This window comes from Martes martes (assembly GCF_963455335.1).
Source record: "Martes martes genome assembly, chromosome: 10".
Taxonomy (NCBI): Eukaryota; Metazoa; Chordata; class Mammalia; order Carnivora; family Mustelidae; genus Martes; species Martes martes.
Window position 1 is genome coordinate 101,703,568 of NC_137898.1, and position 118,225 is coordinate 101,821,792.

General features: G+C 43.7%; 5 protein-coding genes across 9 annotated transcripts; 1 reads left to right on the forward strand and 4 right to left on the reverse strand.

Annotated features, from left to right (window-relative positions):
• Nucleotides 1-23,142: 23,142 nt before the first annotated feature.
• Nucleotides 23,143-30,980, reverse strand: ATP5MG (ATP synthase membrane subunit g). Its single transcript, XM_080817702.1, has 3 exons — nt 30,631-30,980; nt 24,814-24,974; nt 23,143-23,345 (listed from the first exon to the last, which is right to left on the reverse strand). Exons 1-3 carry the CDS (start codon nt 30,680-30,682, stop codon nt 23,247-23,249), a joined length of 312 nt encoding a protein of 103 aa, XP_080673828.1. The 5' UTR covers nt 30,683-30,980; the 3' UTR covers nt 23,143-23,246.
• A 2,013-nt stretch (nt 30,981-32,993) lies between these two features.
• UBE4A (ubiquitination factor E4A) lies at nt 32,994-73,327 on the reverse strand. The gene is made up of 20 exons (XM_080817703.1): nt 73,217-73,327; nt 66,953-67,114; nt 62,146-62,319; nt 61,466-61,578; nt 60,287-60,439; nt 59,603-59,762; nt 59,149-59,351; nt 58,754-58,945; nt 57,524-57,857; nt 56,447-56,567; nt 53,925-54,229; nt 52,277-52,409; nt 51,128-51,315; nt 48,557-48,657; nt 48,330-48,443; nt 44,620-44,794; nt 39,736-39,916; nt 39,169-39,316; nt 37,103-37,260; nt 32,994-35,969 (listed from the first exon to the last, which is right to left on the reverse strand). The coding sequence occupies exons 2-20, from the start codon at nt 67,071-67,073 to the stop codon at nt 35,840-35,842; spliced, it is 3,204 nt and encodes a 1,067-aa protein (XP_080673829.1). The 5' UTR covers nt 67,074-67,114; nt 73,217-73,327; the 3' UTR covers nt 32,994-35,839.
• Nucleotides 73,328-77,804: 4,477 nt separating this feature from the next.
• CD3G (CD3 gamma subunit of T-cell receptor complex) lies at nt 77,805-86,804 on the reverse strand. 2 transcript variants are annotated; one of them, XM_080815170.1, is made up of 7 exons: nt 86,541-86,804; nt 81,941-81,964; nt 81,191-81,412; nt 80,462-80,593; nt 79,784-79,827; nt 79,307-79,390; nt 77,805-78,684 (listed from the first exon to the last, which is right to left on the reverse strand). In XM_080815170.1, exons 1-6 carry the CDS (start codon nt 86,593-86,595, stop codon nt 79,325-79,327), a joined length of 543 nt encoding a protein of 180 aa, XP_080671296.1. In that variant the 5' UTR covers nt 86,596-86,804; the 3' UTR covers nt 77,805-78,684; nt 79,307-79,324. The 2 variants fall into 2 exon arrangements, with proteins under 2 accessions (XP_080671296.1, XP_080671297.1); XM_080815171.1 differs by lacking the exon at nt 81,941-81,964 and having other exon boundaries at nt 86,541-86,671.
• An 8-nt stretch (nt 86,805-86,812) lies between these two features.
• Nucleotides 86,813-93,731, forward strand: CD3D (CD3 delta subunit of T-cell receptor complex). Of its 3 annotated transcripts, none has more exons than XM_080815173.1 (5): nt 86,813-87,361; nt 90,157-90,369; nt 90,828-90,959; nt 91,250-91,293; nt 91,524-92,927. In XM_080815173.1, exons 1-5 carry the CDS (start codon nt 87,235-87,237, stop codon nt 91,587-91,589), a joined length of 582 nt encoding a protein of 193 aa, XP_080671299.1. In that variant the 5' UTR covers nt 86,813-87,234; the 3' UTR covers nt 91,590-92,927. The 3 variants fall into 3 exon arrangements, with proteins under 3 accessions (XP_080671299.1, XP_080671300.1, XP_080671298.1); XM_080815174.1 differs by lacking the exon at nt 86,813-87,361 and adding an exon at nt 87,933-88,155 and having other exon boundaries at nt 91,524-93,731; XM_080815172.1 differs by lacking the exon at nt 86,813-87,361 and adding an exon at nt 88,023-88,155 and having other exon boundaries at nt 90,744-90,959.
• A 4,551-nt stretch (nt 93,732-98,282) lies between these two features.
• CD3E (CD3 epsilon subunit of T-cell receptor complex) lies at nt 98,283-109,639 on the reverse strand. 2 transcript variants are annotated; one of them, XM_080817135.1, is made up of 8 exons: nt 109,607-109,639; nt 109,385-109,496; nt 107,478-107,498; nt 105,441-105,458; nt 101,571-101,786; nt 100,446-100,613; nt 99,856-99,902; nt 98,283-98,960 (listed from the first exon to the last, which is right to left on the reverse strand). In XM_080817135.1, the coding sequence occupies exons 2-8, from the start codon at nt 109,431-109,433 to the stop codon at nt 98,904-98,906; spliced, it is 576 nt and encodes a 191-aa protein (XP_080673261.1). In that variant the 5' UTR covers nt 109,434-109,496; nt 109,607-109,639; the 3' UTR covers nt 98,283-98,903. The 2 variants fall into 2 exon arrangements, with proteins under 2 accessions (XP_080673261.1, XP_080673262.1); XM_080817136.1 differs by lacking the exon at nt 105,441-105,458 and having other exon boundaries at nt 98,299-98,960; nt 109,607-109,637.
• Nucleotides 109,640-118,225: the final 8,586 nt, after the last annotated feature.

Genomic DNA, 118,225 nt, shown 5'->3' on the forward strand with positions numbered 1-118,225 from the left:
GCCTCTCTGCCTACCTGTGATCTTTGTCTGTCAAATAAATAAAATCTTAAAAAAAAAATGCACGTGGTTTATTTTTAAATTTTAATTCAATTTCTTTATCTTGAATACCTAATATATCTGTATGGTTAAGAGTTTATTTTTTAACTGTTTTTAAAGATTTTATTTATTTATTTGACAGACAGATCATAAGTAGGCAGAGAGGCAGGCAGAGAGGGGGGCAGGGGAGCAGGATCCCTGCTGAGCAGAGAGCCAGATGCGGGGCTCGATCCCAGGACCCTGGGATCATGACCTGAGCTGAAGGCAGAGGCTTAACCCACTGAGCCACCCAGGCGCCCCCGGTTAAAAGTTTAAAGGAATATGAGGGCTCAGATGGTTAGGCGGACAGGTAAGCGTCCCACTCTTGACTTCTACTCAGGTCATGATCTCAGGGTCGTGGGATGAGTCCCAAGACAGGCTCGATACTGAGCCTGCGTAAGATTCTCTATCTCCCTCTCTGCCCCTCCCCCAGCTCATGCTCTTTCTCTCTCTCTCTCAAAAAAAAAAAAAAAAAAAGTTTAAAGGAATTAAAATGTTCGCTCTTGTTCTGAACTCCCCTCCTCCAGTCATATCACACCTTTTCTTAGGGGCAACTAATGTTAGCGGTGTCTCAAATAGTCTTCCAGGGATAGTTTGTGCCTAGACAAGCAAGTCCGTATAGAAGTTGTCTCATCAATGAAAGAGTAGTGACCACGCTTCCTGGATCTTGCTTGGAAATCTATATCTTGGAAATAATTCCTATTACTGGATGGCATGTCCTCATTCTTAGGACCGCATGTAGTAGGTGTTTATTCGCATACTTTATTTAACTTGTTCTCCAGAGATGGTCACTTAAGTTGCTTCCAAACTTCTGTGATTTCAAACAATTTTGCAGGGCATTACTTTGACCATTTTGCAAATGTGTAAATATCTCTGTAGTATAAATTTCTAGAAGTGGAATCACTGAGTCAAAAGATACGTACACTTCAGAGCACCTGTGTGGCAAAGTCGGTGAAGCATCTGACACTTGACTTTTGCTCAGGTCATGATCTCAGGGTTGTGAGATTGAGCCTGACGTTGGGCTCCACACTCAGTGCAGCGTCTGCTTGAAATTCTCTCTCTCCCACTCCTTCTGTTCCTCCCTTCCACTCATGGCTCTTTCTCTCCCTCTCTCTCCAAAAATAAATAAATAAATCATTTTTTTTAAGGTACCATATGTTTGTAATTTTAATAGATGTTGCCAAGTTATCCCCCATAAAAATTACACTAATTCATAACTCCCACCAGCAATGTTTGAGTGCCTCTTTTCCTCCACTATTCCAGAAAGGATTTTTAACTTCTTGATCTTCACTAACCTAATGGAAATGCACATAGCTGACATTTTTTCCAAGTGACAAAAGGAAAAATTTAAGACAGGAACCCCAAATTGTGCCCCTTTTTGCAAGCTTATGAATTACTTCTGGTTTGAATGGACCTCTCGTTGTTCACTCTCTTTTCCCCTCTCCAGAAAGACTTTTCATGGGAAGCCAGTATTGTGGTGGAACTAATGTGGGCTCAGAGTCACAAACCTGGGCTTGAATTGCAAGTTCTGTAATTGTAGCTATGTGATCTTGAACCAGGTGCCTAGGCTTATTATAGCTGTTTCCTAATTTGCAAAAATAAAGATACTAATAGCAACGTCAGAGAGTATTATGAAGACTGAATGACATAATCTAAGTAAAGTGCCTTCTCTCTCATTCAGGTAGACACATTTTACCCCCAGGGATTTTCTTAGGCATTGATGAAGATGCCCTCTCTCAGACCAGCAATGTCCTTTCTCCAAACAGGCCGCCAATCGAAAACATTGTATTAGTAGTCCTTAAAGTCATCAAACTAAAAAAGAATAGTGCCTGAGTCATTTAAGCTTGCCCATTGGATGCCTTGATCATCATTGAGCAGAAGACAGTTCAGAATCTTGATAATTTTTTTTAAAGATTTTATTTATCTATTTTGAGAGAGACAAAACAGGGGATGGGGGAGGTAAGAAGCATAGGGAGAGAAGCAGACTCCCCACTAGCATGGAGGGATGGTGGGGAGGGGGTGCTCAATCCCACAACCCTGAGATCAGGACCTGAGCCGAAATCAACAGCCAGGCGCTCATCCAACTGAGCCATCCAGATGCCCAGACAGTTCAGAATCTTTAGATGCTACTGTCTTCTGGAGAAAGAAGGGCCAATTCGTATTACCCTTCTACACAGGCACCATTTTATTATAAAGGAAGTGATGGTTACATTTTGCTACTGCCCTGAATCCATGAGTTTCCATTTCTGAGCTCCAAAAAATTAGGTATAACAGCGCCTATGGCCAAAAGGTCTTTAAATACTGACCTCAGGGTCACCTGGGTGACTCGGTTGGTTAAGTGACAGACTTCGGCTCAGTTCATGATCCCAGGGTCCTGGGATGGAGCCCACATTGGGCTCCCTTTTGAGCTTCTCCCTCTTCCTCTACTCCTCCTCCCCCATTATGTTCTCTCTCTCTTTCAAATAAATAAATAAAATCTTTAAAAATAAAATAAATAGGGCGCCTGGGTGGCTCAGTGGGTTAAAGCCTCTGGCTTTGGTTCAGGTCATGATCCCAGAGTCCTGGGATCGAGCCCCGAATCGGGCTCCCTGATCCAGAGGGAGCCTGCTTCCCCCTCTCTCTCTGCCTGCCTCTCTGCCTACTTGTGATCTCTGTCTGTCAAATAAATAAATAAAATCTTTTTAAAAATAAATAAATAAATAAATAAATAAAATAAATACTGACCCCAGCATGGACAGCTAACTTTCTGTTAAGGATTAAGTATATAGTCCTGGCCAAAGGCAAGGGCTAGCTGATTTGGGGGCCATGAGCTCTTTGAGAACAGAAGTCATGTATTACTTATCTTCATATCCCCTGTGCTAAGCAGTGTCTGTACCAGCCCAATTAATGTTTGCAGAATAAATGACCCTTCCCAGCTAAACTCTCAGACCTTGAGATTCATACCCAAAGGGTCTTGTTTTATCAGAAGATTTTAGCAGCAGCATGTACTGGGCTATTGGTTTGATTTAAAAAACATTTTATGTAAAATCAGTTTAATTGTGTTCTTTTGAAATTGTACCAATGATGGGGTGCCTGGGGGGCTCAGTCAGTTAAGCCTCTGACTCTTGATTTCAATTCAGGTCATGATCTCAGGATCATGACATCCAGCTCCTCACCAGGCTCCATGCTGGGCTTGGAGCCTGCTTAAGACTCTCTCTCTTCTTCTCCCTCTGCCCCTTCCCACCCACTGAGCACGTGCTCTCTCTCTTTCTCTCAAAAAAAAAAAAAAAAAAAGTACCATTGACTAAAGTTCATATCTCTCAAAGAGAGAAAAATGATAGGAAGAACTATTATTTGATTATTGTGATCTTATTTGTAGACTCTTGAAGCAAGTGTGGCACCAAAGCATTTCCTTTCCCTCTCTTCCTAGTTACCTCTAAAGTGTACTCCTTGTATACTTTACCCCCTTGTATTCCCCTGCTTGTGTTCCCTCCCTCTTTTGTTCCCAGGTTTCAGCAGAAAAAAAAAGTGTACTTTTTTTTTTAAAGATTTTATTTATCTGGGGCACCTGGGTGGCTCAGTGGTTTAAGCATCTGTCTTTGGCACTCAAGGAATGATCCAAGGGTCCTGAGATTGAGTCTGATGTCAGGCTCCCTGCTCCACTGGAGTCTGCTTCTCCCTCTGGCCCTCCTCCCACTTGTTCTTTCAACCTCTCTCTCTCTCAAATAAATAAAATCTTTATTTTTTTTTAAAGATTTTATTTATTTATTTGACAGACAGAGATCACAAGTAGGCAGAGAGGCAGGCAGAGAGAAAGGGAGAAGCAGGCTCCCCGCTGAGCAGAGAGCCCGATGCGGGGCTCGATCCCAGGACCCTGAGATCATGACCTGAGCAGAAGGCAGAGGCTTTAACCCACTGAGCCACCCAGGCGCCCCTCAAATAAATAAAATCTTTTAAAAAAAGGATTTAAAGGGGCACCTGGGTGGCTCAGTGGGTTAAAGCTTTTGCCTTCGGCTCAGGTCATGATCCCAGGACCCTGGGATCGAGCCCTGCATCCAGCTCTCTGCTCAGTGGGGAGGCTGCTTCCTTTCCTCTCTCTCTCTGCCTGCCTCTCTGCCTACTTGTGATCTCTGTCTGTTAAATAAATAAATAAAATCTTTTTTAAAAAAGGATTTAAAAAATCTTTTTGAAAAAGATTTCTACTTATATGTCACCTTTTTTAAATTTTTTAAAAGATTTTATTTATTTACTTGAGAGAGAGAATGAGAGAGAGAGAGCATGAGAGGGGGGAGGGTCAGAGGGAGAAGCAGACTCCCTGCTGAGCAGGGAGCCCAATGCAGGACTCCATTCTGGGACTCCAGGATCATGACCTGAGCCAAAGCCAGACGCTTAACCAACTAAGCCACCCAAGTGCCCTATATGTCATCTTTAAAAAAAAAAAAAGGCTTTTTTTATTTATTAGAGAGAGGGAAAGAGAAAGCACAAATGGGGGAAGGAGCAGAGGGAGAGAAAGAGAGAGAGAATCCTAAGCAGACTCTGTGCTGAGTGCGGAACCCAGCAGTGGGCTCAACTTGGGGCAGGATTCAATGACCCTGAGATTAGGACCTGAGCCAAAATCAAGTCTACCACTTAACTGACTGAGTCAGCCATGTGCCCCTAAGGTGTACTCTTATAATAGTCTTCTTCTTCTTCTTCTTATTTTAAGATTTTATTTATTTGACACAGAGAGACAGTGAGAGAGGGAACACAGGCAGGGGGGATGGGAGAGGGAGAAGCAGTTTTCCTGTGGAGAAGGGAGCCTGACACAAGGCTTGATCCCAGAACCCTGGAATCATGACATGAGCGGAAGGCAGACGCTTAACAACTGAGGCACCCAAGCGCCCCTCTTATTATAGTCTTCTGATTAGTGTCCTAAACCCTCAACTTTCTGTCCTTTTACTTACTGAAGGAGTCTTTATTGAACTTCTGCTTTGTACCAGGTATTGGTTTAGACCTGGAAATACAGTGATGCCATGTGACAGAACTTTCACAGAAACATGCAAAGGAAAGAGGCCTTTGAAAAACAAAGAATACCTCAGTATTGCTTGAACATAAGGTACATTGGGGAAGTATCAAAAAAGGACTAGGCAGATCAAGCAAGGATTTTGGATTTCACTCAAGAAAGGTTTAGAAAAAATGGAAAGATTTCAAGGAGGGACTGGCGTAATGGGAGTTGTGCCACGTCACTGTGACAACTGAGTGTAAGAAAGCAGGCTGACAGCAAGACTCGAGGCAGAAAATGCAGTTAGAGTATCTCTGAGCTCTTCCCGGGACTTAGATGCACATATCCACATGCAATAGTCCGGATTGTGAGTGCCACGACAGTGGAGATGTGGGGACAAGGACAGAATACAAAGATATTTAGCAGATAGAAGGACTTCTAGAGGACCATTTAGATGTGAAGGGTGAAGAAGAGGGGTTTTTCTCAGATTGTAGCTAGGGTCAACCAAGCAGATGCTGATACCACCAGCTGCGATAAGAACAACAACAGCAGGAGGAAGATAATGTTTGGCGATGATGAGTCTGGTTTCAGAGCAGTCAGCTCTGAGATGTCCGTGAGATCTGCAGGTGGAGCTGTTTAATAGGCAGCTGGATATATGGACTGGAGCTCAAGGACAGGTTGGAAATCTAGATCGTGGACTTGGCAGCATAGAGAGGGTTTCTGAAAGTGCAAGCCCGGATGAGACCAACAGAAAGAGTGTATGTAGTGCCCAGAGGCAAATGGGTCAAGGATAGAACTAGAAGAAACCCAAGTCTGTTGGGTGGGCTGATAAAAAGTAGCCAGTGAAAGCGATCGGAGGAAGAAGATTCCATGAGGTCAAAGTGGACAAGTGGGGAGCCAAAAGGGAAAGCACTTCAAAGAGAAGAGCTGTAAGCAACGTCAAACGTAGCTGAGAGATGGATGGAGAAGCAAAAGGACTGCGGATGGTCCCTGGGAGTCCTGGGGAAGTCACAGGTGATGTCTGTGGGAGCAGTAGGAGAACAAAGGTGAAGTCCGGGGTCAGATTGTATTTGGTTGAGGAGGAAATTGAAAGGACAAGGAGATGCGAGTGGAGGCCACTTGTGGTTGTTTTTTAAGCTAATTTTTGATTATTATAAAAGTCATGTATGCAAGGTGAACTTTTTCAAGTAGTATGAAACAATATAAAGTTAAAAGTCTGAATGTCCCTTCCCTCCCTCAAAAAGTAATCACTGTTGAGTTTGTTGTCCAGTATTTCAGAATATCCACAAGCACATACGTATATAATATATACATCTAAATACATATGGACACACACATTCCTTTATTCAATGTGATTAGCTAATATGTCTGATCCCTTTACTTATTTCACTTATGTGAAATATTTCACTTCTTTGTCCTGGAAACCTTCCCATATCTTTCTGACCTTGTCACCGGCCTCTCTCTCTTTCACGGTGCTCCCCCTGCACTGACCTCCTTGCAGTTCCTGGAACACACAGGGCACACTCACACCTTAAGGCTTCTGCACTTGCCGTGCCCTCTGCCTGGAATGTTCTTCCCCCAGATATCCTCTTGGCTCCCCCTCTCACTTCCTTCAGATCTCTACTTCCATGTCCCCTCCTCCCAGAAGCAACCACCTATCATTCACAAAACTTTACCCTACTTCATTTGTCTTTGAGCCACTTATTATCTATTTTTAATTAATTAATTAACTAATTAATTAATTAAAAGTACCCTCTGCACCCAATGTGGGGCTTGAACTCATGACCCTGAGATCGAGAGTCACGTGTTCCACCGACGGAGCCAGCCAGACCCCCAAGCACTTACTGTCTGCCCTGTCTGTCGTGCATCAGCTGACTTATTCAGTGGCTGACTCCCCCACAAGGAAGTGAGCTCCATGAAGAGAGGGACTGCCTTACAGCTCTACATCCAGAGCCTAGAATATCTGACCCTAAGTAGGTACTCAGTAAAATAGGGGAAAAATAGAGAGAGCCAGCCTCGTATAGTATGGTGCATAACAACATAGGGTTGAAGACTGCTTGGATTCCGATCTTTATTTCTTCGTAGGTGGGTGCACTTGGGTGGTGAACGTTTTCTCTGTAAGATAGGGTCATACTAGCACCTCACTCCTTGGGGTTTATGTGTGAACATATGAAACATACTTAGAGCAGTAGCTGACGTGTCGTGAGTGGTGAGGAATGATCCTTGCTTGATCATTAGCAGTATTCTGTAAAGGCTCTAGTAGCTCTGACGTCAGTGGCTCATTCTTCCAGGTCTTCTTCATGTCTTTGATTATTATTATGCCTTCTTGGCCTCCTTCTTCTGAACTTCACACCTTAAATACCGGTGTCTCCTGAGTGCTTTTCATTTCTTACATTCTCTTCGGGTGAGCTCACAGTTTTAACTACTACCCAGCCTGAAGAGTGCCCCAAACCGCACTGTTCCCCAGGGCCTCAGACTCTCGCATCCAACTTTGAGCATTTCCATTCTAATTACTTGTTAGGTTGGATGACTCACTGAAGTGTGGGTTCCTCAAGGGCAGGGATGGCTTTCTTGGTTATCTTTATCTCCGCTTCTCCGGAGGAGGTGCTCTTGGAAGGCGTACTTTGTAGGTGTTTACAGTCTAGTGAAGGGAAACAGACAATAAATATATGACTATAATAGGTCAGATGGTGACAAGTGCTATGGAGCACACCAGAGAGAAGAGAGAGCTGGGAGAGGCCAAGGTGTGATGGTCTATAAAGGACGGCCAGGGAGGACCTTTGGATATTTGAACAGAGTGCTGAAGGACTGATGGTACCTGAGGGAAGAGTGTTCTGAGCACAAGTCGGCATATGCTGAAGGCCTGTGGTGGAGTGTGTTCAGGGCACAAGGAGGCCCATGTGGCTGGTGTAAAGGAGGCTGAGGGGAATAGTGGTTGGAAAGGAGGTGAGCAAAGTAATGGGGCGAGGGTGTCTCAGATCATACAGGGACTTGAAACGAGACGACAGATCCCTGGAGGTTTCTTCTTCTTCTTTTTTTTTTTTAAGATTTTATTTATTTATTTGGCACACAGAGAGAGAGATCACAAGTAGGCAGAGAGGCAGGCAGAGAGAGAGGAGGAAGCAGGCTCCCCGTGGAGCAGAGAGCCCGACGTGGGGCTCGATCCCAGGACCCCGGGATCATGACCCGAGCCGAAGGCAGAGGCCCCAACCCACTGAGCCACCCAGGCACCCCCTCACTGGAGGCTTCTAAAGAGAAGACTGACAAAATATGACTTAGTATTTGGAAGGGTGCCTCTGGCTGCTGGTATAAGAATAGACAAGAGGGAGGGGCGCCTGGTTGGCTCAGTCAGTTGGGCATGCAACTCTTGTTGGGTTTGTGAGTTCAAACCCCATGTTGGGTGTAGAGATTACTCAAAAATAAAATCTTAAAAAAAAAAAAAAGAATAGATAAGAAGGAGGCAAAGGGTAAAAGCAGGGAAATCTGTTGGAAGGTTATTGCACTGGTCCATGTGACAAAATGATGGGGCCTCGGCCTTGGTTGGTAGTGTGGAGGTGATGAGAAATAGATTCAGGATATATTATGAAGATTGAGTGAAAATGTGCTGATATATAAAGTGTAGGGCTTGAGAGAAGGAGAGGTGAGGATGAATGGATAAGTAAATGAATAAGTGAATTGGACATACACATATATCCATTATAGAGTGATGGCTTCCAAGGGCTGCCTAGGTCAGAAAATAAATAAAGGGGAAATATTGCCTAATGATGATGCAGCCAAGATTCCAAGAAGAATATTTACATTCACAGCCCTGCCCCGCCCCCAGTTCCTTACCATCTTCCCTGCATACTTCAAACCAGTCATGTGCCTCCCACTCCCATTGATACTGGTGACAGCAAAAACCCCAATGACTTCCAGGTTGCTAAAACTAATGGTGACTTTTTCGTTCTGTTGTTCCTGGTATTTTGGTAGCATTGTTGAACTTCTGGAAGTTCTCCCACCTTGGTGTCTGTGACCCCACTCTTTCCTTCCTGCTTTTCCTCTTACCTCTCTCAACTTTCTATCTCAACCCCCAGCACTGGCTTCTTTTTTTTTTTTTTTTTTTAAAGATTTTATTTATTTATTTGACAGACAGAGATCACAGGTAGGCAGAGAGGCAGGCAGAGAGGAAGGGAAGCAGGCTCCCCGCTGAGCAGAGAGCCCGATGTAGGGCTCGATCCCAGGACCCTGGGATCAGAACCTGAGCCGAAAGTAGAGGCTTTAACCCACTGAGCCACCCAGGCACCCCCCAGCACTGGCTTCTTGTCACATATCCATCCCTCAACATTGGTGTTTCTTAGAGTTATGTTCTTAGTCCTCTTTTCTTTTTAATATTTCATTCATTTATTTTTTTTAAAGATTTTATTTATTTACTTGACAGAGAGAGAGCACAAACAGGGGGAGCAGCAGGCAGAGGGAGAAGCAGACTCCCCGCTGAGCAGAGAGCCCAACGTGGGTCTCGATCCCAGGACGCTGGGATCATAACCCAAGCCTACGACAGACTTTCAACCGACTGAACCACCCAGGTGACCCGCGCTTGTATGTCCTTAAACTGAATTCCTCTTTACAGTGACCTTTGCCTCTCTCTGTATCATTTCTCCTAATGGCACCACCATGCTCCTTTAGTTGCTCATTTTTCTTCAGGATTCCTGCAATGGTTCCCAGTCTAATCATCCTCTGCTATAAAGACTGAACTTCCGAAAATGCAAATTAGACCATACTTTAATAAATACTTAAAATACTTTTAAAATTCCTTATCATCTTTTTTTTTTTTAAGATCTTATTTATTTGACAGAGAGAGAGACACAGCAAGAGAGGGAACACAAGCAAGGGGAGTGGGAGAGGGAGAAGCAGAATTTCTGCCGAGCAGGGAGCCGGATGTGAGGCTGATCCCAGGACTCTGGGATCATGACCTGAGCTGAAGGTAGGCACTTAATGACTGAGCCACCCAGGTGCCCCTAAAAATTCCTTATCATCTTAAGATCCTTTATTATCTGGTCCAACTCTTCCCTTGCCTCTTACCTCCAAACACACCACTGACTCCTTATGTCCTTGCCTCACTGAACTTGAATTTTCTTGTATGGTTGTGCTTTGGTGCGTGTCATTCCCTCTGTTTAAAATGTCCTTCCTTCCCCACTTGTCCTGTTGGCTAAATCCTAGACCCACTTCATGTGTTAAGCCCTCCACCCCAACCTTCTTCCACCTCTCCCGTGTATACCACTGTAGCATAATACGCAGACATCTGTCGTGGGTATTTACATGCTGTAAATACACTGGTTTGTGATAATGTATTCTGCTACCTCTTCCACTAGACCATGAGTCCTGTGAAGGTAGGAAAGTTGTCTTTCACTTCAGTGTCCCAAAAACTTAATATGTCCTATAACAAGAGTATAAGAAATATTCGTTGAGCCAGTAAATGAACACATAAAAAATGGAGAATGGGTAGGAAGAGATGACTGCAGAGTAGAAAGGAAGAGAAACAAGAGCAAATACAGAAGGATAGTTCTGGAAAGAAAGTCCTACATGTCTCCCTCTAGGACACGAGAAAAGAAGGAAAGGGATAGTTAGAAGCAGATCAGTTTGAGGTGAAGGGTAAGAGATCGAAGGTGTCCGTCTTGGACAGTTTCTACTTTCTCCTTAACGTAGTAGGAAAGGCATAGCTCTTTTCTGGAAGACTTGCATGTGTGTGAAGCTTTGTAACAGTTTCTTTGAATCTCACCTCTCACACCTGCAAAACACTTGATTCTATTCCAGAAACCTCTTGCAAAGAGCTCTTTGGGTTTTGAGCTCTTTAGATAAGTAGCAATGGACCTACTGATGATCATTACTTAAGTATGACTTTAAATCCATGCAGGTGAAACCTGCTCAATTCCAAAGCCCCTCCCATTTGATCACCCCTTTTCATTCTTTCTATGTATTGTCAATGCTGCAATTCCTAGAACTGGAGACATTGCTTGCCTCCAAATTACTCTGAAAAAATTCACTAGACCTAACATTACCAAGTGACTTCTTTTTCTTCCTTCCCTCCCTCCCTTCCTTCCTTTCTCTTTTACAAAAGAGAGAAAAAGGATAATATCATCCTCTAACTGAGATGTCTAGCTTTTTTTGAGTCATGCTTAAAGTCTAACTAAATGGTCTAAAATTGGTTTAGGATTCCTTTCAGCCACCAATGCCAACTTAGGCTAACAGGACCAGAGTTCAGTTGATAGAAATTAGAACAAAATTTTATCCATAGTCAGGATGGAAAATCTAGGTGAGGATTAAGGTCATGGCCAAGGTACAAAAGGAGGAGGAAGTCTGAGTTAATTATAACCTAGGTTCTGCAGTCTTAATTCTAGGAAGCTGTCCCTTAGCTAGGTGGACAACTTGTTGATTGAAGAATATTCTCAGAGGAACTAGATGCTATAGCTCCTCATTCTAAGATGAATTTCCACAAATGAAGGTGTTAGTATTGAAAGACTAGAACTTCTTGACAGTTGAAGAAGCCCTTTGAGTAATGAACATTTGGTTATTTTCTCTCCAGCAATCATGATTGGCCTGGAAGATTTCCCAAAGTTTATCTTTCTCAGGGCCAGTTGGGTAAGGTTGCTTTGACGTGTTCTTGAATCTACATTACAATGCACGCATTGTGTTTAGTTGTTTATTCCTAGACACTTTTGGTAGATAACTAAAGTAAAAAAACAAAACCCCCAAAACCCAGGAGAATACGACCATCATTGTACCAGGCAAAGATCTTATGATCTCTGATGCAAAATACAAGCCTGAATTAAAAGCTACATTTATTTTTCTTAAAGATTTTATTTATGGGGTGCCTGGGTAGCTCTGCCTTCCGCTGGGGTCATGATCTCAGGGTCCTGGGATCCAGCCCGGTGTTGGGTTCCCTGCTCCCTGGCAAGTCTGCTTCTCCCTCTCCCTCTGCCCCTCCTCCCCTGGTTTGTACTCTCTCTCTCACTTGCTTTCTCTCAAATAAATAAATAAAATCTTAAAAGAGAGAGAGAGAGAGATTGCGCCTTGTTTGCACACCATGAGTGGGGGGAGGGGCAGAGAGAGAGGGAGAGGGAATCTTAAGTGGACTCTTCACTGAGTGTGGGGCCCTACCTGTTGGATCCCATGACTGCAGCCGAAATCAAGGTTCAGATGCTCAACCGACTGAGCCATCCAGGTGCCCCTAAAAACTACACTTATTAATGTCTCTCATATGTGAACTCACCAGAGCTGATACCAAGTTCAAAAACTGAGAACTTATTTTGAAACATTATGGGTAGAGAATGGGTGATTAATTATGATTACTGGTTCATTTAACTTTTAAGATGTTTAGGATTAGATTTTAGCCTCTCCTCTTTCACCTTATTCTCATCTCTATTTTTTAAAAAAATATTTTATTTTATTTATTTATTTTTAAGATTTTATTTATTTATTTGACAGACAGAGACTACAAGTAGGCCGAGAGATAGGCAGAGAGAGAGAGAGGGGAGGAAGCAGGCTCCCCGCGGAGCAGAGAGCCGGATGTGGGGCTCTATCCCAGGACCCTGAGATCATGACCTGAGCCGAAGGCAGAGGCCCCAACCCACTGAGCCACCCAGGTGCCCCAAGATTTTATTTATTTGACAGAGAGAGAGAGAGAGAGAATATAAGCAGGGGGAGTGAGGGAGGGAGAAGCAGGATTCCTGCTGAGCAGGGAGTCCCGATGCGGGGCTCGATCCCAGGACCCCAGAATCAGGACATGAGCTGAAGACAGAAGCTTAATGACTGAGCCACTCAGGCACCCCACTCTTCTCTATTTTAAGCCTTATTCACACCTAGCCAATCTTATTGCTTAAGACCCAGGAAAAATCGTGTCCGAGGCTCTGATGCAAATTATACGTTAGGAATCATCATAGATTCCTGCTAGAGATTAACTGGCATGTCTTACACATGGGTTAGAGGTCAGATTTCAGTAATTTTCTAAATAAAAGCATAAAATCAAACCATCCCCTTCCCCACCCCTGCCCCTCACAGCGCAAAAAGCAACCCCAGCGTAGGGAGGATGTGGTTAGAGTTAGGAAACCAGGAATCAAGTCCTACATTCCAATCCTCTGCCCCTGACTCACTCACCTCTGGCAAAGGCTTCTACTTCATCTCATTTTTGCAGGTGGAAAGTGAGGAGAATAACATTTCATTTCAAATTTTCTAGACCGGGTGACTTCTGTTAACCTGCAAGAGGTCTTTGCTGTTGCAGAGAGGGACAAATAAGGGAAACGTGTAGTGACAGATACCGTCTTAAGAGAGATGAGAGATAGGTTTTGTCTCCCATTTGTGTTCTCAGCACTGATAAGTGTGCGAGGGTTTTACTGAGTCTTCATTGGCAGATTTCTTCTGGGATGGAGGGTCAGATGGAGATGGTAGAGCAAACAAAGTCAAGGGTCCCAGATCAAGGGCAATTTGGCTGCAGTATATAGCCCCAGTGCCATGGGGGTGAGATCTGGAGCCTTGGGTGAAGTGGGTAATAGTTTCCCCCATGTCGTAGTAACATGGGCATCACGTAATAAAGTCTTTCTACTAGTATAGTCAAGGCAGACAAAACCCTCACAGGGTCCAAGTTCAAGCAGGGATGATCAAAACACCACTTCTGACTTAACAAGTATTTGGCTGATATCACTTGTTTGTTTAACCAATCCTGGGCTTACGTGGCTTTCATTCCTTTCCTCCACCTGAAGGTCACTAAAATTGGGAACTAATTTCCTATCATCACCTTAGAACTCACTGTTATCTCAGAACTATATTTATTCACTTGTTCTATTAAGTTCCCTACCCCCCTGAGACCCGGAGTGTGATGACATCAAGGTAAAAATGCAGGCTGTCCTTAGGGAAAACAATAGGTATTTTAACAAGGAGGCTATAATTCAAAACCGCACAACAGTGTTTTAATTGCTCTTGGATCTGACAATACTGGAATGCATTAAAACTCAGAGCTTCTAAAGATCACCTTTCCTACTTTGCGTAAGGATCCAACATGTAATTCTTATAAAAACCCATCCATATTTTGCATGTGTAAATCCACGGAGTAAAAACGTGGGGTTATAAGCCTGCATATGCTGTGCTTCTTTCAGTTCTGCTAAGGATATAAATCCTGAAATGCAGGCTTGGCAAAGACAGGAGTTAAGATGGTCAGTTCCTTAGGAATTTCTGGGATTTTCAGATTTCAAGCGAGGTCTTCTATAAAAGATCTGCTGCCCGCGGGCTCATTCTTCTCTCCCAGGCCTTATGCGAAGGCAGCTCTGCACTCTCACCTTGTACAGGAAAGGGCTGTTAATCAGGGATCCCCATCTCTGCTTCAGAGTGAGAGGCTGAGCTGCGGGAGTGACTCAGCGGGCTTCAGCTCTCCCTCTCCGGCAGCCCAGCCTGCAGGCCTCCAGGAAACGAGTCCCCCAGGCCTGCATCTCCCTTTGTGGCAAACTGCCACCAAACTCTGCTGCGTGTCAACACCGTACCCAACGCGGTAAGGACAGTTTGCTGTTTCATTGTTTGAAAACCTACTCTATACAAGCCAGAGAGATGATGTGATAGGCTAGGGTTACCAAGGTGAGGTAGATCTTGTACCTTCCTTAAAAAGCTTACAGTTTAGTAAGGGAAAGAAACACATGTAAATGTATCATTAGAGTACAATGAGAGGTGTTAGAAGAGGCCCAACAGGAGGGCAAAAGGAAGCAGCTTGGGAAAATCCAGAGACTTCTCCAGGTGGAACAGGGATGTGCTGGGTCCACAGAGCCAGGGTAAAGGCGGAGGGAAGAGCAGTTTGGAAAGGCGTGGAGTCACTAACGGGCGGTTTATTCATCACATCTGTACTGAGTGGCTTCTATGTGCTTGGAGCTTGGAATATATCAGTGAACAAAACATCTATTTTTTTTTTTCATTTTATTTTCTTCATTTATTTGTCAGAGAGAGAGAGAGAGCGCGAGAGCGAGCGCACATGCCCAAGCCCATGCCCCGGGAGCCGGAGCAGGAGCGGCAGGCAGAGGGAGAAGCAGGCTTCCTGCTGAGCAAGGAGACCTAGGCAGGGCTGGATCCAGCAGGGCTCGATCCAAGGACCCTGGGATCATGACCCGAACATTTAGGCAGATGCTTTACTGACTGAGCCACCCAGTCATCCCAAAAAACAGATTTTAAAAATTTCTGCCTTTGGGGGCCTTGCGTTTATTTTAGTAAGGTAAAACAATTAAACAAGAAACATAATAAATCAGTAAATTACACAAAATGTTAGAAGCTGATTTTGGGAAACTGGGGTGGGCGGGGGGGAGGGGGCGAAAAAATAAGTATTTGCAGAAAGGTTTCTTGGAAAGATAATTAGGGTGGTTGGGGAAGCCCTGAAAACCCTGAGTGGAGGGAGGGACCAGCCCTGGGGATGAGTCGGGGAGGAGCAAGCGGTTCAAGCCTAGGGGCCAGCCCGGGCTGAGGTGGGTGGGGTTGAAGAAGAGGCAGGAAACCCAGGAAGCAGGAGGAGAAAGGGAGGGCAAGAGTGTGGGAAGGGGTGAGGAGGTCAGAAACGAAATAGAAAGCCAGATCTTGTTGGGCCTTGTAGTCTACTGTAAAGATTCTAGCTTTGAATTGGAGTGAGATAAGAGCCCCTGAAGGCTTCTGAGCAGAGGACTGACATGGTCTGACTTACATTTTGATGGGATCGCTCTGAACGGCGTGAAGAATAGACTATAGGGGTGCCTGGGTGGCTCAGTGGGTTAAAGCCTCTGCCTTTGGCTCAGGTCATGATCCCAGGGTCCTGGGATCGGGCTCTCTGCTCGGCGGGGAGTCTGCTTCTCCCTCTCTCTCTGTCTGCCTCTCTGCCTACTTGTGATCTCTGTCTGTCAAATAAATAAATAAAATCTTTAAAAAAAAAAAAGAATAGACTATAGATGGGCAAGCTTGGAAGCAGGAGGCCAGTCAAGAGATCATTCCAGCAGTCCTGGTGAGAGATGGTAGTGCCTTGGTGTTAGCAAGGGAGTTGGTTAAAAAAAAAGGTTCAGATTCCGGATATATTTTGAAGGTAGAACCAGCAGGACTTCTTGATGGATTGATTTAGATATGAAACTAGTAGTCGAGGATGACTCCAAAGGTTTTTAGTTTGAGCTTGAGCAACAGCCAACAGCTGAGAGGGAGAAAACTGTTTCTGGTGGGGAAGAAAATCAAGAGTTGGATTTTGGACATGTTAAGTCTGAGATGTCGATTAAAGGAGTGCAGGAGGGGTGCCCGGGTGGTTCAGTCTGTGAAGCCTCTGCCTTCGGCTTGGGTCGAAACCCTCATCCGGCTCCCTGCTTACCGGGGAGTCTGCTTCTCCCTCTACCCTTCCCCCCTGCTCATGATCTCTAACTCTCTCTCTCTCTCTCTCAAATAAATAAATAAAATATTAAGGGAAAAAAAAAAGAAGTGAAGGTTGTGGAGATATCAAAGGGGCAGTTGCATCTATGTTTAGAGTTCCAGGGAGAGGTAGGACCTAGAGATAAATTTGAGAGTCATCGGTGGGTAGATGTTATTTCAAACCACACGGAATGAGATCATCCATGGAATGAATACAGAGAGAGGAAGGCCTGAGCCTTATCTCCGATATTCCAAAGATACTGAAGCGGGAGGAAGGAGGAACTGGAAGAGGAATCTGAGAAGTGAAGAAAAGGAAGGCAGAAGGGAGACCGCAGGGAAGCTGGGGAAGTCAAGTGTGTCGTAAGGCGCCACAAACGGGAAGAGCTGTTCAGGGGAGTCAAACGCTGCGGAAAAGTTCCCGTAAAATGAGGATTGAGAATGGACTCTTGCATTTCTTGTGTAAGGAGAGTGGTTCCAGTGAAGTGGTAGGAATGAGCACCTGACTGGAGTTTGTTCAAGAGAGAACAGGAGTTGGAGACAGTAAGTGAATATTTGTAACTTTTAATCTGTTTTTTAAAATATTTTATTTATTTATTTGACAGAGACAGAGACAGGGAGAGAAGGAATACAAGCAGGGGGAGTGGGTTAGGGAGAGGGAGAAGCAGGCTTCCTGCTGAGCAGGGAGCCCGATGCGGGGCTCCATCCCAGGATCCCCAGATTATGACCTAAGCCAAAGGCAGATGCTTAACGACTGAGCCCCCCAGGCTCATATTGGTAACTTTTAAAAAAATTTTTATTTTATTTCTATTTTTTAAAAAAGATTTTATTTATTTATTTATTTGACAGAGATCACAAGTAGGCAGAGAGGCAGGCAGAGAGAGGGGGAAGCAGGCTCCCCGTCGAGCAGAGAGCCCTATGTGGGGCTTGATCCCAGGATCCCAGATTATGACCTGAGCTGAAGGCAGAGGCCCAACCCACTGAGCCACCCAGGTGCCTCTATATTATTATTTTTTAAGATTTTATATACTTATTTGAGAGAGAGGAGAGGAGAGGGCCAGAGGGGGAGAGAATCCCAAGCAGACTCTGCCATTGAGTCTGATGTGGGGTCCGACTTGGGGTTCGATCTCACAACCCTGAGATTGCAACCTGAGCCAAAACCAAGAATTGGATGCTTAACTGACCACCACCCTGGTGCCCTGAGTATTGGTAACTTTTGAGGTGTTTTACTGCAAAAGGGAGCTGGTTTAGTAAAAGATGGGCTAGGTAATAGCATGTGTACACACTCATAGGAACCATAGAGTACGGAAGAAAATTAATGATGTAGGGAAAGGGAGAAATCACAAAGACATAAAGTGGAGGGAATGGCTTTAAAAAAGAGAATGAGGGGGTGACTGGTTGGCTCAGTCTGTGGAGCATGTGAGTTGTGATCCTGGAGTTGTGAGTTCGAGCCCCACGTGGGGTATACAGGTTATTTGAAAATAAAATCTTAAAATAAAAAGGAGTATGAGCAACCCAGTATAGGCAAGAGGGAGCATACACATGAGTGCAGACAGTAGGGAGTAGATGATATTGTGGGAGTCAATGGAAGTTCTCCAATTTCTTCAATTTTCTTAGTAAAATAGGAGGAAGGGTCTGTGGACAGAAAAGGAATTTCTATTCTTAAAGTGAGACTAGCCAAACTTCGTTTGTTTTCTCCAGCTACACCAGTGCAAGTGCGGAGCATGTAGACTTAGCCAAGGATGTGGTTTGGCAAATAAGCACAACAAAGGGAGTGAGAGGCAAGGATGTTGGGGGTATATTCACGAGAGTGATCGTGACTGACCATGGAATATATGTAAGGTGGGTGAGGGAGGAAAGAAGGACATCAGGATGGTGAGGGAGATGGTAGCATCCATTTATCGGTGGTCACAGTGATTCCAAATTAATGTATGAGGGGAAATGGGCTGGCAAGACATAGGCAGTCAGAGAGAGGGATGCATGAAATTCAAACTATGGAGTGGTTGAAAAGACTGGTAATGCCTTGGGAATGAGTGCCCAAGGAAGGGGAAAGATCTAATCAATGGACTTTAACAGGAACCAATAGACTAGTTTGTTGGATCATTTATGTCAGTGTTTTTCAAACTTTGGCCTGTGTCAGAATTACATGAAGAGCCATTTAAAACACAGATATCCTACCCCCCCAGTTTCTAGGTCTGAGTCCGAGAATTTTTTTTTTTAAAGATTTTATTTATTTGACAGAGACAGAGCGATGGAGACAGGAACACAAGCAGGGGGAGTGGGAGAGGGAAAGCAGGCTTCCCATAGAGCAGGGAGCCCAGTGTGGAGCTCAGTCCCAGGACCCTGGGATCATGACCTGAGCCAAAGGCAGATGCTTAATGACTGAGCCACCCAGGTGCCCCTGAGCCTGAGAATTTTCATTTCTAAGTTTCCTAGCGATGTTGCTGCTGCTGCTGTGGTCCAGGGACCACACTTTGAAAGCTACTGATCCTTGTGAATGTCAAAACTGCCAATTATTAAGATGTAAGTAGTTCTGTAGAATGACAGTGAGCAGGGAGAAAAAAAACTTGCAAGAAATAAAGAATGGGGCGCCTGGGTGGCTCAGTCAGTTAAGCGTCTGCCTTCAGCTCAGGTCATGATCCCAGAGTCCTGGGATCAAGTCCTACATTGGGTTCCCTGCTCAATGAGGAGCCTCCTTCTCCCTCTGCCTCTGCCTGCTGCTCCCCTGTGCATGCTCTATCGAATGAATAAAATCTTAAAGAAAGAAAGAACGGTTGGGGCGCCTGGGTGACTCAGTTGGTAAAGCGTCCAACTCTTGGTTTTGGCTCAGGTCATGGTTTGGGGGGTCGTGAGATAGAGCCCTGACAAGGAGTGGGGCTCTGCTTTCAGTGGGGAGTCTGCTTGAAGATTTTCTCCCTCTGCCATGCCCTGCCCCTGCTAATGTGCGTGCTCTCTCTCAAATAAATAAGATCTTAAAAAAAATAAACCTTAAAAAAAATGAAATAATGATTTGGTGACTGATGAGCTGCAACCATTAGGGATAGTCGATCAATCATGTGATTAAAAGCTGGCTTTTATGGGGACTGGTTGGAAATTGTGGGGCTAAAGCAGAAGGTGGTAGCAGCATGAGATTAAAACAAAGCTACAGGCTTCATGGCAATGTTTTGTCGTGGTAGGTTCACAGGTCAGTGTGAGTTCCTGCTAAGGGACTCTGGTGGAACTGCTGCTGTAGTTACCTTGAGTGATCACAACTGGACCAGTTCATTTCCGGTACAAGTAAAAACTATACTACTTAGGAAATACTAAGTCTCACAAAGCTGGATATCACTTTACTCAAGATTAGGTGGGATGACATCTGACGGGACAATAAAGCTTAAGTAGCTTGGTAGTAAGGCAGATAAGCCTGAGAACAGACAGAACAGTAATACAGAATAGAACTGTGGAAATGCCACACAGGGAGGTCTCCAAGGTGGTCAGGCATGAAGTCAGGGCATAGACAACAACATGGGGTCATTACCTGGGCCCAGTTTGGGGTGCCACTTACTACTCATGGGGTCCTAGCCAAGTCATTTAATGTTTCTGTTGAATTCCTGTCAAATGGGTGTCATTGATGCCACTAACTCAGGGGAAAGTCAAGGATGAAATAAGTCAGTGCACATGGTTTGAAGATGTGAAATGCTGTACAAACATGATGAAAGTAAATTGCATTGAGCTGTCCTTAGAAATGAGAGCAGAAGAAACTTAGGAATGTAAGAAAGGAGTGGAAAAGAAAGGAGAAACTGTTATCCAAGGAGAGAGTGAGGAGCATAGAACAAAGAATTAAGTGTGCAGTGTGGACAGTTTCACATTCAATGTGATCCCTCATAAAAAGGGTCTAATATTTATTTTTAGAAGATTTTATTTGAGAGAGAAAGCAAGCTCAAGCAGGGGGATGGGCAGAGGGAGGAGAAGCAGGTTCCCCACTGAGCAGGGAGCCCTGTGACAGGCTCAATCCCAGAACCCTGGGATTATGACCTGCAGGTTCTGGTATTTATTGATATTCATGTGGAGAAACTTTACATAGTTGTTTCCTCAGAAATCCTACCTTTAGACCATAGTTGCTGACATACACGAGTAATAGGCTTGAACTTGAGCAGCTGTCCTCTCCCCTCTTTGTTGTCACCTTGTGCTAAGAATGTCTGGGCTTCTACATAGTGAGCAAAGGGCGGGGGGACACCTGTGCTCTCAGATGCACCCCATGCAGGTTTCTGTCCTGGCTTCTGTTACCTGGAATTGAAATTGCCTGCTGCTGTTAGACCAGACAAATTGTGCCTTGTCAAAATCTTTCTATGGTTTTCCATGCACTGGCCTTAAGATAGCCCAATCCCTGGTATGGCGTAAAAGGCACTTCATGATCTGGTCCCCATTCTCCGATCTTACATCACTACTTCTACCTGGAGATTCAGCCAGATGTATGTTCTTTCACAACCTCCAATGTGTCCGATTTCTTCTGACTTGGTAGCTTTTTCTAAAAAGATTTTATTTGATAGAGAGCAAAAGAGCACAAGCAGGGGGAGCCGTAGAGGCAGAGAGAGAAGCAGGCTCCCTGCTGAGCAGGGAGCCCCATGCAGGGCTCAAATGCAAGACCCTGGGATCATGACCTGAGCCATAAGGCAGAGGGGTAACGACCAAGCAAATGAGGCACCCCTGACTTAATAGCCTTTACACAGGCTGATCTACCTGCCCAGTGTACCAGGTTCCATTCTTGGCTCTTACTCTTCTGATTCACTTTTGATATTGGTTCCTCGGACAGCCTCCTTTGAACCCCCTTCACAAGTCTGGGTCAGACTCTTTTGAGCATGCCTTCCACTTCCCTCATTATAGCACTTTTCACATTGTAACTGCATGCTTAATTACCTGTCTCACCGAACACTGAAACAGGTAACATTCAGTCTTGTCCATGAACGTCTGTCTCTACTCTCTAGCATAGTGCCTGGATTTAGGAATTAAGCAACGAGTTTCTGAGGGATGCTGATGACTCAGCACCCACAAATTCAGTGAAAGCCAGCCTCAGCGGTTCTTCACTAGGAGAGAAAAGACTTTTGGGGTTCAGGAGGGCAAAAGGTAACTGGCTAGTGAGGTGAAGTTGCCACTTTAAGGAGCCCGCTGCTATTTTAACTTAAGAAAATACTGTACATGCACTATTAACCACCACACACTGGAGATGTGCTGGATGGCAGAGGAGGAAGTTGCAGTGGAGTGAGTAGTAAATGTTTATTATGAGGACTTTTTGGGGGTGACCAGATGGTTACCAAAAAAATTACATGTCATGAATCAACTAGGCCTTGTAGGTTATTAGTGCTAGCTGATCTCATACCTTTAAATTTAATTCTCACTGTATGAAATAGAGAAACTCCTGAAGATTACTAGGACTGTAGTAGTAATTTTCAGTCTTTTGCTATGCATATTTTAAGTTACCGAATGTCTTTTGAAGAGGTAGTTTCAGTTTTGACCACCTGTGATTACTGCAAGAAGCAGTAAGTTAGGCATGACTTCATTTCAGAAAAGCAGCAGCTGCTGTGGAGACTTTCCTGCTGATCACTTAGGAAAACTTCCCTTGATTAAGCTAAAGCAGTGGTTTTCTAAGTGGATAAATTTGGGACTAACTGGATGAATGTTCAGTACTGCTAAAGGATTAATACTGTACCGAGAGCCATAATGCTTTTCCAGTATGCAGTTAGCTTTTGGTCATTAGCGGGTAATGCATGTCTTGCCCTGGCTGCAGGAGTTACAATGGATTTAGAAATGTACCAATAAACCATTCAAAGGTGGTAAAATCCCCAGAAAAGCCAATGAACGATTAAGTCTCTCCTACATCCTCAATAATAACAGCTCAAGAAGACAGAGAGCAACCATTTGTATTTATTTCTGGACATAATGTACTATTTAGAACAATGGAGAATACTAAATTTTTAACTATTTAAATATCCATAGGGTATTTTATTTTTGTTAAGATAGGTTCTAAAAATCATGAACTGAACAGATTAATAATTTAACACACATCAAAATTAGATTTAAAAAGGAGGTGGTGGCTCTTAGTAGCTCTGTCCTGGTGTTAAAGATGGTATAAAGATACTTACTTAGAATACCACGAAGTACTCTAACATTTATAAATGCAGGTGTTATCAAAAGGTCTATCTCTAGGGTGCCTGGGTGGCTCAGTCCTTAAGCGTCTGCCTTCAGCTCAGGTCATATTCCCAGGGTCCTGGGATGGAGCCCTGCATCGGGGTCCCCGCTCTGCAGGAAGCCTATTTCTCCCTCTCCCACTCCCCCCGCTTGTGTTCCTTCTCTTGCTGTGTCTGTCAAATAAATAAATAAAATCTTAAAAAAAAAAAAAAATCTCTGTAGCAAAGAGAAACTATCCAAATTTTATTCTTTATATTATGGACATGATTTAACTATATCACTATGGCCCGTGGTATTACTATTTTTCTTACTGTAGCAAGTCCTAGTTTTCCCAAGACCTTTTCCCTGACTATTCTGGAAATAAAAATAAAGTTATCAGGTATTTCAAACCTTCAAGTTAGAATGTTATCCTCGTAAATGTATTTGCCAGGTTGGTATATTCACATATATCCTTTCCGATTTTAGGCTAAGCAAAAGACATGCCCTTAGAGCTCTATTAATGTATTAAAGCAAGACAATCCATCTTACTATCAAGAGAAACTATAATCCTTCCATGTAGTGTCTGACAGAGGAAACACTGATTTTGACACATTATCTTCTTTTATTCAAGTACCAGTTTGATCACACATGGTCCAAGAACCCTCAAATAATAAGCCACATATAAACAGATGTTAAAGATTGGTCTTCAAACATTATAGCCAATGATGCCACGCTTGCCTATGATCTCGCCGACATAAAACCACATCCACACCTCGGTGGCCACCAAACCATTCAGCAGAGCTTCCTGAAAAAAGCAGCACAAATTTTAATGTACATCGTTTTTCTTATGTATTTAAAAGTACTCTTCTCCAGGATCAAGTAACAGAGAATGTAAGGATGCTATTCATTTAGAGAGCAGTTTTAGCCAAAGTCAAGGTTTACTGATGTTAACTTTGTTCAACTGCTGAGACACTTGAACTTTCAATTATGTAAGGTTAGTAGTCCAGAGCTTATAAATTCTTTCAAAGCATTCTTTAAAGACCTGAACTGATTTAACCCTTTCATTATTAGTTTATGAGACACTTTATGAGCCCTAGAACAACCCACATCCTGGAAATAGCTGACACATTTAGACAGGGCATTCATATGAAAGGATGGCCATAGGAAGGTAAGTCTCTGAACAGACATTTCTGTCTGGCCAAAGAGAATTCATTGACAGATGAAGAGCTCTGTCTTCCCTTTTCTTCATATATTATTTGGTTTAACTCCTTCCAAGTATTTAGTAATGACTCAGTTTCACAGATCAATGTTTTACTGCCCTGAAAAAGCACGCTGTGTGTAAGTGCAACTAAGGATCTTGAAACTCCAGTTGAAGAAAGTACTCCTCTACAACAAAATCGGGCCTTTCCATTTAGCACCTGGATGTGAATTTTAATTTTCTCCTTCAAACTAGACCAGAAATACTGGCGGTCTGAAAAACAACTGTATTTTCCAGGATGTAGATTCTAAAGCCAGAAATAATTTAGTTGTTTAGCTCAAACAAGCAAACATAAAATCCAAGTTCCAGTTCTTAACAGTCTTTAGATTTTATCTTAATGCAATTCAGTAACCCTTCATATTACATGATATGCTTGCTAGGTTTTGATATTTTTATCTTCATGTAAGTGTTAGCTGCCTGATAGTCCAAGAGATCTTTTGGCTAAACCAGGAGTATTTCCAGGCCTTCGGATAAAAAAAGTACAAAATCGGGGGCGCCTGGGTGGCTCAGTGGGTTGAAGCCTCTGCCTTCGGCTCAGGTCATGATCCCAGGGTCCTGGGATTGAGCCCCGCATCGGGCTCTCTGCTCGGCAGGAAGCCTGCTTCCTCCTCTCTCTCTCTCTGCCTGCCTCTCTGCCTACTTGTGGTCTCTGTCTGTCAAATAAATAAATAAAATCTTTAAAAAAAAAAAAAAAAAAGTACAAAATCAGCAAAGTAAGCCATCCTATTTTAGTATACTAACCAAAATAGGAGAGGGAAAAAAGTTGCCCAGAAAAAAATGCTCCTTTCTTTAAGACTAACAGGAAACAAAGACATATAATAGCTGATTTATTTCAACCCAGATGACAACATTAGAAAGGTAAGTATCTTTCTCAGCAGTCAAGAAAGAGATTATCTTTCATTATGTAGGTTTTAGTCTCACTGGAAAATACATATATTAATCAAAGCAATCAGAAAAATCCCGAGGGAAGACATTTTCAGTTACGCACATACGTTTTCATTTAGCCCATAGTTACCTTAACTGTGAGCTGTTTGAAGCTACCAGTTTGAGCACTCTTGACTATTTTTTTCAAACTCTGAATAGCTGTAGGGATCTCAGCAGGGGTTGGAGGAACCAGCTCAACTTTGGCATAGTGCCAAAATGTGGCCAATCGAGGCTTCGAGTAAGTCACAGCAGCTGGAAAACAAAACAAAACAAAACAAAAAACCAGGATGAACTCACAAGAGACCCAAAGAAGCAGATGTGTGGGCTGGACACAAATATTTATTCATGCATCACATTCATTCACTGCTTGTACCAAATGTGCACCCGGTGTGAAAAAGTCAAAGCTGCTCCCTGGTAACAAGAGGCTTTTAAAGATGCAGAACACCTGTGTCACAGGGAAGTTCAATCAGGCAGGAAGCTGTAAGCACATTCAATTATGTCAGGACTTCACTAGTGGCCAGCTAGTACGGTTACTTCATTTACGAAAGGCAAATCTGGTTAACTATAAAGTTATGAGAAGTTGGATTCAGAAGCAAGAAAACAGCAGCAATGTAGCCATATTTTCTTGGTAGAGAGAGCAGAAAATTTGGAGGGAAAAAGTGTGGAAGGGGAGGGAAGGAGCTACACAGAACAGCATCCTTAAGAATAAGATTAAAACTTGTCAAAATGTTGGCTACAAATCCAGACGGAATTATACCAATTAGTGCCCATTTTTGGTATCCGCATCAATATGTGAATTAAATCTTTCCTTAACAAAAGCCCAGCTGCTCCTCCTTCAGAACTGTACAAATAATAAAAATAAAACCTACACGTATTGTTCAGAGCAGCCAAACTCAAATCTATTACTCTGGTGAAATTCCTCAAGGTAGTTACTGTTTCAGAGAAAAAAAAATTCTTAATAACCCAAGTAGATGTAAGATTATGGTAGTGATTTCAGCAAGAGGAAGGCATTTTTTTTTAATTTTTAAAAAAAGATTTTATTTATTTATTTGACAGTAAGAGAGCACAAGCAGGGGGAGCAGCAGAGGGAGACAGAGAAGCAGGTTCCCTGATGAGCAAGGAGCCTAATGCAGGACTCGATCCCAGGAATCTGGGATCATGACCTAAGCTGAAGGCAGATGCTTAACGGACTGAGTCACCCGGGCATCCCGAGAAAGTAATTTTATAAAAAAAGTTACAACAAGATAAATGTGATAAAAACAGCACACTTGCACGAACATCCATAAACTGTCTACTATTCAAAGATGGGGGTGGGATGCTTGGGTAGCTCCTGCGGTGAAGTGTCTTTCTTCAGTTCAGGTTATGATTCAAGGGTTCTGGAATCCTGCACTGGGCTCCCTACTCATCGGGGAGTCTGCTTCTCCCTCTGCCCTGCCCTCATGCTTGTACATGTACTCTCTCTCTAAAATAAATCTTTTTTTTTTTTTTAAAGATTTTTATTTATTTATTTGACAGAGATCACAAGTAGGCAGAGAGGCAGAGAGAGAGAGAAAGGAGGAAGCAGGCTCCCTGCGGAGCAGAGAGCCCGATGTGGGGCTCGATGCCAGGATCCTGGGATCATGACCCGAGCTGAAGGCAGAGGCCTTAACCCACTGAGCCACCCAGGCGCCCCTCTCTAAAATAAATCTTAAAAAAAAAAATAAAGAAATAAATAAATAAAACAAACCCCCAAACACGAGAAAGATGGATTATCCGAGGTTCTTGGTACTTCTATTATTAGCTTCCTGGATTTGGGTATTCACTACTCTTAGAATCAATATTTGCATCATCCTTTGTGCTCAGGGCCATGGGTAAATCTTTAAGAAGACACAAGTTCTACATAGAACTGACAGTGCCTGGAAGATGGGGCTATCACACACAAAAAAGGGGGGGTCTACCACAGAGTACAAAATCTTGTGTAATTGTCTTTATACAGTTTTCAACACAGATATTTCATCCTTTAAAAAAAAAGTACTCTACACAAGCACTATACTTTAGATGGCACATTTGTTTTTCAGGGAGTACAGGTTAAAAAGTTTCAAACTGCTTTATATATGTACAAGGGATGTATGGTGGATGATGGGAGCCAGGTTTCTCACTGCAGGAAAGTTACAAATAGGCAAAAGAAGCAAGAATAAATCCCATAGTACTGGATTAGAGTTGGAGACATTCATATGAACTCACGTGTAGTTCAATATATATACAGATGGATAGATACAGAAACAACCATGTATATGCATATATACACATGGGTTACCATACACACACATCCTTAAGAGACCCTAGAAGTGATGACATTCTAGCAGTCTAGTAGCAAGAAAGATATTCATTGCCTAGATCTTAGTTTCAAAGTACGTTGTCCAACAAAAGAAACTAGGACTCCTTGGAGAAATGGCTGATTCTAAGGCTGGGCAGGGAAAATGTAACATGACTTTGAAGGATTTTGTAGTACAAGAAAGGGGGTACTCAATGGGACAGAGGTGCCAATCTGAAAGGGTTCTCAATGGCCAAGGCTGCAACAATTTGAACAAAGTAAGTAACATACTATTGGAGGTAAGAAGGAGGAAATAAATGTACATGAGTCCATACATGACTGAATAAACACACAGGGAAGAACAAATCTTTCTCATAGAATTCCATTTAATTATATGTAAATACTCCTTCCTACAGGAGATGGGATCCCTGCTGTTGGCAGCTGCTCCCGCCCCCTCAGTACACACCACTGAGACGACTTAGTTACTTGCTTCTAGGGAACAGATCATGGGAAGGGAAAAAACAGTAACTTTACAGCGAGAAACCTAGCAACACAACCATAACCAAATGATGAAAACTATTTCACCAGTGATGTTACACGGGTATCACGTATATCCTGATATGATTATAGCATTTCACTTTTGTAATATTCTTTCTCAAAACCCATAGCTCCAGACTAATCATGAGAAAAATACCAGACAAATCCAGATTGGAGGACATCTTTATAGGACACCTAGATAGGTATCTACAAAAATACCTTTTTTTTTTTTTTAAAGATTTTATTTATTTATTTGACAGAGAGAGATCACAAGTAGGCAGAGAGGCAGGCAGAGAGAGAGGGGGAAGCAGGCTCCCTGCTGAGCAGAGAGCCCGATGATGCGATGCAGGACTCAATCCCAGGACCCTGAGATCATGACCTGAGCTGAAGGCAGAGGCTTTAACCCACTGAGCCACCCAGGCGCCCCTCTACAGAAATACTTAAAAAAAAACTGTCAAAGTTGTGGAAAGTAAGAAAAACTGTCATTAAAGTGTTACACATCAGAGGAAACTAGGGAGATTAACAACTCAATACGATGTGGAACCTGGATGGGCTCCTGGAACAGGAAGAGATTAATGGAAAGACTGGTAAAATCTCAATAACGTCTCAAGTTTAGTAACCATGAAAAAAAATTAAACTCTTATGACTTCTTTGGGGAAGTCTGTGATAAAATTACTCATTTCTGTTAGCTTCTTTGTGCCCCCAGGTGAATCAGCAGATATAGTAATTTTTTAAAAATATAAACTCTATATATATTAAAAAAAAAAAATTCCGTGCCGAACATGGGGCTTGAAATCACGACCCAGAGATTGAGAGTCATGCTCTATAGACTGAGCCACCCAGATGCTCCTATAGTCAGTTTTTTAAAAAGATAAGATCATGTATGTATGTATGTATTTATTTATTTACTTATGTATTTATTTGACAGAGAGAGAGAGAGACAGCCAGAGAGGGAACACAAGAAGGGGTAGAGAGAGCAGGCTCCCCGCTAAGCAGGGAGCTCAGTATGGGACTTGAGCCCAGGACCCCGGGATCATGACATGAGCCTAAGGCAGCGCTTAATGACTGAGCCACCCAGGTGCCCTTTTTTTTTTTTTAAAGATTTATTTATTTGATACAGAGAGCGCATGGGGGAGAGAGTGCACAAGCACGGGAGCAACAGGCAGAGGGAGAAGCAGGCTTCCCCTGAGCAGGCAGATGCCTAACTGAGCCACCCAAGCACCTGGTTAGTAATTTTTTTTTTTTAAGAATTGATTTTTTTTTTAAGATTTTATTTATTTATTTGACAGAGAGAGAGAGAGAGAGAGAGAGATATCACAAGTAGGCAGAGAGGCAGGCAGAGAGAGAGAGGAAGGGAAGCAGATTTCCTGCTGAGCAGAGAGGCTGATGCAGGGCTCCATCCCAGGACCCTGAGATCATGACCTGAGCTGAAGGTAGAGGCTTTAACCTACTGAGCCACCTAGGCGCCCCAAAAGAATTGATTTTTAAGTAATCTCTATGCGGAGCTTGAACCCGCAACCCAAAATCAAGAGTTGAGGGCTCCACTGACTGAGCTAGCCAGGTGTCCCAATTTTTATTAGACATTTAACATTCACATTTAATACTCTGAATTATGTTACAAAGCAAAATATATTTCACATTTAACAGCCTGGCCCTAGCTGAGTAGTTCTTTCTGAGTACTTCTGGAAGAACAACAACTGTTACTTTTAATTACAATAATATAGGAAAGAGTTTGTTTCTTAATAAAATTTCCTTTTGGTATTACTCTTCTTTTGCATTTTATTACTAAATTAGTTTGCAATCCCACCACCTGAAAAATGTGAATGCCATGCCCCAGGGGAAAAAAAATTCACCTGAAACTTAAAACTTAAAAAACTTAAAACTTAAAAAAATGTTGCTTCGAATCACCCACAAAAATCTAAAGGATGAAGCCCCTTTTTATTCATGTAAAAAAGTGCAGAGCTCTATCAAAACAGGTACTGTGATGATCTTAGTAACACTGCAAACTTAAGCTCTTTAGGAAAATGTGTAAATTAGTCGACTGTGGGGTTGTGTAGGAGGAGAGGCTCAAGCATTATTGTATTTGGCACCCTAAGGCCTTCAATAATCCACTGGCTGCTGATGGGAGCAAAGGAAGAAGATAAATCAATCACAGTAAAATAGGTTAAAAAATATCACATATATTCAGAAAATTCTTTCCATTCCTATTTCAGAATCAAATTTGAATGAAAGCTATCTAGAGATATATTCTTCAACCGCTCACTAGAATATAACACTCCAGAGAAGACGCTCCCCTCATTTTATTTCATCTCACTTTGGAAATAAAATGGAAGAGCTTGCTACCCAGCAGACAACTGCGATATTTCCTGACAGAAGAGGCTACTTCTCAGGGCTGTTGACTATTCAGGGTCGTTCTCAAGCACAGCGGTCTGCCAGTAAGACATCGGTTTTTTTCAAACTGAAAAGCTCCATGAATATTAACGCTAGAATGATAAAGATTACTGTTCATACACCTCCCTTTCTATGTTTGTGGGAGCAGGGATACTCGTCCACAAAGTCCAATTTCACCTAAAAATTTCCATTAGATTAAAGAAGCATTTCATAATCTGGCCAGGAGAGAAAGCAAAGTTAACGTTCAAAAAGCATGCCTACCCCTAAAAACGTATGTAGACTTCCCGATACCCTATTTGAGAACCAGACAACCTGGTGAGGCCGAATTCACGGTACTTTCACCAGCCTCTGCCCTCCCTTTCCCTCGTTCGGCCGCAGGGCCCTACCCTCCATACCCCCACGCCTCGACATCTAAGGGGGCGTCATGGCGGCAGTGGAGGGCGACTCCAGCCTTCCCACACAGCCCTCCCCTCCTTCACTGTGGCGGTTAGAATTCCGAACTTCTTGAGTGTACGGAGAACCCCAGCTGCAGGCCAGGCGGACGGAAAGGCTAGAGCCTGGCCCCTGCTCTCCCCGCGAGCCCCCACACCGGCCGTCCCGCCCCGGCTTCCGCGGGACCCTCGAGGCACCACCGCCCGCGTCGTCCCCTCAGACCCTCCCGCCCCGGCAGTCCGCCGCCGCGCTCACCGTTCACCAGCGCCGGGGCCTTCTCCGCGAGGTTACGGACAAACTGAGCCATGGTTCCAAGCTGGAAGGTCCGTCGCCCCGGACAGCCGCTGAATGTCACCCCCCCCCGGAAGGACCCGCCGCAGGACCCCGTTCCGCTTCCAAGGTCAGGCCTCCTTTTTCCGCGCCGGTCCAAAGTATTTAGGTGTCCTGTTACCTTTCCGGAATCTAGCTAACCACATTATTCTCTTCAGCCGCGGAGGAGAAAGGGCAGATGAAAAGGTGAGGTCAGAGAACACGTGGAGAGTGGTGGGCTTCGGCGGAGGAACAGGCATCTCTTGGGGCAGCCGCTCACAGAGGCCCGGAAGGCCGGCCCGCGGAGGGCGGGCGCATGCGCTGTGGGCCTCCCGTGCTGGCCTTGGCGCGGGCCGGCTCCGGTGTGTGTCAGGTGTTGGCGATTTTCTGAGAAAACATGAGAAGTTAGGCCTGGAAGGCGTTTGTAAGGTTTTCCTAGGCCAGAACGATCGTCTTATAAAGGCAGACAGCCCAAACATGTGGAGAGTTATGGGCAGAGCCGGCGCCACATAACCTGTCATGTGATTCAGTCCTTTGCCTTTCTTCAGCGGATCTTTCCTAATCCCGATCTCCCCTTCATTTTGTATCGGGATCGGAGTCCAGTCCCTCTAATTCCGTAGTGAGTCGCAAGGAACTATGGGGATGGGAGCAACAAAACATTTACTGAGGGAGGGCCTCCAGTATGCCAGGCCTTTTGGAATTTAAGAAAGCCTGTGTTAGCAGTGTCCCCCATTTAAGACCGGGATTGATAAATGGCCACATAGCTAGTGAGGGGCAGAGTTGGGATCTGACAAGATTGCAGTGTAAACAGGTAAGAGGCGAATGCGATTAGGAGTGGTGGTGATCTGGAAAGATTTCTAGAGAAGACGTAGAACAGGTCTGTACTACAGGGTTGAAACTTTAATATGACTGGGAGAAAAGATTTATCTAGGGAAGTGGCATTTGATGTGAGAAGCATAATTATAAGTAATGTACCCTGGAGAAGCCTGAGCAAATCTGATTGATGAGATAGTCAGGTAGAAAGAAAAATTAGGGGTGATATCAAGGAGCCAAGAGCATCGTTTCAATGGCAATGATTCAGGTGCCAAGTACTCCAGAGAAGTCAAATTAAGGCTGGGAAAGTTAATTTACCAATATGGAAATATTAGCTACAGCAGTTTCAGAAAATTAGGATAGAAGCCAGAGTATGTCTATGAAGGACTGTAAGTCGGAAAACCAAATAGGGGGTGCTTGTGTGGGTCAGTCTTTAGGCATCTGACTTGATTTCACCTCAGGTTATGATCTCAGAGTTGTGCCATTAGCCCCCTGTTGGGCCCTGCGCTGGGCTCAGCCTGGGCATGGAGCCTGCTTAAGATTCTTTCCTTCTCCCTCCTCCACTCAATAAGACCAAGTAAGGATGTGGAACTTAAGGTGGACGCTGAAGATAGAGAAGGAGGATTGATAAAATATCTGAAGAGACAAGAAAGAAGATTGGGGGGATTAGCCTTGGAACTGTGGGGCCTCTTCACAGATGGGATGATGGGAGAGAAATCTGAAAGTGGAAATTCTGAAGTATGTATCTTTCTAGTTAAGTGGAAGGCAAGATCTTCGGTGAAGGTCAGAAAGATTGGTGGAAAAGGTTCAAGTTTGGATTGGTGCGGAGTTTCTGGACACACAGGGTTGTTGGGCAGTGTTAGCAACCACTGATTTGTGGTCACAGCACTCTAAAGATTGTGTCATTTTTCTCCAACAGTGGTCTACAGCTTGGATACTGGAACAGAGAGGAATGACTGGGTCAATCTAAACTGAGGTCTCACAGGGCAAGGGTATAGAAACTAGGGGCAAGGGGCGCCTGGGTGGCTCAGTGGGTTAGAGCCTCTGCCTTCGGGTCAGGTCATCATCCCAGGGTCCTAGGATGGAGCCCCACATCGGGCTCTCTGTTCAGCGGGGAGCCTGCTTCCCCCTCTCTATCTGCCTGCCTCTCTGCCTACTTGTGATCTCTCTCTGTCAAATAAATAAATAAAATCTTAAAAAAAAAAAAAAAGAAACTAGGGGCAAGACAGGGAATGTGATAGTGAATGATTAAAATGAAAGATCTGGGGTTTAGGACAGATAAAAGTGAAGCTGGATGTGAACCGATGAGGAAAAAATATGCCCCAACACTCTTCTGCATAACTTGTGGGTCCAGAAGCCTGGTAAGGGAGGTTAGCTCAGCCGGGTGACCCACGTTTGATACCACCTTAAAGAGAAGTGAAGGTCAGGGTCCTCTCAAATTCCTGAGAACCTGCCACTAGCTTTTCATACTGTAATGAAGGAAGTGATAACAAAGGTTGTAAGTCAGGTGTTCATTTATTAAATACAAGCTTTGAACAAACACCCCCAGGCAAGTTTGACAAGAAGTAACCTTCCTGGAATGTTTCAAAATACAGTTATGTTGATCAAATTTTATTTCAATCAACCTTTTTGTTGTTTTATTTTGTACTTTTTTTTGTCTAGGTTTTCCTGTGTAGCAGTCAGAGCATGTGCATTATTTCCTCACATGACACCAACAGTGCAGCATCAGCCTCTCTGGCTTGTAAAGGCACCCAGTAGACTTATGCTCTGGGCAATGGCTGCTTAGCAACCAGCATCAAATAAAGTAATGAAGCTTTTGTAGACTGTGATACCAAATAGCAACTGGCACCTTCACCTGCACCATTAATAAACCTTTAATGTTTGTTTTTACATATCCATTACAAACTATACTAAAAAAACAACAAACCAAGATTGCTTGATAAAGCCTACTTAAATAATTTTCCAAGTTGAGTTACCATCCTCTTGGTAAGCAATACCAGAGCTGATAAAGAGTCTTCATTTTCCTATCATACTCCAGCAAAGCCAACACATAAAACTGGGTATATCAGAAAGTCTGCTCTAATAGATTGAGAGCTGTTTCTGAGTTCCAGATAACAAAACATCTCATCAAAAGCTTCCAAGCGCATATATACACCATGGTGTACGCCAAGATGGTAATTTTTTAGTCTCATTTTTGGGATGTTCTTAAATTACTTCAAGGAAAGAAAAAAAGGCACAGAGGACACTTGGTTTCCTTACCAACAGTGGCCTTAAGCTATACACTTGCCTTTGTGATGAGTTTAAAGATACTCAGCAGCATTAATGGTGCCGTAGCCATTCATAAAAAGTTTCAGGAAAAAAAAAAAAAGCTTGCCAGGAAAGGCTTACAATCTGAAGACCACGGAAGTAGAATACAGACACAGATACAAGAGGCAGCATAGAGGTTGTTAACTAGAAAGCTGCTGGGAACAGCTGCCTTCTGAGGTTTTGTGCCCATTTTTCCTCCAATTTCCTCCTATAAAACTCTGGTCTTTTCCCCACTTAAAAAAAAAATGAAAACATCCCATTAGATTGGGTTTGGAAGATAATTTTAAGTAGACAGAAGCTTATTTTATACACAGTTCATTCTCAGAAAAGTAAAGGAGGATAATAAATATGAAATGAAGCTCATTTTAAGAAAATAAACAAATCCTGGTAACCCAAGCCTTAAAGGCCCAGGTGCACACTGAATTAGTATCTTACATTCTGGCATTTCTAAGAGTCCTAGACTCCTTTTTCATTTATAAGCACAGCAATAGGCAACATCTACTTTATACCTAGTGTGGGATGCCCTCTGATGTGAGGTTTTCCAAGTGATGCCATCAAAAGCACATTAAGGACTGCTTATAGCAACTCGTGCTAGGATATCCTAAAACTACCATCTTACTTGAAAGAGGCCATGGTTAAAAATGAAAGTGACTGCTGTTTCTAGATCCTTTCACTTCCCTTGTCACTTATGATATCTTTAGGCTTACAGGGATAGCGACATAATCCATAGGAGAATGTGCCTCACTTAGCATTTGGTAAGCTGTGCAACTGAGTAAGGAGCACAAGCTCAACTTGCAAAAGTGGGGCCCAACCGCCTACTAACTCCAGGGGGCCATGTGGATATTTAAAACAGCTGTGGACAAGGCTGTGCTCAAGTTCCTACTTTATTAATTGATGACCTAAGGCTGAGTCTTGGAAGTTAGGTCACAAGCCCAAACAAACATTAACTATATACATGTTATAGTCTCAGAATTTTGTCTAGAGTATGTCAGTAAACATGGCCACACAATGCATACATCTTACCATGGAAGAGACAATATAAAGTTGTACTCAGTTTACACTAGACCAATATAAAAATGCACATGGTGTCTATATATACTGAAATATATTATTGATAACAATGTCTCAAAATGACATCTTTCATGGTTACAATATTTGTTCCCTAACTTTTCCACTCAAGCCTACTCCTTGTGGCAACAGATTTCCATAAGATAAAGAGGGCCTAACAGCCTTCTTTTTTCTTTCACCTCAGAATTTTCTGAATTATCAAATATTCACGTTTGTCCTACCAATCCTAAAAATATTACGAAGCTAAGTTTTTTGTGGTGATGACAGCCCTAGGGGAGAATGTTTGTCCTCCACTGGATCTCTGAGTGATGAGATAATGCAAAATTAAATACTACCAACAGAAACTGCATTAAGATTCCTTTTTGAAAATCTCATCTATTCTATTCAAAAGCCCACTCAAACAAATCAAGGTATCTGCTTTTGTGTGAAAGGTTATTCTGTAATATAGCAGAACTGTCACAAGAAAAAGGCCAACATCCAGGTCATGAAGACCAGTAAATACCTTGATGACACAGGACTTTCTGATGGTGTCAGCTGTCACCAAAATATGTGACATCATATACTTAAAAGCTGGGCTCACCAAAGGTATTTGAGCAGTTCTTGACAGAGCAACAGTAAGGTGGCAGGAAGGTTTAATAGTTTAAGTTAATATAACTTAAGGAAGGAAAAGAATGAAGAGTAGGAAGAGAGAACAAAGGGTACAAATGAGTGATCATTTCTAAACTTGGTGCTGCTATAATCAGCATAATTTCCTGCAAGCCAGGAGAGCATTGTAAAATTCTTAGGAATAAATCTAAATTGTCATAATTTCAGCAAGAGCAGTTCTCTAGTTAAAAAAAGAAAGAAACAGAGAAAGAGAGAAAGAAAGAAAGAAAGAGAGGAACGGAACCAAAAAGAGAGAAACCACAAACAATTGTTTATCTACATTCTGGGGTTGGTTGTTTTTGGTTTGTTTAGTTCACAGTATTTATTCAAGTTGCTCCTTTTGTTGTTGCTTCCTCTCTGCGAGCCACCGTTGGATTTTTTCTTTTAGTTCTGTGTTTGGCCGGATCTGGTCCATGGTGAGGGGACTACGGTTAAAGGGATCGGTTTGGTCACTGGGACAGAGAGAGAGAAAGGGAAAGTGGTTATTTCTGTAAGTTCAAACCGCCAAAGCCCAAGCTAGAAAACCGGGCCCATCTCCCTCTGAGAATGAAGCCAGACGTGCTGTTAAGTCAGAGTCAGGCGCTGACTTGAGGTTAGAAAGAAGGAGACGAGAGAAAGAGTGACTCAGGAGGTTCCTGGGTTTCTGCAGATTATTTCGCTACTTTGTCTCTCTGTTCCTTAACAAACTTGATTTTCACAGTGCTATTCAGATCATACTTGGTTGGATTTTCCTACGGCAGAGAGTCTGCACACTCACGTCAGTGTACAGAGCTGCTGGTAGTGTTACTGACAAGGTGTTAGGGGATAAAGCTTTGGAGAATGACACCTGATTTGGTTAGCTGATTGCTGCACAAGTAAACGCAGATTATGGCTTCCTGACAGGTAAGGGGGTTTACAGTAAACTTCAAGAGCTGATTCTATCTTCTATCTGTATCCTGAGGCCACAATAAAATATAAATTTTCACTGACATTTTGGAAAAGACAGACCGCCTACTACAGCATTATGCGTGTAGTGAATGCTTAATACCAAATACCACAAAGTAGAAAATCCCCTTTTGCAACGTTTAAAAAATTGTATTCCCTTAAATTTGGGTCAACTTATAGAACTTCATTTTAAATAGGAAGAGCTTCTCAGAACCCATGTCAACCTAATGCAGCAGGCCCCAGCTGGACTCGCTGGCCACCGTGGCTGAGTGAGACAGCAGCAGAAGCTGGCTTAACCTATGCATGATGGCTACAGCGTACACCAGACTTAAACAAAACAAACTTCTCATATTTTTACACCTTAAACACAATTAAAACAAGTTCAAGTCTTCAGGTTGCCATAATTTATAACATCTGATAGAAATGATTTCTTCAAGGAAGGAGCAGGTAAGGGGTTAGGGCCACCATTTCTCAACAAAGTGTCTTGTTTTGGATGTTTAAATCCTTAACAGTAAACTGATATACCTCTCCCGAAAAGCCTCCCTAACTCATTTATAAATCAACAATATGAAGCACATCCTGGGTGTATTAGGAACTGGGGAAAAAGGAGAGCAAACACACACGTCTGTTGTCTTGAGGCTGCTCTTTGGGGCTTGCATACCTGAGCAAATGTCTGGCAATGGTGGATCTATCCACAGTGACTCTGGAGGATGGCAGCACCACAGGGTCAGACATGAGTGTGCTCATGATGGGATCCAGGAACTCATCACAGGCATCTGCGTAGGTCTCCTCCTCCTGTTGTTGGAGGTCAGCTAGAGACTAAGCACAAACAACTGGTCGTTAAGGTGAATTCACAGAGCAGATGAATTCCAAATACTCAGTGACTATAACCTTAAAAGGTCATTGAGGACCCTTTAGAGTAACAATGGCTATTCTCAGCCTTTTTTTAAAAAAAGATTTTATTTATTTATTTATTTATTTGACAGAAAGAGACACAGTGAGAGAGGGAACATAAGCAGGGGGAGTGGGAGAGGGAGAAGCAGGCTTCCCCCTGAGCAGGGAGCCCGAAGAGGGGCTCGATCCCAGGACCCTGGGATCATGACCTGAGCCGGCGCAGGCAGCCGCTTAATGACTGAGCCACCCAGGTGCACCGATTCTCAGCTTTATTTTCTAAAGAGGCCAAGGACATTATAAAAGCGAGCTGAGCATTCAACCCCAACTCCCAAACCTCAGTGTGGCTCAGCTGCTGGCAGTCATGACTAGAGATGGGTTTAAGTGTTAACAAAGAAACATATCACACACAAGATCCTCCTGGCAGCAGTCCTACTGTAAATGTCATCATTGCAAAGGGGACGGTGGTAAGAGAGTTATTTGCAGAGTCACTCATGCAGTCAGTGTATGAAAAGCAGCTTCTGGTTTTAGGTACCAACAGGTATGGGAGGAGTTTAAAAGTAGCTTCAACATTTTGATCCCTTCATGCCTCTAGTTCCTCAGGGACCCATCTGGCTAAGCTCTAGGCAAGATGGAGCTCAACTCAATAAAAAAAGTAGTAGTTCAGTGAAGGGAACATGCATGTTAACAAAGAAGGTTTTCTTTTCTTTTTTTTTTTTTAAATAAGGAAGGTTTTCTATTATTAGAGCCTGTGCCATGATTTTTCCTTCTTTGTAACTAATGGAGCTCTGTCAAACTCCTCCAAAGGGATTAGTTGAATATAAGAAAGTATTTTCATCTACAAAATATATGACTATTCCCATATAAGCTAACTACTAACTACAAATATAATGAACAAAGAAAATCTAGGGAGCTTGGGTGGCTCAGTGGGTTAAGCCTCTGCCTTTGGCTCAGGTCATGATCTCAGGGTCCTGGGATCAAGCCCCACATCGGGCTCTCTGCTCAGCAGGGAGCCTGCTTCCCCGCGCCCCTCACGCTCTGCCTGCCTCTCTCTGCCTACTTGTGATCTCTGTCTGTCAAGTAAATAAACAAAATCTTAAAAAAAAAAAAAAAAGAAAATCTATACAAATCAAAAGACTAAAAACAACTGATCTTGAATTCTATCTGAAAAAGTTCTGCATTAACAATATAGATTTTCAAGTCTATTGGTAACACTGTACAGAAAAGTTTTCATAGGAAACAGTCTACAAAAGGCTGTATATTCTTCTCTCCTAGTAGAAGCTTCTTAAATCAATTTTCTGTTCTTCCCTCTCATGTTGAAAAGAGAATAAAGAATATGGTAGTGATGATACAATGATATGATATGGTGATAGGTGGAATTCTTTAATTACTGTATTGTAAACCTGAAACTAACACTGTATGTTAACTAACTGGAATTCATTTTTTAAAAAATTTTATTTATTTGACAGAAATCACAAGTAGGCAGAGAGGCAGGCAGAGAGAGGGGGAAGCAAGCTCCCTGCCGAGCAGAGAGCCGGATGCAGGGCTTGATCCCAGGACCCTGGGATCATGACCTGAGCCCCAAGGCAGAGGCTTAACCCACTGAGCTACCCAGGCTCCCAACTAAGTGGAATTCAAATAAAAACTTAAAAAAAAAAAACCCCAAAACCCAAAAAAGGCAGTTCTAGTTATTCACTGAGCAGGAAGAATCATCTGTTTATATTTTCTCAAGGCAATACCCTTTTTACCCCCTGAAATAGGGTAACCAGCAGAACAGCTAAGTCAACACAGTGATTTCTACTGAATATCTTAATAAACAAATCCTCCTTGCATTACCTTGATTCTCTCTGCTAAGTTGCTGAAAGCCACAATCATATTCCCGGGCTTATTTATTTTCTTGAGGACTCGGACTGTCTGTGCAAAGAGAGTTGGGGAATAGGAACGTCCATCCTTGGGCACCGTAGCACAGAAGTTCTCCTCGTCCCTGGAAGGTCAGCATCAGAAAGAAACTGAGCATCAGAGGAAAGGTCCTGAGGAACAAGGTTCCCCATCACCTACATGCCATCAACGTTCTTTTGATATAGAAAGATTTCTTCTAATTTTTAGGAAGGAAGTCTATCAAGTATTCTGTAACCTTAAAAAGAATACTGCTTTTCTAAACACTGGTTACAAGTAGTAAAGTTTACCTTTGCACAGATATAGGCAGAATGCTGAACATTTTAAACAGTGTCCCAGAGGTCAGACAAAATTTCATGATTAAAACTACATAAAATTCTTTCATCAACCAACTAGAAATGAACCATTTCTTTTCTATTTCCACATAATTACCAGTCATCCCATTATCAAAACCCCAAATTAAAACATCAGCATTCCCTGTGGCTTGCCCAACTAAATCTCAGGTACCCAAGATTTAAGTAGATTGTGCAGATATCTGATACGAGCTGCTGGGGTTTGAAGTCAAATTCACTGAAGTCCTTGACTTTTAAGGCCCCCATCTTGGGGCCAACCAGGTGCTGCAGGAAGTAGTTCAGCATGGAGATGATGCGCTCAGCCAGGAAAGGATGCACAAAGAGTGATTTGATCTCTAGAAAAAAAGGCAGTCTGTGAAAACTCAACCTATAAGCCATCTTTTACTTATTATGTCTTAATGTTTCACTTGGAGACCTCTGGGGAATATTTTAAAAATTATACGAGTAATACATTTTCATTGTAGGCATGTCACAAAACATTGGTGAGCAAAAACAAATTATCAAAACTACCACGCAGAAATAAACACTGTTAACATTTTCAAATAATCCTTCCAGCTTTTCTGTCCATATTTACAAACATACACATTTTTAAAACAAAATGATGATCGCATGTATATATTCTGTAACTTACTTTTTCATTAACCATATCATAAATATCTCACCATTTTGGTAAATATACGTCCCTGTGTTGTCCGACATGATAGCCAGTGGCTGGCCTGACGTGTCTAAATTAATTTCAAAATTCAGTTCCATAGGCACACTGACCTCACATCTCAAGTGTTCAATAGCCACAAATGGCTAGTTTCTATAGTATGAGTCCAGATTTATAAGTTTTTTGATAAGAGAAAGTTCTGTAGGGTAGCAATGATTTGTACTTTTTAAAAAGAATTTTCCTCTTCTTCCTCCTTGATTTGCATTCTTTTTAATGGCCACACAATTTCCCAACATGTGTTACTTATCTTTATTGCTAGACATTTTTACTGCTAGACATTCTTTTTTTTTTTTTTAAAGATTTTATTTATTTATTTGACAGAGAGAGATCACAAGTAGGCAGAGAGGCAGGCAGAGGGCGGGGGGGGGGGGAAGCAGGCTCCCCACTGAGCAGAGAGCCCGATCCCAGGACCCTGGGATCATGACCTGAGCGGAAGGCAGAGGCTTTAACTCACTGAGCCACCCAAGCGCCCCTACTGCTAGACATTCTATTATAAACATCTCATATCTATTTACACAAGAAAGATTTTATTTTTTTAAATTTGTTTTTTGAAGATTTTATTTATTTATTTGACAGACAGAGATCACAAGTAGGCAGAGAGGCAGGCAGAGAGAGAGGGAAGCAGGCTCCCTGCTGAGCAGAGAGCCTGATGAGGGGCTTGATCCCAGGACACTGGGATCATGACCTGAGCCAAAGGCAGAGGCTTAACCCACTGAGCCACCCAGATGCCCCGAAAGATTTTATTTTTGAGGAATCTCCACACCCAGTGTGGGGCTCAAACTAACAACCCTGGGACCAAGAATCATATGCTCCACTGAATGAACCAGCCAGGTGCCCCACCATTTCACTTATTAACTTCACTATGTACATATTTTGTAGACTTATTACTTCCTTACAATGATTTTGTAAGGAATTGCTAGGGAACAGGACATAAACTCCAAAAATTAAAAAAAAAAATACATTAACACATGCCTGGTGTTGATAAGTTAGTTTTAGTTTTAGTCAGTCTATTGACTCCACTCCTGACGAGAGTTTAGCTTGTATTTCCTGTCCTTCTCTTCCAAATAGAAATTCCAGTATCTAATCAAATCTTTGGTTAATTTAGTTTATGTCATGAAGATTGTAAAAATATCACTCACAGCAGAGCCACATAGTATCCTAATGATTACATATATAAAATAATATATAAACTAAAAAAAAAAAGGATTTATCTATTTGAGAAAGACAGAAAGAGCAGGTGTGCAAGTGGGGGGAGGGGCAGCGGCAGAGACTCTTCAAGCCAACTCCCCACTGAGCACTGAACCCAATTCGGGGCTCGATTCCACAATGCTGAGATCATGACCTGAGCTGAAACCAAGAGTTGGACGCTCAACCGAATGAGCCACTCAGGCACCCCGGTAATATATATACTTTTAAATGTAACTTTGAAAAATCTGTTTGCTTATTTTCAGAGTACCAATCACTAAATCTTTCTAACCTCTCCACCAGAAATGTAAAACTCTTGATAGGATCATATCTTTTTTTTTTTTTTTTCCAAGATTTTATTTATGGGACACCTGGGTGGCTCAGTCAGTTAAGCGGCTGCCTTCAGCTCAGGTCATGAGCCTGGGATCGAGTCCTGTGTCAGGCTCCTTGCTCAGTGGGGAGCCTACTTCTCCCACTCCCTCTCTCTGCCACTCTGCCTGCTTATGTTCTTTCTGTCAAATAAATAAAATCTTAAAAAAAAAAAAGATTTTATTTATTTGACAGAGAGAGACACAGAGGGAGAGGGAACACAAGCAGGGGGAGTGGGAGAAGGAGAAGCAGGCTTCCCACAGAGCAGGGAGCCCGACGTGGGGCTCTGTCCCAGGACCTGGGAATCATGACCTGAGCCGAAGGCAGACGCCCAACAACTAAGCCACCCAGGCGCCCCTCGATAAGATCATTTCTAGCAGTTCTGTATTTTTTGGAAATGCTCCTTCTGGAAGCTCCCATCTGTCACTCCAATCTGGACTCCTTGCTCTATCAGCCTGTTGCATGGTGGTCATACAAGCTCCTTTTACCACCATCCTGGACACTTTCTTTGTCTCCTATGGGATTCCACATTCCTCCTCTGGATTTACTCTCTCACTTTGATGGAATGTATCTTTTTTTTTTTTTTTTAAAGATTTTATTTATTTATTTGACAGACAGAGATCACAAGTAGGCAGAGAGGCAGGCAGGGAGAGAGAGGAGGAAGCAAGCTCTCCTCGGAGCAGAGAGCCCGATGTGGGGCTCAATCCCAGGACCCCGGGATCATGACCTGAGCCGAAAGCAGAGGCTTTAACCCACTGAGCCACCCAGGCACCCCTGGAATATATCTTTTTTAACTTCTCAAGAAACGGTACACTGGAAGTAAATCTGATGCCTTCACCCCTGAAAATGTCCTCATGTTCACCTTCAAACAGAAATGACAGTGAGGCTGGTTATGGCATTCTGGGCTGAAAAACTATTTTCCATGAGGAGTGGGCTCCAGCTTCCAATGTCACTGTTGGGAAAATCAAAGACATTTTATACTTAGACCACTGGACATCACCTGACTTTTCTCTGGGACATTTTAGGGTCTTCTCTTTACCTTGATTTCCTGAAATGTCACAAAGTCACCTCAGAGTGAGAGTTTAAAAGGTCCTTGTGCCAGGTACATTGTGGCATTTTCAAGTTAGAGGCTTTTAGTCTTTGAGAATTTTTGGTATTATTTCTTTGATAATTTCCTCCACTCCATTTTCTCTTTTGAGACTTTCTGGATTGATCCTTTGTTTTCTTATCCTTTCCATTTTAATTTCCATCATTTTTCTGTTCTACTTTCATGGAAGAGCTCCTTCATGTGATCATCTAACCCTTCTACTGACAGGTAAAAATTACTTAAGTTGTATTTTCAGTATCCAAGATCTCTTTCTTGTTCTTTGAATAGTACATTTTATTGCCTCTTTGTTCTTGTTTTATGGACGCTAGATCTTCTCTTATTCCTCTGAGATTATAAACATCTCTTAAAAATGTTTTCATCCAGGGACACCTTGGTGGCTCAGTCAGTTAAGCCACTGCCTTCAGCTCAGGTCATGATCCCAGGGTCCTGGGACTGAGTCCCGCACTGGGCTCCTTGCTCAGCAGGGAGCCTGCTTCTCTCCTCTTCTGCCTGCCACTCTGCCTGCCTGTGCACGCTCTCTCTCTCTCTGACAAATAAGTAAATAAATAAAATCTTAAAAAAACTTTTTTTTCATCCAATATCTGTGTTTCATGTTGGAGGATTTCCTCAAATGTCTGGCAATTCTTGGTTATCATTTCCTATGTAATCAATAAAAAATTATTAACGAAATATTTTACTTCTTAAAAAAAAATTAAGTTTTGGGGCACCTGGGTGGCTAGGGTTAGGCCTCTGCCTTTGGCTCGGGTCATGATCTCAGGGTTCTGGGATCGAGTCCTGCATCAGGCTCTCTGCTCAGCAGGGAGCTTGCTTCCCCCTCTCTCTGCCTGCCTCTCTGCCTACTTGTGATCTCTCTCTGTCAAATAAATAAATAAAATCTTAAAAAAAAAATGCCTAATAACCATATGTGGCAAGTGGCTACCGAACTGGATACTATAGCCTAAGAGGGAGTAGAGGTTAAGTGTCTTTGATCTACCACATTTAACCAGAGTTCAAGAATGTTTTTCAGGTTAATTCACACACACACACACACACACACACACACACACTCACTCTCTCTCTCTCTCTCTCTCTCTCTCCCCCAGATATATTTATATGGCTAACTTGTTCTCAAGAAAAATTATACCAACTTATGCTTTCTGGCAAGCTGTGTGAGGGTGAATGTTTCTCATTTCAACAGGCATCTTCTTTTTTATTTATTTATTTATTTATTTATTTTTTAAAGATTTTATTTATTTATTTGTCAGAGAGAGTGAGCACAGGCAGACAGAGGCAGAGGGAGAAGCAGGCTCCCTGCTGAGCAAGGAGCCCGACATGGGACTCCATCCCAGGACCCTGGGATCATGACCCGAGCCGAAGGCAGCCACTTAACCAACTGAGCCACCCAGGCATCCCTTCTTTTTTATTTTAAGTAGGCTCTGTGTCCAGTGTGGAGCCCAACACATAGTCTAATGTGGGATCAAGAGTTGGATGCCTAACTGACTGAGCCACCTGGGCGCCCCGGGCATCATCCCTCTTGAAGCTTCTCTAGTGGTTCATTTCCCTCTCAGACTGTGTAGAATACTACTGCCAGAGTCTGAATTCTTAGTTTCAGCTGGGCTGATCCCTCAAATGAAGTAGAACTTGACCACTGGATTTTTTGGGAACACAGTGCTTTGTGTCCTTACCTGATGTCAGAAAGGCAAGGGTACCAATTGTTTCATTGGACATGATGTTATGGAAACGTGCCAGCTGTCCAAACATCTGTAGGCCGGCCTCCTTCTCTCGGCGGGCTTCTGGAGTCAGACTATCCCATTCACCTCGGTCTTTCTCAATCTGTTGAATCTTTATCTTGCTCAAATACTACAGAGACCAGAGGTGAAATGTATCAGAGAAGAAAGTACAGTTGAAGAGAAGATGATATTTCAGTGGTTATATTATCTGAGAGAGCGTGAGAACAGGTGGAGGGACAGAAGCAGAGGGAGAAAGATCTCAAGTAGATTCTCTGTTGAACGCAGAGTGTGACGTGGGACTCGACCCCACCACCCTGAGATCACGACCTGAGACAAAATTAAGAGTTGGATGCTCAGGGCGCCTGGGTGGCTCATTGGGTTAAGCCTCTGCCTTTGGCTCGGGTCATGATCTCAGAGTCCTGGGATCGAGCCCTGCATCGGGCTTTCTGCTCAGCAGGGAGCCTGCTTTTCCCTCTCTCTCTCTGCCTGCCTCTCTGCCTACTTGTGATCTCTGTCTGTCCAATAAATAAACAAAATCTTTAAAGAGTTGGATGCTCAACCAACTAAGCCACCCAGGTGCCTCTTAAGCCGTTCTATTTAAAATCTGGTTTGTTTTTATTTCAATTAAAAAAAAAAGATTTTATTTATTTATTTGTCAGAGAGAGAGTGAGCGAGCGAGCAAGCATGCAGAAACAGGGGGAATGGCAGGCAGAGGGGGAGGCAAGCTCCCTGCTAAGCAAGGAGTCCAACGTGGGACTCCATCCTAGGACCCTGGGATGCTAACTTGAGCCAAAGGCAGATACTTAACCAACTGAGCCACCCAGGCATCCCTAAAATCTAGTTTAGTAACCCAGGAAAACCGGGGACTATGTAAGAAATGTGAGCCTTTATTTCTCAGCATAGGGCTGAAGTTCCATATAGATTTGTTTTACTCATTTGTTCCATGTGAGTATTACAGTCTCTGAAATAGAAAGGAGGATAAATAGTATCGTGTCTGAAATCCAGGCAAAAATAAACAGGCTCAAATGAAAAAAAGGGACAAATCCTTCTTAAAAAATGAAAAACAACAACAAAAACAACAAAAAACAAACCAAAAACCCCCAAAAGCCCCAACAAAACCAAACCCAAAACTGCCTCTCAAAAAACAAAGCTCTATCAAATATGCAAGATGTCTGGAAGGAGAAGCATAAATATTAAAAACTGTCTACTTCTCATCATTCTTGCAGTCCTATGACAATGCCATCTGGTGTCATTCTTTGTATCACAGAGCTCTTGCTCAGAAGGGTCTATTTATTACAGGACTTGCTCGTGTTTTCTATGATAGCCTATCTAAAATCAAGAAGTATGGGACTATGAAAAAAGCAGGAACTCTCTTCACAGATTAAATACAAGTTACTGGGGTGCCTGGGTGGCTCAGCCATTAAGCATCTATCTGCCTTTGGCTCGGGTCATGATCCCAGGGTCCTGAGATTGAGCCCCACATTGTGCTCCCTGCTCAGTGGGAAGCCTGCTTCTCCCTCTCCCACTCCCCCCTGCTTGTGTTCCCTGTCTCCCTGTGTCTCTCTCTGTCAAATAATAAATAAATCTTTATAAATAAATAAATGTATGTATGTATGTATGTATGTTACTGGGGGACTGCAAATCAATATGAGGAGCTTATGGCTGTCCCACAGGCCACCTGCATGGCTTACCTGCCTCATGTCCCTTTGGGCCACTGCCTTAGCTTTCTTACACCTGTCACCGATAAGGGAATTTTTTTTCCTTAAGATTTAAAATTTTTTTAATTTTTAAAAAGATTTTATTTATTTTTTTGACAGAGAGAGAGAAAGCACAAGTAAGCAGAGCAGCAGGCAGAGAGAGGGGGAAGGAGGCTCCCTGCTGAGCAGAGCCCCATGCGGGGCTCGATCCCAGGACCCTGGGATCATGACCTGAGCTGAAGGCAGAGGCTTAACCCACTGAGCCACCCAAGGTGCCCCTTTCTTAAGATTATTTGTTTATTTATTTGACAGAGAGAGAGAGAGAGAGCACAGCAGGGGGAGCAGCAGGGAGAGGGAGAGGGAGAAGCAGGCTTGCCGAGCAGGGAGTCTGATGCGTGGCTTGATCCCAGGACCCTGGGATCATGACCTGAGCCAAAGGCAGACGCTTAACCAACTAAGCCACCCAGGCACCCCAGGGAAGTTTTTTTTTTTTATTAAAGATTTTATTTATTTATTTGGCAGAGAGAGACACAGCTAGAGAGGGAACACAAGCAGGCGGAGTGGGAGAGGGAGTAGCAGGCTTCCCACGGAGCAGAAAGCCCGGTGTAGGGCTTGATCCAAGGACCCTGGGATCATGACCTGAGCTGAAGGCAGACGCTTAACAACTGAGCCACCCAGGCGCCCCCTAGGGAAGTTTTTAATATGAGCAAGAAGCAGCTCCACGAGGGATGAATAAGGATATGATGCACTGAAGCTGATGACAGGCACCCAGGTGAAGACTTTGGGAAACACACTTTTCAAATGTAAAGATCTGAGAGCCTACGGATAGGTGAAGAGTACTGGTAACCTGCAGTGTTTATATGAAAAAATAACCAAAACCAGAGATTTTTTTCAAGTAGTGGCACAAAAATCGGAATCTTTCAGGAAGGGGATAAGAATCATTGCCTCAGTGAGTCATTGTTACTCATGGGTTGGGATGGAAAATGGTTGAAAGTCATTGACCAAACACGAGGTCTTCGGATTTCCTTTTGCGCTGCTAGCATGATTAATCATGCCGGTTTGCCTTAGTTTTAGCTTTCTTTTCCACTTTTTGCCAAAATATCACCCTCGTTTATGAGGCTTCAATGACCCTTGATATTGGTCTCTAATGGAATAATACCTATCAAGCTCTGTAATGGCAAGGTTCGTGGTACATTACTTTTCATAAATTTTTGGTGTCCAAACTGGTACTATGGGCATAAAGATTGGTCTATTCTAACATTTTTTTTTTTTAAGATTTTATTTGTTTATTTGAGAGACTGAGAGAGCACAACTGGAAGGGCAAGGGTCAGAGGGAGAGGGAGAAGCAGGCTCCCCATTGAGCAGGGAACCTGATGTAGGACTCGATCCTAGGACTCTGAGATCGTGACCTGAGGTGAAGTCTGAATGAGCCACTCAGGCGTCCCAAGACTGCTCTATTCTAATTTGAAGGTAAAAAGTATGTATTTATTATTTGATAAGGACAGTTAAATCTGTTATATATATATATTTTTTTAATATATTTCTTTTCTTTTTTTTTTTTTAAGATTTTATTTATTTATTTGACAGACAAAGATCACAAGTAGGCAGGGAAGCAGGCAGAGAGAGAGGGAAGCAGGCTCCCTGCTGAGCAGAGAGCCCGATGCGGGGCTTGATCCTAGGACCCCGGGATCATGACCTGAGCTGAAGGCAGAGGCTTTAACCCACTGAGCCACCTAGGCGCCCCTGTTATATTTTTATTTAAATATTTTATTTATTTGTCAGAGAGAGCGAGCGAGCACAAGCAGAGGGAATGGCAGGTAGAGGGAGAAGCTGGCGCCTCACTGAGCAGGGAGCCCAATCCAGGACTCTTCCCAGGACCCTAGGGGTCATGACCCGAGAGGAAGGCAGATGTTTAACCAACTAAACCACCCACGCATCCCTAAAATTTTTTTATTTACTTATTCTTACCTGTATGGCTTCGTCCAGGAGGAAGATGGCATCGTTCATCAGCAGGTTAAGAAAACGGAGGAAAAGCGGGGGATTCATGGCTTCTAAATTCTTAGAGGCATAGTCAGCCAAATCCTGTAAGTCCCAGCCCAAGACAAAACCATTTTAGTACCAAACCACAACTCATTGGGGCTTATCTGAAGTAAAACTCAGAGAACTCACTTTGACTTCACCAAAAACTCTCTCACCTTAATGCTCTCTCGATAGGTATCTGTTCCCCACATGTACCTTAGGATGGGATACATGGGACGTCGGTAATTAAACTTCTGTTCAAATTGATGGGGGTCTCCTGGAATAGGGTAAGAGCAAAAACCCAGCAAAGGTGGTGCTACTAGAGAAAGAAGAGTTTATGCCTGGGGAGCCATTTTCTTTTATTCTGAATGTGTCAAGACTACTGGTAAAATCTGCCCTGGGAGTTTACAAAGGCCCAGAATGACAGCCAAGTGTTTACTTATTTCCTTACTGACAGAATAAGAGGGAGAGAGACAGGGGCACCTGGATGGCTCAGTCAGTTAGGCATCTGCCTGCAGCTCGGGTCATGGTCTTGGGGTCCTGGGATCGAGGCCCGAATAGGGCTCTCTGTGCTTCTCCCTCTCCCTCCGCCACCTCCCCACAGCTTGTGCTCTCTCGCAAATAAATAAATAAATAAAATCTTAAAAAAAAAAAAAAAAAAAGAGGGAGACAGACATAAAAGATGCCGCATGCAGAAAAGGACAAGGACCAAGTTGTCCACTAAAAGCCAGGGGAAACAAGTGCTTCCATATCCAAATGTAAAGTCTTATCAGACTCTGAATGAGGCCTCCAAACTGACCACTGTGGCAGTGACAGCCACGTGTTGAACAGGATATTAAGTAACCTCCACGTTCCTCATAGACAGCATTCCAGCTGCGAGATGAATTGGCTCTTAGTAATCAGGTCAGGGGCTAAAAACCTGAGGCTTATACTGTTTTGACCAATCAAAGGAACCGCTACATCTTTGTAGCTTGGGTCATACAATGAAAGAATACGGGATTTGGAGTCAGAATATATAGGTTTTCCCTTTGGCTCCACTTATTTCAAGTCTCTTAACATTTTTTAACTTCTACTTGCTCAGAAATAAAACAGGAATTAGAATACATCCTCTACCATCGCATGTAAAGGGTTGAAATGGTCATAAAATGAGATAACTGCAGTGATTCACCATGTGACTGTATATGTATTAAGAAGATTTACATGAACTATCTCATTAGTTGTCACTTCACCCCATTTTATAGATGAGAACACTAAGGCTCAGAGGTGAGCAAGTGACAAAACCAAGACTCAAATAGGAAAGGCACTCAGAACAATGTTAAATATCTCTTTAAATGTTAATTGTATTTATCACAGGATGGTAGGACAACTTTTATTTTTTTAATTTAGAACATCTCTTTTAAAAGGGGTCTTGTGTAAGTGCCTAGCATATACTGTTTACTGGTTGAGATGGGGTACAGCTTAATTTTGATCTCAGGGTGGTGAGTTTGAGCCCCATGTTGGAGACAGAGTTTACTTAAAAAAAAAAAAAAAAAAAAAAAAAAAAGATAGGGCGCCTGAGTGGCTCAGTGGGTTAAGCCTCTGCCTTTGACTCAGGTCATGACCTCAGGGTCCTGGGATCAAGCCCCACATCAGGCTCTCTGCTCAGTGGGGAGCCTGCTTCCCTCTCCCCGCCTGCCTGCCTACTTGTGATCTTTCTCTCTGTCAAATAAATAAAATCTTAAAAAAAAAAAAAAAAAAGAAAGGAAAAAGAAAAAAAGAACTGTCCCACTATTCAGTAATTTTGAGACAGATAAAAATAAGTACTTGGGGTCGGGGTGACTAGGTGAGTCAGCTGGTTATGACCTTAGGGTTGTGAGACCAAGCTCCGCACTGGGCTCCACACTGGTGTGGAGCCTGCTTAAGGTTCACCCTCTACCTCTGCCCCTGCCCCTCCCCAACCCCCACTAAAAAAAAGAAAAAAAGACATAGGTTGTAACTGAACAGGGTACTTTGCTGGAACATAATTAAATCAAGCATGTAATAAAATTGGTAAGAGTATGTGGGTCTTCTTTTTTTTAGATTTTTTTTAAAATTAAAGATTCTATTTATTGTCAGAGAGAGAGAGTGTAGGCACACGCACAAGCAGAGGAAGTGGCAGGCAGAGGGAGAAACAGGCTCCCCACAGAGCAAGGAGCCCGATGTGGGACTCGATCCCAGGACCCCCATGATCATAACCTGAGCCAAAAGTAATCACTTAACTGAGCCACCCAGGCGTCCCCAAAGATTTTATTTATTTGAGAGAGAGAGAGAGAAAAAAAGAGAAGCAGGAGTTGGGGAAGGGACAGAAGGAGAGGGAGAAGCTGATTCCCTGCTGAGTGGAGCCTGACATGGACCTCCAACCCAGGACCCTGAGATCATAACCTGAGCCAAAGTCAACTGCTTACCAACTGATCCACCCCAGGCAACCCCCCAACCCTTGTTTTTCTTTTTGAGGTGAGACAGAATCAACCTGATTCTACCACTTAGTTGTATGACACAGGCAAATTATCTTTTCAAGCATTCATGTCCTTATATGTACAACAGGGATGATGCAGTAAAACTTGCCAGATGGTGACAAATTAATGAAACAATATAATAAAAGCACTTGGCATCAAGGCTGGCACATAGATATTCCATAACTGATGGCTGATGCTATTTTTCTGACATTAAATATTGATCAAGCTAGGAGACTCCACTAGGATCTGCTTCTCAGTTCTGGACTGCTTTACCTGTAAACTCAATGTCCACAAAGACCTTGATTAGAGCTTCTGCAAGGTGGGGTGCATAGGGAAAGTTGCAGAACACACGTTTCCGGTGGAACACACTGGTTACCAAGGGATTTGGCGTCTGGTCCAGGTGGGGCATCACTGCTTCCAATACCTCAGCCAATTTGGCCCTTAGGTGAGGATTCTTCATTCTGCACAAAGGACAGAAAGCAAGCTGAGCAGGTAGAAAAGTTAACTCTCAAACTGATGACTATTTTCTCCACATGAGAAAAGAGGGTTCCGTCATGTCCAGGCTGTCAGTTTCTGGGGGTAACATAGGGTACAATGTCATTCAACTTTTGAGATCACAGCTGGCCAAGTATGAGGATGAGTACTCAAGTTTTCTTTAATGTCTAGCCATTCTGTTTTCTCTTCTATAATAATCCACTGTTTACTGCTTACATTCCCTGACAGTTTCATTGAGGAGAAACCTGCCTTATCTAACCTTACTGAGGGCCAGGGTCAGGCCGCAGTTCTTCTACATTACTGACGCTGGACAGCACGTGTGCCTAATAAATCCCAGTTGACTCATGACTTCTCACTGGGTCTGCTCAGCTCAGGGAAGGACTGGCTTCTACCTCTCACTGACACGGCTCAGGGCATTGCGCATCATTCCGTTTGTACACATGGTTTCCTTTGGCCTAGACACCAAAAACACCAGGGAAGCAACTCTACAGGTCAGTGGGCATCTCTGTTTGAGAAAGGGGAGCAGAAGCTCTGAATGAGAAGATGAGATTTGAAAGCATTGACCTGTGTTTACTGCTCATGCAACTCAGAACGTTAAGGGTAAACTTTGTGACCATATAGAACTGGCTACACTGGTAAGGTTTTTGGCATTAAATGGTAACCATTTTAACCAGCCGCTTGCAGTGGAATTCCCACTGGCTCTCACAAGCACGTTTGGATTCTTTGTGGGCAAAGTCCTTGGCTTGTTATGCCTCTCAAGACGGGGGATTTCCAGCTACCCACAAGCACGGTCAGGTGATTCATTAGTGTTAGCCCCACTTCTGAAGGCAAGCCCTTATGATTCAGGCTTGTGTGTTCTTGGTTGAGAAGTTTTCTGAATGCTCTGCACCTCTAAGTGGTATCAGAGCCAAGATTCCAACACCTCACCTTTCTATGCTTCCAGTGAAAATCGTAATAAAGTGAAGAACATGTTCTAGGGAGTCGGCAGACGTCTCCAAGATGTCATCAGCAAAGCGGCGGAGAAAAATGAGGAAATCACCCAAGTTATCTGCAAAAAATTCTGAAAAAGAAAACATTTACTGCAATTAGTGAAACATCTGACTTTCTGTATTAAGCAATATTGAAATTCCTCCCTTTTGCTCTATCTAATGAAGGTTAAAAAGTCCCAAATGTCTTGTAGGTACTAAGAATGGAGACAAGTTCATAAATGCAGACGCTCCTTTAAAGGTAAGTCAATTTTTCAGGGCGCCTGGGGGGCTCAGTCATTAAGTGTCTGCCTTCAGCTCAGGTCATGATCCCAGGGTCCTGGGATCGAGTCCTGCACGGGGCTCCCTGCTCGGTGGGAGGCCTGCTTCTCCTTCTCCCACTTCCCCTGCTTGTGTTCTCTCTCTTGCTGTGTCTCTGTCAAATAAATAAAATAAAGTCTTTGGAAAAAAAAGTAAGGGTAAGTCAATTTTTATTTCTATCCAATTCAATATGAAAATAGCAGAGACACGAAATACTGTTCACACACCAGTGCAACTTAAGAAGGTACACTGATAGACATTCTTTTCCCACTCAAGGTTAACTTTGCATTAAATAACCCTTTAGAATGGATAAAGAATCTTCAACAAAGATGAATACATTATATGACTCTGGTCATCAGTCTCCAGGATGGTCCTCCAATTGTCTCTGTTTCCTGGTATTCATGTCCTTGTGTGTCCCTCCCTACACTCTCCCAGGGGAGAGGCATATAGAAGCAATGGGTACGTTATTTCCATGGTGAGGTTATAAAAGCCTATAGCTTCCATTTTGGTCACTTGCTCTCAAGGAAGCCAGCTGCCATATTACGAATAGTACCAGGGAGAGATCTGTGTGACCTGGAAAAGAGGCCAGTAAACAAATGAGGTCTGCCAACAACCACATGACCTGGCTTGTAAGCAGATCCTCCAGTTCTGGTCAAGGCCTCAGATTCCTGTGGCCCTGACTGACAGCTCAGCCGCAGCCGCATGAAGAGACCCAGAGGCAGAACCATGCGGCCAAGCCACTCCTGGACTCCTGACCCACGGGATACGTGTGAGACAACATTTGTTTTAGGTGCTATGTTTTGGGATGATCCGTTACTTAGCAACAGATGGCCAATACGGTGATCAAGAACATATAACCTGATTTTGATAGACAGCATCTGCCAACTCCTCACCGACAAACCTACATACACAATCTCCTTAACCAACAGGGGATCATAGTTTTTTTTCCCCTAAAGAAGAGCACAGGGAGAGTGGGGCAGATAAATTTAGAAGATGGACAATGGAAACAACATTAATGCTAAATCTAACAGCTCTGAAAACCCTGACTGCACTTAATTCTTTGAAGACTGTTTTCTGATACACACAGAAGTGGGGACACAAGGCCGAGGAAAAAGCTGTTGGTTCCCCCATCCTTTGACCAGTAGATATTACCTATAAATTCGAGTTATTTCTCCAAAAACAGTTTAATGATCATTAAGGAAGGGTACTTTGATGGTTAAACTTCCGAAGTAACCCGGTTAAACTTAGCTAGCTATAAATAGACAGTTCCCAAGGAAAAGCCCGCTTACCTGGCACATAAGCCAAAGAGCTGTAGCCATCTGGCAAAGGAAAAGTTAGCTCGACTGGCTGTGAGCCCTCATTGCCTATGGCAAGCTGGACGAGCAGAACAGCCATGGACACCTGCAAATTGAGACAGTTCTGTAGCATCTGGGGCTCCGTCATGGCAGTCTTGGTAGAAAGGTAGATGGTCATCAGCCGTTCAAACTGCTCACGAAGGTTGTCAGCAGCAGGGCTAGAACTTTGCTGAGCATCTCGCCAGGCAACCTGTAGCCGATGCAGGTTCTGGTTGATTTTTACCATCTGATCATGCAACCTGCCCCCAAGAAAGCGGGAGACTGGGTCAGGAGGCTCATACGGGACAGCTGAGTACAGATCGTTCCAGAAAAACAAACCCTCATTTATTTATTCTAGTATCCCCTTTCATGATATAGGGAGCTGTGATTGTGGTGACACAGAAGCACTCGCACAACTTACTGACAGGACAGGGACAGGGGTTATAGCTCTGGGAAAATGTCACCAAGTATTTGACATAAATGACACTAACTATAAATTGCAGCCTTCAGATGAAAGCACCATCCAAAGACCAGTAGCTTTCTTGAGGAGGGTGTAGATTGGGCTGCTACCATGTAAAATAACGATTAGACAAAGTACAAAGAGAGCCCAGCAGGATAGTCTGACACTGCACAGTTGCAATGACTGTACTTGGATATATTATACGGACAGTTTTTCTATGGTTAGTTGAGAACAAAAGCTCGAGGAGAAGGACTCTAAGTTATTAACGACCACATATAAACTGGTAGCCACCTGGGACGCAACCTAAGAAACAGCTTCCAGTCCTTTGTTGTTCAATATGAAATTACATTATTCTTTACAAAGGGTCAACCAAATGTTCTCTAATGAAAGGAAGCCCTGTAATTCGATGTTACGGATAGTTGTCTCTGTGGATACAGTCCAAAGTCATCTTCTTTGGCCCTGTAGACAATGTCTATGGTTAGCAAGCCAATATGGGGAGTCTAGATGACACTCATTTCTATGTCTGAATGTCGGTGGCTGAGCAGGTTAAACATATGCTGCGTTACTCATTGTCTCATTTAGAAACGTCGATGACTGGGATAGAGAAACTAATAAAGACAGAATTTCATTTTTCTAGAAATTCACTGAGTTTTAAAAAATCCTCTGTGCCAATGTAAATATCCTGGGAAGACATTAAAAACTGCTATTCTCAGTACCTCTTCCTAAGGACTGTAAAAACTTTCTTTTTTTAAAAAAATATTTTATTTATTTATTTGACAGAAAGAGACACAGCGAGAGAGCAAACACATGCAAGGAGAGTGGGAGAGGGAGAAGCAGTGCTGAGCAGGGAGCCTGATGTGGGGCTCAATCCCAGGACCCTGGGATCATGACCTGAGCTGAAGGCAGATGCTTAAGGGCTGAGCCACCCAGGTGCCCCTGTAACAACTTCCTTATTTAAACTTGCAGTCATGATCAGCTAAACCAGAGGACAGAAAAAAATCACAAAATGGTGTGTGGTCTGCCAGAACCAGAACTCTAGTTCTTAAATTTTCACGCTTCTAGAATCCTTTTGATCTTTGATACATAAATCTTTTGTGGTCCTACTGATCTTACTGGTATCCCTGATAAACATTTCATTTCTTCTTCTTTTTTTAAATTTATTTTTTTATTTTAAAGAGAGTGAGAGAGAGTGCATGCGCATATATGCTCGAGCCCCATTTCTTTAATTTTGTCAATTTTGTCTCTGTACCATAGACTAGAGCTTGGTCTTTTTCATCAACAGTAGTAAGTAATGAAAATTCAAGAGCAGAAAGTGAAGAGTTAAAAGAATTCCACTTTCACAGATCACAATAGGAAGATAGTGATTTAAAAATTTGCCAGTTTAGGGGCACCTGGGTGGCTCAGTCGGTTAAGCGTCTGCCTTTGGCTCAGGTCATAATCCCAGTGTCCTGGGATCAAGTCCCACACTGAGTTACCTGATCAGTGGGGGAGTCTGCTTCTTCCTCTCCCTCTGCCTGCTACTCCCCTTGCTTGTGCTCTGTTAAATAAATAAAATCTTAAAAATATTTTTTGCAAGTTTGGGGGCTCCTGGGTGGCTCAGCTGGTTGAGTCCAACTCTTGATTTCAGCTGTAGTCATGATCTCAGGATTGTAGGATCGAGCCCTGAGTCAGGTTTTACGCTTAGCGCAGAAGTCTGCTTGAGGATTCTTTCTCCACCCCTCCCCGCCCCTTCCCCTGCTCTCTCTCTCTCTCTCTCTAAAATAAAGAAATAAATCTTAAAAAATTTGCATGTTCAGTGAACAATATTAGTGTCTTTAATTTTAATTAGTGTAGCAAGTCAAAAATGAAAAGTAAAGTAACCTGGACAAAGGCAATTCACATAAATACAACAAAGTGCATATAAACCCCCGTTCCTTTTAGATCCTAATGGGAGCCTTCAGAATGAAGTGAGGCTCACTTTCAACCTTTTGGTTTGTAACCCCACGAAACAGTTTTTGAATGACAACAGAGCAGTTACCTGTGAAATCCTAAGTACAAGGTGTACTCGGTCAGGACAAGGTTCTCTGTCACAAGGTTGTAGTTCTGGGGGAACTTTGGCTCCTGCATAGCTGGGATCAAACAAGTCTCTTTGTCCAAACCTCAAAGAAGGTAAAAGGAACAGTAAATGACTCGCCATAGACTTTTGTCCTGGGTATCCAATGTCCCCTTATTCTAGTTTAACTTCCATATGCTACAATGAGAGGTTTTTTTGTTGTTTTTGTTAGTAATTTCTTTTTAAAAACAAATGTAGGAAACACTGTCGATATTGCCAAGTGATAACAGTGGATCATCTCTATCTGTTTGCGATTTTCCAGATTTATTTCCTGTTGACTATGTATTGCTTTTAGGATTAGAAGAGTCATAAAACAGAGGAATACACCAAAATTAAGAGGAGTTCTTAATTTTTTTTTTCAAGAATGATTTACTTTGAGTGACTTGTTTTCTTCTTTTCACTCCTCTGCGTTGAGTTTTCTCCGAACTGGCCCCGATATTTTTCCTCCCTAGACTCATTTCCTGCCAATTCCCATACTCCTTTCCCACCTAGCGCTCCCACTGAACTTCTCACTATTCCCCAATAAAGCCTTTCACAGCTTTGTATCTTTGTGCTTTAAACCCAACTCATCTTTCAAGACTCGGCCGCAAAGACTTCCACCTTCTGTAGAATTTATTATTCACTCTCTCCTTTGTGCCCCCGTTGTTTAGCCCTATAAGTATTATGATTATCTATTAATAAATCTGCTTTCTTCTGGAGGCTTCGAGTTGAAAGACAAACAGTGACTGTGCTTTGTTATTTTTAGAAAGAATGAATCAATCAATACCCAAAGGCTGCTAAATTCAGAAAGAAAATCTAACGAAAGCACAATTATCTAAAAACTACCATTTTAGACATCTGTCTTTTTAAAACTTATACTAGCTTTGCTTTTTGCCTCGTCTTGAGAAAGAGGCACCTTTGTGAGAATGGATAAAAGTGATGTCTTAGATGTTACACACACACATACACATACGAGCACGCGCGTGTGCACACACCATCTTGAGAAGCCCAGTTCCCCCCTACCTCTCATGTGCACATTTTTAATTTTTCGTTCTTCATCATTCAACTCCTTCAGGGCACAGTAAGTGGGGTTAAAGGTGAGGAGCCGAGAGGATCTGGGTTTGCAAAACGGCTGGCATAGCTTCAGGAGAGCAGCACCCAGATTCAGAAAGAAGGCATCCGAGGCATACATTTGGAAGAAGATTTCTGGCATCTGATTGGCCCAAATCTTGGTGCGGCCTGCGTTTGCATGCAAACAGTTTCCAAGCCAGGACAAGATACAGTGTTTGGTTTCTGGAGAGAGCTGGAGTAAGTTCTTCAGCATCTGGTAGATCTTTTCATGGAACTGAGCCATGAACTGTTTAACCAGAAAACACAACCACAGAACATTCCAGTTTCACAATCCTCATATTTGTTTCTCCCAAACCTTAGCCACTGGCAATTTCCAAAAATATCCTAATCCTAATCTTCTCTCTCACTCTCCCTTTGCTTTATACCCCAGTTCCAATTAAAAAGATTTTTTTTTTCTGGGCATTTATGAGAGATTTGATTCCCCGATGAGCTGCCAAACTGCAGATAGCATTTACATAGCTTTAGGGGTCAGTAAATTTTTGTCCACAAGGGGCCAGATGATAAATATTTTTGGCTTTGCAAGCCATATGGTGACTGTGGCAACTATTCCAACTCTACCACCGTGGCATGAAATCAAGCCATAAACAACATGCGTATGAACGGCCAAGGCTGTGTTCAACAGAACTATTTACCAAAACAGGTGGCAGGCCGGATCTGGCCACTGCAGTGATTTGCCAATTCCTGCCTAAATGGGTCAACCATTTACTGCCTCATGTTGGCCAGACCTCTGCTAGAATTCTAAGAAGCCCAAATGGAGAGGACGTCGGTGGAAGGAAGGAAAAAAAATTCGGTTTATATGCTGGAGTTCAGCTGGAAGATTTTAGGAGCCCAGGTTGTAAGAGACAGCTTGGTGTCAACAGCAGGGGCTGAGGGGAAGTGGCTGGGCCCCAGCACAGGGCAAAGAGCAGCAGCAGCTTACTCTTAAACTGTGCACCGGCTTCTCCTCTGCCCTGAGCCTGGGCTGAAAAGAGGACAATTTCCTTACGTGATTACAGTAGAAAGCCAAGCAGATAGATCTGCTTCCCCAAAGAGGCTCAAGTGACCTTATCTGCATCTGCTTCCCGAGGAAACGCGACTTCACCTACGATTAGGGGGCTGGGAGACAGTGGTAAACAGTTCCACCTGATGGATGTTGGCCTCTTGCACTTTGATCTCCTGGGGACTGGAACGAGATGGATTCAGGAAGTAGCCATGATTTTCTACTACACCTGGAGTCTTTAATAAGCAGGAGACATTCAGGATTACTCCCAGCAAGGTCTTCTGGTACATCTGCCCATTGCTAGGGTCCTTGGGCTGAATGTACTCTACAAAAACCTACAGGAGAAAACAAGTCCTACTTATTCGTCTGTATGAGGAGATAAAGGTGGTGGGGTGAGAGGATCTCAAAGAGTTATGTCCACACAACAGCCAATGTATCTCTTTTTAATTCAATAGGTAACATTACAGCACATTCAGGACAGGGACCATAAAGTATTAAATCTCCAGCGCAAATGAGTATGTACCACTTTCAAACCTACCTTTGCCATATCCTTCTGCCTAGTGAAATAGAGAAGAATATCCAGATATGCATAAAACAGGATCTGACAGAGTTCTAGATCTTTTATTCGGCCCAATAAAATATCGAACACTGGAATCATGACTTCTGGAAATGTGCGCACTTCCTCATCCAATATCAAGGCTTCAATGACCTCTTCGAGAAACTCAGTTACATCTTCAAAATCTAACAGATGACAAATGAGAGGAAAAGAAGCTTGTGGCGATTTTTAAACGCTTTTACACGCAGGCTCTCTACCCTTCTCACACTTCTGATAATTCTACTGGTATTCAACTCCAGAGGTCAAGATATGAACTCTCTTCCTTAATTTATACTTCTGGAACCACAGTGGCTCTGAGGCTTTCTAATGCAATTAAAGGACTTTTAAATTTGGAAACCAAAATGTAGAAACTCAGAGATCTTGCTTATGTACTCACGGGCTCCTTGGATGGCTTCCAACATCAAATCTACCAGCTGCTCATGAATGTTCTGGTCAACATAGATCTCTGGGGTGAGGAGGACTGTTCGGGTATTGGACACGGTGAGGTTCCTGCACTGCACTGCAAAGGGGAGCAAGTTCTCTGGAACTTTGGTAATCTGGAAATAGAATGAAGAAGAGGGGGGAGAGTCTAGCTCTATGACCTGAACAAGGGTGACCACAGCAAATAGAATGAAAAAGACAATGTACCCCAGAACAGTACTGCTGTCCTGTGGATGCTTGAAAATTCGTATGAGTTCATTCTTTGGTGTTAAGAATCACCCACCTGCTAGAATTCTTATCCTGAAGTGACCAAGCTTAGCTCACTCTGTTATTTACAGCTCAGTGGAAATGAGTCTATCACACCTTTTCTCCCCCATCCCCTGACCTTTTTTAAGTGTATGACTTTTTAAGGTTTGTAGGAGAATAGGAGGCCCTGGTTAACTGGGGCAAGGGGTAGACCCCAAGCCTCCGAAAATACAAACGAAAATTTCTGACAGCTCATAGTGCCTCTCACATCTACTTCCCGATATATTATGATGTATATAAACTGATATAAAAGACACTCATCCAACTCTCTGGCTTCCATGTTAAAGTCAAACCCAAGAGTACCACACAGTTCTCAATGGGAAATATTCCTTACCTCTTCCTTAGCTCTTTGGAAGCAGGAATAAAGATAACAAAAAATGTGCCTCTCCCCTGCATCTCGATCAGCAGAGAGATTCAACGTCGTAGAAGAAGTCATGTTGATCAAGTGGTTGCCTGGGTCCTGAAGTAGCAAGCGAGCGAAGATAGCCTTCAAGAAAATCAAACAAACGAGACGCTAAACTGCTGCAAAGTTAATCTTAGGACATCAAGATGTAGGTCATTTTGACACAGGTTACTGTGAGAGTCACAGGATGTAGAGTGAAGGGGGAATATAAGTTCCGCCCTTACACTTTAGAAAATATTAGGTATATGAACATAACTATTATGTGTTGATCCTTGAACTATATGGGTTTGACATGGATATTTTTTCAATAAATACAGAACAGCACTGTAAATGCATTTTCTCTTGCTTCTGATTTTCTTTGTAACATTTTCTTTTCCCTAGCTGACTTTATTGTTTCTTATCCATAAGGCTTCCTGGCAACAGTACGCTATTAGTTAAAGTCTTTGGAGAGTCAGAAGTTACGTGCGGATTTTCGACGGCCCCTAACCCCCATGTTGCTCAAGGGTCACCTGTACAGTTCTCCCAAATAGAGTTCAAGCATCTAGTACAGCCCTAGCATACAGGAAGTATTAAAACAGTATTTGCTGAGTGGTGTGGAGAATCAGCGACTGAACTTATACATGGAATTTACTCCTCTGCGTGACTGCTGGCCTTACTCAGACTTACATAAAGATATAAAGATAATTTAAAGACATCAAGTTAAACTACAAGTTGTCAAGTGTCTGTCTTACTAAAGTTTTATTCCTTTAATGTTCATTAGGCACTTATAAGGTAAAACACACAGTTTTCATTTTGGGAAAGATATAAAAACATAGGCCTTGCCCTCGAGAACTAAAGGGTCTGACAGGCGAGATAAAACAGGTACATAAAAAAAGGCCACTACATGTGACAGAGGTGACAACTGCCATCCGAGAGGCACAGACAGGTCACTCCAGGAATTCAGATATGTGGCCATGGTAAATGAGAAGATCCCCAAAGAGGAACACCACAGACAATGTCAAGAGATAGAGTTACGTAAGAAAAGTCGCAGCTGGAGAAACATGAGCAGGGCTCAACTGCATGGCTTGTCTGTGCTGAAGGCACTCTTGAAAGGAACATCAGAAATGGTACCTGCTCCACATTGTTCATATCAAGCCAGTCTTGATCTTCCAGGTCTACTGCCATTTCTTCCAAATACACACAACGGCTGGGGATGCCATTCCCACTTTTCAAGCTGGGGTCACCTGGGAAATGATTTTAATCTGGCAGGTTAAGGATAATGCTTCTGTCTTACACAGACAACCGATCTCGACAGCATTTCTCTTGAACTCCAAGTCTGACTCAGGTAGTATCAGGATAATCTTGACACACAAAGCAGTATCTAAAGACTTAAGGTTTTTCGAAGAGTCAAAGAGCATGTCAGGTTTTGTTATAAACCTAACATCATGAATCCCAGACATTAGCACCTACTTTGGGGTTTAACCACAGATAGGACATAGAGGGAAAACATGACCTGACACTTCATCGGGCTTCCGTCTAAATGTTTAGGCCACCTCTGAGAAGAAAGAGGATTTGGCTACCACTCGCATTTCCCTTTTAAGGTGGTAAAGGCAAGGAGCTATATGGTCCAGTCTGTACCAAAATGGTAATGAAAGCTGCACCTGTGTCTAAATACTATTTTTAGGTCACATCCACAGGGAGTACAGTGGGTTTGTTTAACCATTAGGTACAGTAAGTTTCTAAGAGCAAGTTCCTCGCCCAAGCAGGAAGGGAAGAGTAATGAACAGACCGGCTCCAGGTCTGTAACTCACTGTTGTCCAGAGTAATGAGGAAGATCCTTTGGATCATGTGATTGATGTTGAGTTGTTCACATATTTCCTGCTGTGAACGGAAGGAGCGGCTAATCTCAGCCACAGAGTAATCAAATTCATCCAGGCTTTCTGACACACTATTATCCGAGTCATCTGGGCTAGCTGGGAGTTCATCTGCCAGAAAATGTAAACCATTAACAGTTCAACTCCTCTCTTTAAGAGAACCAAGTATGCTATCAAAAATGATAAATGTTATCAAGAGAAAGATAATTCTGGATGGGAAACAAGTTAATTATCTAATTAGGGAACATCTCAAGTCAGGCAACATCTTTTTTAAAAAACTGAGGTGTAACATTTAAAAAATGAGGTATAACATTCTTATTAGTTTCAGGTATACAACACAATGATTTGCTATTTGTATATATTGCAAAATGGTCAACACAATAATTCTAGGTAACATCTGTCACCATAGTTATAAATATTGTTTTCTCTTGTGAAGAGTAAGATCTACTCTCTTAGTAACTTTCAAATATGCAATATACTATTATTAACTACAGTCACATGCTATTCATTATATCCCTGTGGCTTATTTATTTTATAACTGAAGTCTGATCCTTTTGATTCCTGTATCTACCCCACCCCGGGCAACCACCAATCTGTTCTCTGTATCTATGAGCTTTCTTTCTCTCTTTTTAAGATATCACCTATAACTGAGAACATTTGTTTGTATTTGTCTTTTTCTGTCTGACCGGTTTCATTTCACACAGGTCCATCCATGTTTTGCAAATGGCAATAATATTCCATTGTGTGTGTCGTGTGTGCGTGTGTGTATCGTATTTTATTCATCCATTCATCCATCAACAGACACAGGTTGTTTCCATGTCTTGGCTATTATAAACAATGCTGCAACAAACACAGGGGTGCACAGATCTTTTCAAGTTAGTGTTTTTGTTTTCTTTGTGTAAATACCCAGAAGTAGAATATTGGATTATATTATATATATTATATTTTTAATTATATTATATATATTTTTAATTTTCTGAAATATCTCTATAATGTTTTCCGTAGTGGCTGCACCATTTTATATTCTCACCAACAGTGCACGGGGGGGGGGGGCGGGGTTCCCTTTCTCCACATCCTCACTGACACTTGTTATTTCTTGTCTTTTTGATAGTAGCCATTCTAATAGGTATGAGGTGATACCTCATTCTGGTTTTGATTTGCATTTCTTTGATGATGAGTGATGCTGAGCACCTTTTTGTGTACCTGTTCGTCAGCTATATGTCTTCTTTGGAAAAACGTCTATAGAGATCCTTTGCCCATTTTTAAACTGGATTATTTGTGTGTTTTTTCTTTTCTTCTATCGACAGTTGTATTGGGTAACAACTTAAGTACAGGATTTCGAAATCCCTGGCTGTAAATCCCACCACATTTTACAAATCAAAAATTTTATCCTCCTACTCCATTTTATTTTTTCACTCCATATTACCAAAAATAGCAACACTGCATTCCCTACAGAATCTTAGTGAACAGAGAATTACCTGTAATAGATCAATATGCCTTTAATTATTTTAAATATATGGCTTTTTTTTTCTGATTTTAAAGAACACATATATTTGAATAATTCCAAACTGTATAGGAAAATATAATATAAAAAGTCTCCTCTGAACCAATTCCCTATGGACAACTATGTAAGTTAGCAAAGTGTTTCAGACTTTTTCCCCCCCTTATTCTGGTGCTAATGTTTATTGCTAGGATTTTCAGTTTAAAAAAAGGGGGGGGGATCATACTATATATACTGCTTTCAGCCTGCTTTTTAAACTTAATCAGCACTGGGGTGCCTGGATGGCTCAGTGGGATAAAGCCTCTGCCTTCGGCTCAGGTCTTGATCCCAGGGTCCTGAGATCGAGCCCCACATCGGGCTCTCTGCTCAGCAGGGTGCCTGCTTCCCCTCCTCTCTCTCTGCCTGCCTCTCTGCCTATTTGTGATCTCTGTCTATCAAATAAATAAATAAAATCTTTAAAAAAAATAAAATAAACTTAATCAGCACCAACATCCTTCCCTGCTAAGTCATTTATAGGCCTACCTCATTCTGTGTAATGGCTGCATTGTATTGCATTGTATGCACACACTCTGATTTGTGTAGCTACTTCTCAACTGATGAACATTGGGGCTGTTTCCAATTTTTCATGATTTCGAACACTACTGCACTGAATAGAACTCTTTTTTGTACGCCTGTGTGAATATCTCTGTAAGGTAAATTTGTAGAAGCAGAACTGCTGAGTTAAAGAGTTTACACATTTAAAAGTTAACATTATTACCAAATCATCCTCAGAAAGACTGCTCTCATTACAAACCCCTCAGCAGTCTGAGAGAGCACCTGCTCAAATCCTCACAAATTTCATAAGTAAACATCTTCCCGTGTTACTGGGCGGGGCTCCAATTGTTAGCGAGACTGGATTTTTAAAGTCATTTGATTGTTGCATATAAACTGCTTATCTGAATCTTTCCCCCTCTATTTTGTTACTATTTCTTTTATTGATTGGATCTCTTTACTTCTGTAAAAAGCAACCTTGCCTTAGGACATCGTAGGAGGAAAAGGGGAGTGAGGAATAGGAATTGTAAGGAAATGGGAAAATATGATTTATGAGTAGGTGGCTGAGGAAAATTTTGCTACATAAATGCTTAGTTCCTATCACTCTCGGGGTTCAGAGGAGAACTTAACCATATAGGAGTAAAGTGACAGAATGCTTGTCTGTCTGCTGACAGCCAGAGCTGCCTCTCGGAATGGAACTGATACTGAAGGAGTACAAGTGTGGTGCTGTTCACCAATAGCCACGTGTGTGCGCATCTGCTTCTCTCTACTGACAGTGATTATTCTGAAAGGCCAGGTAAAACACTCAGAGGTTAAGCATTGCTTTAGTATGGTGAGTTTAGTCACTGTGAAGCTCAAGGAGGCCAAAGGTTTTGGCAGAGTTCTAACTGCTGGTGGAAAACAGGTTAGACCTGGTGGCATGCTCAACTCAGTGTAAACAAACTTAAACGAGGAGAAGCCAAAATAGTAACAGGAACGCATGTACCTGATTTGTCCCCTGGCTCAGTGCCTACAACGCTCCCAAACTCTAACCAGCCTGAAGTGTGCTGACAGCCAGAAGGACAAGCATCTGTCACTCTACTCCTATACGATTAAGTTCCCTGCTGAACCCTGAAAGCGATAGGAGCTAAGAACCTTTGTAGCAAAATTTCCCCCAACCACATACTCATAAATCATGTCTCCCCATTTTCTTATATTCCTACTCCCCGTGCCCCTTTTCCTCCTACAATCTCCTAACGCAAGAATCTGGAAGAGATTTCAGACGGAGACCCAGAGCTGCCTCCTTCTATCACGGTAGAAAGTCAACGTTACATATACTCCCCCCTTGCTTCATCATCACCTGTCCACTACTCATCTGTCTTGCCCTTACCTCCTTTTTATTCAGTCCTGAACAAGGAGCAAGGCTACGACTTAGCTATGTATACCAGTACTTCTGAAATAAACAAAATAAAGGGAAAATACAAACATTTCTCCTTTCCAAAAAATACTATTATTCTCTTCAGAGGGAGAAAGGGAGCAATTTCTGGCTTGAAAGATCGTGACTACCCTCCAAAGACTAATAAATTTGAGAAACACCATACTAATTCCTCTAGGCTTTATGTCTTCTCACAGGAGGAAGTTAGACCCGATCTTAATTTTGGTTCTAAATGCGGAAACCCATTTTTCTGACTAGTGAGATATTACTGATTTCTTTTTTTTTTTTTTTAAAGATTTTATTTATTTACTCGACAGAGATCACAAGTAGGCAGAGAAGCAGGCAGAGAGAGAGAGGAGGAAGCAGGCTCCCTGCCGAGCAGAGAGCCTGATGCGGGACTCGATCCCAAGACCCTGGGATCATGACCTGAGCCGAAGGCAGAGGCTTAACCCACTGAGCCACCCAGGTGCCCCGAGATATTACTGATTTCTTTTTTTCACATTAAGGCAAAGGATCAGACTTTCTTTCCTTTTTAAAAAAATTTTTTTATTTTTTATTAACATATAATGTATTATTAGCCACAGGGGTACAGGTCTATGAATCGTCAGGCTTACACACTCACCATAGCACATACCCTCCCCCATGTCCATACCCCCCTCCCCCCAGCAACCCTCAGTTTGTTTTGTGAGATTAAGAGTCTCTTATGGTTTGTCTCCCTCCCGAAGGATCAGATTTTCTTAGAAAGCTGTTCTAACAGCATTATGCTATGAAAGGGGCCACTCTATGGAATAGAAGAGGTATTTTGCTTGGGATCAACTCTGAAGCACCAAGCTTCAGAACAAATTTCATTTACTTGTCTACCAAAAAGCCAAAAAGCTTTTGTAATTCCTCCTTTTATACATCTGCTTTCTACAGCTGCATGTAACCTTCTTTCTACACCTATGGCTACAACCTCAGCTTCCTATATTAAAAAGATTTATTGAAATGAGCTTTTGCTAGGTGATTTTTAAAATAAACAGCTCGACAGCATTGGGATCACGACTAGCATCTGTTACTATGGAACCACCTGTTATCTGGTCTCTCCTTATGCAGCTGGCAGGGGGGCGGGGGGGGGGGAACAGGACCCAAAAACGAAACAAAGAAGAAAAATGAACAAAAACCCCAATTTATGCCCTAAATGAACAAAAAACCCGACCTGTGCCCCAAGGTCGATTCCAATTGCAATTACCGACCCTAAGACTTCACTTGGGAAGACCCTAATCTAGGTCATCTCCGCTGCTACTGGCTCCCCTACTTACCAGACTGCTGCTTCAGCTGCTCTTTTTGGATTGCCGCAAACTGCTTGGCATCAGCCAGGGAGCCAAAAAGAGCAGCAAAGGGGTTACTTGAGATGTTGTTGTTATTCTCCTGGTCTGTCATTTCACTTTAAAGTATCCTCCATGCAGACCTAGGGGGAGGGGCTGCAAAGAGGACAGGTATCAGACACGGAGGGGCGGATACCACGACAGCTGGGATTATACCTACAGTTGGTTCCTTCCCCATTTCGTGAACACAACGCATGTAAAAAGGCTCTGGGTAAGACCTTCCAATTCCTGTTCCAACATTCAAGGCATTTTTGGCAAAATGGTTACAAACCCACCAACTGGATAAGTTGGCTTGATTTGGAGGTGGCTAAAACCAAAAAGCTTTAAAAATGTTCAAGCTAGAGGGGAACCTGGGTGGCTCAGTGGGTTAAAGCCTCTGCCTTCGGCTCAGGTCTGGGATCGAGCCCTGAGACGGGCTCTCTGCTCAGCGGGGAGCCTGCTTCCTCCTCTCTCTCTCTCTGCCTGCCTCTCTGCCTACTTGTGATCTCTGTCTGTCAAATAAGTAAATAAAATCTTAAAAAAAAAAAAAAAGTTCAAGCTGGAATGCTTATCTGTTGACACGTTTCTATTTGCCATACCGTTAAAAAACAGGCTAACCAGAAAGAATTACTGCAGTCAATGAGGGAACTCATCTACTCATTGTAACAACAATGTGGCACTGACTGAAAAATAATAGGATAATAGCTACACATTTCTTGTAAGTCTCTAGGGCAGCCGACTAGCTCTCATGCACGATGAATGTAAGATGGCACTTGCTCAGGTTTCTAGGACTTAATACTGCAGCCAGGAATTCCTCAGCTACATATAAACTAACTGTAAGCCTACATCAGACATGGAACAGCAAATCAGGACAGGAACCTAATCAGCAGCGTGTTGTGGGTTTTAAACATGTATTAGGCAATTTATCTCTACTCCGAGGCTTGTAACAATTGAGATTTCTTCCACTAAAAACCAAATGGTCTTTGCTTAATTCTAGATTTAATTTCTACTACTTATCTGATTTTTTATAATATTGCCAACACACACAAATTCCTTTTTTAATTTAATTAAAAAATTTTTAAAGACTTTATTTATTTATTTGACAGAGAGAGATCACAAGCAGGCAGAGAGAGAGGAGGAGGAGGAAGCAGGCTCCCTGCCAAGCAGAGAGCCCGATGCGGGACTCGATCCCAGGACCCTGAGATCATGACCTGAGCTGAAGGCAGAGAGGCTTAACCCACTGAGCCACCCAGGCGCCCCAAATTCCTTTTAAAAAAAAAAATTTATTTTATTTTTTCAGTGTTCCAAGATTCATTGTTTGCACACCAAATTCCTAATGTGGAACATGAACCAGGTATCTACCTCAAAGGTATTTAGCGGAGCTGACCGAGCCTGCATTTGCACCCTTCTGATTACACTTCCTCATTCAAGCGCCAAGGGGACTCAGAGGCCCGATGATGGGATGAGTGCATGAGTGGAGTGCCCTGAAAGCTTTCTCCCCTTCCTGAACTTTTAGGGCCACAAGCACAGAAATACAACCCTGAAAAGGGTGGGGAAGAGACAAAGGGTATTAATATTCGGCTCACGAGGATACTGAACTGCTAAAAGGACAGAGGCCTTAAAGAATGGGGAAGGGATATGAGGGAAGGAGAAAAAAATTTTTTGGGTCTACCTTTAATCTCCTGAGGTAAGGCTCCCTACAGAATCGTATCAACAAAAGCTAATGCAAGTCGGAAAAGTTACCCTTATTTTTTGGAGGAAGAGAGACTCTAACACTTCTTGACAATTCTGAGACATCTCCACCAGTTGCTTCACGCTCCTCGGTTGTGTTTTCTGTGTAAGAGCTAATGGCTAATTATCTGTACTGACTTAGGCAAGCAGTCTGGTCTCCTCTCAGCATTGTTCTGGGCTTTATTGCTTAAGGAAATGAACTATTAGCTGTTGCTCTATATATTTTATTTTTTGCAATGCATAGTTTAGTTAAGCTTAATAATCCAAAAATAAAAATTGCACATTTAGTGCTGGAATTCACAACGCTCCTTGAGAGGACTTTCCCCTCACTTAACCACTGCATAAGCTTAACTGTCACCCCTAACTCATGCAGAGACGCTAACAATTGTCTCATTGTTGGCGGATCACCACTCTACCTCTAACCTAAGGTACCCCAAGGTCCAGAGGCATGCAAGAAGTATAGTGAGCTCTTGTCATTTTCTGTCTTTGAAACACCCTCTTTTTTCAACGTGACACCCTACATTTTTCCTTTGAGGATCCATCCCATCCTTTCCATGTGTTCAGAAGAGGATGGCCTCACTCACTAGCTCCAGGAATGAGCATATAAATCTGGCCTGGCCAAAAAGAACGTATCATACTCGGGCCAAAGTGACTGATTGAGGAGTGGGCAGAAGACCCTAACCAGGCCTATCAGAATCAATAACAGGCAGCTTCAGGCCTTTGGCTGAACCTACAGAAAAGGGAACTATTTTTTTCCTGCTTGGTAAGAAAGGGTAAGCAGGGTAAGAAATAAACCCGGAATTGCCATCTTTCCACCATCTAGAAGAGGTCTAGCCCCAAATTAAGTTAAGATAGAGGAAAACAGTGTTGAAAGATGGGAAGAGAATCTTTCGGTTATTAAAAAAAAAAAAAAAAGCCAACAGATTTCCCTATACTGTGTAAGCCAGTTTGAATGGGCTTTTAAAAACAGCCTGAGGGGCACCTGGCTGGCTCAGTCAGTAGAGCATGTAACTCTTGATGTCGGGGTTCTACGTTGGAACCCCATGTTGGGAGTAGAGATTACTTAAAAATAAAATCTTAGGGACGCCTGGGTGGCTCAGTAGGTTAAGTGACTGCCTTCGCCTCTGGTCATGATCCCAGGGTCCTGGGATTGAGTCCTGCATTCAGCTCCTTGTTCAGCGAGGAGCCTGCTTACCCCTATGCCTGCGGCTCCCGACCCCCTGGCTTGTGTGTCCTCTCCTTGAGAAATAAATAAAATAAATAATCTTGGGGGCACCTGGGTGGTTCAGTCAGTTAAGCATTTCCTTCGGCTCAGATCATGATCCCAGGGTCCTGGGATTAAGCCCTGCAAGTGGCTCCCTGCTCGGTGGGGAGCCTGCTTCTCCATCTCCCTATGCCTCTCCCCAGCTCTTTTTTGCTCTCTCTCTCTCCTCTCTCTTTCAAATAAATAAATTAAAACAAACAATACAAAGGAGATGCATTATCTGCACCTCTACAAGAGACAGAAAGGAAACAAGGTCAAAGTCAGGAATACAGAACATATGAAAAGATGGACTCCTAAAACTATCAAGACAAATAAACAGGATTTATGATAATAAATGGCATTATTTCCTCCTTTCTCAATATTACACAGTTACATTATAAAAAGAAGCTGGGGTGCCTGGCTGGCACAGTCGGTTAAGTGTCCAATGCTTGGTTTCAGCTCAGGTCATGATCTCAGAGTTGTGAGACAGAGCTCTATGTCAGGTTCCACACTCAACTGTAGTCTGCTTAAGACTCTCTCTCCCTCTCCCTCTGCCCCTCCCTGCTGCATGCACATGTGCACTCTCTAAGACAAATAAATCTTAAAAAAAAAAAGTTAGCTTCCCATTACATTTTATAATATGATTTATAACTTCCTAAGTTGTATTCCTAAAGCAGACCTCTACCTTGCTAGACAGTAAGCAATTTGAGTACAATTTCATATCTGATTAGCTTTTTTTCTGTGTCTGGAATTATATATCACAATCACAAAGTCCCAAATAAATCTTTATTAAATGATTCAATCTTACATGTCATTACTCCTGACCTCCTTTGAAGGCACCCATGATCCTACTTCAAGGTAAGGGCTTTACTGTGTGTCTTGGGTTGCAGTAGCAGGTCAAGCTTTTGGGTCAGACACTTGAGGCTCTTTGGTATCTCAGGATGTGCAGAATAGAGAACGGAAATAAATCTCTTGTCATCTCTGCTGTATGTATGTCTTTTTGAAAAACAAAAAATTTCTGCCTACCTTACTAAGTTCATCCTTCTCATATGAACTTCAAATCTGTGAACAAACTACTTTCATAGTCCAATATTGTGTAACCACTTATAGAAAAGTTTCACAGAAAAAGGGAAGAATGATCACTTGATGGGAAACTTTGTGGAGACGTCAGTATAGACACGTTCGACGGTCTCACAAATGTAACAGTACCTAGATATCACCCACTCCAACAGGTCTGATGAAATGGAAGCCTGATTTTTTTAAAATTAATTAATTAATTAATTTGACACAGAGGGACACAGCAAGAGGGAACACAAGCAGAGGGAGTGGGAGAGGGAGAAGCAGGCTTCCCGCTGAGCAAGGAGCCCGAGATGGGGCTCGATCCCAAGACCCTGGGACCATGACCTGAGCCGAAGGCATATACTTAATTGACTGAGCCACCCAGGTGTCCCAATATTTTGTCTGTTTTATTTATTTTTATTTTATTTTTTTATTTTGTCTGTTTTAATATTCAATGTCACCAATTACTTATAATCTCTTCTTTTCCACTGCCATACAGAGATACAGCACCATTCTGTTGTCAGTCTTTGGGATGGTGCCACCATCAAACCTTAGGAGCTTTTGGATTTGATTACTTTTTTTTAAAAAAGATTTTATTTATTTATTTATTTACTTTAGAGAGAGGGAGAGAGAGATTGCACAAGAGCATGAGCTAGGGGTTGGGGGGTGGGGAGGGCATTGGGAGAGAGAGAAGCAGACTCCCCTGAGCAGGGAGCCCGAACTGGGGCTCCATTTCAGGACCCAGAGATCATGACCTGAGGCAGTCTGACACTTATCCAACTGAGCCACCCAGGTACCCCGGGGCTGATCCCTTTTTTTTTTAATTTGATTGATTCAAAATGGTTTTATGGAAAAACTAATCTGTTTGACAGAGATCACGAGTAGGCAGAGAGGCAGGCAGAGAGAGAGAGGAGGAAGCAGGCTTCCTGCTGAGCAGAGAGCCCCATGCGGGGCTCGATCCCAGGACCCCAGGATCATGACCTGAGCCGAAGGCAGAGGCTTTAACCCACTGAGCCACCCAGGCGCCCCAGAGTTGATTCCTTTTTAATATGTCCTACTTAAAAGCACATTTTCACTCTGATATACTCACTGCAAGGGTCTACATTTACAATAGCTATTTACTTCCAGTCCTACAAAATCCTCTCACCCTCCCTACTGCCATTCACTCTTTTGTTTATGAACAGTACTGCTAATCCCTAAGGACCATTGTTAGCCCTTAAAGAGGAGAGCATACAAATGTTTTAACATCAGACTTGGTATTACTTTTAGGGAAATACATAGAATACTTCGTAAAATTGGACTGGCAAAATCATGCTCTAGTGAATCATGCTTTTTAAGGTCTCTGTCCTGGTGAAACATTAAACCAAGAAGGAATTAAAATGTTTTCAATGTTATATGTTCCACCTCAAAATTCTTTCACGTCTGGCTAGAATGGTAACAAATCCTAACAACACATCAACAAGCTAGAAGGATCTCCTCAAGACAAAAAGCCAACAGCATTCTTTCCTGGATCCCATTTTATCTCAAGAGGGTTCCCGTAGGAGACCAAAATAATGAGACTAAATGAGTCCTTGCTCTGTGAGCGAAAAACTGATTCCAAAGAGAAGACCCATCAAATATAAGCTCCTGAGCTGCGGTTACTCAATCTTATCAGTGTCCTTCACGACCTACTGGTGAGCGAGCACGAAGCACAGTGCCAGGAGAGTTTTGAGTAGTGAATTATTACCAGCCTTAAGAAATGTCAATATCTTGCCATATGTATTCAACTGGTTTCACTGCTGCGACTCGTGCTTAATTCCCCCTTCTCTGGCATCTGGCTGTTTGCTGTTTACACTTTGCATTTCATCTCTCCAGGTTCCATAAGGGATTTCTGGCAAGGAGGGAGACCCACCCACTCGGCGCTCGTTCTAGAGAAAGGAAGTCAAAGATAACGCAAGGCCAGCATTCTGGCATTTTCCTGGAGGGGAATGGCAAAAGGGGGAGAGGTGCCAGAAGCTGGGGCACCGTAAAGGGGTCCCAAATCAGACAGGGTCGAAGTTCACGAGGGAGAGGGTCAAGGGTCAGGAAGGCACAGGAGAAGCAATTTTGGAGGCAAGAGTGCAGAGATTTGGCGTGGCATTCAGCTAGGAGAAGAAAATCTCATCGCAAACTCAACGATCCCCTCCCGTCAAGCTATTTCCTCTTACCAGAGCCTGAAGGGCCAGCAGCGACGACACGACAAGTCTCAAGGGCCGAAGGGTTCCCACTTCCGACTCAGCACGGCAACCGGAACTTACATCATGATCAGGCGCCGTGCCTTATGGAATCTCATCCGGGCGCCGGAAACAGGGTGTGCCTCTCTGCGCTGGGAACTGGCGCGCAAACACCTCCACAGCGCACGCGCTGGCTGGCTGGGCGGGGCGGAAGTGGCCGGAAGTGGTCTTGGGCTCCGGCCGGGCGGGTCGGGGGCGGGTCGGGGGCGGGTCGGGGGCGGGTCGGGGGCGGGTCGGGGGCGGGTCGGGGGCGGGTCGGGGGGGCGGGAGCATGGGGGGTGGTTGGTTTGGAGTTTGATGAAACACTAGGCCGTTTTTGAAATCTGGTGTATTGCGAGGGGCCCTGAATTGGTGATCCTGGGCGCTACTGGCAACCTCTGTGGGCTTTTGCTTTCTATTTTTCCCTCCAGTGACATGCCTTTTTGAAGCAGCTTCTGTTACTCTTCATAGATTATCATTATCTCTGAGGCAACAGCAACAAGAATAACAGCAATAACACTAATAGAAAGTTTTGAGCACTTATTAGGTGTCAGGCAGTGTGCTAAGATACGCTAGCGTTGGCTTTCAGTTTTATCTGTGAAGTGGTGACAACATGCATGCTACAAGGTTACTTTGAGGTATACAAAGGAGTGAAAGCAGCATACTTTTCAAGAGAGCAAGTGAAAAGACAATTCATAGAATGAGACCAAATATTTGTAAATCATATATCTGATAAAGGATTAATGTCCAAAATATATAAAGAACTTCTACAACTCAGCAACAAACCACAGTGTGATTAAAAAATGGGCAATGGACTTGAAAATACTTTCCTTCAAGGAAGATATACAAATGGCCAATAAGCCCACGAAAAAGATGCTCGGTGACACTAATGCAAACCGAAACTGCAATGAAATAATACCTCACATCCTTGAGGAAGTCTATTAAAAAAATAATGGAAAATAAGTGCTGGTGAAAAGGAGGAGAAATAAGGAACCCTTGGGCATTGCTGATGGGATTGTAAAATAGTGTAGCACTTTGGGAAAATTTTGGTGGTTCCTCATATAGTTAAACAGAATTACTGTATGGTACAGCAATTCCGCTTCTAGGTATATACCACAAAGGACTGAAGGCAGGGACTCAAACAGATATTTGTATATCAATGTTCATAACAATGTTATTCATATTGGCTAAAAGGGGGAACTAATCAAAATGTTCATTGACGAATGGATAAACAAAATGTGGTATATACATACAATTGACTATTATTTAGCCTTAAAAAGGCTGAAATTCTAATACATGTCACAACATGGATAAACCTTGAAAACATTATGTTATATGAAAAAAAAAAACCAGACACAAAAGGACAGATATTGTATGATTCCACTTATATGTTGTACCTGGAATAGGCAAATTCATTGGGATAGAATAGTAGAATAGAGGTTACCAGGGTCTGGGGGAAGGGAAGAATGGAGAATTATTTTTTAATGAGCACAGAGGTTAAGATGATGAAAAAAGTTCCCGAAATGGTGGTGATGGTTGCATAGCGTTGTGATTGTATGTAATGCCACTGAATAGTACACTTAAAATATTTAAAATGGTAAATTTCATGTTATGTGTATTTCGCCTCCCACCCACCTATACACCCACACACAGCACTGTGCAATCTTTGAATGCTTGTCCTGTTCCAGCATTATGCTAGTTTCTGAAGATACATTAGTAAAAAGTACGCAAGTCTTTTCCTGCTTGGAGCTTACAGTCTGGTGAGGGTAGAGTGGTAACAACACTTAAAATTAATGGGCACTTGGTGCCATTCGTGGTTTAGTTGCTAAGTGTCTGCATTTGGCTCCGGTCGTTGTCTCAGGGTCCTGGGACTGAACCCCACATGGCCTCCCTACTGGGCAGGAAGCCTGCTTCTCCCTCTCCCACTCCCCCTGCTTGTGTTCCCTCTCTCACTGTCTCTCTCTCTGTCAAATAAATAAATAAAATCTTAAAAAGAAAAAAACCCCAAAATCAATGGGCACGAGATGGATAATTCAAAAAGTAGTTCTGGAATGATTGGGTAGCTATGCAGTGTGCAAGTTAGTATGTTAGGCCTTTACATTAAAATTAATTCAAGATGGATCATTCATTTAAATGTATAAAATGAAACCATAAAAATGTCAGAGGAAGTTAAAGGAAAATTTTTAAAAATAATAATCTTTTTTAGAAAAATATTTTATTTCTTTATTTGAGAGAGAGAATGAGCAGTTGGGAGTGGCACTCCCCACTGAGCAGGCAGCCCAATATGGGGCTGGATCCCAGGACCCTGGGATCATGACTTGAGCTGAAGACAGATGCTTAACTGACTGAGCCACCCAGGTGCCCCTGAAAGAATAATCTTAAATTGGGGAAGACCTTTCTAAATAGGAAACAACTTAGAAGCTACAAGAGACCAGTGAATTCTACTATATGCAGATAAATAAAATGTACACAGAAAATCAATCATCATCAAGTCAAAGAACGAATACCAAAATTGGAAAAATATCTGCAACTAATATCACAAACAAAAGATCTAGTTTCCCACATATGTAAAGGGCTGTTGCAACTCAATAAGAAAAAGATAAAAGAATATGACCCCATATATCATGAGAAGGAAAAACACATGGTTCACTTCTATTTTTTATAAGGAAAACGTAAATTAAAACTACACTGAGGGGCGCCTGTGTGGCTCAGTGGGTTAAAGCCTCTGCCTTCAGCTCAGGTCATGATCCCAGGGTCCTGGGATCGAGCCCCGCATCGGCCTCTCTGCTCAGCAGGGAGCCTGCTTCCTCCTCTCTCTCTCTGCCTGCCTCTGCCTACTTGTGATCTCTGTCTGTCAAATAAATAAATAAAATCGTTAAACAAAACAAAACAAAACAAAACACTACACTGAGATGCCATGTTTAACTTATCAGATTGGCAAAGTTCAAAAAATATGGAGCAAAAAGCACTCTCAATTATTGTAATTAGGAGTAACCTCCATGAAGTGCAATTTGGCAATATTTAATAAAATTACAAGTGCAAATACATTATGGCTTCCAAATCTCATTTATTTGTATTTGTTATGAATTGTCCTAAGTAAGTTCAAAATGATATCTGTCAGCAATAAAACTATGAAACTTTCAAAATTATAAAAGGAAGACATAGGAGAAATCTTTGTGACCTTGGGTTTGGCAAAGATTTCTTAGGCATGATACCAAAAGCACAATCCATTAAAAAAAATGGGTAAAATAAGCTTCATCAAAATTAAAATTTTTTTTGGCTTCAAAAGTCACCATGAAGAGAATGAGAAGACAAGCCACAGACTGGTAGATGTATTTGCAAATCATATATGTAATAAAGGACTCGTATTCAAAATATAAAGACCTCTTTCAATTTAACAGTAAGACATACAAACAACCCAAATTAAAAAAAAAGATTTAAAATAGACATTTCACTAAAGATAAAAGAATGGTGGACAAGTACATGAAAAGATGTTCAATAACATTAGTTATTAGGGAAATGCAAATTAAAGGTACAATAAGATACCATTTTATACCTAGGAGAATGGCTATACTAAAAAAAAAATAAGGTAACAAATATTGGTGAGGATTTGGAGAAATAGAAACCCTCATCCATTGCTAGTGGGAATGTAAATGGTACAGGGAATTTCTTAAAAAGTTAAACATAAATTTGTCATACAACCCAGCAATTCTTCTCTCCCAGGTATCAACCCCAGAGAAATGAAGACGTGGGGTCCACAAAAAGATTAGCATGAAAATGTCCAACACATTGTATAATTAACAGCATATTGTATGATTCCATTTATATGAAATGTGCAGAAAAGGCAAATCTGACAGAAAAGAGATTAGTGGTTGCCTGGGGCTGAGATTGGGAACAGGGAATGACTGCAAACAGCAGAAGAAATCTTAAGAGGGTGATGGAAACGTTCTAATGATTATGGTTGATTACACAGCTGGGTAAATTTTGTAACACTCACTGAGAACAGGGGAAATTGCTTAAAATGACTGAATTTTATAGCATGTAAATTATATCTCAATACAATTATTTTTATTCTTATTTTTTAAAAGATTTTATTTATTTAACAGGGAGAGACACAGCAGAGAGGGAACACAAAACAGAGGGAGAAGGAGAAGCAGGCTTCCCTCTGAGCAGAGAGCCCAACCAGTGGCTCGGGCCCAGGACCCTGGGATCATGACCTGAGCCGCAGGCAGACTTTTAACGACAGAGCCACCTGGGAGCCCCTATACAATTATTTTTATTTATTTATTTATTTATTTATTTATTTAAAAAGATTTTATGTATTTATTTGACAGACAGAGATTACAAGTAGGTGGAGAGGCAGGCAGAGAGAGAGAAAGAAAGAAGCAGGATCCCGGTGGAGCAGAGAGCCTGATGCGGGGCTCGATCTCAGGACACTGGGATCATGACCTGAGCCGAAGGCAAAGGCTTTAAACCACTGAGCCACCCAGGTGCCCTTTATTTTTATTTATTTTATTTTTTTTAAGGTTTTATTTATTTATTTGAGAGAGAGAGAGCATGAGAGGGGAAGGGGTCAGAGGAAGAAGACTTCCCGCTCAGCAGGGAGCCCAATGCGACCCCAAGTTGTTTAACCAACTGAGCCACCCAGGCACCCCCTATAAAATTATTTTTAAAATGACACTTATACAACGTTAGTCATTGCAGCATTGCAAGAGCAAAATATTGGCAGCAATATTTTGTCTATCCATGGGGGGTGATTAAATAAATCATAGCGAGTCTATGTAATGTGGTTGCATTTGAAAAAGACTGCTTTACTTACTGATATGAAATAATCTCAAGGTTTATTAGGTGAAAAGTGCAAGATGTATAGTATGACATCATTTGTGTGAAAAATAGGGAAGGGAAGAATAATGTGTACTTAAGAGTGCTTATGAAAAAAAAGAGTTTGCTCATGTATGCCTAGAATACCTCTGATTTAAATACCTATATATTTACCTTATAAAGATACATAAGGAACTAGTATATTGTTTGTCTCTGGAAAGGACAACTGAATGTCTGGGGATGGAGGTGGAGGGAGACCTTTCATTGCATATTTGAACCATGTAAATTATGACATACAGAAAGTAAATAAAAATTAGAAGTTTAAAAAGTAATATTCAAATAGAGGGGGTTATGGGACCTTTTCAATTTTCTTTTCCAGGAAAATTACCTCCCAGTAGGTGGCGCTCATGGAACACCATACACATTTTTACTTTCCTTTTAGTTTTATTTTGAGAAAAATCCATATTTGCTCTGATGGACTTTCTTCTCCATTTGTCACCTTTGGGAAACTTGAGTCTAGAATTAGGGCTGAAAGTCTCTCCGCTAGGAGTGTTCCAAAGTGTAATGCCATGTTTCTGGGATCTATCCAGAATGGAGAACACCTGGATTGAAAAAAAGAAAAATTGGGATTGGTTCAGAAAACCAAATAATGCTTGGGTCCTGTTTTCTTAATTGAAACTTGATTGATTGAATCAGAACTCCTGATTGCTTGATTGGTTGATTGAGAGGTTAACAGAGATCAGGGGTTTGTAATGAATGCTGATTTTGCCCTGCAGGAGACACTTGAAATATCTGGAGATATTTTTGGTTGTTACATCTGGGGGTACTACTGGCATCCGGTGGAGAGGGGTCAGGGATGCTGCTGACAACCCTACAATGAACAGGACAGTCCCCTCTCGACAAAGAACTATCAGTCACCTACCCTCCCCTAAGCTTATAGCTTCTTGGAAAAAGGAGATAGCCTTGGCAACAGATGGGAAGGCAGGTAAAGGAAAGGTTTTGTTTTTTAAGAGAGAGCGTGTGCTGGGGGAGAGGGGCAGAGGGAGATGGAGAGAGAGAGAATCTTAAGCAGGTTCTGCGCTGAGCACAGAGACCAGTGCGGGGCTCAATATTACAACCCTGAGATCATGACCCGAGCTAAAACCAAGAATCAGACACTTACCCTACTGAGCCACCCAGGCGCCCAGAAAAGGTAATTTCTTAGAACTGGTTAGAAGGACATACCTACTTTGAGTCCTGAGTTCAATTTTTCCTCAATCGCTTTCCTTGAAGGTGGCCATATTGGTCATTTTCCCGATCCCTGAGGGGCTAAAAAGAACAGCACAGTCATAAACTCATTTTCCCTCCTCATCTGTGAATTAATCTGATGCACATTTATTGAATGCTTTTTGTGTGCAAGGCTTTGGAGTGGGTGCTTCACCACCCTGGGGATGGAAAGAGGACAAGGAGGTTGGAGGCTCTGTATACAGTTTCTTTGTGTGTCCCTCTCCCTGTTTTCTTCAACTTTTTCTCGCTGGATCCAGACCTTAGGCTCTCTCAACCTTTCTCTTCATTTCATCCTTTCAATCCAAAGTGTAACTATGTAATCAACCTGAATGCCCTAAGCAATTCCTTATCTGTATGGTCTCCTCTGAATAACTTGTCCCCCACCCCCAAATTGTACTATTAATTACAGTAATTATTCATTCCCCCCTCCCTTACCTGGTAAAGCTGGTCATTGGACAACAGAGTCTGCTTGTCTGAAGCTACAAAAAACAAACAAACAAACAAACAAAAAAACGCAAGGTAGGCTAAGAAATTGGGTTATATTCACACACTGGAGCACTAAACAGTAATAAGAGTAAGTGAATTACAACAAGGTGGAAAGATTTCACAGGCATGTTTTTTGAGTAACAGAAGCACACACACAGGAGTACTTTTGTATGAGTGCATTGACATAAGGAATGAAAACAGGCAAAATTAATCAATGTTGTTACAAGTTGGGATAATACTGGTTTTGGGGGATAGGTAGAGGCTGGAATTGACCACAAGGGGGACGTCTAGGGTGTGGTAATACTCTCTTTCTTGAACTGGGTGTTGGATTCATGGGTGTGTTTGCTTGTTTAGCTGTGTGCTTTTCATTCATGCATGTTTCTCTCTGTAGGTCTTAGTTCAATTAAGGAGTTTTTTTTTTTTTAATTCAGAAGAATCGGAGGAAAATCAGAGGGAGGTGGTTCTTGAGACAGGTAAATATGCTGTGAACACAACAGGGTCCTTTTCACCCAGTTGGGCTAGATGGCAACACGTGCCTACCTCATCTCTTCTATTGGGTCTACTTTGGTAGGAAGGAAACTGAGGGTCCCGGGTGGTCTTGTCTCTCATTGAGGAACATTCTTTTACCTCTGGACTGGCGAACTCCATCCTGTCCAGCAATGAAGTAAACCCCGACAGCAAGGAACAAAATGCTGATGATTTCAGCGAAGAAAAAGCTGGATACAGTGCCTGCGTTCAGGTCGATGCAGTTCTGACACACTATGGGGAAAGGGAGGGACAAGGAGCCTTCAAGGGGTGAAAGTGGTTCTCCTGAAGCTTTTTCTCTTGCCTACACGCGCTAATGCCTCCACCTAGGGTAGCAGACTCCTCTCTCTGTGCAAGGTATGTTAGGGGAATTGCCTGGGAAGATCCTGGGACTAAGCATGCAACACTTCCTGATATCCCCCCATCCCCAGGCATTCTGGGGAAACCTATAAAGTCTGACCATCAGGAAATATGTGAAATAGAAGGAAGATCAGATCCCCTTCTCTGTGGTCATCTGCCTTCTACATTTCACGGCTGCTCACCTTGTAACCCCCTCTGTCTCCCTGAGCTACCCCAACTCAGTTTATATAAATAGATGACTGCTCCAATCCATGACTGCCTATCCAGAATTAAACCAGGCTTTACAGGACCAGGTATGCTTTTCTAAGAAGATGAGGGAACTGTCTTATTATATTCAAAAAGAGGCAAGCTGAGATTGAGAGAATGAGAACCGGTTAGTGTCTATTCCCACACTCACCAGGGATAAGAAGCCCACCAGAATAGCGAGTACTGCTTAATTAGATAACAAACAAACTGAAGGGGATTACATACTTCTGTAATATACTTGGAGTGGTTTTGAAATGTCCTCTGATCCTTGACACTGATATATTCCTTGAGGGTCCTTGCTACTGCTTCCCAGATCCAGCTTAGCATCATTCGAGGAACTTTCTTGTTTCCCATCTTTATACCATGTGATCTTTGTGTCTTTTGAGTTACAAATCAGAAGTACCGAACCATCTTCTCGATTGCCATCTATTTTTACCACAGGAACTCCTGAAAAGGGAAAAGTCACCGTCTGTTAAGGATCTTTCCTCTGAAATTTTCCCTGCCTCAAGGTATCAGGACAGAACCATTGTAGTGGCTCTTCTCAAACTTTAATGTGCACATGGTTCACATGGGCAACCTAGTGAGAATTTCAGATTCTGTTTAGTAGTTCTGGGAAGGAGCTGAAATGGAGCATTTCTAACTTGATGCCAGTGGTGTTGGTTCATGGGTCCCACTTCGAATAGTGCCTACCTGCTGGGGTGCTGTTTCTACTCCAAGAACTGGAGAGCTAATTGCTTGGCTTCAGGAAAGCTGCCCAGAAAGATCATGACTGGCCAGTTATTAATAACTAATATTAATATTAATTATATTAGTTATTAATTAATTATATTAGTTATATATAATTATATATTATATATAATTATATATAATATAATATATTATATATAATATATTATATTATATATATATTATATATAAAATTATATATATATATATCCTCAGAGTTTGAGGATAGAAAGAAGCCATTCACACTACCTTGTTTCTTCTCGGCTGTAGCACCTATAGAGACAGAAGAGAGACAGAGGATTAGCTGGGTATAGAATTGTCCAGATGCCCTGAGGTAATCATTTCCTTGGTCATTCAAGGCCAAGATAGATATCCTAATGTAAGAGTGGGCAGTATCTATACTTACCTCCCTGGGTTGTAGCCTAAATCACCAAATTGAATTCAAGGTGTTGTATAATAAAGAATTTGTCTGGTCTTTGTCGTGGATTCCTGGGAAGGAGTTTCTAAACCCTTGGGATTTCATGAGTGATAGGAGTGTCTGTGTTATTCTTGGTGGGCTTATTTATTTTTTTAAAAGATTTATTTATTTATTTATTTATTTGCGAGAAAGCATGGGGTGGGGAGAGGGAGAGAGAGAGAAGCAGACTCCCCGCTGAGCATGGAGCTCCACTCGGAGCTTGATCCCACAACCCTGGGATCATGATCTGAGCCGAAATCAAGAGTTGGATGCTCAGCCGACTGAGCCACTCAGGTGCCCCTTGGTGGTCTTTTGGACCATACGTGAATTTGTGTTCTGAGATGACTCAGGATGGGGCTGGTCAAGACCCATGTAATCTGGAATCTGAGCCTTGGCTGAGGAAGGGAGCTGGAGACTGAATTCAGTCACATGGCCAACAATTCAATCAATTATACGTATGTCGTGAAACTCCAGTAAAAACTCAGTGGAGGGGTGCCTGTATGGCTCATTTGGTTAAGTGTCTGCTTTTGGATCAAGTCAAGATCCCAGGATCCTGGGATTGAGCCCCACATTGGGCTCCCTGCTCAGTGGGGAGCCTGCTTCTCCTTCTCCCTCTGCCTGCCTCTCCCCTGCTTGTTCTCTCTCTCTGAAAAATAACAAAATAAAATCTTAAAAACAAAAACAACTCAGTGGCGGGGCCCATGCGTGGCTCAGTTGGTTGAACATCTGACTCTTGGTTTCAGGTCAGGTCACGGTATCTGGGTGGTGAGATCAAGTCCCGTGTTGGACTTTGCGCTGGGCACAGAGCCTGCTTGAGATTCTCATCCTCTCCGTCTGTTCTCCCTCTGCTCCCTCTTTCTCTAAAAAAACCCCAAAAAGTCAAGGGAAGAAAAATTCTCAGTAGAGCTTCCTTGTTGGTGACTGTTTCAATGTACTAGGAGGGTGATGTATTCTGATTCCACAGGGAGACGGCACAGAACTCTGTGTTCAGGGCCCTCACAGACCTTATGCATCTCTTCATTTGAAAAAGTGCTGATTTTATTTTTTATAATTAAACTGTAATAGTAAAGGGGCAGCTTGGTGACTTAGTCATTAAGCATCTGCCTTCAGCTCAGGTCGTGGTCCCGGAGTTCTGGGATTGAGCCCCAAGTCGGGGTTCCCTGCTCAGTGGGGAGCCTGCCTCTCCTTCTGCTGCTCACTCTGCTCATGCTGTCTCTCAAACAAGTAAGTAAGTAAGTAAGTAAATAAATCTATTTTTAAAAAAGATTTTATTTATTTATTTGTCAGAGAGCGAGAGAGAGCACAGGCAGGTAGAGTGGCAACAGAGGCAGAGGGAGAAGCAGGCTCCCTGCTGAGCAAAGAGCCCGATGTGGGACTTGACCTCAGGACGCTGGGACCATGACCTGAGCCGAAGGCAGCCGCCTAACCAACTGAGCCACCCAGGCATCCCAAATAAATCTATTTTTAAAAATTTGAGCTGTAATAGTAAATATGTTGCTTTCTTGAGTTTTGTGAGTTGTTGTAACCAGTTGTCAAATCTGGGAACCCTCCAGGTTTGTACTCAGCTTGTCAGAAGTTTAGGTGGTATAGGAACCCCTGAACTGGTGTCTGGAACTCAAAGGGAGGGCAGTCTTGTTGGGCACAGTGCCCTTGACCTGTGAGGTCTGATGTTAATTCTGGATGGTTAGCATCAGAACTATATGGCAACATACATCAAAGTATTGCGTGCATGTTCTGGAATGCTCTGCTTTTTTTTTTTTTAGCAGCTAAAGCTCCATCAAAAGTGGGTTTACGTGAACTAAAGACTTTTTGAGTACTTCTAAAATCCTCAGCCTTGGTAATCCATTTTTTTTTGTAGAAATCCTGGACGTCCTGGGTTGGGGGGTAGCTATTCAATAGCCTTCAAATCTGTCTCAAAACTCAGAGTAGTGGAGTTGCATTGGTTGTTGTACTACAGAGAAGTAGCACCAGAATTCAGTTCAATTGGATCGAATGCAAACATTTACCACATACACTGATGTACCTGAGGCTGATGTGCCTGATGTGATTAAGCTGTGTGAAAGACAGGAGTGGCGATACAAAGAACTAACTTGTTGCCTCCAAAGAGTTTACAATGAAGCAGGAAAAATAAACACCGATGTAATTAACATAATAGAACTTATAAATTATCTTTAATATTCATGCGAATGCATTTGAAAGGGGCTAGAAGCTACTGATTTTGCCCAAGAGTCAGGGACAGGGAAAACTTAACAGAGAAAGTGACATTTGGTTGGGACTTGAATGATTGGGAGTTCGATGGACAGAAAAAGGCATCCTGGGGAGAAGGAGGAGCTGAGCAAAGGCACAGATTGGAAAAGCACAGAGAGGTAGTGTGTCTAGAGGTGGAGTGTATGGTGGGGATGGATGAAGCATGAATCAAAGTATGAAGGGGAAAAAAATGTATGGAAACAGTTGGAAGGAGTCAGCTGTTTTAGAACTTCTTACAAGACTGAAACGATTATTAATTGTACTGAACAGAGTTTGGAACATGGTAGCTTTATATTTGTTGAAAGAGTGCACGAATGAATGAATGAGTGAATTAAAAAAAAAAAAAAAGCAAGGCAAACAGTTAAGCAGATTTCTCACCAGTGGCCCTCCTTGACCACCTGATCACTATGGGAGGGACAAAGGGACCCCTTGTTCTAACTCAGATTCTATAGGAGAGAGGGTCCAACTGATTGCTAACATTCTTTGATTTTGCTTCTGTGAGTCTTCTTTCTTTTTAGGATTTGAGTGCTCATGTAGCCAAATTTCCTAGCCTGACTGGTAAGAGGACAGAGCCCATAGGAAGGAGGCATCATCCAAGTTCACACAGCTCACTGATGGCTGATCTGGACCCAGCGCTCAGGTTTCTGTTGCTCTTTCTGCTATACCTAGCTGCTTCACACAGGCTTTCAGCCCTGCCCCTCCACCTGTTAGGTCTTCAGTGGCTCTTCTCCCATTTCCTGCGGAAATCATTCTAAACTCTCCCTGTCCTCCTTGAGTCCCCCGCTCAGGAACACCAAGCTCAGTTTTAGCAAGTGGCATCGTCTGCCACTTATGTCATTGAGAACATAGATGCTGTAATGACCTTCTCCAGCTTCCTTCCCAACTACACACCTACCCATGGCCAAAGCCGTTTGCACTTCCTCTCTCTTGCCTTCTCCTCTGCGTCCTTGACCCCACTCTCCACTCCATCCTTTCAACATCAACTCCAGGAACTTGCTCTACTCTCTGCATTTTCATTTAGCCTAGAAATGGGCTCACATTTCTCTCACACTCAAAAATATTTCATCTTAGATCCTATTTCCTTTTCTATTTACCCCTCAAACTCTCTTCTCTTCTCATCCAAACATCTTTAAAGACAGTCTACACTTGGTACTTTATCACCCGTCCTCATCTTCTATACACTTCCATTCGGTTTCCCCTCCTACTACCCCAGTGAAAGGGTTATAAATCAATCATGGCCTTTATTTTGTTAAATCCCACAGGCTTAAACTTTTAAATATATTCTTCTGTCAGCAGGACGTCTCTATAATATTTCATTATTGGTGATTCTTTCCTTTTGGAAGCTCTCCATTCCCTTGGTTTCTACGGTATTACATCATCAGATTATTCCGGCTCTTTGATCGTCCTTTTATCTCTTTTGTGAGATGTTTTTCTCTAACTACCCTTTAAAGGTTAATGTCCTCCCGGTTCCGTCCTCAGGTCCTCTTCCTCACATCTCACGTAGTCTTTGTACGATTTCAGCAGTGTTTCCCTCAGCGTGTGGAGAACCATCTCTAGTCCACATTCCAGGCATCAACCCAGGTCATCCACTTCCCACTGTTTATGCCCAACAGAATATTCATCCAGGCATCCTATACTGTACCTTACACTTAGTCTAGTGACACCGAAGCTTCTCTCTCCAATTAGACTATAAGCTCACAAGGGCAGAAGGTTCTTATTCTTCCTTATATCCTCCTAGCCTATCATGTAATAGGATCTCACTCGTATTTGTTGACCTGTTGGCCCTATGACCAACTGGGTGAGTCTCCCCCTAACTCCAGCTCTTAGTTAAGGAACACACACTTTTTCTTTTCAGGTCCCCGGCCTGTGCCCTTTTGGGCTACATTCAACCTAAGATGGCGGCATCCGGGTCTTCCCTCTAGCCAGTAAAGTCTGCTGTTTTCTTAAGAGACAAGGACCCCATCTCTCCCACTGGACACTGCTTCTCTCTAGCAGAGAACAATAAGAGGCTTCATTTTGCCTTTCTTTCTCAGAATTCTAGTGTGACGTCTGAGGTAGCCTTGATGTTAGAGATCCCAATACCCTGTCTTTCCCAGTAACGATCTCTTCCCCTGAGCCTTTCTTCAGACTACCAGAACCCCGTACCTTGAAGAAGAGTGACAGCCAAGATGAGGCCAGCCAGATGCTTCCCCGGCTCCATGTCAGTCTCTGTCTTTCCCCCCAAAGAAGCACGAAGCAACTCCCAGCAGCCTGCCAGCCTGCAGAGCAGCTCGTCTGGCTCCGCCCAAGACCATTCAGCCTGGGGCCCCTGAGAGGAGGCTCGAATCCAGAACCACCACCCTCTACTTCAAACGTGGGCAGAGAGGGGCCTCAGGAGGTCTGCAGGTGCATGTGTATCTTGCTTTCTGTGAAGGAGTAGAGAATGGGAGGACGTGGGAGGGAAAGGGAGAGAGGACGGCTTCTCCATCTCGGAGACAGCTTGCACAGAGAAACCCCTTGGGTGCTGGGTAGGAGATGGGCCCCTTTCTTCATGAGAGGGGTAAACATCTCTGCCACCGCTTGTTGCTAGGATGTCAGTTGGTTGCTAGAACTCATGAATTTAAGTGGGAAACCTCACGTGCTCAAGCCCTTATTCAGGAATTTTTCACTGCTCTTTGGAGACAAGATCATCAAAAAGGGGCCTGCCTGGATGAGAATATGTAGGACAATTGGAACGAGACAAGCCATATAAGATCCTGAGTTGCCAGGATCTTAGGCCCCTGGCTCCCTCAGCTGGTCCATCAGTGAGTCAACAAAAATCTACAGAGCCTCTCGTTATGTGCCAGGCACAAGCCAGGTGATGGAGATACAGAAGCGAGCAAGACATGTGCTATCTCTGCCCTCAGATAAATTACAGTCCGAATCCAGCAGCATAGAGAGTTTGGATCCCCATAGACCACAGGGGAGAAAAGTCCACTTGTCTCCTGGTGAGTCAATCACATTGTTATTAATAACTGTCTCTTATTGAGCAAATGTGGTGTCTCATGTACCATGCAAACTTTTTGTCTGAATCCTTATTGGCATACGGAGAGAATTAGGCTCTAAAAAATTCCATGACTGACCCAGGCCCAGTGGGTAGGCAGTATTGGAGCTGGGATTCAAACGTCCGGTTTAAAAAGCTACTTAGTCTGGTGTCCCAGGCTGTCCAAAGAGGACCTTAGGCGGAGTCCCAAGAAAGACCAGGAATGGGAGGAACCTTGCTGGTATGGCTTATGGGATGGGGCTCACAGTTTTTCTCAAGGGTTTTGAGAGCCGGCAGTTTTCAGGGGGTGAGTAAATGTAGTTACGCTATTGACAGAAACTCTGAAATTACTGTTTTTCATCAGCGACTCGGGAAAGAACATCCTAAACCTTCTTTTACTTCCTAGAGGTCTAGGCAACATTTTCCACATTCTCTGCTCTTTCCCTTCCACCTCACCCCCAAGCTCAGCGCTCGGAGAAAGAACCATTTGCACCTGCTTCCTTTCTACCCCACCCCCAGTCTGCCCCTGCCCTGACGGTCTCCTCTGATCAACGGCAGAGAGCAGACAGAGAGGCGTCTTCTGTTTCCTCCCCCACTCCTTTACTTTTTCCGGGTACCCATGAGTCAGTTGGAGGAGGGCGTCTTTCACCTTGGCTGATAGTTCTGTGACCTGGGTCTACCTACGGAAGGAATTCTGCTGGAAAATGGAACACTGTAGGTTTCTGGCTGGCCTGATACTGGCTGTCCTTCTCTCCCAAGGTAAGGCTTCTCTAGGTGGTGAGGACACCTTGGAGAAGGGACGCGAGAGGAACATTAGCACCTGGACTGGGCTCCACGTAAAAGTCCTTCTCAGTGCTAGCTTCACTTTACCAAGCAGAGTTATCAAGGAGAGCAGGGTTGGGATGGAGTACAGGGTTTGGATTGGGAAACAGGCTCTTGGCTTTGAGTCTAGCGAGGCGTGTATGTTGGCCTTGAATGCCTCTCTAAAGGCCTTAGGCCAGAGATTTGCAGGAAAGTTGCAGTCTGCAGGAGCCTGAGCCTAGGGCTGATAAGGGAACACTATTTCTTCTAGGACAGAGAGGCTCTGGGATCTAGTACTCTTAGTGATTTGGCCATCACTTGTCACCATCAGGAGCCATGCTTTAAGGGAAAGTTGAGTTTAGGTGGAGAAGGAAGGAGGGCAAATCTGGGGTGGTAAGATGATCAACTCATCTTGGTTCGTCTGGTTTTAAAACCGGTAGTGTCTTGTCCCAGAAACCTCCTCAATCTCAGGCAAACTGGGACAAATGCTTTGGGACACCCAGAATTTCCAATGGAAACAGATTCTCATGGAAGGCATGATTATAGGATTTGATATAACCTTGGCCTGCATGAGACGCACAAGAAACAGCTCTTTGGGGCATTTTCCAGAGGATGCTTTTGTATTCAAATTGGTAATGGAATATGAATTCAGGGAAAATCTGGACTCCACTTTTCCCTGGGATTGGAGATACAGATTCTCATGCCTCTGTGGGTTGTGGAGGTGTTCTCAGTCAAAACAGTTCAGTGGATCTAGAAAGGCCCTGTGCATACCTCCAGGCCTCAAACTCCCTATAAAGCCTTGACTTATAGGCTTATGAATTTGATAAAACAATTTTTTCTACCTCCTTACCCTTAAGCAAGGGTAGATCAACTAAAAATCTTTACATGGGATTTGCCCGGGGTCTCCTTCTGGATCACTGGGCTGGTAATCCATACCAGCTTCTCTCCTACCCCAACTAAGAGTCCCATTCTCTTGGTAGTTGTGAGGGCAGGGTCAAAGCGGGAGGGAAGAGGATGAGAAGCTGGAGTGGGAGGGTTATAGATGGCTGGGAAGCAGAATTAGAAGCTTTGTTGGAGGGGCACCTGGGTGGCTTAGTCAGTTCAGCGTCTGCCTTCGGCTCAGGTCATGATCTCAGGGTCAAGAGATTGAACCCCTTATCGAGCCCCTTGTTGAGCCCCTCCTTGGGCTCCCTGCTCAGCAGGAAGGCTGCTTCTCCATCCGCCCCTCCCCCTCTCCCTTTCCCCCTGCTCCTGCTCTCTTTCTCTCTCTCAAATAAGTAAATAAAATCTTAAAAAAAAAAAGTTTTGTTAGAAAACAAATGTGGACATCTCCAGCCAAGGAACAGTCTTCTGCATGTCCATATTTCTTGAATGCTTCAGCAATCTATACTCCCCTTCTACTTCTTTTTTTTTTTTTTTTAAAGATTTTATTTATTTATTTAACACAGAAAGAGATCACATGTAGGCAGAGAGGCAGGCAGAGAAAGAAGGCGAAGCAGGCTTCCTGCCGAGCAGAAAACCAGATGCAAGGCTCGATCCCAGGATCCCAGGACCCCGGGATCCCGGGATCACGACCTGAGCTGAAGGCAGAGGCTTAACCCACTGAGCCACCCAGGCGCCCCTCCCCTTCTACTTCTAATCAGTGGTCTGAACTCCTTTCCAGGAAAGTTCTTAGATCCAGTTGGCTCCATGATTTCCTTTTTGGCTCCATGTCCATCAGGGTCTGTCCTCTGCTGGGACTGAATCCTTGCATCCTTCCTGGCCCCTGCAGTTCATGGGGAGCCTCCCAAAGCCTTTTTCTTATGACTTCTGTCTCTCACACTAGAAACTGTAAATTGTCCTAGACTTAGAAAGTGGTCCTTTTTAAGTACAAACTCAGCAGAATAAGGCATCTGCTGCAGACCGAACAGCTGGCTGCAGTCATGGTTGGGTTTTGAATTGCTGTTGTTTTCCTCGTAGGGAGCCTCTCCGAGATAACCGTGGAAGAACTTGAGGACATGGTGTTCCTGACTTGTAACACCAGCATCCTGCGGTTGGAGGGAACATCACCATTATCACATGGTAAAATGTGGAACTTGGGAAAACGCAACCTGGACCCACGAGGAATGTATATGTGCAAGGCGACAGATGAACAAGACCACAAAACACCTTTTACGCAAGTATATTTTCGAAGTATGTGCTTTCTGGACCTTCTGGTTTGAAATGAATGGGACCTCTGGATATGAGAAGCCTATAGCCAGAAAGGACCATGCTGGACCAACATGTTCTCTAAACAAAGTGGGGGTCCCTCTTGTAATGGTATGAGCCAGACTTTGGAGCTTAACTAATGGAAAAAAAAATAGCAGGGGCCTTGGGACTCAAGCAGTAGAGGCTGGGTTGGGAGAGCGGTTTGGCCCTGCAGCCTTGTTTGCATTCTTACAAAGCCGGTACTGCTTCTTGGCTCCTTTTCAGGGATTCCTTGGGATGAAGGGCAGAGGTGGATGTAGCAAGGGTATCAGCAGGCCTTTCTCCAGGGATCTTACTGAAGTTTTTGGTCCTGGTGTGAGGTCCCGGGGTTGCCCTACGAGGCAGAGATGGTTCCCTGGTCTTGAAGGCTCTCCAGTTCTCCTCTCATCCCCGCCCCCCTGCAGTGTGTCAGAACTGTGTGGAGCTGGACTCAGCCAGCCTGGCTGGCATCGTCATCGCTGACCTAATCGCCACTCTGCTCCTTGCTTTGGGAGTCTATTGCTTTTCTGGACACGAGACTGGAAGGTTCTCTAAGGGTAAGTGGAAGGGACAGAGTGTGCGTTCATGCATGCACATGTATGCTGTGGGTGTGTGTGTGAGTGCGGACCTGCAAAGAATGGGGCTGGCAGTGGGTTGTGTCTCCTCTGGGACTCACTCTTGCAATCTCCTAGGGATTCCTAACTCTGGTTATTGGAAAACTTATGCCCATATTGCCCATGTAGACTTCTGAGGGTACGACCAGCTGCTGTCCTCTTGTAGTGTTCATGGGGTCTCACTGTCCCCTCCTCCTAGGCCCTTGATGACTCTTTCCCCCTGTTTCTTCTAGCTGCTGACACTCAAGTTCTGTTGGAAAATGACCAGCTCTATCAGGTGAGCTGTGAGGGGAAAGAGACATGAATGGGAGGGGAATGGGAAGGAATGAAGAGGCTGTTGCTAGGTGTTCTGTGTACGGAGGGTTCTGTGTACGAAGGGTTCTAGTGGGGAACTCATCAATGGCAGGGCTGGAAAACTCAGGCATGAGCTCTCATCTCTGGGGCCTACTGGGGTCTTCCCTGGGAGAAACTGACCCTGCCTCAATGATTCCCCTTCTCACCTCCTAGCCCCTTCGAGATCGGAATGATGCACAGTATAGTCATCTTGGTGAAAACTGGCCTCGGAAGAAGTGAACCTGACACCAGTAGCTTATGGGAGTATCGACTGTACCTTCTTCCCTTGCTCAGCCAATAAAGATGTCTTCTCTCACTCAGCAGCTGCCTGGACTTTTCAAGGCTCTTGGACAAGGCATGGGAGTTGTCCTGCCTTGGCTGGATCCTTGCCCTCCGGGCCCACCTGTGTCCTTCCTTCGTTACTTCCATTCCTCTGCCCCAGATGGACAGTGTGACGGGCTGTCTCCCACCCCATTCTGGCCCACTGATGTTTCTGGCCCGGTGGGCTTCCTGGGGGTGGGGTCAGCTCTACCACACTCTTTCAGCTACTTGTTGCCTCCAGCCCCTATTACAACACCCGAAGGGCTTTGGTTTCCTCACCACAGTTGAAGGCGGGCTGCGATGTTTACAGACCCAGCCGCACTCAAGTTTCCATGACATCATGAGCAGAGGAGGTGGAAACATCAAAGGCCAAGTGATCACTTTTTATCAAGACTTGGAGAGCATGTGTGACCAAGTCCCACTTCCACTAAGGGGCTGGCCTTGGCTCTATGACCCCTGTGGATCGGTAACCACTAGCTGTGAGGAGGTTGCCCCGTAAGCCCCTTCAGGACCCTTTCCTCCTCTATAGAAGGTACCACTCACTTCCTCTCCTCAGAATCTGTCCCTGTCCCACCCCTGCCTTCCACATGATAAACTAATATCAGAAACTCTTCATTACCCCTTTTCACCTACTTGGAAAGCTGGAATTGGAGAGTGGACAGGAGCTTGGGATATTTTCAGTGGATGTTGTGGTCACTAGTGGGTTGGTGGTGGTTCTGAAACTTTGGGAGCCTGAAGGATTTGTTAAAAACATAGACATTTGGGCCCCACTCTAGGAACCTAGCCCTCAGCTGGTTCTGAAGCTGCCCCCATTCAGAGAATCTCCAGTTTTGAGGAACAGCTGAGGCCACGGATGCTTTTGTGTCCTTTACGCTGTTCCTGTCTACCTCAGGGGCAACCCCTCTTTTTGTTCTCTGAGCTACAGTAACTGAAAGAACTTCGGGACAGTTTCATAAGACTGGAACTTTCCAAGACCAGGGTTCAGAAAGAGGGAAAGAATGAACAACCACACAGCCAGAGTTCTGGATGATTCTGCCCAACATTTTCGTGAGCTATACACAGATGCTGATTTTGTTAGAGACTATGAACTTCCAAGGTACACATGCTTCATTCGTGGTCATGGCTTCTTTCTACCCTTTACATCCCTAGGACTGTAGTCCTCTGCAGCCTGCCTCCAGCCTTCCACATAGGATCCCTCCACCTCCGACAACTTTCCAGTGACTTCTACCCACAGTACTTATCTCCTTCCCACACTCTGCACACTTCCCTTCCCCTTGTAGTTTTCGTAGGCTCTTAGATTCCCCCATACCTCTCACCAGTTCTCAACACTGCACGCACCTGGGAATCTCCAGAGCTTCTGATTATCTCGGGCAAAAGCATCAGGACTTTCAAAGTGGCTTAAGGTGATTTCATCATGAAGCCAAGATTGAGAAAGCTGCCATAGCCCTTCTGGAAACTTGTGTCCCTTTGGTTCTCCTTGTGTGTGTGTGTTTTAAGTTTTTTTTTTTTTTTATTTGTTTATTTGTGAGAAAGAGAGACAGAGAGTGCAAGCAGAGGGAGCAACAGGTGAAGGGAGAAGCAGGCTCCCCATTGAACAGAGAGCCTGATGCGGGGCTCGATCCCTGAACCCTGGGATTATGACCTGAGCCGAAGGCAGACGCTTAACTGACGGAGTCACCCAGGCATCCCTCTTTTTTTGTGCTTTTAATAAATAGCTTCACTGGGGTGCCTGGGTGGCTTGGACAGTTGAGTGTGCAACTCTTGATTTTGGCTCAGGTCATGATCTCAGGGTCGTGAGATTGAGACCTGTGTTGGAGGTCGACACTCAGCGGGGAGTCTGCTTGAGATTCTCTCCCTCTGCCTCTCCTCCCGACACACACACACACACACACTCTCTCTCTCTCTCTCTCTCAAATAAATTAATTAAAAAGTAAATTTAAAAAACAGCTTTACTGAGGTAAACCTACACGAATAAACTATATATATTTAAAGTATAAATGTGATGTTTTGTCATATGTATGTACTTGTGAGACATCACTGCAATAAAGGTAATGAACATATCAACACCTTGAACAGTTTCCTTGGGCCCCTTCGTATGCAATCCCCCCTTCCTTCCTCTCCTTACCCCTCTACCCTCCAGGCAATCACTGATCTGCTTTCTGTCATTATAGATTAGCTTTTGTTTTTCTAGATTTTTATGTAAGTGTAATAATGTAACATGTACTCTTTTTTGGTCTGGCTTCTCATGCTTCAGCATAATTATTTTGCGATTCATACATTTTACTAATGTTTTATTCCTTTGTACTGCCCAGTCGTATTCCACTGTATGGATATACCACAGGCTATTTACCCATTCACCTGTTGATATTCTTGTGGGTTATTTCCTGGTCTGGGCTATTACAAATAAAGCCGCCATGAATAGTCACATATAAGTTATTGTGTGGACATATGCTTTTATTTCTGTTGGATAAATACTCAGGAGTGTATGGACTGAGATGCAACTTTTAAAGAAAGTAGTCTGGTATTCTAGGTCCTTTGTAGTCCCATGTGAATTAGCTTCTCAGGTACTACAAAATGCCTGCTGGGATTTTGATTAGGGTCGTGTTGAATTTATAAATCAACTTGGGGAGAATTAACATCTTAATGGTATTGACTCTTCCAATCCATGAACACAGCTTTTGTCAGATTTATCCCCTAAGTATGTTTTTTATATATATATATATATTTTTTAAAGATTTTAGTTATTTATTTGACAGAGAGAGACACAATGAGAGACGAACACAAGCAGGGGGAGTGGGAGAGGGAGAAGTAGGTCTCCCACCAGCAGGGAGCCGAAGGCAGACGCTTAATGACTGAGCCACACAGGCACCCCAGTATTTTTTATTTTTTGATGTTCTTTTATATGGTATTTTTAAACTTTCAATTTCCAGTTGTTCATTGCTAATATCTAAAAATACAGTTGTTCTGTATATTGATCCTCTATGCTGAAAACTTTGTTAATTCACATATTAATTATTGTATCATTTTTTTGGTAAAGCCCGCCAGAATTTCTACATAGATGATAATGTTGCTTGTGAATAAAGACAGCTTAACTTTTCCATTTCCAATCTGATTGTATTTTATTTCAGTTCCTTGGCTTATTATGGTGGCTAGAAGGGAAGTGAGGATATTCTTGCCTTATTTGTGATCTTAGGGGGAAACCTTGTCTCTCATCATTAAGGATGATACTGCCCATAGGTTTTTCTTAGATGCTCTTAAACAGATTGAGGATAGTGTGTTCTCTTTCTAGTTTGCTGGGAATGTGTAGTAAAAATAGTTGAGTATTGTCAAATGTTTTTTCTGCATCCATTGAGATGATTGTATGGTTTTACTTCTTTAGTCGGTTAACATGATAAATTACATTGGGGATACGATCTGTTACATTGATCCTGCATTCCTGAAATAAACTGTACTTGGTAATTATGTATTATTCTTTATATATATATTATTATATTTATATATATATTATATTCATATATAATGTATATATTATATACATATGTTAAATATATATTATATTTATATATAATGTTTATATATAATACATTTATATTTTGTTATTATTTATTTATATATAATATATAATAAATAGATTTTTATATTTATACTTATATTTATATTTATATATATCTTAAATAAACTCCACCACCAATGCGGGGCTTGAACTCACAGCCCCAAGATTGAGTGTTGCATGCTCCACTGACTAAGCCAACCAGGTGACTGGCTTTTTTTTTTTTTTTAATATATACGTATTATTAGATTAAATTTGTTTTTATATATTGTTAGATTAAATTTGTTAAAATTTACTGAAGAATTTTTGCATCTATTTATAAGGGATATCGGTCTGCAGTTTTTTTTTTTTTTTCTTGTAAAGTTTTTGCCTGGTTTTGATATCAGGGTTGGTCATTAGGGTTCTCCAGAGAAACAGAACCAACAGGATATGTGTGTAGCAGACAGAGGAGAGAGAAGGAAGGGAAGGAACAGAAGAGAGATTTATTTATTTATTTATTTATTTTAAAAGATTATTTATTTATTTATTTGTCAGAGAGAGAGAGAGAAAGAGAGAGAGAGAGAGAGAGAGCGCGCGCGCGTGCGAGCGAGCACAGGCAGACAAAATGGCAGGCGGAGGCGGAGGGAGAAGCAGGCTCCCTGCGGAGCAAGGAGCCCGATGTGGGACTCGATCCCAGGACGCTGGGGTCATGACCTGAGCCGAAGGTAGCCGCTTAACCAACTGAGCCACCCAGGCGTCCGGAGAAAGATTTATTTTAAGGAATTGCTCATGCGACTGTGAACATTGGCAAGTCCACAATCGGCAAGGTGAACTGGCAGGCTGGAGACCCAGGGAAAAGCTGACGTTGTAGCTTGAGTCCAAAGGCGGTCTAGACGCAGAGAGCTCCCTCTTAAGCAGAGGACCTCATGCTGTTTTTTTCCTGTAAGGCCTTCAACTGATTGGATGAGGCTCACCAACACACACAATGGAGGATAACCTGCTTTACTCAAGGTCTGCGGATTTAAATGTTAATCTCAACTAAAAAGAATACATTCATGACAACATCCAGATGCATTTGGCTAAACATCTGGGCACTGTGGCTCAGCCAAGTTGACACATAAATTTAACCATTACGCAGGGTGAGTTTGGCCTCCATAGAATGAGCTGAACTCCTGCCTGTTCAATTTTCTGGAAGAGTTTGTATAGAATTGATATTATTTCTTCCTTAGATGTTCGGTAGATTTCACTAATGAAGTCTTCTTGGTCTGGAGTTTTCTTTGTGGCAAGGTTTTAAACAATAAATTCAATTTATGGGGTGCCTGGGTGGCTCAGTGGGTTAAAGCCTCTGCCTTCGGCTCAGGTCATGATCCCAGGGTCCTGGGATCGAGCCCCGCATCGGGCTCTCTGTTCAGGGGGGAGCCTGCTTCCCTTCCTCTCTCTCTGCCTGCCTCTCTGCCTACTTGTGATCTCTGTCAAATAAATGAATAAAATCTTTAAAAAAAATAAAATAAATTCAATTTATTTAATAGCCAGCAGCCTATTTATGTTACCTGTTTCGTCTTAGGTGAGTGCAGTGCCTTCTCCCCTGTCCTCAAGTTCTATCCACCCTTTCCTTCCAGGCCCAGGTGAAGTTGCTGCGTGTTCTATGGGGGCTTAATCACATTTGTTTTTCTGTTGTTCAACCTTCTGCATATTTGGCCACTGTGCTGTAATTGCAAGCTCCCTGAAAGCAAAAACTGTTTTTTGTTTGTTTGTTTGCTTGCTTGGTTTTTTTTTTTTTTTTTTGGTCTTCCCTGAGCTCTTAGCGCAGAGCTGGTCTGTGACAGACAGGAGCGAAGAGAAAAGCACTCACGGAAGGAGTGCCTAAGTGATTAAATACAGAACTTGTAAGCCAGGAAAACAGAATGATCCTGGTCGGCACCAGCACCAGGTAGCTGTTCAGAGTGTTGGAGTTGGACAGTCCTGGCTGCTCATTCCGGCTCCCTCCCTCACTCGCTGTGCAACCTGGGCAAATAACTTAACCTCTCCGAGTCTCCGTAGCCTCACCTGTAAAATGAGGACAACATCTCTCTTGTCTACTTTGTGGAGCTGTTGTAAGGATTAAATGAGATAACACATGGAAAATGCTGAGGTGATTTCTAGAGGCTCGTCAGGGCTCACTAGACATTAGCTGTTACTGTTTTTCTCACCCTGAACAATACCTCCCCTTCCTGGAACATTGTCAGGTGCACATGGGACAAGAGGGCCAGCTGGCTGGTCAGCAGCTAGTGACGGGCAACATCACCATGTACTTGTGAGCCTGCAGTGTTGAGTGCACGGAGGGCAGGAAGCACCCTCCAGCAGGGCCAGTAGCCAAAAGCCTGAGGGTGAGCGTGCATGGCACGTGGCAGGCTGCTAACCACGAATGGCCTTTCCGTGGTAGCCACGTGCATAAATAGTGCTGTGGTCAGCTGGGGAGGTTTCTGGGTGCTGAGAGGGAGAAGGGGGCCCGCTGGGCCTTCTCGCAGCTCTGGCCTCCGCTCTGTGCTGGAGGAGCACAGGGTCCCGGGTGGGGACTAGGCCCTGCTACCGGCTCCCGCAGCCCACATCCGGGCGTGCCAAACCGCAGCCACCTTCTGGCTGCAGGCTGCTGCTTGACAGTGGGGGTGGGAGGCTGTCAAGCAGGGCCCCTCCCTCCCCCCTCCCCACTCCCCTGGCCTGGGGCTCAGCCCCAGCTTCCTCCCAGCAGCAGCTTGTGGAAGTCTGGGTCCCGCCCGCCCCACAGCCTCCAAGCTCCCATCCGTCGCCCACATGTGCCTTTGAAGGCTTCTGCTTCTGTCCTCTGTTTTCTGAACTGACCACCTCATCGGAGACCAATCAGTCACTCTCTGCCATCCTTGGTGCTTTTCTCCAACAGAAGTGAGTCAGAGGACCATTTCCCCTGCTGGTTTCTCTCTCTCTCTCTCTTTTTAAAATTTATTCCCTAACACCCTCTTGAAAGACAGTGGGAGCTAATGCCCCCACCGGCTGTGAAAACAGGTAGCACTTGCTTAAGGGATCATAGCAGGGCAACTGACAAAGGACGTGAGGAAACAAGGCAGACTCTGAGGGCATCCCAGAAAAGAGGGACAGCAACTCTTCCAGCCCAAATACACTTTATTTCTTTTCTCTCGCAGCTGACAGGGAGCCTAGCATATTCATGAAGGGGCCTTCAGGAAAGACCTGGGGTAGGAAGTAAGGGGCTGGCTCTGGGCCAGTGTCTGCGAATGGGGCAGGAGCCCTGCCGGAGTTACCCAGTCCATCCCCACGAAGGGGTGCCAAAGAGAGAGCTGGAAAAATAGAGAGGTAGACGGAATAGTTGGGGGCAGGGGGCATGTTCTGCCCAGGGAAGGGGGGAAGGGAAGGGAGCAGGGACATCTCCTGCAGGGTAGGAAGGAACAGGTGATGGTGGGGGTGAATGACAGAAATAAGTACCCGGACCAGAGGGCAGTCTGGGTGTGAGCGCGTGATGTCTCACAGGATAATGAGGCAGAGATAGTCTAGGACTGGGTGCCAGCACAGGAGGGAGGATGGAGGAAGCTGGGGACAAGGGTGCGCGGTGTGAATTCTCCAGAAGGCAGAGGAACAATTTCTTCTGGGGTCCAGGATTTACCCAGGGCACAGGGAGCAGCAGGCCCTGGAGAAGCCAGACCTGGGCCTGGAGGAGGCTGTGTCCTCAGGAGCTGTCAGACGCCTCTCTGATTCAGGCCAGAATACAGGTCCTGCTGGCCTTTCCGGATGGGCTGGGGTGGAATGAGAGGTTGTGGTCAGCAGGGTGGGAGGAGATAGTTCCCAAGAACGGAGGGCCCCCTGGAGATCTAGCTTTAGAGTCCCAGAAAGGACCTGGCACTAGGAGTCAGGAGGTAGGCTCGAATTCTAACCTGGGCCCCCACTGGGGCCAGATTTGAACCTGTCACTTTCTGGGAGCCTCAACCTTCCCATCTCAAAAATGGGAATCTCAAGACCCCATCAAATGTCCCAGGCCATTTGTCAGAGTGAAATGAAGTCACTTATATGAAAGTGGCTATCACACGCTCAGTCAATATCTGGGAGTTTGTTCAGGTGTGAAAGTCCTGATACGTAACAACTGGTAGGGCACACACACACACACCATCCCCCCGAGACAATCCCACAATCCCGGAGGTTCGCTGCCATGCCAGGCATTAACTCTTTAGTTGTCAAATCGAGAGGCAGTTTAGTGGGGGAGAGGCTGTGATGTCTGGCTGTGTGTGTGTTGGGAGAGGAGGGCAGGAAGCTGGGGGCTATTTACCAAGGAAGAACTTTAATATTTTTACAACCCGTGTGTCTGCACCAGTGCATGGAGTGGGGGGGGGGGACCTCAGTCCTGAATTGACCATGTTAGAGTGTGTGGATATGGTATTCCCCACGCTGAATTCCCACTAGTGGACAAGTCCCAGAAAGAGGGTGTCAACCCCCTACAACATGCCTTGGTTGTAGAAGTCACGCAGCCTTGGAAACTGCCCTGCTCTGCTTGGAAGGAGGCAGACGCAGGCACAGGGTAGCTTGTCTGGGAGCCCTGAGCGAGGGGCTTTCAAGTGTCCGGCCGGCCAGATAGACTGTCCCACTGGTCCCCTTCTCCCCTAGAAAGATCCCCTCCCCCTCTCTATCCCTTGGTACCTCGTAGTCCGGATTGGGAACAGGTGGTGGCTTCTCCTTGTTTTGTCCTGCATAGGATAGAGGGGAAATGATTAGTTCCCACAAGGGAACATCCATCTCGTGGCCACAAGATCCTGATTCGGGCGGGACGGCAACCCCCTTCGTTCTCTCCTCTAGGCCTCCCTTTCTCCATCTTGGCCACCCCGTCTCCTGTTTCCTTCAATCCCATCTCTAACCACTTCCACACTCTTTTTTTTTTTATCATTTTATGACTTTCCTCAGCTCAAAGTCCTTCCATGTGTCCTTTTTCTATGGGTAAGAGAAGGGAAGAGGCAGAAACTAAGATCCCAGAGTCTCTCTCCCCACAGACGGTGTGGAGTTGGAATCTCGTTACTCCAGAACACCCACAGCCGTCTTGTTAATGTACTTCTTGTATCTCTCTAGGGCAGGATAGAGAGAAGCAATCTGAGATGTGATCCCCTTTGTCCAGAGGTTGGCCACACAGGCAGTGTTCTATAGGAGCTGTCTTGAGCTGGCTGTGGACTCGCCACCCATCCTGGCCCAGGCTGGACATCCCCTTTGGCGAGATTCTCTTTCAATTTAACTCTTACCCCTAGTCCTGCCACCAGCACCTTTTGCTCTCATCACGGCTGTGGCATTGGTCTTTCTCTTCTTGCTCCAGTAATAGACCAGCAGCAGCAAGCCCAGAGTGAAGCAGATGTCAGCGACGATGATTGCAACCACCATCATCAGATTCACCTCTATGCAGTTCTTACACACTGCGGGGGACAGAGATATGGGGGAGAGGACGAGACATCATCGAGGAAAGAAGACACGAGGACGGTAGAGACCAGCAAGGAACAAATAAAGGCGATTCTCCCTTTACTACTCACATGCATGCCACGGCCAGAGCCAGACCTTTCAATGTTCGGAACACCAAGCAAAGAGTGAAGGTTATGGGGAGAGGCTCTGGAGTCAGACAGTCCTGGGTTCGAGTCCTAGCTCCTTTAGGCACTAGCTGTGAGAAGTGTTTACAACTCACAAAGCTTCTGTTTCCCCTTGTATAAAATGGGAATAAAATAGGGGCGCCTGGGTGCTTAAGTGTCTGCCTTTAGCTCAGGTCATGATCCTGGGGTCCTGGGATAGAGCTTGCTTCCCCCTCTCCCTACCCTGTGCTCATGCTCCCTCACTCTCAAATAAGTAAGTAAGTAAGTAAGTAAATAAATAAAATCTTTTAAAAAAATGGGAATCAAATAGTACTTAAATCATGGTTGTTGAGAGGACAACATGAAAAAAATCCCTGGCACGTGTTTGGTATAGTGCTTGAAACTAATGTTAGCTATCATTATTATGCCTTAGTTTAGGACACTATCATAGCAGCTTTGCAAATCCTTCTGCAGGCTGATCTCTGGATACAGCACCAGATAAACCCATATTGACGTGCCATAATTCTGGGTTCAATATAATGCAAATGACACAATCCTGTCTCTTGGAAAGTTGTCATTTTAGATCGAGTGCAGTCTGGGCTCTCCCACACGACTCCATATCGGTGTTTAATCCATATTTCAGAAAACACTGATGCTGTGAGGCCCCCGAGAGTCTCAGGATTGAGTATAAGAAAAGCACAAAGTTGCCAGGGGACCGTGAGGTGCGGTAGGGGAAATGATTGAGAATGCCCTCTTGAAATGGCCCTTTCTAGGGTGTCCCATGGTGTTTGCTCTGGGGACCTATATTACCTCTTGCTTTCAGGTAGAGAGAGTTCTTCTTCGAGCCGTCTGAATAGCAGGTATAAGAACCACTGTCCTCCACTTCTGAAAATGTAGGCATAACGTGCTGCGTTGTATTAGCTCCTTGTATTAATACACCATCTTTTTCCCATTTTGCAGTGTTAGATTCAACCTCCTCAGGGCATGTCAGCACTACCATAGTTCCAGAGATGGAGACTTTATAACCTGGGAAACGGGAGAGAAGAAAAGAGAAATTGGAGAGAGAAACTAGTAAAATTTTGGCAAAGGCAGATTAGGAACAGAAGAACCAACCAGACGCAGAAGGTCATCTGTCATCCAGGTCTGAGATGGTCTTGTCAAAGGGGAGCTGTACTGGCTAGGACGTATGAAAGAGGGGATCTGAAGGAGAAGGGGAACCAGAGAACCTTTGGAAGGTGACTTCAGAGTCTAGGCATGGACATGGGGGCTTGGGAAGGGGAGGAGGGAAGTAAAGGAAAGCCTAGGAAAGTCCGTTTGAGAATATTTCCCAAATAGGAATTAGAAGGACCTCAGTTCTTGGGGATAATCTCTCCCAACCAATTCCTTCTCCTTCGTCCACTCAACAGCATCCTCAGGGCCTACATGAAAGACAGAGAAACTTAGATTTCTCTGGAGGTGAACCTGTTGATTCACCTGAACGTGAGAAAAGGAGAGCACCGTAAGAAAATAACCTTGGCTTAAGTTTAAATTGTAGATAAAAATTTTCAAGTGGGACTAGACATTATCCCCAAGAACCTCCCAAGAAGGCCCATCCTTTAGGGAGCCCCAAGCCTTGAAGGTGAGGTATGCTCGTTGAGGCTGTTGAGTTTCATCACGTCGAAAGTGCACCAGCATGTGCCCCTTGATCCCAAGCCACTGAAGCTCAGAAAGTCTTAGAAGCCTGAAGCTGAAAAATCCTAGAAGTCTTCAAGCTCAGCCTCTTACATGAGCAAGAACTTTATTCTGGGTAGACATGAAAGGGTCTTCTCAGAGTTAAAGACCTTCACTCATCTTTGCAAGATCTTTGAGCCACTGATTCTTGGCCTTACCTATTTTTCACCATTCGGATATTCTCTCTTATAATCAATAGAATCCCTCATAGTGGAGATCAAACACCCTTCTCCTTATTTTACACCACTTTTCTTTTACTGCCCTTGAATTAGGTAAAGGACCGTACTCATTTGAAGGGAATGGCTCTTCCAATAAAAACTGGCTTTACGTTGAACCATCTCCTATGTATAATCAACTCTCGATTATTTTTATTAGAGGGAGGCACTTTTGGTGTGGACAACTGAAATCCACTAATATAATTTAGGGACCCAGCACATTCCCCAGAGCAGGCAATGTTGTCCTGGGAGGTGCGGCTGGAGTGCATCCTTGTTTTCTGGAAGACCTGTGGCCAGGACACAGGGTGGCACTAGGTTATGCTCAGGCCTGGATGTGGCAGCTGGAAGACAGGAGAGGTGGTGATGCTTAGAGACAGCCCTCTCCCCGTTGGGAGCTTTTCACTACAGAATGCTGTTGGGAGCAGAGCACTGGACTGCATCAGAAGCCCTGTGTTTGAATCCCAGCTCTGCCTTAGGCTGTGTGTCTGAGGACAAGTCATTGAATTTCTCTGAGCCTCAGTTTATTCATCTGGGAAATGGAGATGAAACACCTACCTCACAGGATATTTGCAAGTATGAGATGGATTATGCTTGCAAAAATGAATGGTACATAGCAGATGCTTAAAGAAAAATGTTAGTTACTTTCTTCCTTTCCCTCTTAGAGTCCTGCTATGATGGAGAACAGAACTGAGTTCTGACCCAGTTGCTCAGGCCCTCTCTGGCTGAGATCACACGGGATGGTAAACAAGTCATTCTTCAGATTTATCTATCTGCTAATAATTGGGGGTTGAGTATAACGACATAGGTAGTTGATATTATTTTGACTTAGAAATAATTTTCAATACTGCTATTTCTTGGTGATGTTAAAGAAGCCAGAAATAATAAATAAAACTGTTTAAAAGTAAATAGACGGGGCACTTGGGTGGTTCAGTGGGTTAAAGCCTCTGCCTTCGGCTCAGGTCATGATCCCAGAGTCCTGGGATAGCGCCCCGCGTCGGGCTCTCTGCTCAGCGGGGAGCCTGCTTCGTCCTCTCTCTCTCTGCCTGCCTCTCTGCCTACTTGTGATCTCTGTCTGTCAAATAAATAAATAAAATCTTAAAAAAAAAAGTAAATAGACATTTCACTCTGCTTGGTGTGTTTGTTTGAAAAAGAAATGCAAAGAATGCAAAGAAAATTGCTCAGGAGTTTTATCAGCACAGAATTTGGTAGCGAAGCTTAGACATACATGTTCCAAATGAGGGCTTGGACGTCTGTGCCTAGAAGTAGTTCGAAAGCTCACAAAGACTTGATACACATCCGGAGACAGAGTTTCATGATGGTTAAGAAAATGAACTTCAGGGGCACCTGGGTGGCTCAGTGGGTTAAAGCCCCTGCCTTCAGCTCGGGTCATGATCTCATGGTCCTGGGATCGAGTCCCACATTGAGTTACCTGATCAGCGGGGGAGTCTGCATCGGGCTCTCTGCTCAGCGGGGGACTGCTCCCCCCACCAATGCCTGCCTCTCTGCCTACTTGTGATCTCTCTCTCTCTGTGTCAAATAAATAAATAAAATCTAAAAAAAAAAAAAAAAGAAAATGAACTTCAGTGTCAACTAAATCTGCATTTATATTTATCTCGGTGTTTGGACTATTTATTTTCTAAACCTTGGTTTCCTTATCTGTAATATAGGGACATTAGGAGAATTAAATGAGAAATTCAGGTAAAATATTCAGGGCAATAAACACCTAGAATATGCATGCTTAATAAACTCTAATGCTTATTACCTAGTTGGCATGCTTCCCATATAATAATAACGAAAATTCACCCATTGCTTCTATATGTCAGATCATGTTCTAAGTGAATCACTTACTCCATCCCTAACACAACCTTACAAGCTAGGTATCATTATCATTTCCATTTTATACACAGTGATGTTATAGCACAGAAGAGTGAAGTAAATTATTCAGATACTCAACAAATAAGAAGTTGATCCAGGATTCAACTACGGCTGTCTAGCTTCTTAACCTTACACTACACAGCCTTAGCTCCTCTGCCTAAAATATCCTTCTTTCTAAAATACAAGTTCATCCTTTATTATTATTATTATTATTATTTAGAGAGAGATAGAGAGAGAGTGCATGTGAGCGGGGAGGGACCCTGATATAGGCCTCGATCTCATGACCCTGGAGTCATGGCCCTAGCTGAAATCAAGAGTCAGACACTTAACTGACTGAGCCACCTCAGCATCCCAAAGCTTATCCTTTAACACTCAGCTCAAGAATCACCGCTGGGGAGCCTTCCCCAGCCCTCCTCCGTAGAGCTGTCCGCTGCTATTTTTATAGCTTGTTTTACCCATGTCACAGCACGCAACACACTGTGTTATCGGTTATTTGTCTCTCACACAAGACCATCAGCTTCTTGAAAAAAGGGAATAAGTGATCACTTACTCATTCAAAAAATGTTTGCTGGGCACCTACTATGTGCCAGGCCCTGGTCCAGGTAAATAAGGCACCATCTGTGCCTTCAATGAACTTGTGATTTGCATGAAAATTCAGTGGTGGCTCCCACCCACACCCACATATGTTTTCTTCCCTGAAAGCATGTTCAGGGATCCATGATAGAGACAGACATAGGCACATTTCATACAGATCCTACCGATAGACAATTGTATTTTTCCTCTGGTAGTTCTGGTTCTCAGTGTTTATTACTATGATTGTCCTCCATACCATTTTGTTCCACATTTGAAAAGGGGTGGTGTACAGTGAAAATCCTCTTACCGGAAATTTCCTCCGAAACTGAAAAGGAAATGATAAGCCACTATTAGCTACACTTGTGTCAGCTCCTGAGACCAGACCCTGCTCCCTTGGGTTAGGACCTTCTGAAACTAATGCAACATTGTGTGTCAACTCTATTCAAATAAAAATAGAGAAAGAAAAAGAAAAAAGACTGCATTGTGGCACTGAATCAGCCTGTCAGCAATGTTTATGACAGGTGAAATGATTATGGACAAGTTTAATATTAACTTTCAAATTCTCTTACAGTATTTTTTTTTAAAAAGTTTTTTAAAAGATTTTATTTATTTGGCAGACAGAGATCACAAGTAGGCAGAGAGGTAGGCAGAGAGAGAGGGGGACGCAAACTCCAGGCTGAGCAGAGAGCCCGATGTGGGGCTTGATCCCAGGACCCTGGGATCATGACCTGAGCCGAAGGTAGAGGCTTTAACCCACTGAGCCACCCAGGCACCCCCAAATTCTCTTACAGTATTACAATGTGATTTTCTGGAGAGCCTGGCTGGCTTGGTTGATAGAATGTGGGACTCTTGATATTGGGGTTGTAAATTTGAGCCCTACATTGGGTGTGGAGATTTCTTTAAAAAAAAATCTTGGGGCGCCTCTGTGGCTCAGTGGGTTAAGCCTCTGCCTTCGGCTCAGGTCGTGATCTCAGGGTCCTGTGATCGAGCCCTGCATCGGGTTCTCTGCTCAGTGGCGAGTCTGCTTCCTCCACTCTCTCTGCCTGCCTCACTGCCTACTTGTGGTATCTGTCTGTCAAATAAATAAATAAAATCTTAAGAAAAAAAGTCTTGGGGCACCTGGGTGGCTCAGTGGGTTAAAGCCTCTGACTTCAGCTCAGGTCATGATCCCAGGGTCCTGGGATCGAGCCCCACATTGGGCTCCCTGCTCAGTGGGGAGACTGCTTCCTCCTCTCTCTCTCTCTGCCCGCCTCTCTGCCTACTTGTGATCACTATCTGTCAAATAAATAAATAAAATCTTAAGAAAAAAAGTCTTAAAAAATTAAAAAAATAAAATGTAATTTTCTAAATTAACAAAAAAGAAGAAAACAATGGATCTTCAAATTCCTCCCAGCTGTATAGGAAAAGCCATTTGGGGCCCTACACCCTACCTTAAACAACTAATGGCAATTTACAAAAATGGATCCTAAGTAGTAATTTCGCAATATCAATGATTACATCATACACCTTAAACTTACATTGTGTTATATGTCAATTATATCTCAATAAACCCGGGGAAACAAGAAGATACGTATTGCACGTAAATCAATGATGAAGAAAAATCAATTCTAACTGGCAGAAGTATGCAGAAGAGACTAGTTACCCTGAAGCACACGAGTGCTCTCGACGTAAGGTAACATTAAAGCATGCTGCAGGATAAAAAAGGAAAAAAAAAAAGGATTCTAAAAACATTGCCTGTGGGGCAGTGTCACAGTGTGTAGACGGGCCCGGTGGCCACCTTTAAACACAAAACTGGGTCACTCAGCTCAGAGGAGCTGATTGAGCAGAAAGGCTTCCAATGTTGGGACACTCCTGCCTCTACCTCTCTGATCGGGAAGTCTGTCCAGGCCAGGCATACTCACACTCGTGTGCACACACGAAGGTACATGCACACACATTCAGAGCTTTGGAAATGTGACTCTAAAAGGTGCACCCAAATGATGCCCCAGAGGCTTAGTTCCCATGTCCCCATGCATATGTTCATACCCTCTACAAAAGCCCACATCAAATACGAAATGCAAACAAATGGAACTTTTGGCACATTCAACTCAACAGTCTCGGGTTTTTTCTTTTGAATGGTTAAGACTCGTATTTCCTATGGTCTCCGTTGCTTATCCTCTTCTGGGCTGGAACTATCTCTAGACTGATCAGGAAAAGGCAAAAGAGAACATGGTAGAAACTCCTTTTATGGGTGTCTGGGGAAGCTCTGTGTGTGTGTGTGGAGGGTGGTCTTAGAGAAAGCTCCGTTCATAAAAACAAAGAATGCCAGGTTGATTTCATAACAAGGAAAGAAAGCATATCTTACCTTCCTGCCCCCAAGCGCCAACTAGAAAATTAAAAAAAAAAAAAAAAAGGAGTTAGTAAATGTTGTGGGCCCCTGAAATTCCAAGCAGAGAAAGTGATGTGGTCTGGTCTCACTGTTTCTGAACAGCTAGAGTCTTTCCCAACCATCCCCTGATCATACTCATTCCTGTACCCCAGGTAAGTGACACGTACTACTGGGTATGGACCAGGGGTTCCCGATCAGTTGGGACGAAACAAAACAAAGCATCTAGCATTAAACATAAACACTCAGTATTTGACACACAGGAGTTAGAAAAAGTTAAGGCTACTTTTTGAGCCACTGGAGAAACAGCGAAAGAATTTTGCAGCCAAGCCTCCATTTTGAAAATTGGACTGCGGAAGAAAAACAAGCTCTCAGTTAGGCACACACGTTGAAATTCTCGCTCTGTCTCAGGCTCTGGCTGGCCTGATTGTTCAGTTTTTCCATTTGTTTTCTGCTTGACTCAGAGACGAAGATATTTGACATTCCCCTGACTCATCAAGTAGAGCCTGTGTGTGGAAAAGCCTGGGCTCCTCACTCAGCAATAACTTGGGTTCATTGTGATGACCGGTTTCCCTGATGTTGCCTCGAAGTTTTCCAAATACCTGGACCTCCCTTTTACCAACAGCCTCTACATGGAGTGAGACCCCCCCACCCGCGCAGCGCCCATCCATTTCCAGAGCAGAGAGGGCACATCTCATGATGCCGGATCTTGAGGGGTGCTTGGGACTTTGATATCTGGTCTCTCTCTCTCCACCTTCCGCACCCCCTCCGCCCTGGGAAAGCATAGTTGATGTTATAAGCCTCTAAGAAAATGCCTGACCACTCCTTGCAGGGGTCACATCCTGCCCCTTGACAACCTCAGAATGTTTTCCTTGGACCAGTCGCAGACGGAGAAACCCAAGAGCTCGTTAGCAATGCGAGTTGTAAGACCCATCATTTCAGTCCTACGGAGGTAGAAGCCGCAGGATGCTGGGAGATGTGTGTGAGGCTTCCCTCCTGAGAGATGCACAGCCAGGCAGGAAGTGGAGACATGGGGGCCCTGGATCTGAGAGAGGAGCCCCAGCGATGGGAGGGTCGCCTTGTCTACGCTGCTGAAATAAAACCATCCTGAGCCATTTTACACCATGTAGCCACGTGTAGAGAGACGGTGCTGTTCCCCAGGTCAGCTTTTGCCCTTACTAGCTGTGTGGCTTTAAACAAGTTATTTACTATCTTTGTGTGTCAGTTTCTTTGTCTGTGAAGTAAGAGATGGAACCTTCACCTTCCAAGATGGAGGTAAGAATTCAATTAGTTGACACATGCAAAGAATTTTTTCTTTATACAGTCTCTGGCACTTAATAAACGGCAACTTTTAAAAAAAATCTTATCTCCTATGGGATGTGGAATTGCTTTTGGTTATTTATCAACTTATACTCTCTTGTTTCAAAAGGACTAAATTAATTGAAAGCTCTTGGTCATCAGAAAGGGACTGAGGGTTACGAGGTGTGTATAGTCTCAGGGATCAAGGATTCCCCTGCATGGTTTGAGTCCAACTATCTGCTCTCCTTACAAGGAGGGGAGGAGATTAGCTCTTCTAATCTCTTTTGTGTTAGTTCTTAGAGCCTGGGTCGTTCACTGGTGAACGAGCTTGTTCTTGGACGCAGAGAGACTTCTCTGCTTTCAAAAGCTATGATCCCAAATGTTTTTCTTTGCTCCCTGAACACCCTCCCGCGCATCTTTCTCATTAGCCTGCAGTCTTAGATCCCAGAGCCCTAACGTTGCACAAAACATTCCTTACATCTTCTGGTAGATGAGCCTCTGTGGGACCACTGGGCAGCACCACGGTCGGCTGCGAGCCTTCTCACAGTCTGGAGAAATACCACCTTTTCTCATTTCATCCTACTTACCTGATAAGAGACAGAGTCCCAGAATTCTCCAGAGGTTTCCCGGCTGCATCCTTCTCTCACTGGACGGACCCTTGCTCTACCTAAGATGGCGGAGGCCGGCGGCTTATTACTTCTGAAAAAGAAACCAGAGGACTTTCCCAAAACCCCTGCTGAAGGTGAGGACCCGAGGTCATTGTTCCCAACGCCAGGATGAAAAAGGGGACCCGTTAGAGGGAGACTCACCATTTTCCGAAGCAGGCACCTAAGGCTGGGAGGGGAGGGGAGGTTTTGAACCCCACACAGGAAGTGTGGAGGGGCCTCTGGGCCTGTAGGGTTCTACGTCACTTGGAAACGTTCGAGGCAGACGCAGCCACCTGGGTCGGCTGGGGAGCGATGGGCCCCATATCTTCCCATAGCACAAGCGACGGGGCTGTGGCAAAACCTGGAGGGAGGATGAGAAATACCTGCAATTTAACTGTGCGGAGCCTTGCACGGTGATAAAGCCATGGCTGGGACTCCCTTCACCAATATCCCGCCCCCCAAATAAATTGTGACAAGGTGGGGGAGCACTGAATATTTGCTTTTTTTTTCTTTTTTGTTTATTCATTTAAGAGACAGAGACAGACACAGAATGCACAAGCAGGGGAGGGACAGAGGGAGAAGCAGACTCCCCACCGGCCAGGGACCCCCCGACACGGGACTCAGTTCCAGGATCCTGAGGTCATGACCTGAGCCGAAGGCAGACGCTCAACCCTCTGAGCCACCCAGGCACCCGAATATTTGTTTGTTTGTTTGTTTTTTAAAAGATTTTATTTTATTTTATGCATTTATTTTTAAAGATTTTATCTGTTTATTTGAGAGAGTGAAAAGGGTGTGAGAAGGCGAGCATGAGCAGGGGAGAGATGCAAAGGGAGAGAGAGAAACAGACTCTCTGCTGAGCAGGGAGCCTACCTCTGGGCTCTAAACCAGGACGCCAGATCCAGACCTGAGCCAAAGGCAGATGTTTAACTGACTGAGCCACCCACGTGCCCCTAAAGATTTTATTTTTAAGTAATCTCCACACACAACGTGGGGCTCGAACATACAGCCCTGATGCCAAGATTCGCTGGCTCCGTGGACTGAGCCAGCCAGGCGCCCCCTGGCTTTCTTTGCGGTGCGCGCATCACGGAACGGCAAGGTGCAGATGTCTCCTTAACAAAGCCTATTGACTTGAAAATACACGTTGGCTTAAAACCATGAGATCCCCACTCCCCCGCCCTTTTCTGGCCTATAATATTTACAAAAATGTATATGCCTTTTTACAAAAATATTTTAAAACACAACATTCAGTGTTGGAAAGGGTAAAAGGTGACAGTCTCAAAATCCGGTGATTTCAGTGTATATTGATACAGCCTTTATTTTTTTTTCTAAGATTTTATGTATTTATTTGACAGAGAGAGAGATCACAAGTAGGCAGAGAGGCAGGCCAAGAGAGGGAGGAAAGCAGGTTCCCCGCTGAGCAGAGAGTCTGATGCGGGGCTCGATCCCAGGACCGTGGGATCATGACCTGAGCCGAAGGCAGAGGCTTAACCCACTGAGCCACCCAGGTGCCCCGCCTTTCTTTATTTTTAAGTGTACATTAATCTAATGCTACTATATGCCAGGCACTGTGCTCAGGGCTTTGCCAGCATATGTCATTTAATTCTCAAAACAACCCTCCAAGGTAGATGTTGTCTTTATCCCCATCTTATACTTGAGCAAACTGTAGCTCGGATAGGTTACATAACTTGTTGTTGGGTGTAGAGCTGAGACTCTAGAAAACATTTTGGCAAAACTCACTTAGTAAATATATAAAATCTACGATGCTGTAGTTTTGTGTGGGCTAGTAATGGCAGGTGTAGCCAGACAGTCCTTGTGGACGTAAAATGGATAATTTCAGGAGACGGATGCTATTATCATTATTTTTTGAGCCTTTCTCAGTTGAGTTTATTAACAAATACTCCCAGCGCTATAAGCCAATTTCTCTCTCTTTTTTTTAGATTTTATTTATTTATTTGACAGAGAGAGAGAGATCACAAGTAGGCAGAGAGGCAGGCAGAGAGAGAGGGGGAAGCAGGATCCCTGCTGAGCAGAGAGCCCAATGCGATGCGGGGCTCGATCCCAGGACCCTGAGATCATGACCTGAGCAGAAGGCAGAGCCTTAACCCGCTGAGCCACCCAGGAGCCCCTAATTTCTCATTATTTTAAGTACCCTCCCACTTTGCAAAATATTTTAAGATCTACTGGATCCAGTGTCAGGTGCATTCCTACAGGTGCTGTGGGAGTGATAAAGGGGTGACTAAAACAGTTTGAGGGGCCGCGAAGTTCTCCTTGAGAAACTGACACCCAATAGAAATCTGACGGCCGGAAGAGGAGTGAACCAGGTGGAGGGAGGACGGCTAATGCATTCCAGGCAGAGCCAGGCGTGTTTGAAGCCCAGGTTAGGAAGACAGCTCCATCTGAGAAACTACGAGTCCAGAAGGGAGCTAACGGGGAGAGAGTGAGGTAGGAAACTCCGCAAAGACCAGTCGAGGAGGGATTGTGAGACAGGTTAACAATTCTCAAGGGTTATTCTAAATGCAATGGGAAACAATGGAGAGGTTTAGAACAGGAGAACGATAGTATCGAATTCTTTCAATTAAAAACATCTGGGGCACCTGGATTGCTCAGTTGTTAAGTGTTAAGCGTCTGCCTTTGGCTCAGGTCATGTTCCCAGGGTCCTGGGATCGAGCCCCACATCGGGCTCCCTGCTTGGTGGGAAGCCTGCTTCTCCCTCTCCCACTCCCCCTGCTTGTGTTCCCTCTCACTGTGTCTCTCTGTCAAATAAACAATAAAATATTAAGAAAAAACCAAAACATTTAAGTGAACAAAGATTTTAATGACAGAAGGGCACAGAAGGGGATATAATGACCAGTCTCCTGCCCCTCCTTGCCTCAGCCCTGTTCTTCTCGAGAGAGAAAACCACTTTTAACTTTGTGAACTGGTTTCTTCTGGGGGTTCCCTTCTTATCTCTGAACACACACTGTCACCGTTCGGGTTCTCTGGGAAACAAACTTTGAGATTTGTGTGTAGGAGGCCCACCAAGGGGGTGCAGGGACAGCACCCGGAAGGGCAGGAAGCAGGATTGGGGGCTGCAGGGTGGGGGGAAGGCGAACTAAGTCAGGGTAGCAGCAGAGAGCTCTGCCAATCCCACGGCGAGCTCTCAGGCTGGGATGACCTCCCAGGATGGTCCGGAATTGAGACAACAGGCACATCATCTAGTCTTGCATACAAATCATTCCCAGGAAGGGGGTAAGGACTTGGGCAAGGCAGCAGCTTCTATTGAGAACTGCTGAGCTGTGAAAGAGCTCACCTGAGAGCCCCCAGGGGACACAAGGCCCCAGAAGCAGTGAGCAGTCCTCAAGGGAGAGCCTGGACAGCACCACGGGGCACCCACGCAGTTCACCCCTTGCCCTGCCCTGGCCCACTTGCTGTACAATCATTTCACCCTATCCTTAAACAGCCTTCACAGGACGCTGCTTGGTCTCCTCCCAGAGAAGCTTGTCTATAAATGGGAAGTTAATGGGGCTTGTTAGGGTTCCACTATATGGCGGTCCTGGAGCCCCATCTGGTAGTCCTCACCCTCCTTTATTACCCATTCCAGATTGCTCCCAGCCTCAGCTCGCACTTCTGCTAACCTAGAGGAAGACGTAGCTTGAGGAGTCTGAGCCCCAAGAGCCTGGTCGCCTCGCCTTCTCAGGTTGTGAACCCTGGGGTTTTGTATGAAGTCTCCCTGCTCACGACAGCCCTAACTCCTGATGATAAGGAAAGATTCCTTCTGCTGGGACAGTGAATCATCTTTAAAATTTTTTTAAAAAGTTTTATTTATTTATTTGACAGAGAGAGCAAGAGAGCACAAGCAGAGGGAGAAGTAGAGGAGAGGGAGAACTGCCCAACAGGGAGCCCGATGCGGGGCTCGATCCCAGGACCCTGGGATCATGACCTGAGCCGAAGGCAGAGGCTTAACCGGCTAAACCACCCAGGCGTCTCCCACATTTTTTTTTTAAAGGAAGTGCTACGCCCAATGTGGGGCTCGGACTCAAAACCCAACCCCAAGATTATGAGTCACATGCTCTACTGAGTGAATCTTTTTTTTTTTTTTTTTTTGGTCTCCGGGTCTCTTGGCCATGATAGTGAGCAGGTGTAGCTTAACTCAATAGACCTCTTGCTGTGTACTGTGGTGGAAGCATTCTGCTTCTGGAAACCACGACCTCTAGAAACTCAGAGTCTAGAGTTATGGGGATAGGAAGGATGTATTTCCTGAATGGTTCCCTGGGAGTAATGGTAAGCGTGGATGCTCCTACTAACAACTCCTAGCTCCCGGATGCACGTGTTCTACCTCTTGAGGACACAGTACCGCATTCTAGTCATTGATCTAAAATGTATACGCATAGTGCTCCAGACTGCAGGGTGTCATCTCTGAGCTGATACCTTAGCTATGCTGTCAAAAGGTTTTTCCGTTGATCCATCAGCTGGCAGCTCCAGGAAGGTGAGGGATATGATCGTACCAGTGCATCCCATGGTGACATGTCCTATACTTTAGTAATAAAGTGGGTCCCGTGGTCCCTAGTGATGCTATGCAAGATCTAGAGTTGATGTGACAGTATGTGAACTCTTGGATAGTAGGCTTTGCAGGCAAGAAACTCAAAACTCAAACACATGCCCAAAATATGTATCAATTCCTATGAAATGAATCAAGCCCCTTCCAGGCTTGGTTTGGAGGGGACTCAATGTAATTAAGTTGCCAAGAAGTGGCTGATGGGTTTCCTCGAGGGATGGTCCCAAACCAGAGCCTCAGCGTTGGACTGTTTTGGCAGCAACCGTGGCTAGATCAGCCCTGGTGAGAGGGAGCGCCTACTGTTGTATCCAGGTATAACCTCCACCATTGTCCCCATAGCGACTGCATTTATAACCTCATTGTCCCTCTTTTGGGATGGCCAAGTTCAGAGGCTAGTTGACTCTAGCTGGCTTAGTGATTGTCTTCTACTTGGTGTTGTAGTGCCTCTTCCATGATGGATGTCCTTTGGTGGGTGTTCTTTGACACAAAGACCTTCACATTTTACGATTCCCATAGGTCCGTATACACACACCTCTTCTCCATACTTTCTTACCCCCAAGCTTCTAAGCGTACTCATTCAAGGGGCCCTGACCAATACATTAAGCCATTCACCACTGTCCATGAATCTGTGTTCTAACACGAGGCCACTTCTCTATCCACTGAAAGGGATAAGAATGTACAGTGCCAGAAACTCTGCTTTTGGGGAGGATTTCCCTTCACTACTGTCTCTTAAGGGCACTTCTGAGTGCATTCAGGGCTGCAACAATTCATTTGGGCTTGCACCCCATACGGAGCTGACTGACAACCCTGGTACCATTGGAATTCCGCAGTAAAGAGATTGCCTGAAATCCTCAACCTCTTCATACAATGCTTTTCCCCATACCTCTAATCTTGCAGAAAGCTTGGTTCCTCTTCTCTCTCCTTCCTCAGGACACTTCTTTTCTTACTTTTCCTCCAAATGTCCTTATCTCCTGGAGGACAAGAATCAAAAGTTTGGCTCCTTGTTCTTCATTGTCTCTTCTGGCCCATTGAATTTCCACTCTCCAGCACAAACAGAAAACTCTTGTGCAGATGCTGTTGGTGTCTAATGCCACATCCCTTTAGCCCATCTATGACTGCAGGCGCCCCTCTGTGGTCACTTCTCATGCTCACTGATGTCCCAACCTGAAAGCCTATGTGGGAGGGTACAGTTCTGAATGGGCAGGAGAGGGCAGGGACTTATGGTCCCCAGAGGCAGCCCTGAACTAATGGGAGAGGAGATAGTGGATTATGACCTAACCTTCTATCAGTCAGAAGATTGATTCCTTTCTCTTTTTTTTTTTTAAGATTATTTATTTATTTATTTGGCAGAGAGATCACTAGTAGGCAGAGAGGCAGGCAGAGAGAGAGAGAGAGAGGGAAGCAGGCTCCCTGCTGAGCAGAGAGCCTGATGCAGGGCTCGATCCCAGGACCCTGAGATCATGACCTGAGGCTTAACCCACTGAGCCACCCAGGCGCCCCGATTGATTCCTTTCTGAAAGGCATTCTACATGGTTCCTCGGAGGGTCTCCTAAGATACTTTGAATCACAGGTGCCCAGAGTAGTAAGTAGATTAGGGAAACACTCGTCATCTGCTCTTTCCTTTCTTGTCTTCCTCTCCCTGCAAACTCATTTTGGTTTGATTGGATCAATTCTGTAATAAACAGCCAGTTCTTAAGTCCTGCCTCTGGCTTTCTCCCCTTCCTCTTTTGAGGTTTTGCTAACCTACCTCTCCAGCATTCATTCACACTCACTAGTGACTTAAGCACCTGGTTTGTACCTTTTCTCTCTGCCTTCAACATTTGAGTTACACCCAAGGGGCCATCCTTCCCACTCTGGCTTCACACGTTCTTGACTTTGCCTGCTTCTCTGGCCTTTATCTCCACCCCACTTCAAGTCCTCCCCAAGACACACTTGTGATTTCTCGACATCTGGAATCTCAAATTTTCTAGCTTCTTATTTTTTCTTTGTACTGTTTGCAAAATATTCCATTGACTAGAGGTACTGTTATTTATTTAACCAATCCTCTCCTGGTGGTCGTTTAGGTTGTAGATACCTTTTATTGTTGTTATTTCAAATAATGCTGCAAAAAATTCATGTACGCCTATCTCTCAGCAAGTATATCTGTAGAATTGGCTCCAAGAAGAGAGATCACTGGACCAAAGGATATGTGCCGCTAAATTTTTTTTTTAAAAGATTTTATTTATTTGACAGACAGAGATCACAAGTAGGCAGAGAGGCAGGCAGAGAGAGAGAGGAGGAAGCAGGCTCCCTGCTGAGCAGAGAGCCCGATGCGGGGCTCGATCCCAGGACCCTGGGATCATGACCTGAGCTGAGGGCAGAGGCTTTAACCCACTGAGCCACCCAGGCGCCCATGTGTCACTAAATTTTGACAGATATTTTCAAATTGCAAAAAGTATATGAATGTTACTTTTCATCATATTTTTGTTAATGCTTGGACTTTCTCTCTATATATTTTTTAATTAAAAAAAGATTTTATTTATTTATTTGACAGAGAGAGACACAGCGAGAACAGGAACAGAAGCAGGGGCAGAGGAAGAGGGAGCAGCAGGCTTCCCACCAAGCAGGGAGCCCAACACAGGACTCAATCCCAGGACCCTGGGATCATGACCCGAGCTGAAGGCAGATGCTTAACGACTGAACCACCCAGGTGCCCCGAACTTTTTCTCTCTTAAAAATTTTATTTATATTTTAAAAATGAATCCATATTTTTAATCTAAATAACACAACAAATTAGTACTGAAAGACTCATAATGGAAACCAATAATCTCTTGCCTGCCTCCTCCACCCCTTAAACCATTTGGAGATTTTTCTGTATGGTGTAAACTAGGAACTGATCATTCCTCCACAACTGTCCACTCTTCAGCAAATGTTGCCTAAAATGCTGAGGTCTGTTTCTTTGAGTTTGCATTTCCTTGTGAAGGTTCCTATGTCACATAAAACTTAAATAAATCTGTAGGATTTTTCTCCTGTTCATCTGTCTTTGTCAGTTTTATTTTCAGACTCAGCCAGGAACTGTCAGGAGCTTTCCCTCACCTACACTCTGTTGTAGGATCCAAGGGGAAGAATTTCAGGTTATCGCTGAAGCTTGCAAATTACCATGATGGACAGCTTTGGATTTTAGCTGAAGATCTTAGACAGAAGACACAGAGTGCCACTGGAGTGCCTGGGTGGCTCAGTGGGTTAAAGCCTCTGCCTTCAGCTCAGGTCATGATCCCAGGGTCCTGGGATCGAGCCCCACATCGGGCTCTCTGCTCAGCAGGAAGCCTGCTTCCCCCTCTCTCTCTGCCTGCCTCTCTGCCTACTTGTGATCTCTGTCTGTCAAATAAATAAATAAAATCTTTAAAAAAAGAAGAAGAAGAAAAAGACACAGAGTGCCAGAGAGGAGCACAGAGGGATAGCTGATTTAAGATCTTATCAATATTGAGTGTCTCATAAATGTTTGGCGTTTCGTGTGGCGCTTCGTGTGCCTTATGACCATTCAGTGCTGACCTAGTTGGTTCATCTCTTCCCGTATCAGCAGACACCTGTTCTACTCATCAAGTTCTAGCTTCTTTCACAAGCTCTCCGCTTCTCCACTTAATGTCATCTATCTTCCTTATTTGTTTCATTCTCTTATTTTCTATAGCAGAATTGAATATTCTTAACAGTCTTAAGTGATAATAGCAAACACGTATTACAAGTGATGTAGTTTTTGAATGTTGGTGAAGTCTGGAGCCAACAGCCAAGAAAGAATTCTTGAGACATCTTTGGTGCAAAAAGGTGATTTTATTACAGTACGGCAACTGGACCCGTGGCAGAAAAGGCAGCTGCTCCAGGGCTGTGAGATGTAACTGATTTTATACTCGGGAGTTGGAGGAGGTAAGGAGAAAGGGAGGTTTTCAAAAGAACTTTCCTATGCTAAAGAGGACCTACAAGATCTCAGAGGACATGCCAGTGTCAAGCACAAGTGTTTTTCTCTCTAGCATTAACATTAAGACAGTTGGGAGTTTCCTTCTGGAAGTTGGGTTATTCATAAGAATGCTTTTTTTCTTGTAAATCAGAGACATTTGTAAACTGAGGGAGAGTCCTGTCTTGCAGGACTGTAATCTCTGTAAATTAGCCATTTGTTTATCCTTCCCTTTGCTTTATGGCCCCTGAGAGTGCCTGAGGAATGTCACCCATATCCCATCTGGGGGGTGGGGATTTGTGCGGTGTCAGATTGTGCT

Excerpts from the sequence above, each read along its gene's own strand:
- ATP5MG (XM_080817702.1), bottom strand. The coding sequence starts at position 30,682 with ATGGCTCAGTTTGTCCGTAACCTCGCGGAGAAGGCCCCGGCGCTGGTG. Across the intron at positions 24,975-30,630 it reads GGCCCCGGCGCTGGTGAACG|CTGCTGTGACTTACTCGAAG; the intron begins GTGAGCGCGGCG and ends TTTGTTTTCCAG. Across the intron at positions 23,346-24,813 it reads TCAAACAGCTCACAGTTAAG|GAAGCTCTGCTGAATGGTTT; the intron begins GTAACTATGGGC and ends TGCTTTTTTCAG.
- UBE4A (XM_080817703.1), bottom strand. The coding sequence starts at position 67,073 with ATGACAGACCAGGAGAATAACAACAACATCTCAAGTAACCCCTTTGCT. Across the intron at positions 61,579-62,145 it reads CCTCATTACTCTGGACAACA|GTGACCCCAGCTTGAAAAGT; the intron begins GTGAGTTACAGA and ends ATCATTTCCCAG. Across the intron at positions 54,230-56,446 it reads TTGTACTTAGGATTTCACAG|GTTGCATGATCAGATGGTAA; the intron begins GTAACTGCTCTG and ends TCTTGGGGGCAG.
- CD3G (XM_080815170.1), bottom strand. The coding sequence starts at position 86,595 with ATGGAGCCGGGGAAGCATCTGGCTGGCCTCATCTTGGCTGTCACTCTT. Across the intron at positions 81,965-86,540 it reads GGCTGTCACTCTTCTTCAAG|GTGCTACAGCCGAGAAGAAA; the intron begins GTACGGGGTTCT and ends CTGTCTCTATAG. Across the intron at positions 79,391-79,783 it reads CCAATGACCAGCTTTACCAG|CCCCTCAGGGATCGGGAAAA; the intron begins GTAAGGGAGGGG and ends TGTTCTTTTTAG.
- CD3D (XM_080815172.1), top strand. The coding sequence starts at position 88,101 with ATGGAACACTGTAGGTTTCTGGCTGGCCTGATACTGGCTGTCCTTCTC. Across the intron at positions 88,156-90,156 it reads GGCTGTCCTTCTCTCCCAAG|GGAGCCTCTCCGAGATAACC; the intron begins GTAAGGCTTCTC and ends TTTTCCTCGTAG. Across the intron at positions 90,370-90,743 it reads TACGCAAGTATATTTTCGAA|GTCCCGGGGTTGCCCTACGA; the intron begins GTATGTGCTTTC and ends TCCTGGTGTGAG.
- CD3E (XM_080817135.1), bottom strand. The coding sequence starts at position 109,433 with ATGCAGCCGGGAAACCTCTGGAGAATTCTGGGACTCTGTCTCTTATCA. Across the intron at positions 107,499-109,384 it reads GGGACTCTGTCTCTTATCAG|TTGGCGCTTGGGGGCAGGAA; the intron begins GTAAGTAGGATG and ends TTAATTTTCTAG. Across the intron at positions 100,614-101,570 it reads TCTCTACCTGAAAGCAAGAG|TGTGTAAGAACTGCATAGAG; the intron begins GTAATATAGGTC and ends TGTCCCCCGCAG.